This window comes from Vulpes lagopus, chromosome 8, assembly GCF_018345385.1.
Source record: "Vulpes lagopus strain Blue_001 chromosome 8, ASM1834538v1, whole genome shotgun sequence".
Classification (NCBI taxonomy): Eukaryota; Metazoa; Chordata; class Mammalia; order Carnivora; family Canidae; genus Vulpes; species Vulpes lagopus.
Window position 1 is genome coordinate 26,648,566 of NC_054831.1, and position 144,179 is coordinate 26,792,744.

General features: G+C 35.7%; 2 protein-coding genes across 10 annotated transcripts; one reads left to right on the forward strand and one right to left on the reverse strand.

The window, feature by feature from the left end:
* Window positions 1-10,338: 10,338 nt before the first annotated feature.
* On the reverse strand, window positions 10,339-33,267 carry CEP44 (centrosomal protein 44). Of its 9 annotated transcripts, none has more exons than XM_041766001.1 (13): window positions 32,762-33,267; window positions 31,143-31,251; window positions 30,241-30,272; window positions 24,323-24,459; window positions 21,629-21,776; window positions 20,143-20,289; window positions 19,475-19,594; window positions 18,412-18,582; window positions 17,235-17,441; window positions 16,551-16,626; window positions 12,375-12,496; window positions 12,081-12,118; window positions 10,342-11,296 (listed from the first exon to the last, which is right to left on the reverse strand). In XM_041766001.1, the coding sequence occupies exons 4-13, from the start codon at window positions 24,409-24,411 to the stop codon at window positions 11,254-11,256; spliced, it is 1,161 nt and encodes a 386-aa protein (XP_041621935.1). In that variant the 5' UTR covers window positions 24,412-24,459; window positions 30,241-30,272; window positions 31,143-31,251; window positions 32,762-33,267; the 3' UTR covers window positions 10,342-11,253. The 9 variants fall into 9 exon arrangements, with proteins under 9 accessions (XP_041621937.1, XP_041621935.1, XP_041621933.1 ...); XM_041765999.1 differs by having other exon boundaries at window positions 30,935-31,251; XM_041765997.1 differs by having other exon boundaries at window positions 32,659-33,267.
* Window positions 33,268-33,334: 67 nt separating this feature from the next.
* FBXO8 (F-box protein 8) lies at window positions 33,335-80,454 on the forward strand. Its single transcript, XM_041766004.1, has 6 exons — window positions 33,335-33,578; window positions 52,749-53,085; window positions 56,336-56,462; window positions 76,223-76,341; window positions 77,436-77,632; window positions 79,446-80,454. Exons 2-6 carry the CDS (start codon window positions 52,757-52,759, stop codon window positions 79,631-79,633), a joined length of 960 nt encoding a protein of 319 aa, XP_041621938.1. The 5' UTR covers window positions 33,335-33,578; window positions 52,749-52,756; the 3' UTR covers window positions 79,634-80,454.
* The last annotated feature ends 63,725 nt before the right edge of the window (window positions 80,455-144,179 follow it).

Genomic DNA, 144,179 nt, shown 5'->3' on the forward strand with positions numbered 1-144,179 from the left:
TATTGAATATTCCTAGCAAGAAGATGGTAGAGCTCTCCATTAACTTACATTTTGTGAGCAGCCCTGGTGGCTCAGCGGTTTAGTGCCGCCTTTGGCCCAGGGTGTGATCCTGGAGACTAGGGATTGAGTCCCATATCAGGCTTCCTGCATAGAGCCTGCTTCTCCCTCTGCCTGTATCTCTGTGTCTCTCATGAATAAATAAAATCTTTAAAAAAATTTAGTTTTTTTTTAATTTTACATAAGTTTTATAATCTTCTTCATGAAGCCCAGATGCATCTTTTTATTAATCTACACCTATGTACATTAATTATCTATTCCTTTTATATATAGAACGTTTATATAAATATATACATATGAAAATTTCCATTCATAGCTCCTTTATAGAAATAAAAGTGATTTTTGTATATAGATGTAATATCCCCAAATCCATCAAATTCTACTTATAAAAATTTGTCTAATTTGGTTTTTCTACATAGCCCTTCTCATTACTAAAAATCAGTGATAAAGAGAAATATTAAGAAAGCAGAGTTCAAAGATTCTGTAAAGGAACAAAGATAAAAATGACAGACTTCTCATCAGAAATAATGCAAACCAAACAATAGTAGAGAGGCGGGGATCCCTGGGTGGCTCAGCGGTTTGGCGCCTGCCTTTGGCCCAGGGCGTGATCCTGGAGTCCCGGGATCGAGTCCCACATCGGGCTCCCGGCATGGAGCCTGCTTCTCCCTCCTCCTGTGTCTCTGACTCTTTCTCTCTCTGTGTCTATCATAAATAAAAAATAAATAAATAAATCTAAAAAAAAAAATAGTAGAGAGGCATCTTTAAATTGTTGAAAGGAAGAATAACAAACCTGTTTACCTAAAAATTGGGTACCCAGGAAAAAACTTTAAAAAACATCTTTTGAAAATGAAAGACTTTTTCAGAATTCATCAGCAAACTAGTGAGAAAAGTTAAAGAAGCCCCTTCAGGCAGAAGGAAAATGATACCAGGAGAAAATGTGGCTCTACATAAAGGAATAAATAGCACCAGAAATGGCAAATATGTGGGCATACATGATTCTTTAAAAATTATTGAAACCTCTTTAAAAAGGAATAATTAAAGCAAAATTAATGAGAATTTTTTGTGTACTTTCTACCACATATAGAAGTAAAATATATAGCAAAAAGCTTGAGAGGGAATAGAAGAATGTTAAAATGTTCTTGTACTACTTGAAGTTGTGTAATATTATTTGAAGGTACCCCATAAAAAGTCAAAGATTTATACTGCAAACCTTGGGGCAACCACCAAAACAAAAAAAGCATACTTTAAATAAGTCACTGAAAGATATAAAATAGAAACATAACAAAAATTCAATTAGTGCAAAATAATACAGGAAAAGAAACCAGAACAACAAGAAAGGAGGCAAGAAAAATGGGAAACAGAAACCAATAAGGAGGTGGTAGATTTTAAAGCCAACTATTTCCACAATCAAATTAAATGTAAATGACCCAAACACTCCAGAGATTTTTAGATTGGATGAAAGAACAAGACCAAATTATATGACCTTCAGGAAGCCTACTTTAAATACACCCACAGATATTCTAAAAGATGGGAAATAATTACTGTAATAATACTTTCTAAAGAAAGCTGGAGTGGTCATATCAATGTCAAAGTCAATTTCAGAAGACAGGCTATTACTAGACAAACAGGGCCATTTCATAATGATAGTCAATTAGTCATAAGGAAATAGTCAAAATGTTTATACATCTAACAACAGATTACAAATACATGAGAGCACTAAAAAAATTTTTGTAGCCTCCAACTACAATTATGGTTGGAGATTTCAACCACCCTTCTCTCAATAACTAATAAATAGATCAAGTGGATGTTTTTAAAATTTAAAACTTCTGCCCTTTAAAATACACTTAAGGGGGGCCTGGGTGGCTCAGTCAGATAAGCATCTGCATTCAGCTTAGGTCATAATCTCAGGGTCCTGGGATCGAGCCCCTATGTTGGGCTCCCTGCTCAGTGGGGAGGCTGCTTCTCCCTCTGCCCCTGCTCCTGTGTGCCCTCTCTTAGTCTCTCAAATAAAATTAAAAAAAAAAAAAAAAAGAAAAAGAAAAGAAAGAACACAAAAACACTGGGATGCCAGTGGTTGAGCGTCTGCCTTTGGCTCAGGTTGTGATCCCGGGGTTCTGGGATGGAGTCCCATGTCAGGATCCCTGCAGGGAGCCTGCTTCTCCCTCTGCCTATGTCTCTGCCTCTCTCTGTGTGTCTCTCATGAATAAATAAATAAATCTTAAAAAATAAAATACACTGTTAAGGAAATGAATGAGAAGTCAGATTGGGAGAAATCTTTGTAAAAACATGTATCTGATGAAGCACTCTTACAGCTGGCTAGGAAGGTAACAGCTTTGAGCCAAACTTCACCAAAGAGGATATACAAATAGCAAATAAGTATATGATGCTCAACATCTTAGAGAAATGTAAACTAAAATTAACCCAAGACACCCTTATGCACAGCTTTAATCAGGTCCTATTCACTGCCTTGTTGAGGGAAAGATTACTACCCTAAAATTACGGAGATGGCCCAACATATGGACACCTGATACAGGACAGTTGAAATCAACAGTTTTAAGTTACATGTACTCACAACCTGTGGGAGAAGGACACTGCCTGCCAGGCAGGACCAGATTGAAGTAACACTTGGAAATAGTAAACAATTAGGGGTTGTGGGAGGTAAGCTTCATAGCATTATGAGGTGCTCCCTGGTTGCTACATCCCTGTGATTGGCTTCTCTGAATAACTCTGTCTGGCTACTCAGGGACAAGCAGGAACTGTGCCTGGTCCCCCTGGTAAGGAGGATGGTTCTTATGGGAATTTTATCCATGGCAGCAGAGTGGGGGAGGGGAACTTATGGTTAGGCTGTGGGAGGCCTTCCCCATTTTACCACATATCAAGACGGCACATAATTTCAGCCTGACATTCCATCTTTTTTATTGCCCGCATCCACTAAAAGGTTGATAAAAACCAAGTGTTGGTGAGGATGCAGAGAAATGGAACTCATAAATGGCTGGTGGGGAAATTAAAATGGTATAGCCAATTTAGAAAACACTTTAGCAGTATCTCAGTTAAATAATCGTATCATGTGACTCAACTATCATTCTTAGATATCATTATCTTCTTATCCAGAAGAAATGAATATGTACTCAAACAAAACTTTGTATTTAGTTATTCAAACAGCTTTATTCATAATATCCTCAAACTGGAAATAACCATCAACTAAGGCACAATTCAGAAATTGTGGTATTTCCACATAATAAAAGAACTACTCAGCAATATTAAAGGAATGAACTACTATAGACAATATGGGTGAATTTCAAAAGCCAAATACTATAGGGTTACATTTACATAAAATTCTAGAAATGATAAAATTAAAATCACAAAATGCAAATTAGTGTTGCTAGGGACCAAGGATGGAGGAAGAAGATTAACTACAAAGAGTTCTATATCTTGACTAGGGTGATGGTGACAAGAATGTATATATTTTTCAAAGCTTAAATTTGTGAATGTGATTGCATTTAAATTATTCTCTAATAAAACTGAAGAAACATGAGGGGGGAAAAAACCCTGAAGGCTTTGTTTTTGCTATCACCAAATTACCTCAGGGCAACTGCTGTTTCAAATCCAAGACTAAATTTTTCTCTTGTCCCTTAGGAATTTCTTCTTATTTCTTGTGATATTAATTGTATTTGTTGACTACTTGATGACTTGTTGCAGGAGTTTTTCATTTTTTAATATCTTGTCTACCATATTGCTACAAGCTGAAATATTTTCCCAAAATTCACTGGCTTTTGGGGTTTAAGTGAGATCAATGTACTTTTGTGCAAAATTTCCTCACTTTTTTTTCTTTTTTCTTTATTCATGAGAGACACAAAGAGAGAGGCAGAGACACAGGCAGAGGGAGAAACAGGCTCCCTGTGGGGCCCCTGATGTGGGACTCAATTCCAGGACCCTCGGATCACTCCCTGAGCCAAAGGCAGACACTCAACCACTGAGCCATCCAGGCGTCCCTCCTCACCTTTTTTAATGGGAGAAACTTCCACTAGGGCTAAAAAATAGCAATGCTTAAAATGTGGAGAATGATTTCTAAAGTTACCAACTTGGAAATTAATGCCACATACTATATCTCACATTTAAATACATTACCAGATACAGGAATATCATATCTAAATAAACTGCTGATGTTAAATACAGGAATATCATATCTAAATAAACTGCTGATGTTAAATTGAAATTAGGATGTTGAATTTAGAAATCAGTAAAAGTTGTCTGTGAAATTTGAATTGTATAGTAATATGGGGGTTCGAGGGAGTCTAAGTGTTCATTTATCAAATTACAAAATGAACTGAGATTGTCCCATGTACCAGGCATGTGATAAGTGTGGAGGGTACATCAGTAAACAAAGCTCAGGATGTTTCTCACACAGTTTACAGTGTAGCGGGGAGGACAGATCTTATGCAACAATTGTGAATTGTGGCTTACATAATGTACAAATTGAAGTGAAGGAAAATCAGAATGCTTTAATAGTATGTAATGGGATGCCTAAATAAACCATGCTAGGGACTTAGGGAGTGTTACCTGGAATAAGTTATGTTTAATCTGAAACCATGGGATAAGTAAAGTTCTCTAGACATGGTAGAGAGGATAGGAAACAAAGACTGGGTTAGGGCACCTGAGTGGCTCAGTCAGTTAGGCATCTGACTTCAGCTCAGGTTATGATCTCAGGGTCCTGGGATAGAGCCCCAAGTGAGGCTCTGTGCTCAACCAGAAGTCTGCTTGTTCCTCTGCCTCTCCCTGCTCGTTACACTTTGGGCAATATAAGGTAAAAAGCTGCGAAATTTCTCAGCATACACACAGATATTTCAAAGATAGATATTGGTATGACCTATGCATCTTTAGTGAAGAATCATTTCTGATGAGACACCAAACATTAATTTGTATAAAGTTTACACCTAATTTTGGAAGAAGACTGTTTTAACCCTTACACGTAATTCAAGAGAATAAAGAAAAATTGAATGCATTCAAAACCGTAAACTATCCATTCAAATGGGGAAATGATCCAAGGCATTGAGCATGGGTTATAAAAAGTTGTATTTAGATGTATTTAAAAGAATTTGAATTTGGAAGCTTAGATTCAAATGTTGATTATGATGAGAAAGCAAAGGTATGTCAATGGAAACTAGTGCTCCTCAAATTTCGGGTCCCTACAAGTTACTTTGGGTTCTTGGTGCAGTGCAAATCTGATTCAATAGATGGGACTAGTGGCTCAAGATTTTGTATATTTAACAAGATTCTAGTTCAGGATGAATTAGGCATATAGTAGACTAATTATTAATGTAATATCACCCCCCTCCATGCAGATACTAAAGTGAAGGTAGTTCCTTTTTTTTTTTTTTTTTAAGATTTTTTTGTTTGTTTATTCATCAGAGGCATAGAGAGAGGCAGAGACACAGGCAGAGGGAGAAGCAGGCTCCATGCAGGGAGCCTGATGTGGGACTCAATCCCAGGACTCCAGGATCATGCCCTGAGTCAAAGGCAGACGCTCAACCGCTGACCCATCCAGGTGTCCCAAACACCATCAATTTAAATCAAATTTAAGAAGTCTTAAATGAGAAGAATTGCATTTTCTTAATCCCATTACTTCCCTCCATCTCCAGTCATCATAAACGAGTCACCCCAGCTCTTCGGTAGATTAAGGTGATGCCCTCCTAAATGGTTTCTCTGCGTCTAGCCTTGCCACCTCTTTTTCATTCTCCAGAATATAGCACTAAAATACATGCTTCAAAAACCCAAAATCTGGTTATTCTCCTGCTCACCTTTTCTACTAAATATAAACTGCCCCTGAGGCCTGAATGAAGGAACCTCTAACACCTTGCCCTACAGGATAGCCACTCTCTATGCTACTCCTAGTGAACGTCCTTTAAATGACCTTCCTCTTAAAACCTGGTTTATGCTAGCCCTTTTGCTTAAACCTTCCTTGACTAACCGTCATTCATCCGTTAGGACTTACATTAACAGCACAGATTAACAGCACTTCTTAGAAGACTTCTCTCCACCCCAGGTTAGTCATTATACTTTCTTTTAATTACTTACTAGAAGTTATTACTTATTTAACTGTCTTTTCCTGCTCAGCATCTAGCTCAGTGAGAACAGGAACCATGTTTATCTTGTTCTCTACCTATGGTCAGCGCCTAGACACACTGACATCCAGTAAACAGGTGTATCAACTTTTATTCTTAATTATTCATTAATATGCCAACAAAGTGTGATGATCCTTTTCTAGAACACATGGTGATTAGATCTTTCTTCAATACATTCCTTCCATTGAAAGGATAGAGCATGACTGACCAGACTGCAACTTTCAACTTGATAAAACTTATCTGGAAACCTTGATTATAATTTCATTATAATTTGATATTCACTTGGTCACCATTTAAGTTGACTGAAATTACTAGGTACCACTTAGTTTGTAATGAATAAACAATTAAACCCTAGGCACTAGGGGGAAATAAACATTGAAGAAAGATTGAAAACCAAAAGACAGAACCAATGGAGATTAACGTCGTATAAACAAACAATAAAACTGGTGTAAAAATCAAAAGTATAAACATGGCCCTAAAGCAGCAAAGAGATAAAAGCACACAATTTGGCTTCTGTAGTTGAGAAAAACCTTTTTAAGGAAGGTACAGTGCCTGGAAGATAAGCTGAGTGGGAGGAAAATCATCCTCAGCAAACGAAATAGCTAGTGTGCAAAGCACAACTGAAGAGCTACTAGGTCTATAGGTGATAGAATTGTAGGAGAGGACTGTGAAAATGTAGAAGAGACTGAAGAAAAAGATTTTCACTACCCAGGGTTTGGGCTTTGCTCAGTAGAATAAGAAATTTAGAGAACATTCTAAGCAATGGGATAGCATAATCTAAGGAACATTTCAAAATACATACTTGCCTATATAAAAGGAGGCTTGGCTGTAAGCAGGAAGGCCAGTGAAGAGTGCAAGCAGAGCACAGGAGAGGGAACACAGTGGTGATGGGAAAGGAGACAAAGGGGTAAAATGGTATAAAGTGTAGGACTTGGAGTTAGAGGTTAGGAGTAATCATCTCTGGCTAAGGGAGATTGTGTTGTGTTCTTGATAGAAACTGTCACTTTGTAAAAGAAACTAAAAACCAAAACCATTCTAATTGGGATTTAGAGAAGCTAATACATTCTTTCTTTACCAAGTGGAGGATAAGAGAAATGGAAAGTGAGTCAGTAGTAACACCCCTAAAAATGATCAGTCCTGGCACCATTCGAACTTGAATGAACTTTTACATTTGTAACAGTGATTGGTCCATAGTTTATTTTAAAACATTTTCATAAATATCACAACAGGGATACATTCTTAGAGTCTCAGAAATTAGTTTCAGAGATGGCAAAATAACAAAAGTAGAAACACTGTCTAGAGAGGACCCAGAAAGAAGGAACCTAGTCAGGGTAAATTTTACTGATAATAGCACGAAAGTGAAAAGCAGTAGGAGTAGATGAGAGACTTATGATCCGATCCATAAGGGATGATCAAAAGCTGTTTAAAAAAACAGGTATAGAGGGGATCCCCGGTGGCTCAGTGGTTTAGCGCCTGCCTTCGGCCCAGGGCGAGATCCTGGAGTACCGGGATCGAGTCCCGGGGTCGAGTCCCACATCAGGCTCCTTATATGGAGCCTGTTTCTCCCTCTGCCTGTGTCTCTGCCATTCTCTCTCTCCTCTCTCTCTCTCATGTGTCTCTCATGAATAAAGAAATAAAATAAAAAAGAATAATTCTAGTGCCTATTCACTAGGCTCTTTTAGGATTTCAACATCAAAGAGACTGAAGAGCTATATCCAATGATTTCATAAGTTGAATGTTGTCCAAGTAGTACATACCAACTTATCAACTTCAGGAAAGTGAATGATTGGATCTACAAATTAGGATTTATTACACAATACTCATATCTCCCATCTCTCTACATCCCACTGTTCAACTTTTTTGGGTAATTAGTATTGTGATTCTCTGCTTTTCCTTTTCTTACCACCCATCCATAATATAAAATTCAAATAATTTATACATTTGGGATGCTTAAGCCTTCTGTTTTTAGTTTTAAAATGTTGAGTTGAACATTTTGCATTTGAAACCCTTTTTTAAAAAAAATCAAATTACAATTTTCTGAGTAATTTTTAGTTGGCTTCAGAGAAAAATAACGGTCCCCATTCCTACAACTATTAGCTATAATAAAAATCATTATAAAATAGAAACTTTCACCACCACCACTCCCAAATAATATGCATGTTGCTACTGCTGTCAGTGCTGGTTTTCTAGCTGCTTTCATTCTGAGTAGTGTAAGGAACCTACCACGTTCACTAAAACATTAAAACTCAAGTGACACAATTAAAGTTTTAATTTTGTAGCTGAACTTTAAAGTTTCACACTCCTCTACCTCTTTACCTTCTCTACAACTTTCAGCTTGAAAGAAAGAGGACAGATGGACCTGGGGATTGTTAAAAAGTAAAAATTAAATCTCTAATGTTACTTGAGCTCCAAAAGTGTTGTAGTTTGTAAAACTGACAAGGTCCTTTAATTTTTAATGTTTCCCCAAGAGCCTGTCAATTATATAAAGCTGTGAGTAATGAATGGTATAAAATGCAGTTCCAAAGTCTTTAAGTTTTATTTTTTAGTGAATATATTTATTCCATGTACATTATATTAAAAATTCTAGGACAAAACATAGAACTATTTTTCTCCAACTCCTTATATCTTTGCCTGGGATTTTCACATTGTTGATGTTACTTGAGTCTAAGTAGTATTTTACTTTACGCATATTTTTAGCATTCCAATACAAGCTTTATCCAGGCCTACTCACAGAGTATAGTACAGGTAGGGCAGCACAAGCTGCAGATGACTTTGTTGGCAGTATAATAAATACCTTTTATCCGGGTTATGGGAGAATTAATGGAATGGAGTTAGTGAAAATTCCCATTAAAGGTTTAATAATGTAGCTCCAAGGAATCTCTCTAAGATTCTCCTCTCTTACTTTCTCAAGACTCTCATGTTAAAAAAGTGGTTTAAGGTTACAAGCTACTTACCAAATTATCTGAGAGAAAACTTTAAAAATTTTTCTACTATTTCTAAAAGAGTTAATAAATAATTTGGCTATTATTCAGTAACTTCAAAGTCAAGTTAGTTTTGTTTTCTGCAAAGATTATGCTGTCAGGGTAGTGTAGAGATTCTTTGTAAGTAAACATAGTGTATGAGTTGATTTTATTAGTTCTTGTTTAAAGTTGTTAAATAAAAATACTATAAAAAGTGGATTCCAAATTTCCAGTTGATAAGACATCTTTTACCATATTTTCAATAGCTACTTATATTTTGCATACTATATGTAAATTAGGACTAAAGAAATGTCAAATCATCTAATTGTATGTACAGTTGACCGCTGAACACAGGTGTCAGGAAGTCTACCCTCCATGCAGTCAAATCCTGCAAATAACTTTGAATTCCCCAAAAACGTAACTAGTAGCCTACTGTTGACCAGAATCCTTCTAAAAACATAAAAGATGATATAACAGCATCTTTTTAATGTTATATATACTACATACTGTATTCTTACAATAAAGTAAACTAGAGAAAAGGAAATGCTATAAGAAAATCATAAGGGAGAAAAAAATACATTTATAGTACTGTACTGTAAACAATCCATGTTAAAAGTAGACCTGGGCAGTTCTGCACCATTCATACCTGTGCTGTACAGGGTCAACTGTGTATGTATGCTATATATGGAAAAGAGGGACAGAAGAAAGAGACAGAGAAAAGGAGACTTATTTTTTCTGTGTTGCACAGGAAACGTGTTTTTTTTTTTAATTGAGTTTTTCAAAAGAGAAAATATCATTTTTGTTGGGAATCACTTGTTTTAATAAAAGGTAAAACATTGGCATATGAACCACAAGGTGGTGCTATAATTCCATGCTGGTACTGATATTTTTAAAAGTTACTAATTTTTCCATTAATAGCTGTATTATCTTGATTTTTATAATTTTTCATAATTAAAAAAATCTGATTTGGTTCATTAATTCTATAAATATTTACTGAAATTGTACTAAATTTAAACTTGTAGTTTTGACTTTAAAAACTCATAAGCTTTAAAGTCTAATAACCAAACAGAATACTAAAAAATGTTTTCTTTAGTTATTTCTACACAGAATTTTAACTGTTTCATGTGACAAATATCAAAATACACTTATAGAATATAAACAAAGAATAAATAAAATACAATCAGATGATCTAAATAATAATAAAGAAAAAATATTCCATTTTCCTTCCAAATAATGGAATCAATTTTCTTAAAGATTAACCAGGGCTATTATTACATTTTTTATGTATAAAGTTAAAAAAAGATCATCTGTCTAGTAATGCATTTGGTAATTTAAAGTGAATTTCATTTTTCTCTTGATTTAAGTTCATCTAAGACCTTTCCTCTCTAGAAAAAATAGAACTTCCCATCACTTAAAAGAAAACAAAAAACCATACTGTGTATCTTGTAATACTGGATGGCCACCATCTGTGTCTGTGCTGCTGGTCTTAAAATGTGTTATGGAATAGAGCACTAAAATACTCAACACATTTTTCATGATGAACTTTCTGACCAGTTTCCAAATACAAAAAGAGAATCATACCTTCACTCTTTCACTATTAACTGAAAATGTATTACTGCTTTTTGGTTAAACATAAAATCACATTTTTATTTAATTTTCAATGAGCATTTTTAACTTTTCATTACAACATATTAGTCAGTACAGACGGCAAGATGGTATGCATGAGAGCCTCATGGGTACAATACACAAGTCCCAATTGGAATGTTTCCAACAGGATGTAAACCATAGTCCACAAGCCTGTACTTTAAAAAACATATTACTTAGCACACTGCCAACAAATGTCAACACAAAAATACAGTGCTGTAATGACTTCACTCTGTAAAAGAAATATATTGGCACATAGGTTTTCCTTAGAAAAGTAAAATAGAGTAAAGAAGTGTAATCATAGCATAAAAATAAGTATTTATTCAATACTGGAAAAAACTCATATGCCAATTGGAATTCAAATTCTTCATAAAAATATTGCAGCATATTAAAATTTATAGAGAATTCTTAAAATATACAACATGTACAGTAGCCAAAGTCCTAGAGAAGTTCCTGAGAAAATTCTAGAATTAATGATTTGGACATTTCAGTAACTCTGCAGTTTCTTCAAACCTGAAATATAAGAAGTAAATAACATTAAGCAAAAAAAAAAAAAAAAAAAAAAAAAAATCCTAATAAGGCATAGGATTTAAGTGGCTGAAATTATGCTTTTGAACCTAAAATAAATCTCAGTATTTTTCTTATGTATGGATACATAATAAATTAAGGATATACTATGGTCAGAAAGAAGAAACAGCAACCAAAGTCAATTATGAGTCTTTAATTTTTAAAGCATAAGTTATTTTAGTGCTTATTAATTTTCAAAGCAATACAGTTAAAGTAGTGGGGTGCATAATCTAATACAAGTTCATTTCATATTTCCTTTTAAGTGTTCTTTAATAACCATTTATAGCTTCACATCTGTACAAGATACAAGTATCATTTTTAGTATTACTTTACCAATACTGTCTGAAAGGCTGGCAATACTTTAACAATACTTAAAATGTTTCCAAACTCTCCACCTACAAATATTATTTATTATTTCCCTAAATCAGTTATCAAAAGTAGATAAGACTCTTGATTAACTTTCAACCAAAAATATCTCTGCACTGTTTAATCCCACAATTAATTCCATTAACAATGTTTTACATCACTTGTTGGAAACCAAAACAGTGACTCATCTCACAAACACATAACTGTAGGTGGATTTATTATCCACTGGAGTCCTGAAGGAAATTCCACACCTGATTGAGAGACCTTTAAGGTTTGAAACACATATGCACTTTCTATATATACTGTAATCCAATACAATTCCCTATAGAGAAATGAATTTCTGTTGCCCCTTTCTGTTACTTACATTTTTTTCATCCTTTCCATTTTCTGGATTGTTGTTTCCTTTAATTTAAAAAGCAACAAATTTAGGCGATTTCTCAAAGTAAACCATCATCAAAGATGGACCACGAACATATAAAACCCACTCTAAAACATTGCATAAAGTACTATTTACTTATCATAAAGAATTTTAACGAGAGATTAAGATTTACAGTTGCACTATTTTTCTTGCCAATGGCATATACAACTAAATCTAATGCTTGCTTGTTCTCCTGACCTTAGAAAGGAAATCATCTAAGCAGTTGCCAGTTTTTCTTACCTCTGAATTCTCTTTCAAACCACAGTAACTAGTAGTTGAGGTTCTGGGAGTTGAATCTGATGACACAGTACTATAGCCAGAGGAAAGAGGAATACTTGTTTGCCTCTCTTTGCTTTCTCTGTCTGTGGGGAAATTAATTTTTAGGTTATCTTTTCCTTTCACTGTGGAGTCATCTAAATATTTTATGTATAAATGGAAGAAAAACAGACATTTTAATATGAAGTGGCTAATAGTACAGACCCAGATATATTTTTACTATTCTTTTAAGATAACAACCTAGACATAGAGATCTAGATGTTAAAAATAGGCCAGCAAAAGTTACAAAAGGTACTATTATGTTTATCATAGCAAATCAATTGAATAAATAGGCAAGTTCACAATTTTTAAGTGACTCGAGAATATTTTCTTAAAGTGGTGGTAACTATGCCACCACTTGGTTAGTTAAGTAACACTGACTATACTTTTTAAAAGTTAAGAAATATTCTATCCTAAGTTAAAGTGTATGGAAAAAACAATGCTTAAAATTCAGGGTTTACAGATTTTTTTTTCTAAAGAACTGAACAACTTTCTACTTCCAGTATGATGATACCATTTATTCAACAAAATGATGGTAAATCTTTACAACTAAATCAATTATAAAACATCACAGATAAGACAAGCTGCTATTAAATCAATTCCATAAGCCCTATGTTTTATAGCCAAGATACAGGTAGCTTCAAAATTGAGGCCAAAAAAAAAAAATTAGACACCCATTTAAACTGGTTTACATGAGGACTGTTTTATTGTAAACCTAGATAGACAACCTCAATTAGGGAAATAGTACTACTACCTGAGGACTGAAACAACTAGAAAGACTTACTTTCATCTCACATGGAGCCAGTCTCTTTTGTCTACTTCTCTTACCTATTTACTCCATTCCTCTGCTTACTTATCAGCATGAGTCTGAACAAAATGGCCAGCTCAGCCCAGGCTCAACATCATTTGACTAACTTAGTATCCTAATACCAAATTCCCAAGGGAGAGAAAATGATCTGGCTCAACACCTTTTGGTTTGATATTCCCTGGATTAGGTGTCTACTTTCGATCCAGTTCAATCAAAATCACATTGTACAACCCTGAAGGTTAGGGTTGTACAATTAGGTTAGGTTAGGGTTAGCTCAACCCAGGTCTTTTAGCAGGAGCTGTTGGCAGTAGATGATTTCAAGGAATAACTTGAAACTAAGAAGGAACTATATCTACCATTCCCCACTCTTGAGTTATTTTCTATGAATAGAAGTGTCCTTTGAAAGTATTGAATTATGCTGTTCAAAAATTGCGGAGGGGGGCGGGGAGTCCTAGGACAGGAAATAAAGAGTGGGAAGACAGAATGAAAGGTGAATGGAAGGTAAAGGAATGGCTCTCTAGATTCTGCCTTCTGGGGCCTAGATTGGAGGGATCTATCTAGCCTCAAGGGTGTACTTCATGATGGGAAAATGCTGGTATTAGGCAGGCTAGAGTGGCAATTCGAAGAGCCACACAGGGCATTACAGAGATTACAGAATGAGGCATGCACTAAACACAGGCCATATTTAATAGTCAGATCAGTTAAGTGTGTATTACTTTCTGTGACAATTTTTCCTATTGCTTTCCTGAGCTATTGGTATCATCTTCCTCATTTAAACATAATGGCTTCTTAGCTGTGCTATGAGAGTGTGCTAAGGCCATTGTTTTGGAACTTCAGAGTCACCACTAACAGATCTCTGTGAAGACAGGGGATCTCTAAGATCAAGATTTCCTAGCCAACTCTCTCCGCATGGCCCTCAATCTTTCACTGCCAACTTTGGAGAATTATGACCTTACTGCATTAAGAGAACTAGTTAGGTCTTTTGCCATTTAACTGTACAGGTATCTCCCAAGTTCACATTATGCCACTTGTCTTTTACAAAAGACCCACATTAGTATCTGTTTTTACTAACCAAAAGAAATCAAGGAGGATGTTGACTTTTATGAATAAAGATGAAAAATGAAAATAGCGTTCAGCGCTTGTTTTGTAGCAAGTCATTAAAGAGGCATCACACACCCTGAGTAGTGAGAGTGCCAAACTCCTTCCCTGGCAGTTATACTCAGCATCTGAGCACCAGGGCGCCACAGCTTTGAACTGTTTCTGTAAGCAACTGTGCTTTATCACAATTATGCATCTGTTAGCAAGATGTGTCCTTAGGTATCAGAAAAGCCTAAGAAGGGTTATTTTTTGGGTCTAGAATGCCCCCAGTTTTCTTATGAATCTAATTGCTTATTTGCTTTATACCACTTAAGCTTATGAAAGGTTTCACAGTAATGCTCTTCTTTCTGATAGCATGGAAACCTGAAATTTGTAAGCCAGTACTTCCCAATCAAGAAAAATTTATGTCCAACTGATTTCCAGATATTTTGCCCAAGTATTTCATACATAATTTGAGATTTTCAAAAGTAAACTATTTTTTCCCAAACTTTCTCCTTAATTCTCTATTTTATTAAAGAGTAATGATTATGTATCCAGTCACACAAGTCAAACACAAGTGGTCAGTGTTGACTTTTTCCCTCTCCTTTACCACTTCTGTCAGTAATCAAGGCCTAACAGCTAAAAAAAACTCTTCCTCCTTATCCTCACTATTATAGCCTTAGTAGACACTCTCACTATTCTGAAATAAAATCACTGACTCTACAAATTACTGTCCCTGTGTTACATTCCTATAATGAATCACTATTCTGCTTTAAGATGACTAATAAAACAAATCCGATCCTATCAGCTTTGCTAAAATCTTTATGACTCCCATAACTCCATGTTTTTGTCTTTCTACTCTTCTGCTTCAATTTCCTTTATATGCCCACATGTACCCTTCCTTCTAGTTTATACTGGAACAACAATTTTGTGATACCATAACTTGATTGACACTTTTCTTGGGAGGAAAAAGCCACAAAAAATATCAAAGCAAAAACAGAGAGAGCCTGAGTATCCTCACTGTATCCTCTACTGAATATAATTTCATAGAAAATCAACATCACATACCGTCACTTCATTACCTTGATGAAACAAAAAAAGGACTACTCTGTCATGTATGATTATAAACAAGGACACCATGTAAGCAGTAACACACAAATGACCAAGTATATTGTCTCCCAAATAACATGAGTGCTTCTTCTTTCCCACTGAAAATTTCAGCTTTTCATTATTATTAATCAAACAGTTCCTGCTTCCTGATAGCACTCAAACTGGAAGAACCCTCACTTCTTTAAACTGTCACCAAAATCACTCAGCATAAACCCAAGCCTTATAATAAAAAAGCCTCTTCTCACTGATTTTTACCAAGACACCAAGTCACCTTACAGCTCCCCATGGAAACACTATTTCTGATAAAAGTCACAAAAACCATTCCTAACTTAACATAATCCTAAAATCAGATTGAATTATTGCTCTTCCAAGTGAGATAAAACTCTGCTTCCATGCAGCATGTACATATAAGGTATAAATGTAAGGATTTATATATAAACTTGATTCTTCAATTGGTCATGGTCAGATTATAAAGTTTCTGAATTTATAATCTAACCCATTTCAGATGGTGGCCTGTGTACTCATCAAAGTCACAGCACAGTGGTTTAAACTTGTATATGTGTTAACTAAATGGCTTAAAGGTATGCTATGTAATCATGTTAGTAAAATTATAAGCATGAACATGCAAAAGCAAAGTTGGAAAAGGCAAAGTTTTGCAAATAGCAGGGATTCAATATTCTTTCACTATATAAAAAAAATTGAGCTCTATATTCAGATATTGGAGATAGAAATACAGACCTAATTTCTGTCTGCTAGACAGCACATAAGGTAAGGATCTTGATCTCAAGGATCTCAGAGTTGAGCTTTGGAATTTGCTAAATAAATGAATGAATGATAAATGCAAAGAGGAAACATTTTATCAAAACAGAAATGTGTAGTCTAATAAATTTACTGCCCAAACCACTATGTCATGTAAGATAGGTAAGCTGGCTTTTTTAGCAATCCTTGACTTCAGCAGTCTGTAAATTCAATACTGTCTTTGTTCCAGGAGTTCTGCAGTTTCTAAAAAATAAGGCTTGGGAATATTATCAAATATCAATATAAATCATCCTCATGAAAACTCCTTACCATACCACCAATACCATTGCCATTACATTAGAACTTACCAGGATTCAGAATATCTATGTCATTACTAGATTCGTAGTCTTCATTCAGTTCACTGAAGTCTATATATTCATTATTCTGAAATAACAGATTTTATTTAGAATAAAAGGAAAAGAAAAATGTTCTCCTTTTATATTCTGCTAAGCATAAAATAAAAAGACGATATGATGAATGTTTAAACATTTTTAACTGAACCCGAAATGGAAATCCTAAGTAAAAAAAAAAAAAAAAAAAGACTTAGATTTGACAAGGCAAATTTAGTTAACTGTTTCTATGAAATTTGATCAAAGTAAATGAGTGATAAAGGAAGTCATAATTTAATTTTTCCTGTCCATTTTTCTCTCTTTTCCCTGTAAAACTAGGAGGCCATTTGTGCTAAAGAAATATAATTTTAAACTTCTCATAAAAGTCAAACAATCCTACCTTATTTTAAATGCTTCGAGGATTAAAAGCTCTAAAAGCTGAACCTACAGTTTTCCAGATTATTGTATTTGATAAAAAAGAAAAACACTAACTGTAACAGCAACAACAAAATGGGTTATATCTAAATAGGACCTCATTTCAACTAAACATTTTCCCACTATCTTAATAGTCTCTTAATTAACTTTTCTAAAATGTACACTTAACAATGAATAAAAACTTGATTATATCTGAGACATCCTATAAATATTAAGTAAAGAAAATACCTTTTTAGACAGCAGCATTTCTGTTTCAAGAAGAGTGACACGACTTAGAAGATTAGTCCAGGTTTTTTCATTTACCATCACTTTTCCTTTCATTTTTTCTTCCAAAGATTCTAATCTACTCTCTACCAAAGCCAGTTTCTGAAGCTTTTCTTGGCATTCAGTAAGCATTGTCTGTAGTGCAGTAATCTCAGGATTAATTCTAATATCCTAAAATGAATAGAAAGGTTAAAAATCATATTACACAAACTGAAATTCCTTTAAAAATCAACATATCCCCATTTTCACTGCACTGTGTTGTTTCAATAGTTACAGCAGGCAGTATAGCATGAGAGTTGAGTGTGATCTGTAGAGGCAAGATGCTTGGGCAGTGAAATTACCTCATCTGAGGTGTATAACCCTGATGTCTCAATTTCCTCATATATACAAAAAAAAAAAAAAACTCACAAAAACCCCCCAAAAACCAGTATCTACTTAATGGGGTTCCTGTGAGAATTAAATTAATTTGCATAAAGCTCTTGGAAGAATACCTGGTGGTATGATAAAACTGTCACTAACTAGCTTTTGTAATAGCCCTTAGCACAAAGCTAAGAGGGAGTGGCCAAAAAATGACAGTGCATTGAGACTATTCAGTTTGCTATACATGGGAAATAAGTTTAATGACCATGTGGTAGATTTTATAAAGGACAACTTGTATACCATGATATACAGAAGTTACCAGATACAGAAGAAAGACAAGTTTAGCAGGAGCAGTATGGATTAGATGCTATATAATAGGGTCTGTGGCAATGAAATAACGGGAAAGGTATTCAGAAAGTGAGAGAAAAGGACCCAAGGGCCCAAAAAGGAAAATGAAGGAGATAGATAGTAGAGAACCCACATGGTACAGAGTAGTACCATCTCTATCTCTTGCCAGACTATAAATTCCCTGAAGCAAAGTACTATCTCTTATTCATCTTTGCCTTACCCATAACACCTGGCCCAGTACCCTAAACATAAGTAGGAAATATCTGTGGAATCATATACAGTAGACTTATTTATTCTTAAATAATGGTAACAAAGGTGTTGTGTCATGGTTAATAATTTGAAAGCTTAGAGACATTCCAAAGCTTAGATGCTTAAGTAATTATGTCCATCAAAGTAAATACTGGCATCAGCTAAAGAAGTCCAAAATTCTTACTTGTTGTTCAGACTTGATTTCAAGGAACTTTACTTCAGGAACCTTTATTTCAGTAGTCTTTAAGTCACATACATCAAATGCTTCTCTAACATCTGTTACGGTACTTATTGTATCTTCGGGAATGTTAAGGCCATCTTCATTATACAGGTGACGGATCACCACAGCTTTTTTCTGCACAGAAAAAATACATCAGAGATGCATTAATAGTTTTCTCATATAATTATTTTAAACATAAACGTAGTAATTTTGCAGAAGAAATATCCATCTTCCTTTTAAGTATTACAAAAGTGTATTTTTAAATGTTTTAAAAAAGATTTTGTTGATTTACTTGAGAAAGAGGGGAGAGAGAACAAGAGAGCGAGACCATGAGCAGGGAAGAGAGGGAGAAGCAGGCTTCCCATGAGTAGAGAACCCGACTCAGGGCTTGATCCCAGGACCCTGAGATCATGACGTGAGCTGAAGGCAGATACTTAACCAACTGAGCCACCCAGGAGCCCCAACATTTACAAAAGTTGAAACAATATATTAAGGTATATGTCAAACACTATTGATTAAACTGTTATTTATATCATTTATATTATTTTGTGTAATGATGAAATTGTGGTCATGATTTTTAGAGAATTATGTACTAAAAAAATTGAAATACCTATTTCAATGATGTCTGAGATTTGACTCATTGTTTCAGATTTGGGGGAAAGATGTTGGAAAAGTGGTTATAGTACTTTTAAAATACAATTAAGGAGGGGTTGATAAACTGCTGATAGTGAGAAAGGGTACTTGAATTTTTTTTTTTTTTTTTTTTTAATTTAACAGAGAGAGAGCGCATGCACACAAGCAGGGGAGCAGCAGGTAGAGGGCAAGGGAGAAGTAGGCTCCTCACTGAGCAGGGAGTCCAATGTGGGGCTTGATGACAGAACCTTGGGATCATGACTCAAGCAGAAGGCAGACACTTAACTGACTGAGCCATCCAGGCACCCCAGCAATGGGTACTTTTATAAACGTTTGACATGTTCCATAATTAGATAATTCTTAACACTGAAACATTTTCTTTCAATTTTCCTACCTTTCCTGAAGTTATAAACCTGCCAGTGCTGTCCATGCCAACAGATTCTGTAGATGTCTTCTCAGTGCTTAAAGGTTCTGACTTAACAGAACTGATTTTCTTTCTTTGTTGTGATGGAATCTTAAAAAAAAAAAAAAAAAAAGTATTAAGACTAATTTCATGTGAAAGCTGACATATTTAAATTATATTTAAATTTTCATATATGGCCAAATAATAAGTATCTGATGAGACAGGTCTTTTGAAAACTAAGAAGTGAGGAAATGTTTGATTTATTTTATTTTTTTTTTAATTTTTATTTATTTATGATAGTCACAGAGAGAGAGGGAGAGAGGCAGAGGCACAGGCGGAGGGAGAAGCAGGCTCCATGCACCGGGAGCCCGATGTGGGATTCGATCCCGGGTCTCCAGGATCGCGCCCTGGGCCAAAGGCAGGCGCCAAACCGCTGCGCCACCCAGGGATCCCATGAGGAAATGTTTGAACTGTTAGCTTAGGACTAGTAGTTCAAAGTCACGGATGCTTAAAAACAAGTGACCAGTACTAAAAGGAAACATCAGGTGTGAACATTTCAATAATTGTACTTCTGTGTTAGTTTGCTATCTAGGGGATTGACTTTATACATTAAAATACTGGGCCACTTGGAATAAGTTAAAATGAATTAATAAAATTACCTTCTCAAGACTACTTAATTCCTTGTGCTTTTTCATCACACAATTCAAAATATCACAAATAATTTGGATTTTCCATTCTGCAAATCCACATTGGAGAAACTGCTTTTTTGTCAAGATTGGTTTATAATTAAATTGATCACGAAGAAGCTGTAAAAAGGGAATAAATCAAAATCCAAAATGATAAATGGCCATCTGATCAGGAATGTAAAACCATCCCTGAGAGGAGAAGGGAGGATCAAGCCATTGGATTAAGGGTACTAAAGAGATTTATTAGGGTGGTGTGAGTCATGACCAGGTAGGAGAGGTATTCGCAGAGAAAACAGGTAGCTAGGAAGTAGCAGAGAATAGATGGCTGTCCAGGGAGATGAAAAAATATAGCCCATGATCAGAAAGTTCAAATATCTTCATTGGTACTAAAAACCTCCTTAACTTACTAGATAATAAATACCATACCAGATGTCAGAAAAATAATTTAATTCTTCTAGCACATGACTTCTTAGACAAGTTAGTAGGCCTGAGTTTCAATGTCTCATTTGTAAAGTGAGAGAAATAGATCAACTAGATCAGCAATTTTCAAAGCGTACATTACAGAACCCTAGGATTTTTTAGAAGTGCCTTTTAGGTTTGCATAGAAGCTTGCTGGGGTTAGAGGCAAAGATAGGGAAGATGAGACATAGACTCTGCACATAATAGGTCCCATTTTTTCAAATGCAACTCACTACTTAAAAAAAATAAATTGATTTGATAAATGGGTTTTATTTTAACAACAGTGAGAAAACCAGTGAGTAAAAATTAATGGTAATCTGAAGGTATTTTTCTAATCATGAGATTAAGTTCAGTATATATACAGTACAAAGGTAGATACTAGAGTACATATAAGACATGGTCCCAGGAAGCCTGGGTGGCTCAAGCGGTTGAGCGTCCGCCTTTGGCTCAGGGTCCTGGGATCAAGTCCCATATCGGGCTCTCTGCTTGCAGCCTGCTTCTCCCTCTGCCTATGTCTCTGCCTCTCTCTCTCTCTTCTCCCTCTGCCTATGTCTCTGCCTCTCTCTTTCTCTTTGTCTGTCATGAATAAATAAAATCTTAAAAAAAAAAAAAAAAACAAAAAAACACATGGTCCCAGACCTCAACAAACATAAAATCTCAAAGCTGTAGTTCCCTCTTACAAATAACTAAATTAATCATAAACCTCACAAACCACAAACCTCACTCAATAGTCACATTTCTAACTTCTGCCAATATGCCAAATTTTACTAACATTTGATATAAAAAGAGCAAATGGTAACCAATGACAAATGTTTACCAACTGCCACTTATTAGATTATAAAACATAAAGGAAACTTAAATTATATCTTGATTCTAATAGGGACTGCATCCAAATGAGAAATGCATTTGAAAATATGGGTTGCACATATATTTAAGGGATTATTATAAAACCCTTAAATCATCCAATGACTCCTGAAATAATTCATAAACTCAAAAATACCTTATAGACAGTATCTACAAAACGCAAGTCATTCTTCGCTATGAGCTCTATGTTGGATTCCATCAAAAGTTCTGCTATATAAGGTGAATATGAGGTAAGGGAATAGCTGATGATGGGCAAAGATGCTGCTGTATCTCCCTTTACCAAACTGTTCAGGAGAAAAAAGAAAAGATATTTAATGAACATAATTTCACAAAGTTAGATTAAGAAATATAAAATATGGTGTCAATAATTTATAAATTAATCCAAATAATTAGGAGATACACAAAACCCTTTAGATTCTATCCCCTACTCTCAGTATAGCCAAATTACTATGACATAAGTTATTAAACATTTAGCTCTTTAGTAATAGTACAGTCTATTCCCTACAGTATTTGAGTTTGCAAAGTTCAGCTTTACTTAATCAGTCCATTTTCTCTAATTAAATGTACCACCTTATAGTGCTCAAGTACACATTATAGTTTTGCAAACACTTGTTTTAGTACTTCATTTGCTCTTTATAATAAACCTGCAAAGGTAAAATATTATGAATTCTATGTTACAGAGAGAAAAACAGGGCTGGAAAAGGCATCTGCTATAACAGGGTTGATCAGTTTGCAATCTACCACTTATATCTGTGCCGTAATAGATTATGCTAATTTCTCCAGTCTAAAAAGGTATCATTCTTTTCTGCCTGTTATTTGCTCTTATGAATTATTTGACAAATCTCAAGCCTTCTAGGAAGCCATCTTCAACGTTCTGATCCATACTGATGTTTCGAAGAACTGAGTCTCAGAGCATTCAGTGTCTAATGCCTTAGCTCGGTCTTGTACTGTTTTCTATTTGTCTACACATATGAACCTTGTTTTCTCAATTGAAGTATCTTCACCGATTCTCTCACAACAAAGCAAGGAGGTATTTGCTTAATTAGCCAGTTATGTGTTCAACCAAAGTAAAAATGTACTTACAGAAAACATTTATTTTCCACAAAATACAAGACATACGTAAATTTCTCCATCCTTACTCAAAATTTTTTAAAAAGGCAGAGAACAAGTGTATAATGATAAAATTTTATTTTTCAGGACAAAACACATTATTTCTTTTACATTTATGGGTACAATAATATTCTACCCAATGAGAAAACTGATCTGACAACCTTGTTTATTAGTTCAAAACAGAACATATAAAAACAATACTTTCGAACAGAAAAATCTGTCCATTTTATGCACATTAGGACTAGAAGACAGCCTGGTCTACGTTTAATACTTCTTGTTTTAATTCAAAAATCTTGGTTATCTAGTTTTTAAAGGGCTTTGATTAGAAATAGTAATAAAACAGCTCTTATAAACTGGAACAGAGACAGAAACAGCAGATGCTGAGAAAAAGTTTAAAAATGGATAAGTAATAGAAGGAATCAAAATATGTGTGAGGGGAGTGTGTATGTGGGTGAGCAGAGTAATCTGAATTAGCAGCAAGTAGCATTATCTATTTCAACAGACCCAGAAGAGTTACTATGTTGTGAAATAGTCTAAATATTAGTGTTCTTAATGATACTCCCACATCAGAAAATCAAAGCTCAAATGCCATGCTCAAAAGATATGAGAATAATCAGTATATTTTCCAAGTATTTCCATCCAGAATGTATCTTAAAATGATGCTCCAAGTAGTAAGAAGAAAACATGGCTATTTGGACTGGTTAAGTCCCAGCAAGACTAGAAAATAGAGATTTCCTTGTTTTAATGAAGCAGGATTGGATTGGTATGTGCTGTGGGAACCTTCTGCTTCTCACAAAGAAGGCCTGGAATCAGCCATTAGACTTCAGCTTCCACCCCCTGTCCTCACTATCCTTTCATCTGCAGTTATCTCTTGGGGTTAGCTCTCCTTACTGTCCATCCACTCTTATAAGTAAAGCACATTACTTCCGGATTCTCTTTTTTTACTGTCTTAACCAAGTTTTACTCTACTACTAGAACATATACCTAATATGGACTTGTCCCTTGACATTTCACTCAATGAATAAATAAGTGTCTAGTTAGCTACTAACACGTGCCAGGCATAACTCTAGATGCGGGGATACTGCAGTGGACAAAACAAAGTACCAGTCTATAGTTTATATTCTAGTGGGGAATACTTTTAATTGATAATCCCAGGTAAGAAGAAAAAGGAAATATTAAGGGGTAGATGACAAGAGTACCATATTAGAAGAGCATGAATATAGAGAAATGCATGTCACTACATTCTACAAAAGCAAGTAAGTCATAGTTGGAAAGTGAAAACTACACTGAAAGGTTCAAGTGGGGTCTATTAAATGAGTTAGCTTAATAACAAGCTTTGTGCATGGTGTAAGTTGTCATAAGAAATCCATTAACTAGAATTTTCGAAATTAAAAATACCGTCTAACTGAATGTGAGAGGACATCCAATTATATAATTAGATCCATCATACTTTTATGAGTTTAAAAACTGTACAGAAACCATACCTTATATGGATATATATTGTGGTTCTACTTCTAAAAGGTGTTTTAAATCTGTTAGAATTTTTCATTGACCCATATTTGAAAAAAAAACAAAACTCCTATAATCCTCTGCTTTCTAAAATATTTTCATCATTTCAAGGAAAAATTTTAAACTGACCCAAGTAAAACCTGTCTTTAGGTCAAATCTTACCTCAAATCATTATCAAAAAGAACACAAGTAAGTTTGATACATAGCTTACCCTACACAATCCACCTCTTGAGGATAATTTAGCATGCGAAGCACTTGTTCTAGGTTCCGTAAGCTTCTTTTTAAGTCACCTGTTGCCATTATTCAACATTACATTCAACTCCAGCTTTCAATAATCTAATTTTTCACCTAAAAATAAATCCATAAAACACTGGTTAAAAAAAAAAAAAAAAAAAAAAAAAAAAACACTGGTTAAGTCTATTTCTGAATCTTCTCTATTTTGTTCACATCTCTTATAGGGACTTACTATATTTATTTTATCCTAGGTATTTTCCGCTAAATTATCTTTCCTACTGGTCCAGTACTATCGTCTATATACAGTATATTCCCAAATAGAAGATAAGCTTTTCCCCCAAATACTTTTTTTTCCTTACAAAAAAATAAGTTTGCCTTATATTCATATTCTTACAAAGTGTCTCATGGTACTCTACCAAATACTTTATTTTGAACAAAGTACCATTTGGGAAGAGACATCAACCTGAAATAATCTCCATCAGTGACTATTTTAGATGCTTATAAAGGTTACATAATAAAATCAGTAAAAAATGGAGACAAAGGAATTTATTACAGATTTAGTCATTATTCCCAGGGCTTTGAACTCATAGTTATCTATAAGATGTTTTGCTTAGAAAGTAAAAATTGAGTTAAAAAAATTAGGAATTGGCTGGTAAAATATGATGGGAGACAGAACATAAAGACTCCTAACTCTGAGAAACGAACTAGGGGTGGTGGAGGGGAGGAGGGCGGGGGATGGGGGTGAATGGGTGACGGGCACTGAGGGGGGCACCTGACGGGATGAGCACTGGGTGTTATTCTGTATGTTGGCAAATTGAACACCAATAAAAAATAAATTTATTATTAAAAAATAAATAAAATAAAATGGCTAAATGCCTCCTGGTCAAGAAAAAAAAAAGTATATGTTATCTTTATCTCTTTTGTTTAAACATCACTAAAATGAAAGTAAATGATTAAAAACCACATATACTCACCAGGGCAAAATGAATTAGAGGGGATTCCACATGATAGAAGAAGTATCAACAAAATCTTGGAAGATGGAAAGCAGATGAATAAGTGAAAACCAACCTAGCAGAGCAGAGACAGGCTAATCCTGTCTGCCCATTTAGGAGGAAACTACCAGCGCCAAGATAGGTTTAGAAACGAAGGCCCCTAATGCTTTTGAAAGACTAAGGGGTAAGGCCAAGGGGGTTGAAATAAGGATGATCATTTGAAAGTCCATGAAAGAAAGGAGCTGCTAAACCCTAGATTTTTACTTTTCCTCCCTCCCTTACCCCCTCCCACATACTTTGTTCAGCTAGGCAACTGCCTCTCTGCTTCCCCAGGTTTAGCAATGAGTTTTTAGATTATATCAGAGCACAATCAATAACTTTTTAAAAAATGGTGAGTTGTACATCATTAAAATTTAAAATTTCTTTTCTACAAAGGCATTGTTAAGAGAATGAAAAGATAGTTTACAGACTGGGAGAGAATATTTCCAAAACACATAGTAAATAAAATACTTGTTTCCAAAATATACAAAGAACTCTTATAAGAATAAGAAGAAAAACCCCAGCCAATTAAAAAATAGGCAAAATATCTGAATATTCATCTCACCAAAGAAGACATACAGATGACAAGCATATAAGATGCTCAGTATTACATATCATTAAGTAACTGCAAATTAAAAGAGAGACACTGCTACACACCTATTATAATGGCTAGAATCCAAAAAATTGATGATACCAAATGCTAATATGAGAATATGGAACAAAAGGAATTCTTATTTATTCCTGGAAGAAATATAAATGGTATAGTTGTTTTGGAGGACAGTTTAGCAGATACAAAGCTAAACAGTCTTAAAATTAGCAATCATGCTAACAAGGTATTAGCCAAATCGAACTGAAAAAGTATGTACATATTACATCCTGCATTTGAATGTTTATAGCAGATCTATTCATAATCACCAAAATGTGAAAGCAACCGAAATGTCCTTCAATAGGTGAATGGATGAAAACAAATGTGGTATCTTCACACAACAGCATATTTAGTCAGAAATAAGGAAATGAGCAGTGACAAAAAGACACTGATGGATCTTACTGCATCTTCCTAAGTGAAAGAAATCAGTCTGAAAAGGCTACATACTGTATGATTTTAATTATATGACATTCTGGAAAAGGCAAAACTATAGTGACAGTAAAAACAAGAGAGATGAAAGGTGGTTACACAAGGGCTCAGAGGGAAGGAGAAGAGAGGGTTGAATAAGTAAATGTAGGGGAAATTTTTAGGCTAGTGAAAGTATTCTGTATGATACTGTGATGGTAGACATATGACAGTATGTGTTTGTCAAAACCTGTAAAACTGTATAGCACAGAGAACCCTGATGTTTGTAACCTTTAAAAAAACATTTATAAGTTGGTAAACCCCAAGACAGAATGCAGACTGTGACAAGAGAATCTGTATTAACAATGTGTGAAACAACCTCATAGAAGTGGATAGGTGGAAAAGGTGCTAAGTAACTACCGGAAATGAGTGGAGCCTGTAAGGCTAAAGACAAAATCACTTGCATATAAAAACACTGTACCCTAGTTTATAAAGTTGTTTCCCATGTATTTATGAATTCATTGATACTTCTATGCATTCACCCTGGAATTGAACAATTAAGTAAGTAGATCGTAGGAGACAGGTTTCTTACTGCTAGGGTGGTAGTTTATAGATTAGTAAGGAGAGCAGACTAGAATGAGCCATGCCTGTCTAATCAGAGTTAGACACATCCAGAATGAACTTCATGTTCAGCTTAATATAGATACAGATAATTATATACTGAAGTACCTCTCGATACGGGTATACTAGCTGTCTATAAATGCATATGTCCTTTCTCTGCCAGCTGAAAGTGATTAAAAGCAACAACACCCCAGCAGTAAAGAGCACACTTCGTATTCAGATCTTAGTGTGTAATGTTGTTCTCCAAAAAAAGGACACGACTCCTTGGAGAAATGGTCAATTCTAAGACTGGCACAGAAAATATACAAGATGAGCCTGAAGTATTACATAGCTCCAGAAAATGAGAAAGCATACAAAAAACAAACCAATCCCAAAGGGATGGGGATTATGTCATTAGGACACAGGAAACAAATGAAACAGTTCCCAATAGTCAAAGGTGAAACTATCTGAATGACAAAATTAATACTATTGGATTATAATCCAAAGTATAAGCAAAACAAAAACTGAATCACTATAATTCAATACATTAACATATAAAGGATAAAATGCAATCATTTTAATACATTTCATAAAATTCAACATTCTTTTGTGATATAATTCTTAGAGGATATTAGAAATAGAAGGGAACTGTCTGCATTTGATAAAGAATATCTACAAAAACAAACAAAAACAAGACAATAAACCCTACTGCAAATGTCATACTTCATGGTGAAATATTGGAAGCTTTCTTTCTGAGACTAGGAATGAATCTTGTTTCCTCTCATTTCTCTTTAACATTGTAAGAGAGTCATAGTACAAAAATGCAAGAAGAAGAAATAAAAGTAATAAAGACTAAAAAAGAAGAAATAAAATTGTACCTATTCACAGATGACATAATTGTGTACAAGAATCCAAAAGAAATAAGTGAATTTTTTTTTTTTTTTAAACTTTTTTTTTAAATTTTTTTTTTTATTTATTTATGATAGTCACACAGAGAGAGAGAGAGAGGCAGAGACACAGGCAGAGGGAGAAGCAGGCTTCATGCACCGGGAGCCAGACGTGGGATTCGATCCCGGGTCTCCAGGATCGCGCCCTGGGCCAAAGGCAGGCGCCAAACCGCTGCGCCACCCAGGGATCCCAAGAAATAAGTGAATTTAGCAAGGTTGCTAGGTAGAAGGCCAATACATAAGAACTAGTTGTATTTCTCTGTTTCAAGTAATTATATGATTTTTAAAACAAATTTTCCTGTATAAATCAAGTAGCCTCAAAAGTATCATGAGTGGGAATCCCTGGGTGGTGTAGCAGTTTGGCGTCTGCCTTTGGCCCAGGGCTCGATCCTGGAGACCTGGGATCGAATCCCACATCGGGCTCCCAGTGCATGGAGCCTGCTTCTCCCTCTGCCTATGTCTCTGCCTCTCTCTCTGTGACTATCATAAATAAAAATTTAAAAAATTAAAAAAAAAGTATCATGAGTGTGTGAATAAATCTATAAAAGATGTATAAGATCTCAAAACAAAAAAATCCTAAAACTTTTAGACTTATTAAAGAAGCCCTAAATAGAAAAGTATACAACTTGTTTAATGATTAGAAGACTCAATAAATTGATCCATAAATCCAATGCATTCTCTTCTCTCTCTCAAAAAAAAAAAACAAAAAACAAAAAACACCAAAAGACCCATACATAAATGTAACATTTAGAATCAGTGAAATTATGCACAAACAGAACAATGGAACAGAAGGGTTCACAAAAAAAACATGCATATATTGACACTAGATTTATGACAAAGTTGATGCTGAGTAGCCCTGGAGAAAGGATGGTCTTTTTCAATAAATGGTACTGTGTCAACTTAATATCCAGATAGAGTAAATAAATCTTGATCCCTTGATGTGAATAGTACCTCACATCTTTTACCAAATTAATTCCAGGTTTGTTGAAGATCTAAACATAAAATGCAAGACAACCAGGCTTGCTGGAGATCATAGAGGAGAGTATCTTTGATCTTCAGGTAGAGAAAGATTTTTTACCTTATGAATGGACCACATTAAAATTAGCAACTCTCTTCATCAAAAGACATCTTCAAGAGAGTGGAAAGATAAACCACTGAGAGAAAAGTATGTTGTGGATGTATTAAACCAGCAAAAGGATTCATATCTAGAATATGTAAAGAATCTCCTTCAAAGCAATAAGAAAAAAGAAAGACGATAGAAAATGGGAAAGAGAACTGAACAGGAACTTTCTAAAAGAGTAAATAGTGAAAAGACATTCAATCTTATTTATCATTAGGAAATTCCAAAGTAAATCCAAAATGTGAATCTATAGAACATCTGAAACTCACACAATGCTCTGGAAGGGTAAATTAGTACAACTACTTTACAGAAAATTTTAGGGTGATATCCATTAAGTCTGACATATACAGGGCCTATGAAACAGCAATATGATTCTAGAGAATACATCTATGAAACAGTATGTGTATGTATATGTGCACCAAAAGACAGGAAAAATATTTGAGATTTTAAATGAGTTCATTTTTGTAAATACCGAAGAAAATACCATGGAACTGTATTTTTAAATGACTCATTGCAATGTGTAGAGTTTTCTTTTTTTTTTTTTTTAATTTCCATTCACCTATGATAGTCACAGAGAGAGAGAGAGAGAGAGGCAGAGACACAGGCAGAGGGAGAAGCAGGCTCCATGCACCGGGAGCCTGATGTGGGATTCGATCCCGGGTCTCCAGGATTGCGCCCGGGGCCAAAGGCAAGCGCCAAACCACTGCGCCACCCAGGGATCCCATGTGTAGAGTTTTCAATCTGATTCTCAAAGATTATTCCCAAAAGAGGTTCATATAATAAATATTGATAGGCAAATAAATGATAAGAAAGAATCTTTGTTAGTGGGACGCCTGGGTGGCTCAGCAGTTGGGCGTCTGCTTTTGGTTCAGGGTATGGTCCCGGAGTGCTGGGATCAAGTCCCACATCGGGCTCTCTGCATGGAGCTTGCTTCTCCAACTGTCTATGTCTCTGACTTTCTCTGTGTGTATCTCATTAATAAATAAATAAAATATTTTTTTAAAAAAAGAATCTTTGTTAGAAAAAGCTAAAAGGCTTCTAAACTGTAAGTCTAATCAAGCAGTAAGGCAAAGCTCAGTAACACACTTAAAAATATCTATTTTTAAATGTATGGACACTCCATAGAAGGAAAATATATAACAATACCTTGAATAACGAATCCTCTGGGAATGAAGCTCCTTTAAAATGAAGTCATAGACATTAAAAACAGAACAATTCAGGAATCAGGTAAAGTAGAGTTAGTATAATCTTCCCCCAGTCAACATTCCAGCAGTTGTCCAGGATACAAAACATCTCCTTACATACTTTCTCTGTATTAATAAGATCAGCAATTTGCAAAATCCTAAATTTAGTAGGCTTTCTATTTTGAGCCCCTAGCCACTCAATGCTGCTTTCCCCCCTTTTTAGGAACACAGTATCTTCCTGTTCCAAGACTGTTCTCCTTTAGGGATATGGTAAAGAACAGGTTATTGAATATAATTTATAAACATGCATGGATTTTAGTATTTTTCAGTTAATCAATTACTTCTAAATATTTACATTTTTTAGGCAGAAGGAATTTCAGGTACTGCCAAATGGAAGATAACTAGAAAAAGAGGGAGTGATTCTGAAATCACATTATACAAAATACTGGCCAAGAAAACAGACCTTATTTAACACCTTTTAGGATGACTAGGTGATAGACGGACATAGGGAAACAGTAAGAGAGGGCTTCCCAAGACCAGCCTTACTTCCCTGGGAGATGAAGTGGGAACTAATCTGGTTGTAACTGCAAAAAAATATATATATTATTAGGTACTGCCACTAGCCAATATAGTATTGTATTACGTTCCAGACCTACCTATCTTAATATGATTCTTCTAGGGGTACCTTTTCCATCTAAGGCATTCTATAACTTTTATATAAATTGTGTATCTCTCCACAGATTTCCTTTAATTCTTTCAAATGTATATTCCATGCTTCTAATACATGTAATTTTGTTTAATACTTTGTGGTATCTTTCCTTCCTCTGAAGTCCTGGAACATATGTCAATGTCTCAGATTTCTACCTCTGATAATGGAATTTCTGACAACAAAGTATGTCCTTGGAACACATCCTCTTCCATATCAGCAGAACAAATATTTTGAAGAAGGGTAAGATACAAGTACAGGTTGAATCTGCAGGTGAAGGAGATAAGTAATAAAACAGGATAAAAAAAAAAAGGGATAAAAGTGAGTATCATACAAAAAATGACAGCTACTGTTCTACATTTTCATGAAAGACTTTGCTAAATATATTACAAAACTGAAAAATACTAAAATTAAGGTATTAAAGGAAGCCCATCTACAAGTTACGTGCATTTTATTAGCACAGTACCTGCAGAAATGAAAAATAACTTGTAATTTTTTTAAGCTTGATTAATGTTTTCACTGTATAACCCTTATCAAAAGAAATGAAGAGAAGAACTATTTGTAGCATAGATTCCAACCATTAAGGTGTACTCAATATTGCTTCCTAGCATCCTCCGGAGAGGTCTCTACACAAGTCAGATCGGCCTAACTACTTTTATTGGGGGAGATGCAGGGATCCCTGGGTGGTTCAGTGGTTTAGTGCCTGCCTTTGGCTCAGGGCGCGATCCTGGAGACCTGGGATGGAGTCCTGCCTCCGGCTCCCTGCATGGAGCCTGCTTCTCCCTCCTCCTGTGTCTCTGCCTGCCTCTCTATCATAAATAAATAAATCTTTTAAAATATATATATATATATATATACTACTGGGGGAGACGCCGTGAAAACGGAATACAATAGCAGTTTATGATTTTTAATCTAGCTCAGTCTCCTTGCAGTCAGAGTTCCCAAATGATGCCTCCCCATGGAATGCCATTGAACTCAGAGTGATTTTTGTTCAGAATGAAGCAGGTACACGGACTTTAATGCTTACGGTCCATGGCTAAGAGTTTGTGACATATCTTACAATACTAGATTTTATCCAAAAACAAAACAAAACAAAACAAAAACAAAAAAAACAAAATAACACAAAAAACTCGTTATCAAAAATTGGAGGTAAAATTAAGCTTACGAAATTTCCGCAAAAGATACTCGGGGAAACACTGGTCTAAGAGATACGCAGAAAGGTCTGGAAAAGGAAAAACACCGAGAATATTGGGAGAAAAACAAAGAGGGTGCGGGTCGAGCACAGAGCTCAGTAGGCTTGCCATGTTCACATACAAAGTGCTCCCGAATGTAAAATATTTGTGGGTCGCTTTGGGACAATAGTCTTGGGTACCCATAATTTCGGAATCAAAATGCCCAAGACTGATTTTTTTTCCCCCTTAGAGAGGTAAAATAAATAAATAAATAATAAAAATAAAAATGAATAAAAAAACTAAATTGTCTAGAAGATGGAGAAATACAGAAAACCCAGGGAAACGCAAGCAAGGGAAACTCTCAACTTTTCACCTCTTCCTTCCAGTCCGCATCTCAGAGGAGGCTCATCTTTCCTGAGCTCAGAGCTTCCCACGGAAGGAATCAGCCCCTAACCCGCCCACCCTAACCCTAAACCGAGCTGGCTGCCACGATTCCCCCTACCTGGCTCTTTATCCTAAGGCAGGCCACACCGGTTGAGTCTACAGGCGGGGCACTTCTACGACTCCCCTCCCTCCGCTCGATTTAAAAGGACGAGAAGGCACACCTGGTCATTCGCTCCCGCCCGCCGTTTCGGGAAGGGCAGCAGAGGGAGGCTTCCCCTGCATAACCCGGGGCGCGCTGTCGCCGGCCTCCCCAGCAGCCGCCGAGCACGGAAGACGGCCCCGAAGGCCTCCCGCCCCGCTCAGCAGGGACAGGGGGAGGCCGCATAGGCGACCGGAGCGAGCCACCCGCGCCCAGCCTACAGCAGCGAGGAGCGGCGGCGGCCCGGGGCTCGCGTCGACCGTTTGTATTTCAACAGTGGGTGGAAGCCCGCCGCGCGCCGCGGCAAAACCTTCAAAGCTGCCGGCTCCTCGGTGCTTCACGATTCCTCGCTGCAGATTCCACACCACGTTTGTCCAGACCCCTGAGGGCGCTGGCTCTGCCGAGGCGCTTTTCAATGGCCAGCCCGATCCCAAGTTGCAGATTAAACGTTTGCCTGATGTTAGTGCTTAGAGGAGCTCGGGGGACGAAGTGAGAAACGGGGGATCTATAGCGAATCGTAAATACCGGGAACAAAAACGCGGCTTCTCTAAGGCTCAGAACCCTAACGTCACTTCCGGCAACAATAGGAAACGTCAAAAAGTCGGACGGTCGGCAGCTCTGCCTGCTGCAGCTTGAGGTGCGCGGAGTTCAGGGGGATCCTGTGCTGCTTTTGGCATTCTCGCTGCTGTTAGCTCCACCGGCGGGAACGAGTAAAGTCTGAACCGGCTTCTCCATGGCCTGGGCATCAGTTCCTGGCTGAGCCATTTTCTTTTTTGACTCAAAGCCCCCGCCCAGAGGCCGATTCGTCGCGGCGGCGGTGGGGATCGCAGGTCGCTCAGGTACAAAATATTTCAGAGCTCTTGCCTCTCTTCTTCTGCATACTTTTACTTTTCTTCTCGGGAAGAAAGACAACCGGTGCTTGCCAGTTGGCAGAAACTTGCCAACCAGCAAGACTTTGGGGCCAATGGCAGCGCAGAGCATTTTGAGTGACAGCTGCGGCGGCTTGTTAAAATGTGGAGTCTGTGCCAGGAGGCGGGAGTGGGTGTGTTCTTAGGTTTCTAGGCCACTGGAGTATAGGTTAACTTGGGACCCCAGGGAGTGTCCCAGCCTCGCTATGAAATAAAGCCGAGACATGGCAAAGATTACTCTTTTCAAGCCCAAGTGCTGCTTTTCAAATAGAGTGTTTTCTTGATGCATATGCAGTTTTCGGTTCTTTGCTTACTTTTCAGTGATAACGAATGCAAACACTTTGACTTAAGATCATGATGGCTTTGCCCGGTGCTTCAAATGTCACAAATTTGGCAGGTTCTTAATTTGTCTGTTTTCTTTGTGACTGGTCTCTACTCTCTTCCATGGCGGGTGTTCCGATTAAATATTATTACATGAAACTACATAAGTTAGTCCCAATCCTCATTGAAGTTTTTTTGTTTTTATTTTTAGGTTATGTAAGCAGTTAGTCATTAAACAACTGAGTCTATTTAACAAGTTGAATTTTTATTTTTCAAGGATCCTAGATGCTTCCCTCCAAATCAATGTATCATGATTTTTATTACTACAAAGTGAAACTGATTTATGTTTTTCATTTCAGCTTTACTCCTCCCTTTTTAATATTTGCGGTATGGTAACCATATTTTTGAGACCATATTTTTAAGAAAATGGCGTACAAAATTGAGCAGATCTGAGAATGAAGAAATTATGTTATTGTTTTTCAAGTTGAATAGGAAACTTCCATTTTTTTTTGCCAATTATTTTGATAATTTGTATGATGAGATACTGTATTAGATGTCTATTGCTGGGTAACAAATTACTCCAGAATTTAGCAGCTTAAAAAAATAAACATGGCTTATTATCTCACAGTTTCTGTGGGTTAGAAATTTAGTTAAAGCTTAGTAGAGAGCCTCTGACTCAAGGTCTTTCATGAGTTTGTAGTCAACCTACAGTTCGACTGTGATCTCATCTGAAGGCTTCACTGACGCTAGGAGGATCTGCTTCCAAGTGATTGATAGGCCTAGATTCTCCACCACATGGGCTTGTCCCACAATATGGTAGCTGCTTTCCCACTGGATGAGCAATTGAATAGAGAGTACCCAAGACTGTCAATAGTGTTTTATAACCTAATCTCAGAAGTGATATCTCACCATTAGTGACATTTATTAGTAGTAAATCCAACGAAAAGTCAGTGTGGAGAGGATTTATATAAGGGCATGAAGCCCAGGATGCAAGGATCTTTGAGGTCTATCCTCAAGACCACCTAACCCAGCCTGGCTGATAACTTTTAAGAGTGACTAGATAGGAATAACAGCAAAAAAATGCATCCAAAAGAAGTGTAGTCAGACAAGGGAAAATGTCAACTTGTAAAGAAATAAATTTGCAAGCATTATCTCTCTTTGAAAACAGCTATTTTCATTTTTTTTGTCTTTTTTTCCCTACTAATTATCTAAAGATAAATCTAATAAATCTAGAGATTTTTCCTGGGAAATTCTGCCTCATGAGGGATGATGTACATTTTGTGTTTTTAGGGTCTACATGAGCAGAGCATATCACAACTGGAGATGGTGTATTCCTTACCCATTGCCATTTTATATGGTTGACATATCAAAACAAACATGAGCAAAGGTAGCTCTTAAGGAGAAAAGAGATTAGGAAAAGCTAGAGGTAATGTTTTTCTAGTATAGAAAGAACGCAAGTCTGTGGAAGTCTATGTTGTTGTGAGATCAAATAAAGATGGGAGAGGGATATCTTCAAAGTGTGTTTTTAGGTCTGTTTTTCAGCATTATTAATAGGGGTCAGGTACCACCTTCTATCAGCATTACCTGGCTGTCCATCACTAGCACAGCTTTTGTCAGTGAATCACATAACCTTCTTAAAAATTAAAGGTACAGCCTTTCAGTGTTCTTACATTATTTTGGCTGTGATCTACTGTAAAACTGTATATGCTGCTTCCAGGTTTGAAAGACGTTGTAAAGCTTTACCACCTGTTAGTCAAGTATTATTCTGGTTTATCTTTTATAACTTAAATGCTTAACACCAGCCTAAATGTGTCAATTCTCAAATTATGAGTTAGGCTTTTATTTTATTTTTTTTTATTTTTATTTTATTTTTTTCTAAAGGAATGGAGAGGTGACTGGCTGCCTCACCCCATAGAGCCTGCCCCTCTTTTTTTATTTATTTATGATAGTCACAGAGAGAGAGAGAGAGAGAGAGAGAGAGAGGCAGAGACATAGGCAGAGGGAGAAGCAGGCTCCATGCACCGGGAGCCCGACGTGGGATTCGATCCCGGGTCTCCAGGATCAAGCCCTGGGCCAAAGGCAAGCGCTAAACCACTGCGCCACCCAGGGATCCCTGAGTTAGGCTTTTAAATTGAGATTCCCAGAGTACCTGAGTGGTGCAGTTAAGTGTCTGCCTTCAGTTCAGGTCATGATCCCCAGATTCCCAGGATCAAGCCCTTGTCCTACTCCCTGCTCAGCAGGAGGTCTGCTTCTCCCTCTCCCTCTGCTCCCCCGTCTCTCCCCACCCAGCTCCCTCATGTTCTCTCTCACTCACTGTCTCTCTCTCTCTCTCTCTCTCTCAAATAAATAAATAAAATCTTTATTAAAAAAAATAGAGATGCCCTGTCAGGTTAACATATTTCATTTATATAGTAGGTTTCAACCAATTAATGAATGTGATATGATAGATAGCTGCAAAATTTTAAACAAATGCTTGAGAAAACACAGTTGAAACACTTCCATCCACCAATTACCTTGTGGTAATAACTGATTAGTAAGCTAAAAACATATAAGTTATTATATTAGTTTAATAGGGGATTTTTGTGTGTTTACTGTGCTTTTGTGTAGATTAAAAGATGCTGGTTTTGCTTTTTTCACAATATAAAACCATTGAATTACCAAGAGATTATCATTTGATCACAGTGCATTGAAATTAGTTATTCAAATGTATGATTTTACAGTTTATTACTTAACCAAGTGCTATGTATTACTGTTTTTTCTACATTTTGATTCAAATTTGGAAACAGACTAAACCTTTGGCTCGCTTGTGATTAATGCATCAATCGTTGATACTGAAGTGTATGAAATATACATCCAGCTCAAGTTGCTTTTTCATTATTTTACTATTTTAAAACAAGTTTAATGAAATATATCCACCTCCAGAAATTTATATTCTGTTACTTTTTTCCCTTATTTTGTTTTTCTGACAAATTTATTGACATACATTCTATAATAAAACTAATAAGTTGAATAAGTTCACATCATATGTGGGGCAAGTACTTTAGTGACATATATATGATAAAAGATCTGTGGTTTCAAGTTTAGGCATTAGGTTTAGTCATCAACATTGGAGAAAAGAGAAAGAACAGAGATTTATACACACACATAGGCCTCCATCACCTCTTTATTTTTCTCATTTAATTTTTTTAGAATTACAGAATTTTACAGCTAAAAGAGACCTTAGGGATTGATCATATGGCTCAAAATCCTTGTTTTACAGGTGAGGAAATTGAGACATCAAAATTTAAGTGACTTTCCCAATATAGTTATATTTTCTCATCTCATTTCTGACTTCCCTTGTATTCAGGCAGCCCTCAATATTTTAATATCTCGGGGATCCCTGGGTGGCGCAGCGGTTTGGCGCCTTCCTTTGGCCCAGGGCACGATCCTGGAGACCCGGGATCGAATCCCACGTCGGGCTCCCGGTGCATGGAGCCTGCTTCTCCCTCTGCCTTGTGTCTCTGCCTCTCTCTCTCTCTCTCTCTCTGTATGACTATCATAAATAAATAATAAAATAAAAAAAAATAAAAAAAATATTTTAATATCTCGTTTAATTTGTCTGGAAGCAATTCAGTAATTACGGTTTTTATTTTGCTTTGCTTTTTAATTCCTTAACTCTCATAGCAATGGCCATTTTGGTTAGTGAGCATGCAGTGTGGTGTGCCCCAAGGAGGTGAGTTGGGATATACTGATATAGTAGTTGATGATTACAACGGGTTTAAGTAAATAGTGCAGTTAAGAAAGAAACAGTGTAATTAACAATAATGCTGGTGAGAAGTATGATTGTTTTTACTTTAAAAGTTGAATTTGTTTCTTTACAAGTTGAGAAGTATGATAAATTTATTTAAAGATTAAAACAGTGGAACATTTCTTGCAAAACAAGCCAAAAGAGTTAAATAAGGCTAAATTTCTTTTTTGGTTACATTTAAGTGACACATTTTAATTTTTACATTTGTTTACATGCCATTTGGTAACACTCACTATAGAATCAAATTAAATAACTGGAAAAAAGCTTCAGAAAGTAATATTGTAAGTCTTTTTGAATAAAAAAAAAAAAACAAACTACAAATGGTATGCCTTTTAGTAACACAAACTGCTCTTGCAGGACCAGATCTGTAAATTTAATGAGTAGGGTTTTTTTTTTTTTTTAATGTGTTTGAGGTACCTTGTGACCTCTTAGTACTTAGCTATTTCCCTTTTCTCCTTAGAAAAGACCTCCTTGTGGGCTTACCTTCCTTCTTTCTCTACAATTGTTGCCATTCAATTTTAAGGGTGTGATTGGTTATCATGTTTTTTCTTCTCTCTTTTTTTCTCTTTTTTTAAAAAAATTTCTCCACCTACTGTGTTCTAAACTACTTTGGTGGTCTGTTCTTTTGGAAGTAGAGAAATAAATACTGGGCTGCCCATTTGATTCTGAAGGTATTGTAGAAAATATTTTCTCACAGAATTTCTCATGTTCTTATGCCATTGAGTAATATCTCATGATATCATTTAAAGATTCTAGTTGTTACTTCCTAATTGAAAAATATTGAAAATTTCTAAAAGGATAAAAGTAAGTAAATTTCCGCATTTTTAAGTCTTAATAAGGGATCCCTGGGTGGCGCAGCGGTTTGGCGCCTGCCTTTGGCCCAGGGCGCGATCCTGGAGACCGGGGATCCCATGTTAGGCTCCCGGTGCATGGAGCCTGCCTCTCCCTCTGCCTGTGTCTCTGCCTCTCTCTCTCTCTCTCTCTGTGACTATCATAAATAAATAAAAATTTAAAAAAAAAGAATAAAAATTTAAGTCTTAATAAAATTAGCATTTTAGAGATAACACTTCTGGTAGGCATCTTAGGTCTTTATTTGAGATAAGAAAAATCTTATTTTTAAATTTCACTGTTTAAGAATTTAAATTCAGATGTTATAGAATTACTGAACAAAACTAATTTTTTATAATGAGTTATTTTAATTAGATTATTTCTATGCCAATCATCATATACCGGTGATTTAACAGTGTTTGCTCAGGAAGAGACTTAAGGAATTGACTTGCTTCAAATACAAGTATTTAAACAAGAATGCTTTTTTGATCCTCCAGGCTCGTTTCTATTCTTCCCATCTTCCATGTGTATTTTCTACTTAAATGATGTTGTAAAACCATTCTCTATTAGACAGAGTTGTCTCCACAGCATGTGCTATTTGAATGTTTGGTGCCATGGAATTACTAAAAGTACTACTGCAGTTACTTTTGTCTTATAGAATAGTATTTCATTTGATATTCAATTTGTTACCTAGAGACATTTTGATTAAAGTTGCTTAACATTTTTACAGATAAGCTTTATGTTAGATACACCCAACAGCTATTAATAGCTATCTTATGCTTTTGTGGAAATACTCTACTCTTAAAAAAAAAAAAAATACTCTACTCTTGAAAAGAGAACAAGACATTAGAAAGATAGTCAAAAATACTATCTATTTTAGAAACAGCCATGTACTAAATAGAAAAGTGTTATGATTCTTATAAGCTCTAATACATTGACTAATATAGTTGTTGGTGAGTAATTTACACCACCTTCTAGTTAGAAGTGTGCTATGTTATACCAGATTCATTTGTCTAAAACTTTTTTAAAATGAGAAAACTGCATCTAAAATCATGTCAGAAATGTACTGCTGTTTCTTGGATTTTTGCATTAAGAAAAAAGTGAAGCAGGACCTACGTACTGCTTTACCAATTAAAAGATGCTTTTATATTTGTTATCTTAGTTAAGACTTACAGCACTCCTGCCCTGTACAATACAGAGAAGTGATTTCCCTCATTTTATAGGAAATGGAAGCTCACAAACCTTGTTTGAAATATCTAAGGTCACACAGCATATGGCATAATTGGAGATGTAACTTTTAACTCATCTTTCCGAGTAATGTCAAGAAAACTTACGCATTTTTCTCAAGCAGACATCATATGTCTATATTCTCTAATCTCAGCATAATAAAACTAGAAATAAATTTTAAAAACCAAAGAGGCCCGAGCATTTATTTTTTAAAAATAGGCTCATCCAAATAATTATTACATCAATGCATAGTATTATTATTAATGTTACTGTTATTTTAATAAAAACAAGGATACATAAGAATTTAGGAGATTTAAACAAAACTTATTCTGATTTTAAAAATGTTTTTAATACATAAAACCATTATTTGTATAGATTAGAAATATTTGAAGAAATCCAATTTACATTAATTTATGTACTTTGATTTTTAATGAAGCAAATTATACCGATTTTCTCTCTAATCTATTTTTCATTTGCATTTTTATTAAATCAAGGAGGAGGCACACAAATACCAATCCTTTAGCATTTATATCTTTACCCAATTTTTTTAACCTTAGAAAGTTTTATTTTTTTGTTAAGATTTCATTTATTTATTTATGAGAGACACAGAGAGAGGCAGAGACATAGGCAGAGGGAGAAGCAGGCTCCATGCAGGGAGCCTGATGTGGTACTCCATCCCCAGTCTCCAGGATCAGGACCTGAGCCAAAGGCAGACGCTTAACTGCTGAGCCACCCAGGCGTCCCTCTTTACCCAATTATTGATATAGACTATATAAATAGTTAAAACATAGGATTGTGTCTTTAAGGATTTGTATTCCTTGATCATGTCTTCTTTTGACCTATATAGTAAATTCCATGGAGTCAGATAAAATTTCTAGGTTATAGATTTTAATAATTAGTCATATTTCCTGAAATCTAAAATAGTTACTCTTTGCCCGATGACACTAGACTTGCTACATCCTTGGTCATTCTCTTTAGAGCAGGCATTAGTTTCTCTCTCTTATTTTTTAAAATGTTTTATTAAATTTTTAAAAGATTTATTTTATAGAGATAAAGCATGAGCGGGGGAGGTGCAGAGAGAGGAGAGGGAAAGAAAACCTTGAGTAGACTCCCTTGTGAGCCTGAAGCCCTACTTGGTTAGGACCCTGATAATCATGACCTCCGTTGAAATCAAGAGTCAGCACTCAGCTGACTGAGCCACCCAGGAACCCTTGGTTTTTTTTGTTTTTGTTTTTGTTTTTATATATATTAAAAAGCAGTTTATATTGAGGTATGATCCACATACCATAAAATTCACCCATTTTAAGTGTACTATTTTGTCCCCCCTTTTTTGAGATAATGCCGGATGCACATGCAGTTGCAATAAATATGCAGAGGCATCTCTTGTATTCTTTACCCAGTTTCCATGGATGGTGACATTTTACAAAACTGTAATATACAATCACAACCCAGGCATTGACATTGATACAGTCCATCTTTCTTATTCATATTCCCCCAGTTTTATTTTTACTCTCATGTATAAATGGGTGTATGAAATTCTGCACAGGTTCATGTATCTTGTACCATAGTCAAGATACTTAACAGCTCAATAGATTTTATGCCCTTGTATGATTATACCCACTCCCCTCCTGGGTAATGATGGTGAACATGTCACCACGTGCTTGTGTACCCTTTGTTATATTCTCTTTAGTGAAATATCTGTTCATGTCTTTTGCCCCCTTTTTAATTGAATTGTTAGATTTTTTTTTTTTTTTTTTTTACTGTTGAATTTTGCGAGTTTATGTATTCTAGATACTAGCCCTTTGTCAGGTGTGGTTTTCAAATATCTTATCAGTCTGTACATACCTTGTGTTTTCATCTGCTTCACATGATCTTTCAAAGAGCGAGTTTTTGATTATAGAGGTACGCTTTGTCAGTTCTTACTTTTACGGATCATGCTTTTGATGTCAAGTATGAGAACTCTGCCTGGTCCTAGATCCTTAAGATTTCCTTCTATGAATTTTTTTAAAAGTCTTACAATTTTATGCTTTACATTTAAGTCCATGATACAATTTTATGCTTTACATTTAAGTCCATGATACAATTAGCTTTTAAAAGATATGTGAAGTTTAAGTCGAGGTTCATCTAAGTCAGTATTTTATCATTGTTTACCATTCATCCCTTTGTTCACTCAACAAACGTTTACTGAGCACATTATAGATCTAAGGTACTGTTTGGTACTAGATTTATCCATGTAGCCTATTGTGTGGAATCAGTTCCTCATCTTAGGACTTAAAATTAGTTCTTACTTTGCATGGTACCATGTTAACTGAAATGTGCATATTAGAGCTGTGGCCTTGCCTTGCATGGTCCCATGGTCACTATTAGTAGTGCAATACTGTACAAAGCAAGGACTGCCTCTGTACAGGCATACCTCGGAGCTATTGAGGGTTTGGTTCCAGACCACCACAATAAACTGAATATCACAGTAAAGCAAATTGAATGAATTTTGTTTTCCTAATGCATATAAAAGTTAGGTTTATATGGTCATCTATTAAGTGTGCAACAGTATTATATCTAAAACCTGTACATACCTTACTTAGAAAGGTAATTGCTAAAAGATGCTAACCATCATCTGAGCTTCCAGAGAGTCATGCTCATTGATCAGAGACCACCATAACAAATACAATAATGAAAATGTTTGTATTGGACACAGATACAAAGTGAACAGATGCTGTTGGGAAAATGGCATTTATACACTTGCTTAATGCAAAGTTGCCACAAACCTTCAATTTGTTAAAAACTCGTTATCTGTGAAGTGTAGTAAAGAAGAACACAATAAAAAAAAAAAAAGATATGTGTATATATACATTTTTAAAAGTTTTATTTCTTTTAATAAATTAAATCCAATAAACTTGAAAAAAGTACAGTATGATAGGTGAGTTCCAAAAGTATTGTTTTAATGAATATATTTGAGTAAATATTATTCTATAATTAGTATGCTTAAAAATATGAATCTCAACAATTGTAACACTGATTTTAAAGATCTAAGAAATTAACATGCTATTCACAAAGCACTTTAAAATTCAAATTACTGGTGATTACTAGACATAGTAGAAATTTCCTCTTATTGACAGATTTATTTTGTGATATTGCCAGAAGGAACTTTGATATGTTGAATCTTCCCATGAAGTCTTGAAGTTTTCATTTCTAGAAACAATGATCATGATTAAAGATGATGGTAGTACTTAGTGCCAAAAAGGTATCTGTTCAATCACTGACTGATGACTAAGTACTTGACCTTACTTGTCAAAATTTGTTTTTATATATAGTGTATCAGTCTAAGCAAAGTTAGCTGATGCTTCTTACATTATATTTTTACTAGTTATTTTTTTCTCCTAGCAGAGGTAAATAGCATCTCTTCCAAATTTCACAGATCCTAAATTAATGAAATTTAGAAGCAGGACTATATAGGTTCAGGTAATTAAATCCAAAATAATCAGGTACACTCTGAAATGGAAGAAGCAATATAGGATAATAATTTAAAGAGGGTTGAGAGATAACTACAGAACTATCTGTTATTGTAAATTACTTCCTGTGAGCTAGGTTCCCTACAGTTAGCCCCTTTAAGTCCCATGGGATAAGAATTATCTGTATTGAGGCACCTGGGTGCCTCAGTTAAACATCTGAGTCAGTTAAACATCTGACTCTTGGTTTTAGCTCAGGTCATGATCCAGCCTCATGTGGGGCTCTGCACTGGTCATGGAGCCTGCTTGAGATTCTTTCTCTCCCTCCCCTGCCCCCAAATATATAATTTTTTTAAAAAAGAATTATCCATTATTTTACTGATGAGGAAAATGAAGACCACAAATATAGGTGAATCAGATTCTGTGTTGGAGTTTGAACCAGAATTTTTTTCACATTAAAACCTATGAGAAAAGCTGCAGCTGGGAACAACAATGGAGGTAATAAGCAGTTACAGAGAAAAAAGAGATGAGAGCCAGTAATGAAGAAACAGATGGTAGATTGCCTTTGCCATCTGTGAGCTCTAACAGTTCTAGGCATAAGATTTGGTGGTTAAGAACACAAATTCTTTGGATTCAGACCTAAGTCTAAGTCCTAAATTTTACATTTACCAGCTATGAGATCTCAAGCAAAGTTACTTACTTGGGTCACAGTTTCGTCTCTGGGTCACAGTTTCTTCAGCTATAAAATTAGAGTAATAATTTCTACCTATTAGAGTTGTTGTGAGGATTAAAATGAGATCATCTATAAAAGTTTTAAAAGTGCTTAGCACAGAGAGTATTAAATGGTGGTTTATAGTACAAAAACAGTATTATAGTTTAATATTTATATTACTAGATATTATATGCTTAAAATCATGTACAGAAGGAAGAAACACAGCCAGAAATTCCAAGCCTTTAATATGAACACAAAAAGAATTAAAAGGGGTATTTTCAATTTTCTTTAAATAATTTTTCTCTATCCTTTAAACATTTCTGTCAAAAATGGCAAAAATAATTCTTACTATTTTGATGTTTTCTTTGACAGGAGTCTCTTACTTCTCTTAAGCCATAGTGCTGGGCCTCTATTTCCTTAGTGATGGTTTTTAGTGTGTATAAAACTAAACTAAACTAAACTAATTTTTAAATTAGTGATGCATGCACATCAAACGAAGAATTTTTTCAAATTCACCTGGTTGAATTCCACACGAGATTTCTGTTTACAGAAAAGTTGTAAGAATAATAAAAATAACTAGTATATGCTCTACCAGATTCATCAATTTGAAAATTTTCCAACCTAACTTTAGACTCTCTCTATATAGAGATAGATATTACTATTTTTCTGAACCATTTGAGACTAGGTTGTATATATTATGTTTTAACACTTCAGTGTGTTTCCTAAGAACAAGAATATCCTGTGACACAGCCACTGTATGGTTACCAATTTTTCCCATGATGATTCTAAATGATTCCTCTAACCCATTATTCCTTTAATCTTTATTAGTTGACATTTTACTATAAAGAACAGCTTTATTTTCTCCTTTATTTATTGATCATCAATGTAAATTCATGGATCCTTTTTTTATGTGGATTATAATCTATTACTGTCCTTATTTTTATTTTGATGCTCAAATTGTCCTACATTTGACTAATAGGAGCTTTTTCACATTAGCTCCTACATTCCTTTTGACATTTTCCCATTGCTTTTGTTTCCATTTTTTTTAGGTCACTGGACATTCATAATCTACATTTAAGGAACATTGCCTTGGGATTTTCTTGGTAGCCCTTAAGAGGGTCCCAGGTGGAGACTGGAAAGGTTGAAGTTGGGAGAAAGATATACCTTTTTGCCATATTTATATATTGTAGACCTTCAGTGGATTCCTTCTCTAAGCAAACTCTCAAATATGTAATATGTAGATTTATGCTTTATGATTGTGTTTATTAGATTAAGATTAAAATTAACTTTTGTCAAGAGTCACTGTATGAAATTAGGAAAAAATAGCTAAGTAGTCATTGTGTAAATGCTTCAGCCCCACTTTAAAGATTGAACAGTGGATCTTTGGGACCATAAAATACTCGATTTGTGGATGTATGCACCTGTATAGAGCTGGTGGTCTTTCCTTTGAGATTATTGGTTTGATAGCCATTATACTGGGCCACTTACAAACGTTAGAAGAGAAAGGGAGTCTTTCTCTAGGGTTCAATCTTGAGAGGAAACACTTTTTCATTCAACCTACATAAGGGAAAGGGGTTGGAGTGTATGGCTAATCATTCTAGACACTTGATACATGTGTATTGAGGGATAGCTCATGGTCTGTTGTTCCATATTATTTCATTCAATATTCATGAAGATTGCAAAGGGGCTGGGTTTTTTTTTTTCATTATTGTGTAAAGAAGGAAATGGTGACCCAATAATCCCTTGATTTTTGTTTCTCATTTTACTCTCAATTGTTTCCATAGTTACACTGAGTGTTGGACCCCCAAAAGCCTTTTGAGGTTCTGCAAGATAATAAGCCCCTGCTTAATTCTCTGCACTATTCCATATTGTCTTTTTCCTTCCTCTTCATGGCTTCATTAGCAACCACTACTCCTCCCACTTCCATGTTACAGAAATGTGTTGAAATGTTTTGTCCACTCAATAGCCTGTTTTCCTTCTCTTTTAGGTTTAAGTTTTCCCTTTTTTATTTATTTTCTCTCATTTTAATAGGAGAGAAAGGTGGTAAATATATGTGTTGAAACTTAAAATTTTAACAAGAAGCTAGGAGTTGACTATAAAAGATTTTTCCAAAAATGAGTTAGGATATTCTTTTATCTACTACTGTTTAATTGTTATCTCACAAATCATATTAGAGATGGTAGATGGTACCCTATCATTTATATTTATCCTGGTCCTAGCTTAAGACCTATTCCTGAAACCATGGTAGCATGAATCAAAATAATTTTAGAGTTTAGAATATTAAAATCAAGCTATGTGATACTGAAAGCTTATTTGGAAGGAAAAGCACCATATATGCATAATAACACTGGATGTAACATGCCTAAGATATTGTCAGGTAGATGAAACAAAATCATTTAGAGGTGATAGTGACTGCTCCATAAATGGACCTTTAGGTAAGCAAGCAGCTTTATTCACTCTTAGTGATAAAGTTTTTCAAAGACCTTATTTTTTAAAGATTTTATTTATTTACTTGAGAGAAAGAGAGAGAGAGAGAGAGAGAGAGAGAGAGAGAGCATGAGCAGGGGGTGGGGAAGCAGACTCCCCACTAGCAGAGAGCCCAATGTGGGGCTCATCCCAGGACCCAGACCTTATGACCTGAGCCAAAGGCAGACCCTTAACCATCTGAGCCACCCAGGCGCCCAACTTTATTTTTGAAAAATATTGGAATTTTCCTAAAGTCATGTTAATTTCCATTTATGTTATCCCAGCTACTGTGCCATTGTAGCATAGGACTTTAGAAACACAAAGTTAAGTTTGAACTGTATAAGATAATAAAAATATGAAATTCATATATGTTAGGTTAAATTAATAAAATAGCTGTCTCTTTCAGCTAATGTGACATATTTATCCACAGTACTACTGAGTGTTCAAAGCTGCTCAGTTTGGTGTTACCCATACCATAACCAGTAGTACCAGGTTTTTGAGTCTTCTATCCATTTGAGAGGTTTGCATATGCATATACATATGTACATGAGTACATTTGCAAGTAGTACAGAATTGAACATAAATATTTGGCCCTTACATGAAAACAGTATGTAATATCTCTGAGACATAAGGAGCATTACTTGACTACTGTATTAAAATGCTCAAGATTATAGCCATGTCTGCATAATTCCAGGAAAATAGAAATTATTAAATAATGTTCATTTGCATGTTTGGCCATTGTTTTATTTGAGATTCTTCATCCAATTTATTTATATATTTTTAAAGATTTTATTTATTCATGAGAGACACAGAAAAAGGCAGAGACACAGGCAGAGGGAGAAGCAGGCTCCCCACAGGGAGCCCAATACAGGACTGGATCCCGGGATCCCGGGGTCACGCCCTGAGCCAAAGGCAGACACTCAGCCCCTGAGACACCCAGGCGTCCCTCTTCATCCAATTTAAAAAAGAGTTTTGAGATTTATTTTGCATTAATCATTCTCTGTAAAAATGTACATTTGAACTTACTAATAAATAATATCTAAATTTTTGTTTATAGTTATCATATTATCATTCCTGAAAATTGCCTTGATTTTTTTTTGAACCATAATTTTTTCTCTTCTCTGGAAGGAAGAATTTCAACTTTGAAATCTTGTATGGAATTTTTGTTAGCATAATTTCTCCTCTGTAACCTATGTAATTATGAAATTTTAATTTATTTCCATCAGATGAGAAATAATGAAGCACTGTTCCTCACTTTGGAGACCAAAAGAAAATCTCTTTGGTTTCATTTTGAAGGTCCTTAGAATTTTATAAATCCTCTGAATATAATAAACTTTTAAGTAAAATAAATTCAAATTTGGAGAAAAAGGCATGGGATATTTTAAATAGTATTAATTATAGTTGATCTTTATTTGCAGATTTTGTATTTGTGAATTTTCCTACTCAATAAAATTTATGTTTTTAATCCTGTAAACAATACTCTCAGCACTTTCACAGTCATTTTCAGAAATGTACAGACCTGCAGAAAATTTGTGTCTTGACATGCCATTTCCAGCTAAGGTCAAATAAGGTGATTCTCCACTTTTTTGTTTTAGCTCTCATATTGTAAACTAGTGTCCTTTTTGTGATCTTTTTAGTGGCACATTTTTTAATATTTTGTGCTCTTTTGTTGATGATTTCATTGTTTAAAATGGCCCACACATTTATTGCTAAAGCACTATTTAGCCTTCCCAAGTTCAAGAAGGCTGTGATGGTGCTTTACGGAGAAAATGCCTATGTTAGACGAGCTCTGATCAGATTTGAGTTCAGTGTTAATAAATCAACAGTGTATATTAAAGGTGTCTTTTAATAGAAACACGCATAAAACAAGCTTATATGTTCATCTGTTGGCAAAAAAATGTAGCCAGAAGCATGTGGGAACCTAATCCCTCCATGTCTCCTAGGAACAATGGTTCATATTGGCTAATTTACTGTTTGCAGTAACTTTATAGAACATAACTACCATGAATTACAAGAAATGACCATATTTCTTTTATTTCTACATGAAATAGACTAACTGTGCTCTTGTAAGAGTATTGTTTCCTGGAAGTGTCTATATTCCTCAACCTGTTTTTTTTTTCTCCTCAGCGTGTTTTGAGTGAACAAATTATTAGCAGGGTTTGATTACAATCTATATTTGTACCAAAACTGTTTATTTCAAATACAAAAGTTTTTTTGTGTTTAATTTTTTTCTATTTGAAACTCTTTGTATATTCAGTGATTCCACTATGCAGCTTGATATTTTTTGGACTGATTTCCTGGCACAAATGACAGTACTGTATCTTTTATGATGTATGTTTTAATGTTGAAAATCTTTATACTAAGATTTTATTAAAACTTTAATATCATCTGAAAATTTTGTATTTTAAAGTCAGATTTTGATCAATTCAGTCCACACACCTATTTTCAAGAATTTTGAAATCATGTAAGACCCCAGCATGAAACTATCATCATATTTTACATCTCATTTAGAGGCAGATGTTGACACATTACTAATAACACAAAAATCTGTTTCATGCCATTGTTATTGGCTCTATCATAAGACATGCTGAGGTTTGAAATTTTTGTGGAATATAACCAGGCTTTTTCACTTTTCAGGTTTGGGTCTGGTTAGTTGGTTGGTTGGTTGGTTTGGTCATCAATATAAAAATTGTATTTATGAGGAAAAGAATAACTATGGCTGAAATATGAAGTAACTAAAGGAGATGAAGAAGTATGGGTATCAACATGAACAAATGAGTTTATTCAGTAGGCATAACATCTGGACAACTGAAGAATCATTAAGTTTGCCAAAGTTCTCATTTTCACTTTATGAAAATATGGTCTTGTCACAACAAACTAATAGCTAATATTTTCGTAGCTATGGAATGAACTTTATATGCATTATCTCATTCAATACAACAACCTCTTGAACTATAGATATTATTATGTAATATGCAAATTACCACATTATATCTGAAGAAACCAAAGCTTAGAATAGTAAATAAATTCCCCAAGGTCCTATAAGTAAATAACAGTGCAGTCAGGATCTAAACTCAAGTCTGTTCGATGTCAGAGTCCACAATATTGTGCTTCCTCCATGACTTACTTCACAGCTTCTGCGATGGATATCATGTCATTGAGAGTTTTATCACTTTTCTGACAGTTCCACCCACATTTCACATTCCTGTTACCCTAAGGAGAATGGAGATGGAACTCTATAAACACCCTTTCCTTTCTCTAAAGCGTAAATTTGATATTAATCTTCCCCAAGTGGTTTATTATACTTTGGTTTTGCCCAGTATCAAGAACCTGCTTTAAAGGGAAAGGGACATTTCAAAAGGGCAATTTGTGGTATTATTCATCAGCAGAATAGAGAATGAAGTTTCCTTTGTCTGAATTATGTGCACATAAGACTCAAGCTTCCACCCTCCCCATCAAGTTTTTTTTTCCCCCTTCCAAGAGCCAGCTGCTAGCTTTACCTCTTTCTACCTGCCGGATGCTTTCTGAATCACATTATCCAGTGCTCAATTTAAGTGATCCCCATTAAAGTCCAGAGCCTAGGGAAATCACCCTGATTCTGCGTTCCCTAGCAACATCTCTGAGAATAACAACAGCTGCTTAACAGCTGCTTAACCAGAAAGATGCTGCAGGGGAAATACACAGAAATTGATATCAAATGCCTTAAATCTTGAGACTTCAAACATTGTAGTTACCATGTTGTATTATTTACTTTTAGTGGTATAAAAACAAAAGAAAAAAATAATCATCAGAAAAGGACAAGATATGCTAAATGACCTTAGCAAGTAATGTGATTCTAGATATTTTCTTGCTAAGATAAACAGAGAAATAGTCATGATGGACATAATGATCTTTATGATTTCCAATCTTGAAATGTTAATTTGTGTCAATTAAGTTATACTTATGTTGTAATATGACATGGCATATTTAAACATTTAGCAAACAAACTTCCTTACAAATTTCTGTTGATATTCTTTATTTTTTCTGTTAATAATTTTTGCTCTCTTTAGTTTGCCTTTTCCAGAATGTCATATAATTGGAATCATACACTATGTACTCTTTTCAGATCATTTTCTTTCACTTAGTAATGTGCATTTAAGTTTCTTCTGTGTTTTTTCATGGCTTCATAGCTCATTTTTTTTTAGTTCTAAATATTTCATTGTCTGGATGTACCATAGTTTATCCACTGACCTATATTGAAGGATATCTTGGTTGCTTACAAGTTTTGGTAATTATGCCTAAAGTTGTTACAAACATTGTGTGCAGGTTTTTATGTGGATATAAGTTTTCAACTTATTCAGGTAGATACCAAGGGTCACAAATGCCAGATCATATAGTAAAAGTATGTTTAGTTTTGTGAGAAACTGCCAAACTGTTTTCCAAAGTGACTGTACCGTTTTGCATTTCCATGCCTTTGCCTGCATACAGTGGTGTCAGTATTTTGGATTTCAAGCATTCTAATATATGTGTAATATTTACTATTTCATTGTCTTAATTTGCGATTGTAGAATAACACATGGTGTGGGGTGACTTTTCATATGCTTATCTGCTACCAATATATCTTTTTTGGTGGGACATCTGTTGATCTTTTGCAACTTTTTAAGTGAGTTGTTTTCTTATTGTTCAATTTTAAGACTTCTTTGTACATTGTAGATACCAGGCCTTTGTTAGAAGTGTTTTGCAGAGATTTCCTCTGGCTCTGTATTTTCAATCTCTTAATATTCTATATTAAAAATACAATTTAATTATTATGACCTAATCACTAATTTAAGAACTGCTACCATTATTGTGGTATGTATTGTAGAGATAAGAGATTTTTTTTTGTTTCTTTGTAAAAATTAATTTCCCCATATTTAAAAATTATTAACCTATTCCTTCTCTTTGTACCCCCCATTCCTTTATACTTAAGCTGCTGTGATTCCAAGAAGTTCACTTAAAGGAGAAGAGTGAAAAATTATCCTGGACTGTTTTTCTGTTCTAATCAACAAGTAACCCATTACAGTGGTCATTATCCAGATAATAGCCAATAATTCAGTAAATATACATGTGGAGCATGCCTTTTTAAACACTGAAAAAAATATCTTTGACATTCTTTGAAATGCTACTCAATTTTCAAATTGTTCCTAATATTTAAAATTTCTAGTCACCCTTGAGGTTTTTTCTTTTTTCTTTCCTTTTTTGTTAGTTCTCATTGTAAACAGCTAATTAAAACTGTTTAAAAGATAGGTCATGCTATGAAATTTATTTTAATGATTTTATATGAAAATCCGATTTCCCCCCAAATTTTTAAATTACATACATACGCATATTAGTAGTCAACTCGGATTTATAAAACAAGAATATTTTTATTTGGAAAAGAGATCCCAGAAGTCTCTATTAATTAAAACCTCTTCTTGATTTCATTTTTCTCAATGAGTTTATTTGCCTAGGAGAAGTTACTTACTCCAAAACCAAGATCAAACAGGAAGTCTAGGCCAGTAGTTTCCTAACATTTATATACTAGGCAGTCTAATATTTCTTAACAGATAAACATAGAGCTACTGATTGGAGGTCAAATGGAGGTAGATGAGGCTGGTACATACTTTCTTCTTTATCTTTTCCTAGGCATCTCTGAGGAATCCACAGGGTTATATGGAGAAGAACTGGAACATTAGTCTAAATTATGATTTTTATTTAAAGCAACAACAAAACCAAATAATCATTACTAAGTTATTTATCATGGAGTTCTAGGTGTCTAATTTATAAGGTTTCTGAATTAGACTTCAGGGCCTATGTTACATTTTATTACAGTCTACAACTTAAGTGTAGACTGGCAAGAATTAAAGGAAAAACCTGTTTCACAGCTGTTATGCATCTGGGAGTTTGGTTAAAAGGGGCTAGCTTAGCTTAGCCTGGGTTGTGATAAAAAGCAGGGTCTAGAGGCCTTTTAACTAAAGTCCTGTGCTCTGATCAGAGCTGTATTTAATACTGGCCCATAAGTCCACATAATTATAATTTGTAAGAGTCTTTAGGACATCAGTAACTTTTAAATCTTACCATGTGAAAAATGATTATGTCACCTGTGGACTTTAAAAGTAGTCAGCAAACTGGGATAAAGGGGATGATCAAATCAAGTATTTCTGCAACTTTCTCTGTCCAAGTTTTGTACTTTGGATGTTCCAGCTCTTTGTAATATGCCACTCCTTTGAATATGCTTTAGTGAAGAATGCTAATTCTGGTAAATTAATGCTTCGTGTCACAGTTCACCTTCTTACTATATCCTGGCTTTCTCCCAGGCTTGCAGATGGGTCAGGGGCTGTGGAGAGTGGCCAGAAACCAGCAGCTACAGCAAGAAGGTTATAGTGAGCAAGGCTACCTCAGCAGAGACCAGAGCAGGAGGATGGCTGCCAACAACATTTCTAACACCAGTCATCGTAAACAAGTCCAAGGAGGCATTGATATATATCATCTTTTGAAGGCACGGAAATCGAAAGAACAGGAAGGATTCATTAATTTGGAAATGTTGCCCCCTGAGCTAAGCTTTACCATCTTGTCCTACCTGAATGCAACTGACCTCTGCTTAGCTTCATGTGTTTGGCAAGATCTTGCAAATGATGAACTTCTTTGGCAAGGGTAAGTTCAACCTAACATGTTTGATTCAGATATCTCTAAAGGCAGTCATGCTTAAATGTTATTTTTATAATACGCATATATTATGATGTATTTCTTTTTAACCTAGGTTTGTATTTTGACTTGCTCTTTATTAAAACCTGTCAAGATAATGAATTAGCATCACAGTCAAATTTGAAATTGGGGAAAGAAGGACAGTATAAAAGAAAATGACTCTGTAGTTAGAAGATAAGTTACCAATCAAGAGATGTCAGTTTATTATAAATCAGAAGTTATCAGTTTATTCTAAAAATACAAGTTGTTGGGGTACTTGCCAATCTTGGTCCGTAGAACATGCAACTAACTCTTGATCTCAGGGTTATTAAATTTGATCCCAACATTGGATGTAGAGATTACTTGAAAAAATAATTTTAAAAAATTCAAAAATAAAAATACAAGTTAAGTGAGAATTTATAATTCCAAAATTTAGAGTGTTCACACCCCGGTATAGTTTGTACTTCTGATATGAAGGTTATGTTTACTTATTTATATATTTCTTTCTGTCACAGAGGTGCTTGTTAACATAATCTGTGGTGACTGTTTCATCTACTTTTTATTTTTTCTAACCAACATTTCATCAATGAAGGCAAATAGAATGTAAGGAGATAATCTGCTTGCTGAAGTAAAAGTAGACTATAGAAATTATAGTAGCAATTATACCAATTTAACCTATAAATTTAAGAATGTTTGGAAGATAATCTATTTTATGTAACTGAAGTTACTCTTTAAATAAGATCATATACTTGAGTTGTAAAAATGTTACCGAACTTAGAAGAGTCACTGGATCTTGAGCTTTCTAGAATTCTTTACTAAGGCATATTTACTTTTTTTTTTATAAATTTATTTTTTATTGGTGTTCAGTTTGCCAACATATAGAATAACACTCACTGCTCATCCCGTCAAGTGCCCACCTTCGTGCCCGTCACCCAGTCACCCCCATCCCCCGCCCACCTCCCCTTCCACCACCCCTAGTTCGTTTCCCAGAGTTAGGAGTCTTTCATGTTCTGTCTCCCTTTCTGATATTTCCCACTTGTTTTTTTCTCCTTTCCCCTTTATTTCCTTTCGCTATTTTTTATATTCCCAAAATGAATGAGATACTAAGGCTTGCTTATTTATTTATTGATTGATTATTTTAAATGGGACTTTCTAATGATGTGAAAAGACAAAAAGCAAAGATCTTTTAGTTACTTTAAATAATTTCCAAGTGAAAAACTAATTGAGGGAATTAATAAATTATCCAAATAGCCAAACTTTGGTAAAAATGTATTACCAAAAATGACATTTCTAACTTAGGCTTTCAGATGCTACAGAATTACAGTATTAATTATATAGTTAATCTCAGCCTCTAAATAGATAAAAATCATCAGCATCACCCTGTTACTCTCTCATTGTCTTGTTATAGTGAAGGTACTGTGGAAGTGAGAAAAAATTCTATTTGTGGTACTTATGGTTATTTCTTGATAAAAGAACAAATAAAAATGCTTTAAAACTGGCTCATTTAAAATTTCTTTGCTGCATTTTAGTATTCCCAGAAAACTTAATTTGTAATCCTGTATTTGAACTCTGAAAAAAAGTTTATTTCTAAGTTATCTGACCTCAATCAGAATGTATTCTTTATCTGGGATTTAAATCTGGATGTTCATTTCTGAAAGGAATGCTTCCTATATTGTTACCACATAATTATGCCTATTTTTATGACATATTTTTTAATGATAAATTGCTTCTATTTTCAATTGAAGGCTAGCTTAGTCTTTATTTTAACTTTGGATGTGTTGAATATTTATTAATGTTGAGAGGTTCTGTTACTTTGACATAACCAGTAATAAAAGTCAAAAGCAATAAAACTAAAGAGTTTGCTAAAATATTGATGTCTAAACAAGTTCCTAAACTTGCTATATTAGAATCAATGATTTAATTTGGTTGGTAAAAATAATTCAAGGATATAAATTAACTATTAAGGTATTCTCATATGAAATTACATACTTTATCCACTATCCTCACAATTTTTCATGTTACAGGCTGAGACAGTAACTTCTTCGTGTTACCCTATATACATTAAATAATTTCTAAATGAAAAACTAATTGTGTGTGACATGAAATTTAGCCAATATTCAATAATGAAAATCAGAAAATGAAACTACTTTAATAATATCTGTCACTACAAGTAGGTGTTTTTGAACACGCAAAAATCAGATAATTTTGAGATAGAGTCATTAAAAGTGCACTAAAATATTTCAGTATTCTCTGTGTCTCTAGAGTATTGCACTTCTATTTGATGATCTATGGTCTAATGATCAAGAATTTCTAGGCATTGTAATAAGAAAAAATGTCTATGGCCATACCACCCTGAATACGCCTGATCTTGGTAATAAGAAAAAATAAGATTAAACTTTAGCTTTCAAATAATAACCCGTAGCTAATGTCTCTGTACAGAGTTGGACACGACTATCCCAATCTGCAAAAATAATGTGTTTTGATACAAACTATTAGCATTTTAGGTTTCATATAATTTTTAAGCAATCATGTATCACTGTGATGGTAAAAAACTGTTTTGAAGCAGTATCTTAAAAGCATCTATGCTTAATATCACACATAGTTTTTGGTGCATGTACTGAAGTTATAGCATCATAATTTCTATGTTTAGTTTGCCAGTTATCAGTATATATATGTATATATATATATATAGGTAAAAAAAATAAAATGCTGCCCCTACCTAGCAATCTTTACCTCCATTCAATTTTACTTTGCAATAGAGCATATAGTTACTTAATCTTGTTTAGCTTCTTGGTTGAGATTGCTAACTATGGAGTAAGATTCCTTGGGTTTAAGTCATCGTTTTAATCTTTTATTGTGTCTATGTTTATCTTTAGCACCAACATCATTGTGTTGTTGTAAAGATTAAGCGAGTTAATACTATTATAATTTTTAAATAGCGCCTGACATCTAGTAAGCACTGAATATTATAAATAAGTAGACTATCATTGCTATTATTAGTAATAGTTTATATTTAACTTCAGACAGTACTCATGAATATTATTAATCTTTATAACTCATGTTTATTAATACTATCAGAGTTGCTAAATTGAAGTCATTTGTCAATCATACTCTAGTAAAAAACAAGTACAGAATTAAACATTTTCAGCTTTAGACGTAAATTTCATGTTACTGTTTTATCATGTATATATATAATGTTTTCTGATTTTATCTTTTATAGGTTGTGTAAATCCACTTGGGGTCACTGTTCCATATATAATAAGAACCCACCTCTAGGATTTTCTTTCAGAAAATTGTATATGCAGCTGGATGAAGGCAGCCTCACCTTTAATGCCAACCCAGAGGAGGTAAGTGAAGAACTTGAATATTTGTAATCGTTGAACTTTATTACTCTCTTGCTGCAGCTTTCTAGTACAATAAACTTGCAAGTAAAGTAACAGTCATTGAATGTTCCTTCTCAATGAGGAAATTACTGAGAAGCCCACTAAGTTGAAGTTAATACTATATAACATAGTCATTTCTCTTTCCTTTATCAACTCACATTTTAAACCTATCTGCCCATGTTGTATGGCAGCTTCCATGACATACATGCAGTCCTCTACTGGAACTGATTGAAATACTACTCTATTATATGTGGAGAGCACAAGATAAGTTCATCAGATTTATCTGCAGCATTTTCTTCCTGTCTGATTTTTCTATTTAGTAAGGATGCAACTTTTATCAGAGACAATCACAAAGGACATTGTTCATTTGTGACACATCAAAATGCCTTTAACAGTCCATGTTTCCATAGAAACTGCTTTTAGATTGTTATAAAATTGAATAATTTTGTATTAACTAATTATTTCTTACTGTAACATATAAGAATGATCAAAATGTGAAGACAGTTCTTTCATTTTTTTTTTCTGTATTCTCATTTTAATATATCCTGGAAAGGTCAGATGCTCAGAATTGCTTTTTCCCCCTCAGAAATATTTAAATGTCTACTAGACTTATTCCTAGATATTTAATGGAAATTATAAAGCACTCAAAACTACTACTTCTAGGTGAATTCTTTTCTCTGGAAAAATTTAACTGCCAGTTATTTTCTTTTATTTCATTTTCAAAACCAACTCTTTTTTTCATTCATTGTAGAGGTAGTAAGGACTATTTAAATTATGCAGCCAAATATTTTTTAAAATATCTTAACTCGGGATGTGTGGGTAGTAGCTCAGTTGGTTAGGCATCTGCCTTCCACCCCATTCATGATCCCAGGATCTTGAGATCTAGCCCTGCATCTAGCCAGGCTCTTCCTCAGCCGGGAGCTTGCCTTTCCCTCTCCCTCTGCCATTCCTCCTGCTTGTGCTCCCTCACTCTCTGTCAAATAAATAAATAAATAGATAGATAAATAAATAAATAAAATAACTTTTACTGTGTTATAGTTAGAAACATGTTTCCCCATGCAGTGTATTTGAATATTAAACAGAAATACTGATTTTATAAATAGGCATATAATACAAATAACATTTTAAAAATTAAATTGACTTTTTGCTTCTTACATACGATTTCTTAACTTTTCTTATACACGAATAAAAATATAACACCATTGCAAAAGTTTACTGATACACCATACATTATCAGTTAAGTTTTAGCCCCACAAATATAACAAAATATATATATTATTTTTTTTTCAAAATATATATATTATAAAGCCTGATATAAATATTTGAATTAAGAAACCTGTTCTCTCACTACTGTTTAATAAGAGTTTTGATGTTCAGATTGAATAGAAAACTGATACTTAATTTAGAAGACAAACAAATGAATAAACTATCACAAATTAAGGTTTTGGGGATGCCTGGGTGGCTCAGTGGTTAAGCATCTATGTTCAGCTCAGGTCGTGATCCCAGAGTTCCAGGATCGAGTCCCACATCAGGCTCCCTCCATGGAGCCTGCTTCTTTCTCTCTCTGCCTATGTTTCTGCCTCTCTGTGTCTCTCATGAATAAATAAATACATTTTTTTAAATTAAATAAATAAATTTAGGTTTTATAACATCCTTTTATGGCAAATTTTTTTTTTCTGGTGTATTTATTTTATCATAAAATACACTTGTTCTTATTTTTGGTAAAATTTAAGTTCTGTTCCTTCCAAATTACAGCAATAATCTCCATGTCACTTTCTGATCTTACACTATGGCATAGCTCTCAGTTCAAGAGATTCTTCTATACTTATATGTTTGAATAATGGCATGGTTTCAGAGACTTCATTATTCATGTTTATTAGAATTAGATATTACTTGTAGCTAATTAAAAGAGTTCCTATGATGAGCTTTATAATAAGTTACATATTTTGCATTAGTGTTTTAAGTTAGTCAAATGATGATTACTGGAGAACCTTGGCAGAATAGTACAGTGTTTAACTCTAGGTACATAAGAATCAGGAAAGGCAGCTATTACAAGCCCCAGTCTTATTATGCCCAATTTATCAAGGCATCTGGTTCCTGTTATAAATTATACTGATAATGAGTAAAACTATCATCTTTAATTCATATCACTTGCAAATGTCATATTCTAAGGGAAGAATAACTTGGTAAGTACTGAGTTGTAGATTTACAGTCAGAAAAGTTGGATGTAACTGCTGATATTGATTATGGTAAGTAGCATTCCTTGCTAAAGGAATACCTATTTTTAAAACAAATTATGAGGCCATCATTTTTATGTAAAGATGAAACCATAGATAGGCCCTTATGTACTGGAATATGATATGGATTGGTTTAAATATCTAAATTGAAAAAGCTAGATGTCAAAATATGTTTCCATCTTTGCAGCTACATATGTCAGACTATAGAGTTCTTGTTACACCTCCTCTACTGTGTTTGGAGGGGTGGGCAGAGAAAAAAGGTAAAATGAACAGACCTTTTTTCTATGTAAAAAACTTTAAAAATTTTTTAAATCGAATATTTGCTAAGAGAGGGGATTGAAGTTATTAACATAAGATTTCTAGATCTTCAGATTTTACTTATCCATCCTACCTTCCATTGTTGAGAGTTGGCTGTATTTTCTTTTTCTTCACTCCTTTGCCTGATTTAAAGATATCTTGGAGCATTCCAGAAGTGTTGAATTCTCTATTCTGAAAGGGGTACACAGTGTTGTCAAGAGACATAAAGCTGAACCTTTCAGAGTGACTTGTGGTTCCAGAATTCTGATTCTGTTCTTTTAAACATCGGTAACTTAGCAGATATTGTCTGATAACAAAATAGAATCCTATCTTTACCAGAATGCACCTAGGTTATAGATAGGTAAAGAAGAACATTGAGATAAATACAGCTGTAGATGCAGAGAAATGAGGGAAAATATTTTAATGACTATATTCTTACTTCTTCATTGACTAATATAAATAATATCAACTTGGTTGTTTATCCAAGTCAAATCTTCAGAATTAAAATCATGTAATTGAAAGAGTTATCCTAATAGATGTTTTTATATAGAACTTACCTGTATGAGTCATACTTTAGCCAGGTCTTAGAATGACTCTTGCCAAGTTTTTTAAGTGCTACAAATAAGGAAGTACTTTGGAGGTTGATTTTCTTTCCCACTTCATTGGAGCACTATCATCAGATGTGTTATTTTGGGTTCATTTAAGCTTGAAAAGTAAATTAGTTTTGATGATATGTGTAAATATAAATTTTGATTTATTTTAAGTACCTAAGTTAAGATGTGTATAATTGTTCAGTATTATAAAAACCTACTTTTCCATAATTTCTAGTTCTGTACTTATCATTTTGATAGCAAGCATCATTAAAATATTATAAAAATAAGAATACTTACAGCCACAGGGAACAAGATTCTCCAAAGGACATCGTTCATGTCACGGATATGGGTAACCAAACTCCACAGCAACTGCTGGCAGTGGCTCATGGGGTGGGGGAGAACATCCGCACAGTTTGTGGTACGATTATCTAGCACGCTGTTGTTATCTGCATGACGTTGTGATCTCAGCTGTATGTAAAGTCTTGATCTTGTGCATGAGCTTGTGTACTTTGTGGCAGGTGACCACATTCTAGTAAAGGAATGTGCTAAAAACCATCTGTTTACATTAGGCTGTATTTCCCCTGCATGTACAAGTTATGTGTGTTGATTTTATTCTCCTAGTAGTATTATGATAAAATAATTTTACTTATCAACCGATTAACTATATTCCTTGAGCTCCGTTTAGTATTAAACATTTTCTAAGTTATTTTTAAATTTAGAATCTGAAAAATTGGAAGCAAACATGATTTAATTTCAGTATATTATAGGTTTTATTTTTTTGTGTAAATATGTTTAAAAATTTTTTTAAAATAATATTCTTGAGAGGCCTGGGTGGCTCAGTCAGTTGAGCACCAGACTCTTGGTTTCATCTTAGGTCATGATCTTAGGCTCTGTGGGATTGAGCCCCTCAGCTGAGAGTCTGCTGGAGAGTATCTCCCACCCACCCCCCCACTCACATGTGTGCTCTCTCATATTCTTTCCCTTCTTTTAAAATAAATAAATCTTTTAAAAAAATAGTACTCTCTTTGGGGTCAGGTAAAAGCAGTCTTTTTTTTTTTTTTAAACCTATAGGCACATTTTTCTTGTCTTCATAAAGGAAGATGTACATGCATGCATACAATTTTGTGCATAATAATGAGATTGATCTGAGGTAGAATCTATTATGAAAAATATTTTAAATGGGACCTATGCACACATTTTAAATGGAAATGCATAAGCAATTAATTTTCAAGATAACATTTTTGTTGTTGTTGTTGTTGGGCCAGCTGAAATATAAGCAAGAAGTTTGTAGTTCTCCATTATAAAAGGGAACTCAGGAGTTTATACTCAGATATATTAAATCTTACTGACTTTTTGCTCCAGTATTCAGCAGCGAAATGTTCATTACAATTACTTCATAGCATAACAGTGATGAAAGGTAACTTTTATTTTTATTCTTAAAGATAGAAAACCCTGATTTGTATAATCAGAATGTACAGATAAGCATTTCCCAAATGTATTCTTTGCAGTGATTATTACGATGGATAATGGACATCGTCAGAGTTCCTCAATCTAATAAATTTGACCATGATATATTATGATTACTTGTCTTATTTAAAGAGTAACTTTTCAAAGCCTTTAATACATTGATGCACATTGTGAGTATATGTTGTATGCAGTATTATTCAGATTTATTTGACATAGTGTTAGACTTATTTGGCAGTGTCTCTCTCTCTCTCTCTCTCTCTCTCTTGGCAAAGTAACATTCTAGGGGACATGTTCTGTGATATGCTAGTGTAGATTATCTGTAATCTTATTATGTGTAAATAAATGTATTTCTAAATAGGCATATAGCTTGAATACCTTCTTGTTTACTGAGCATTATATGATGTCTATTTTACCAGTAATCTTTTTTCTTTCTGAAAGTCTATGAATCTATATTTGTTCTCTTTCCTTTTGTCTAATGGTATTATTAAAAAAAAATTAAAACTGAAAGTTGTGCCTTGAAAGACTGAGAAGTTTATCCATGTTCTATATTTTAATTATCTAATATGTTAAGAAAATTTTTACTTTATAAGATAAGGGTAGGACAACAAACCTAATAACAATATTGAATTTAAATGATTGCCTTTAAGCATTGATATAAGTATGCTTGTCAGATAATTTATAACAAATCATTTATCATTACATCCTTGATATCTCATTCTCTATACTAACTCGATTATCTCTCGCAACACAGGAGTATTTTCAGTGAAGGCTGACAGGCCACTAAGATGTTTTGAAGTTTGGCAAATGTATTGCCCACTTTTCCTTGCATGTACCAGTTGAGGGGTTTGGGCTGGAAGGAACAGACAGCTTAATAATGGCTTAATCATATACATTTACTTACCTCCAGAGAGACCCAGAGGTGGGTATCCTAGAGTTATTTCAATGATACGCTGATCTCATGGCTTCTGCCTTCTTTTGATGATAAGCTGGCCACCACCACTCAAAATTTCATATCCTCATATGAAAGTATCCTCAGCACAAAGATTGGGGGGCAAAACAAAGAAACTCTCCTCAAATTCCTTATGGTTGTTAGGAAGAAAAGTGTCTTTTCAGGCACCTTCAGTGTACTTCTACTCATTTCTAATGGACAGACTTTATCACATCAACATTCCTAGACCTCTTGAGAACAGAATAGAAGGGATCACCTGAATGACAGAGTCATCATGATTTAGCAACTGTGGTTGAAATGCTAAAAGCAATGAAAAGAGTGAAATGACTTTCAGGCAGGCCCAAGCATCTGCGACACTAGTTTTACCAGTGAGCCACTTACAGAATTTGTTATTCTGCTTCTCTCATTTCTGGGCTCCACTGGGTTAGACGCCTTTAGTACCCAAAGGAGGAATATTCCTAAGTGGCACAATAATTCAGATTGGTTGCTGAGACTACTTCCTTGTGGTTTTAGGTCCTCCTGCCACTGAGCAAAAATGACCAAGAAAAAAAAAGGATGAGGGTCGGTAATTATGCTGTGGTTGAAGTAATGAAGCCTAATTATCTGTGAAAAATAGTTGTTCCCACAAAGTGGGGAAAACAGAAGGATATAAGTGGAACTCAGGAGATGTGTTCAAGGTCCTTCTAATACCACTATATCCTATTGTAAAAGTAATTTTAAAAAATCAGAATAGCCCCTATATGGACAGGGTTTAAATCACATCACTTAGACTACTCACTAGATAAAGAACTTGAACCAGCTGAAAGGATTGCTCCATTCCCAGCCTCGGGTGTTGTATACAATTCCAAAATAATTGTGCTGATTTTATTACTGTTGGCTTCCATGGCATCCATGCAATACAGTTCTGACCTGTAAGACTGGAGAAAACATGCAGAGAAAATTTTAAGTTTCAAAAAGAGACCAAAAATACTGTATCAATGTGTATGTGAACATACCTGTATGTGTGTATACTTCTGGGTACTAATGTATGAGCATATAATGACAGAAACAGATGCAGCCATCTTGCAGCCATGAGAGCTATTAATAACACAGGGCAAGTAGAACATTGGGAAGAAAGAATTGGGTCCATGAGCCTGACAACCCTGGCGCCAAAATACTTTGAACTTACTTGTTATATAAGAAAATAATCCCTTTACTTTTTTTAATTGGGGTTCTTGTTGTTTGCAATCAAGAGTATCCTAATGCATCATCATCACCACCATCATTATTATTATCCAAACTCATTAAGAGTTTGATATGTAATCCTGAACACATTATCTTATAAAAATAAACAGTGCTAATTATCATTAGCTAATTAATTTTATCCCCAATTTGCTGATGAGAATTTAGAGCAAAGAAGCTAGTTAATACTGAGAGGAGTCCCTAACTATATATAGCTTATAAATCTTTCTCCTCTATTGAAAGTATTTACCCAAAAGAGCTAAAATACTCAAGTTAATTGGAAGAGCTCCTTTCCCCTGATTAGCATTAGAGGTAAAGTGAAAATCCATGTGTCCTGGACACTGTTATCCTCTGGCTAGATAATTTAATATTTTCAGTCTGATTACCACTAGGCAGGTCATACTAAAATGGAGGCCATTCACTTTTTTGAGGGCAATGTGGCATGTGTATGGGTATGTAGGGATATATCTCTCTTTTTAATCTGATCAATCATGTGTAACTATCCTGTGTCTTTCAGGTCAACTTTATTTTACGCCCTGCCCTGACCATAATATATATTCAGTACCCTCCCTTTCCTTTGTCACCAAGAGTCATTCCAGTATGTGGTACAGAATGAGACTCCACAGAAGTATGTGGACTCAGGGTAAACCTTTAGAAGCTTCAGAGGGAAACAAATTTCCCAGGCCCTCTTTTGTCTTAATCTAATTGGAAAAAGAGATTCAACCTGAGAGTATTCTATAGCTTCTTCAATCAGTATTATTCTGTATATTCTTCAGCTGCTTCATTGGATGCATTCTGCTTTTGTTTTTCCTATTTTGTCGTGGGAGATACTGTTATCTCATTTAGTGTGAATTATCTAGGGTAAATGCAAACAAATTAGTGGATGATGTATTGATCTACTACATTGATCAGAATTGAAAGTCCTACTTTCAACTAGAAGAAAGAGTAAAGTTAGAATATTTTACCACCACAGCACTCATACTACAAATTTTAAAATGTGCAGGGCTAAAATGAGCAAGATTTTTTTTTCTTTGTTTGAATTTTACTTTTGTTACCAATTTAGATAAATATACCTGGCAAATTTACAAAACTATGTTAATATTTTAAGTACATTTCAAAGAAAAATCTGTATACCTTTTGTTTCCTTACCATATCCTGACCATCTTTAAAAACTCCATTGTTATCTGATGTGACCACGGTTTCTAGAAAGTGACAGCACTTTCTAGATCTAAGTTCTCAATTTTAACGTCCAAAGTAGTTGTCTTTCCTACACATCTTGTCTGAATTTAGCAATTGCTAATACCGATGTCACAGTAAATGTCACTCTAAAAGATGAATTCTTTATTAGAAATCTAAAAAACAGTATTTCCTCAGTTCATGGATGTCAGTAGTTGTATAGCATCAAATCACATGCCATGTTTTTGAAATCTGGGAGTATGAAGGAAACACTACATTAAATGCAAATTTTTTGACCAACTAACTGTAGTATACATTTATCCCTAATATTCCATAACATTTTCTTTCATGTCATACTTTCTTTGTAATAAAAACGTTATGGTGTGCATGGGTGGCTCAGGTGGTTGAGCCTCTGCCTTCGGTTCAAGTCGTGATCCAGGATCCTGAGGTCAGGCTCCCTGCTCGGTGGGGAGCCTGCTTCTCCCTCTCCTCCCAGTTGATGCTCTCTCTGTCAAACCAATCAATCAGTCAGTCAATCTTTGTGAACTACTTTTGGCCATTAGCAGATAAATATAGCATCAGAGTAACCTGTTGCTTTTTTGTAGTGGTGACTCCAACTTTGAGAGTTTATGTTTGAGGCATTTCAAAGTATACTGGAGTTTTGGTCTAACTCATAGGTTTTTGTTCTGGTTAGGTTCTTTTCTTTTTTTTTACCCCTTAGTTTAATTGTATAATCCTTAAAAGTTGATAGGTTCTCTTGAAAGCCACCTACCTAGAGGCTTTGCACAGCAGATTCAATCATTCATTCAACAAATATTTATTAAGTCCCTCTCCACTTACTAATTCTATGATTTAGACCTTGGCAAATTATTTAACCTCTGTGCTTCAATTTCCCTGTCTGTAAAATGGAGACAATATCTGTAATACAGGACAATGTGTATTGTGATGTTACTGTGTCTACTAAATGAAATAATGTATGTTAAATGCTTAGTGCCTCTAAATGCTCACCAAAATGTAGCTTTATATTTATACTTGAGGTACAACTATAGCAACTTAGACTATCAAGAACCAAGCACTGCTCTAGGCTTTGGGATTCATCCTCTCTTGGAACTTTTGGATTTTGGTAGATAAATAATTGATACCTGGGTAATGTTCCTTCAGAATATATCAGTCACACCAACATCTGCTAGCTTTAAATGGCAATAACCCTTTGCCATTAATTTCATTTTGTAGCATGTGATGAACAATCTTTTGCATATACAGTAACTTTTGGTGTCAGTGGTAATGCTTAGTTTAATCTTTTGGTGGACATTTTAAACAGTTTAATTAGGTGTCTAAAATTATCTTCAAATTAAAACATGTGTCCTGCCTGAATATGATAGTAGGATGAACAGATACTTTAATTCATGAGTAAGTATACACATGTGCTGGCCGTGAAACTACTATTTAAATCCCACTTGTCTACCATTAAGATTTGGAGTTTTTCTTAATGTTTATTTCAAAATTGTTGCTGAGCTGTTAAGGTATCTTTATGAATGCACATATTAGAATCTAAGTAATATGAGAAAACTAGTTTTTATTAAAGTTGAGCTAGTCGTTTAAATAGTTCTATTTGTATGTGATTTTTATAAAGCAAGAATTCTAAATTAGCCAATACTAGTATTCAGATTTGTTACTTTCTCATTAGTTTGAATTATTATTAATTGTACCTTAACCTAATAGTTTTGTTTCCAGATTTTGACTAGAAAGCTTTTATTTTCTAATTTACAGACAGTTTAGAGAAGAAGGGCCTTTTCCAAGAACCTTACTTTAGCTACCAGCAACTTAATAATATTGATTTTTTAGTAGTGATTTATCATTTAAAAATTACCTTCATGTTCCTCATCTTATTGACCTATCTCAGTCATCAGAGCGACACTTTTGGGGACTATTAGAACTCAAAGTGTAACCTTTTCTTTTGAGTCTATTAAAACTAATTAATAAGAACTTTTTTTTTTTTTAGAACTTTTCATTGTTATTTAAAACCTGGGTAATGCTGTTTATGTGATTTTGTCTGATGTCACTGCTTTGTCTCCTGTGAAGAGGAAACAGTACAATCTGTCATACATTTCTTCTCCATTTCTCCAGGACTCCATTAGAAGAATTTTCCATATTTCTTATTAGTTCATCAACATTTTGCACTCTAACATATGGAAACTTCCTCCATAAATTGTTCTTGAAAGCTGAAATCCTTGCCACTTCAAAGTCTGTAAATAAGCTGATTTCATTCCATATTCCATACTCAAAACTGAACAGTACGATTCTTCATTATCCTCCAGAATATTTAGTTCTGACCACTTTCAGTAACTATGAGAAGGAATTGGGTGCCATATAGCAGCACTGCCTCTTCACAACTTTACCTCCCCCACATAAGCATGGACAGTGTGTGCTCTCTGTTCTTCCGACAGAAGAGACAAGACTGGAATCTGCAGTTCAGATTTCAAACTGACATCAAAATCATCTTCACATGTCTTTCCCAATTGTCTTAATTATAACTAAGTCACACAGAGGCTTCCAGTGAATAGCCTACTTATGGGCACCTCAGTAAGAGAGAAACTTGATTTGTCACTCTTACCATCTTTTCACATAGGATGAGTTTAAAAACCTTGACATAGTTTTGATTTTAGTCTCAGAGTCTAGTGACTAAATTAGGAATAACAATCATAATATGTACAAGCAGCTTAAGTTACCATGAATCAAAGTGGTATGGAAACTTACAGAAGAAAACCCTGCAAAACTTCATGGGTAGAATGAAATGAAATAACAGAGTGAAAACTTCTATACATAGTCTTAAGCCCTGCTCATTAAGTAATCTATATTTACTTGGCTGCAACTAAAAAGCATGGTGTTAGTTTATTACTTGACAGATATATCCCCAGATGAATATCACCCTAATTCTATGTGGTTTTATCCTTTAACTATGGAACATATCCGTTAACTATGTGGTTTTATCCCACATAGTTTAACTATGGATCACATATTCTCTGTTTAGGTAGAATTTGCCAACTGAGCAAATATTAAAAGGTTTTAAATTTTGCTTAAGTGATTCTGAAAGCACTATAAAAAAAGGAGAGATAGAATCAGACCTGTCATCTGAGCCATCAGTGCTCTTTTCAAACAAGACAGTGGGAATGCTCCATGTGACATATAGAAGGCTGCTCTCTCTGATGTGCTAATTGTTTTTTACTATCCAGAAAATAAATAACCATAACATTTTTGTATCTCTTAATTTTTATATTTTTAATGTAAAAAGATGACATTCAATTGTTCATTTCACTGTGGCTAAAATACATCTTTGAATATTATTGTATCAGTTCTCATTGTAAGAAAAAGTAGAAATCTAAATCGAACTATGTTTTGTAAATATTTATTGTTAAAATTTAAGGACTGTTATTTTAAAAGTCTTCACATGCCCTTTAAAAAAACTAAATGGAATATCCAGTATGCTTTCTATTATATAATGCTCTAAGGATAGACTTATTACTTAAAAAAATAGTAGCCATGGTTCTGGATTTTACATTGTAAAATTTGAACAAAATTAGTTAAACCATGGTTTTTTTCTAAATGTCTTTATTATGCTGTTCTTAGGAAAACAAGGGTACTCCCAATTTTGTTTCATTAGTGATTTCTGTTATTGATACAAACTGCTACATAATGTTTCTGCCAGGTGTCCATGCCAATAGCCAGCCAGTACTTTTGGTACCAGTGGTCAGTGGGTTTTGTTTTGTTTTTTTAATTAAGACTATGTATTTTTTAAGTCAGCTTTAGGTTTGCAACAACAGTGGTTCTTTTTCATTTGGCTTTGCTTACCTAGTTTTCTAGAATTCACTCTATTCTCTATGATTTCTGGTTCTGAACATATGTATAGTAAATTTTGCTTTTGAAGCACACTGTGGATAATGATTTGAATCAAAAAATAAGTCTTTATTAAAAGGGAAGAGAAAATGTGGGTATTGATGTAATAGAAGACATATGACAAAGTAAATGTGTCTTAAAACATGAATTATGGGAGAAGAGCCATTCTTAAAAAAATAAGAAAAAAATAGATGACTAAGCCCCAACATATCTTTTTCTTTTTCCTTTTTAAGTTTAAATTCAATTATTAGTTTCAGGGGTAATTTAGTGATTCATCAGTTGTATATAACACCCAGTTCTCATAATATCATGAGCTCTCCTTAATGCTCACCATCCAATTACCCCAATCCCTCACACCTCTCCCCTCCAGCAACCCTGTTTGTTTCCTATAGTTAAGAGTCTCTTATGGTTTGCCTCCCTTTCTGATTTTGTCTTATTTTTCCCCCTCCCTTCCCCTATGATCCTCTGTTTTGTTTCTTCAATTCTACATATAGGTGAAATCATATGATAATTATCTTTCTCCGATTGACTTATGTCACTTAGCATAATACCCTCAAGTTCTATCCACATCGTTGCAGATGGTAAGATTTCATTTTTGATGGCTGAGTAGTATTCCATTGTTTATATACCACATCTTTATCCAACACATTTTTTTTTATTCTAAATTCCTTCTTAATATTGGTGTAGGCTACCTGTTCATGATTTCTTGAATTATTTGCCTCCTAAACAAATTACATCAAAACAACTCACCACGCTAATCTGATCTTGTAAGTCTTGGGGCTATATCACTTGGATAACATTTTTTAGTAACATACCCAATGGAGTCTACTTTACAAAATTTCTTAATTTTTTTCTTGAATTACTACAGCATTTGTTCTATTAAAGAAAACTTAACATGAGGTGGGATGAATTTATGTTAATGTAATAGGATGAATTTACATTAACATAGCCTGGGTTCTTCCTGCTGTTTATCATTTGTTTGCTCCTAATGGATTCCCTGTTTTGCCCACACCAAGGCTGATAGAAATCTTTACCACTTCACTGTGGGATCCAATTGAGCTCTCTTTTCCAACTCTTTCTAGATGGTATATATACCCTAAGAAGAAAATCAATATGGACTCTACTTTCTGCCTTTGTCAGTTTCTTAATATACCTGTCTCTGAACCAGCATATTGTCCTGTCCTCCAGCCTCAGAAAGCATTATCACCTCCCTAAGTCTACCTTCATGATCCAAGATTTTTCCTTCCCTCTTTTGATCAGCTTCATAATTTCCATAATTCCGTCTTCTGTATCACTTAATTTGTTCCTCTGCTTCTTCCATCCCTGTGGTCATTGCATCCAGTCAGTTTCACATATCTTGGTTATTGCATTTTTCATTTTGGCCTGATTGGTTTTAAGCTCTTTTATCCCTGCAGTGAGGGATTCCCTAGGTGTCTTCTATGCTTTTCTTAAGCCTAGCTAATGTCCTTATAATTGTTGCTTTAAAGGGTGGAGCAGGCATATTTCCTGTTTCGATTAGATCCCTGGCTGTGACCTTTTTTTGTTCTTCCTTTTGGGATGAATTTCTCCATCTTGGTCTTTTGTCTAGGTCTCTGTCTTTTCTGTGTTAAGAAAGCAAGTTATATTTCCTGCTCCTGAGAGTAATGACTTTATGAAGAAGGAGTCAGATACTGTCCAGGGCCTGGCACTTCAGAAAGTGTCTCTGGTGTATGCCTCATGTATTCTGCCACTCTGTTATGTGTGGCTGCTCTATCCCTCAGGGCAGTCCTCTGCAGGGTTTCTCCTTGCCTGCACTGGGGAGTGTTTGGATCTTGGCCAGAGTGTGATGAGTTTCAATTCCACTTGTATTTTCAGTCTTTCCCCTGGCTCCCCAAATCTCCACTTGCTGCTCCCATGATCTCTTCCTTTTTATGTCAGTTTTTTCCTCTCCCTGTTGATGCTCTTTCTTTTGTCTTCTCACATTCATGGGTCACAATTGTCTTGATAAAACATTTGTTATGGGCAGCCCAGGTGGTTCAGTGGTTTAGCGCCGCCACCTTCAGCCCAGGGCCTGATCCTGAAGACCTGTAATCAAGTCCCATGTCAGGCTCCCTGCATGGAGCCTGCTTCTCTCTCTGCCTGTGTCTCTGCCTCTCTGCCTCTCTGTCTCTGTCTCTCTGTCTCTCTGTGTGTGTGTGTGTGTGTGTGTGTGTGTGTCTCATGAATAAATAAATAAAATACTTTAAAAAATAAAATAAGGGATCCCTGGGTGGCGCAGCGGTTTGGCGCCTGCCTTTGGCCCAGGGCGCGATCCTGGAGACCCTGGATCAAATCCCACATCGGGCTCCCGGTACATGGAGCCTGCTTCTTCCTCCGCCTGTGTCTCTGCCTCTCTCTCTCTCTCTGTGACTATCATAAATAAATAAAAATTTAAAAATAAAATAAAATAAAACATTTGTTTCTCTTCTTGACCTTTAATGTTCTTTAATATTTTTTTCTCCTTTGTACTAATTTTTCAAGTGAGTGAGCTGTCAGTTTCCTTAACTTTAGCTCATTCCTTAGCTTTCTTCTTAGACTTCAGTGCCCATTATGCTGTGAAAAGAGACCCCTTAAAAGGCACTACTTTCTTTTTTCCCCAATCACCAAATCCATTACCCTCTTTCCCATTCTAATCTCCTTGAGCTGCCTAAAGGAAAAGGGAAACAAGCCATGTTCAATGCTAGACACTTTTGTATCTTCACAATAACCACTTAAATAAGATTTTCACTGATTAAGAAACTGAGGTTCAAATTTTGAGTAAATTATGTTCACAAAATCATTAAGTGGCAGAGCCATGATTTTGATCGCTGTTTTGAAAATTATGATCTTTCAACTATAGTAGGTAATTGCATTGTATATCCTTTTCTTTACATTTCAATGATTTTTAGCCTCTGGGATGTTATTCTGTATCTGCCTTCTTCCATCTCTGGCTACTCCTTTACTGATTGATTCTTTTTATTCAAGATCCTGAGTCTGTACCTTGAACCTGCATTTTTTAATGTCTTGTTACATTGCCAACTGCCTACTTTCCCTTTTAGTTTTATCTGTCATCACCTGAAAGTCCAAAATTTTGAAGTCCAAACCCATTACTGTTTCCTTTAAATCAACACTCTCTACAACCTGTGAGTTTTTCCCCCTTGTCAGTCATTTCCCTTTTCGTCTAAGCCAGAAACATCAGTTAACTTTATTTTTCACTTTTCATTATTCCTTGGCTTGATAGCCAGCATGGTAACATGTGCTCTTACTTCTTATTTTCATATACATATGTAACATGTGTGGGGGATTTTTTCATATGTTTTTAGAATAGATTATTTCCTTTGCATTTATTTTGCTTCAAGCCTGGACAATTGTAGTAGCCTACTGTGTAATTTCCCTTTTATTATTTCTCTTTATATTACTATCAAATTTATATTACAGGCCATTGCTTCATCATGTTAAAAAGCCTTCAGAGGCTTCCAGTTACATATAAGGTAGAAAATAAACTTCTTACCTTAAAATTCAGTGCTATTCCTACTACAGTTTGGTTCCAGACTTGTTCTCAAACCCAAAATAGTTCCCCTATTTCCTGAAAATTGCCTTTTTTTAAATCTTATAATGCTTTTGCTCATACACTATATCAAGTAAAATATTCATCTCCAGTGTTCCCCTCATTCTGAGCTATATAAACTTGTACCATTCCTTCAAAGTAGATATCCCAGGAAAACTTGTCTAAGTGTCCTGTCCCACAGTGATTTTTCCTTTCCTGAACTACTGAAGTGCTTATTTTTCATACTTGTTCATTTAGGCCCTATTTGACTGCCTTGTATCATTAATTTGTCATACTCGTTTACTAGTTATTTGTGTACCTATCTCATCTCCCCAGATAAACTTTAGATTTTCTTAGAGCAAAAATGTATACTTCTCAGTGTCTATCACTGAATACCTTACATATATAGCTTGCACTTCATACATTTTAAATGAAGATGTAGATCATTTTTATATATTTTGAGTCAGTGTTTCAGAAATGCTTTTAAAGCAGATACATACCTATCTACACATATATACAGCATACATACATCTGTTTTACAAACTAGTCTTTGAGTGTCTGTCTTTATATTTAAATCTAAAGTTAAATGGATACTTTTAAAAATCACATTACTGGGGTGTCTGGGTGGCTCCGTTGGTTCAGCATCTGACTCTTAATTTCAGCTCAGGTCATGATCTCAGGGTTGTGAGATCAAGTTCCTAGTCTGCACTGAGCATGGAGTGCAGACACACACACACACACACACACACACACTCACACACACACACGCTCACACACATGCTCTCTCTTAAATAAAAATAAAACACCTTACTAAAGAATTTAAGATTTTTAATATGAATATATACGTTTATGATTTTCCAGAGAAATATGAATATTAATGTATATATCCAATCTATTTTCATAACAGGAATTTTATTTATCCCACTGTAACAGTCCTTTAAAACTATTTTTTAAATAAAATCCATTTTGATCAATAGTTTTCTTCCAGATGACAAAAACTTCCCTTTATGCTATGGAGCCAATTCATTATAGGACTGACACTATCATAATTTATCTTCGAGTTGAAAGACAAAAATGTCTTAGAATTATTCCCATGTGAAAGAAAAGGAACTATACTATGACTCTAACAATTCAGATAATTCTGCAAGTTGAACAGTGAAGAGATAATGGAGTAAAATGTGTGTAGATTAAGCAATCAAAATAAACTAAGGAATAATTTTGAAACTTAAGCTTATTTTGGAAATGTAAAAAAAAATGAATCAAACAAATGACGAACTGTTGGCCTTGAACAACTCAGCTGTAAAATTGTAAGCATGACCTTCCTTACATGGCACTAACCTTCTTCCTATTACTGGCACTCAGTAACCATGCTCCTACATCATCAAGAATAGGGATTCCTAACCTGCAGTCCTTACTTAGGCTTCAGGCATTTAATTTATAATTTAAAAATGTGTATGTGAATTTTTTTGGGGAGAAGTTCTGTAGTTTTAATCAGTTTAAGATCTTCACTAAAACTACACATAATGCCTGTTCCTTTTTCCTTCTGATAAAGCCTTTCAGCTGTCTTAGTCTTAATCTTCTTTCCTAAGTATGTTCTTTAGGGCTAATATCACTACATCCTTCACCTCTTTCTTATCTAACAGGAATTCTAGACCCTTCAACAATCTTATCAGGTCCTGATTTCCTTTATCCAGATAAATTCTAGTTTGTCAGTATGCCCCACAAAATGTGACATCCAGAATCAGACACTTTTATAGTGAATTATGCGGAAAGTAGTGCCTTTTCTGACACTTTCTACAGCCTTCCCCTTTTCTGGAAACTGTTAGTATAGACCAAGATTAATATTCATGATTTCCTTTGTCTGTGAGACACCACATGCATACTCTCATTCTGCTGAGAGCCCTACTCCAGATTAGTAATGTGCTGTGTGTTCTAGGGATTTCTCTGTACCATTCTTCTAAAACTGTATTAAAAATTTAAAAAAATACTTATACCACTTATTAAACAAATGTATGGTTATTCAACAAATCTCTTACTGTGTTTTCTTTTGTAGTTCATTGCTTACGTAACAAGATAGGAATTCAGGTGGTTGCCAGCTTGCTTATTGAAGAAAATTATAATCTGATCTTACGCCTTTTCCTATTTCACATCCCTTGACCCTTCACTTTGATAGCCCTTCTGAAGTAATCTTCCTATCCAGAGAAATCCCAGGCTTGAAAACTGATGCCTTCTTTCCTCATAAAACCAACAGAGTTGGCTTATTTCAACCTGTGTCCTTCATTTTCAGGATTGAGTTTAAAGCTGTATGACTGTGTTCATGCTTACTCCTCTGTATATGAGTGATCTTGGAGACTTCAAATTAGGTGAAAGACTAAATTCCTAAAACATGTATTTCTTAAAAAAGGAAATTATCAACAACATATTTTTAGGATGCTTACATGAGGCAAATACCAATGTTCATTTGTAACCAAGAAGCACCAAATGATATTAAAACACATTTATCATATAGAGAATTATGTATTATTTAATGGATCATTTAGTGTTTTTTAATATTTTGTATAGTTTATAAATTGATTAGAATTAGTTTTACATTCTGAAATATTGATTTACAAGTAGTTATAAATAAAAGCTATTAAATAATATTTAGTTGGTGTCCCTTGGGGTTTGAATTACTTAGATTAAAATTAAGCACTGCAAATACTTCTGAAATATTCTTTTAAATGGAGGAATTTTGGAAAAAATCAAACCTGATAATTTTTACTAAGTAGATGAAATTAAAACATACAGTCAACTCTCGATTATTCAAACTAATGGAGGAAAGGATGGAACAAGCATTACTATTTCTTTAGTTCCTGCCCCCCTCAGATAATTGCTGAGAGTCTCATTCCAAACAAATTGTTTGGCTTTCCATCTTGACCATGTTGTATTTCCTAGCTTTGTATCCAGGATGCAGTCTGAAATATGGCTTATGATTGAGTTGACAAGAAAGTTTCATGTTATCACATTCTGCCCTTCTTATATACATTTTTGAAATTAGTGCTCTAGCACTGCTTTTATACTATTAAAATTCACATGAGAAACTGATAACATTGCCATTAGGAAATTATCCTCATGGCTCATAAAATTAGTTTTATATTAAAAAAATCTTATCTTTGAATTACAATTTACAGATAATTATAAAGTTTCAAAGGCATTACCTCATGGTACCAAATTGCTTTGTAATTTTTTAATATAAAAATTTTATGAGACTTTTTTATCTCGAAGAGTCATAAAAATTCTTCTAACGTTTTGGATTCTTAATGGGTGCAATATTTCTGAGTACTATATGTGTTTGTAAAAGGGAAGAAATGCTGAAGGAATTTATGTGTGAAAACAGTATGTTGCGTGTATATAATACATCATTTTCTCTACTGATTAACTGCACACAGTGTGCTATTATCCAGACATAAGTATTCATGGGAACGCATGTATCTGGATAACTACGAGTTGAAATAAACACACCTGCCTTTTATTTCAATAACTGCACATTCAAATCCACATAAGGTATTTATTTGAATGTGACCTCCATATACATGAGAAAACATTGGTTTCAGTGTTCAATTTTTTTGTTGATGTTTTGTTGTTGTTGATTTAAATCTAAGATAGGTACAAACTGTGGATAATGCTTCTCCGGAAAACTTTGCATGCAGGGAAAAGGAAATTCAAAGATAAATCCTATGAAAAAAAAAACATTAAAATTGATTTGTCTTCTTACATTTTTGCCTCACTATATGTTGAAGCTAAATTTTTATAGAATGTAATGATGCCTAAAGTGTGTATAGACCATAAACCTGCCTGGAACTGGGCCTACTTTAAGTTAAATTTTAATTCTTTTTCTTTACAGAATAAATTTGTTGATCTTTGATTTGGAGAATCTTATTCTCAAGCTTTTTCCTTGAATAGTGTATTAGACTATGTCTTTAAGAAATCATGTTTTTTATTAGGCAGTGGAAAAGCATTTGCTACAAAGCTTATTTTAAAATCTGTATAATAGTTCCTCCCCCAGCCACCACTACCATGTAAGCCGTATTTCCGTATAGTTAGTTTTACCTGACATGAGCCAGAAAATTGAATTAGGATTTCTTTAGGAGTCTTAACTTTGAATTTCCTACTTTTCATTGCATGTAAACTATCAACCACAAGTAATAGTTTCAGCTCAAGTTCTAGCTTGTATTTTGCATGTTGAAGCTATAAAAAGTCTATTAATGCTGGAAAGAATTTATGGCTATTGTTCTGCTATTGCCTAATTGTTAAAATTTATAAATAAAGACTGACTTTATTTATGTAGACTTGTCTTTCTGCCTTAGGGAGTGAACTACTTTATGTCCAAGGGTATCCTAGATGACTCACCAAAGGAAATAGCAAAGTTTATCTTCTGTACAAGAACACTAAATTGGAAAAAACTGAGAATCTATCTTGATGAAAGGTAAAAACAATTTTTTTAAGTTTTCATCAGAAATTAGTAAAGCTTAATTCATTAAAAGCATTACTTTACTTTTAAAACCATACTACATTTCAGTCATCTAGTGGAGAAATTTTTCTTGCAGCTATTTATAGCTGCCATTGTAGCCTGAAAACACAGTCTGTAAACAAATGAGTATAACTGTGTTCTAACAAAATTTTATTTGCAAAAATAGATAGTAGGCCATATTTGGCCTAGTAGCTATAATTTTCCTATCCCTACCTTAAACAATTGATAGAAATTAAATATTATGGTCATATAATCATAGTTAAGTTCGGCAAGAATTGGAACCATATTATAACAAGGGATGGCTATTTATTAGAATGCCATTGATAAAAATATATATGTATATATAAAAATTATATATATACACACACATACATACATATATTTAGTCAAATATATACAATATATGTACACACATATACACAAATATTTGCATAATTATAGGTAGCCTAAATGTATATAAGTAGAATTGTTACATCCATAAGATGGGATACTGTTGAGTCATTAAAAAGAATGACTTAGATCTGTGTGCAAAGACATAGAAAACTGTTCACAGTATATCATATGAAATAAAAACAAATACTAGAAAAAATATATACTATATGTTGACATTTTATTTTTAAGCCTACATAAATAGTTGTTACCTTTGGTGGTGTGGATTGGTGTGGAAAGTGAGAACTCTTATTATTTTTATAGGTAAAAACATAAAGAATTCTGTTACTGTTTGAATTTAGCCAAAAAGACACTTGAAAAGAAGCTGGCCCTTTTAATATTGCAAAATTTATTTTTAATTTATTTTATATTTAGAATTACTAAAGTCTAAATGGAATTACTAAATTTACCTTACTTTATTATAACCTATCCACAAGAGATTTAAAAATTAATCAGAGTTGTATTTTTTTAATTTTAAGGATTATGTATACTTCGTAGGAGTAGGTGATCTAGAATCAGTAATAAAATATTTTCACCCAAAAACATAATTTATGAGTCTTTATCATTTTTTAAGTGGAGAAATGTTAACTAAAGCTGTATCTTTTTCTTTTTTCCACTAGGAGAGATGTCTTGGATGACCTTGTAACATTGCATAATTTTAGAAATCAATTTTTGCCCAATGCACTGAGAGAATTTTTTCGTCATATCCATGCCCCTGAAGAGCGTGGAGAATATCTTGAAACTCTCATAACAAAATTCTCACATAGATTCTGTGCTTGTAACCCTGATTTAATGCGAGAACTTGGCCTTAGTCCTGGTAAGGATATATATAGTGACTTTCTTCTATCCCCCTTCCCATCTCCAGGTAAAAATAGTCGTACATGAGGCATTTTTTTCTCACCATGGGGAAGCATTCTTTCAGTAATTACAAATACTTCTTTTACTACTTGTAGCAATGACTAATTCTGTAGAATACAACATTTATGTGAGCTTAGAATAGTTTATCATAGTTGTCATTTTTATGTAGTAAACACACTTGTAGGAAGAAAGACTTAGCTATAAATTCATTAAAATTCTTGTTTGAGAATTACGTATCATTACTAATTTAACTAAAAACTTGAGAAATTATTTTTGAAGCTTTTCATAGTCCACATATTACATAGGTTAACACCTAGAATTTTTCTACTAAAATTTTTTAATACAACTAATTTTTATAACTTGTGTGTATAAGTATATATCTACGTGTGTACAAGATAGCCTGAGTATCCTGTGTATTTCTTCATTTGACAGAGCTCTACTTTTCTTGTTATCTCAAAAATTTTATTGTGTTTATTAAGTGGAGATTATAAAACATTTACCCATCATATGAAATTTGTTGAAAATGCTTTTATAAGACTAAATGTTCAATTTTGCTTTATTAAGACTGCAGGAATCTGAAATAAAAACCCCATAGTAGTAGCAAGTAGTTGTAGCAAATAATAGTAGCAAGTATCTTGAGGTTTGTTACTATTTTGATAGTAAACATCCGATATTGACTTGGGCATATATAAAGACATTTTGTTGTTGTTGCATGCTACTCAGGTTTAGCAATCTTTTCTCTAAAAATTTACTTTTGAAATTGATACATAAATTCCATGGACCTTTAAAATACATACCTAAAATGAGAATATTAAGTTAATGATCTTATAAGTTGGTTACTTTTTATTTTTGAGTACTAAGTTAATACATGTCTTTGTCATTAAATACTTCCCAGTTATATATATATTTATTTTTTTTTAATTTAAAGATTTTATTCATTTATTCATGAGAGACACAGAGAGAGAGGCAGAGACACAGGCAGAGGGAGAAGCAGGCTCCATGCAGGGAGCCCGACACAGGACTCGATCCTGGATCTCCAGGTTCAGGCCCTGGGCTGAAGGCGGCGCTAAACCTCTGAGTCACCTGGGCTGCCCCCCAATTATATTTTTATAAAAAAACATTCTATGTAAATATGTGGCTTTTTTTTAATGGGAAGATAGATATACTAACATTTCAAGTGTATTTTATGGGTAGTTGAATGGAAATATTACATTTGAAAGCAATGATAAAAATAAAGCCAATTCTAAAATCATTAAATTTAGAATGAGCTTTCACTATAAAATCTTGAACTATTCTAAAATTCTTTATTAAAGAAAATACTCAGTGAATTGTTAGTTGGGATGATCAACCATCCTTGTTTGTCCAGGACTGAAGAGTTTCCCAGGACACAGGATTTTCTTTTTTTTCTTTTTTTTCCAATAAATTTATTTTTTATTGGTGTTCAATTTGTCAACATGCAGAATAACACCCAGTGCTCATCCCGTCAAGTGCCCTCCTCAGTGCCTGCCACCCAGTCACCACCACCCCCCTCCTACCTCCCCTTCCACCACCCCTAGTTCATTTCCCAGAGTTAGGAGTCTATCATGTTCAGGACACAGGATTTTCAATGCTAAAACTGGAAAAGGCTCAGGCAAACTGGGATGATTGGCCATTCTGTATAGTGATGATCTAATCTCAATTTCTTTAAATTATGAAGATTATCATATTAGATAATGCCTTTGGGATATTTTTCAAGCCACCTAATAATTTGAGGTGTTTATTTTTAATTCCAGATGCTGTCTATGTACTGTGCTACTCTTTGATTCTACTTTCCATTGACCTCACTAGCCCTCATGTGAAGAATAAAATGTCAAAAAGAGAATTTATTCGAAATACCCGTCGTGCTGCTCAAAACATTAGTGAAGATTTTGTAGGGCACCTGTATGACAACATCTACCTTATTGGCCATGTGGCTGCATAAAAGCACAATTGCTAGGACTTCAACTATTAACTTCAAACTAAAGTTACCCAAGGACTTATTTAGCAGATATGGGGGTTACATTAGTGCTGGTCATTCTAGCCTCTATATACAATCAAGCTCGAGTGTACACCTTTTTTTTTCTTTTACTATTTTCTTTTTTAGTAATTTCCTTGGGGAACTAAAGAATTTTGCAGAATTTTTCTTAATTTTGCTTATCATGTTTTGCACAAAGCAGAGCCATTGTCTGACACAGCTGTTTAAGAATGTTAAACTGACATACTCTAAAAGATGGTATATTTGTGCATTAGATTTGCTTGAACAACTACTCATTTTCATTCTTTTTTAAAATACCATGTAATGTGTACATATTTAACTAAAGAGATTTATAATCATAATTATTTTATTGTAAAGATTTTAACTAAAGCCTTTTCTTTTTCTCTCAAACTGAGTTCTGAAATTTATTTGATTGTGATCTGAGCTTATTACTATCTTCATAAAAGTTGGATCTCACTTGGATAAAAACCAATACCAGTTTCTCTTTCCTTTGAACTTTGAAAAGAGTATTGATTTATTACTAGTAATAAGCAAAACAAGCACTTATTTTTATAGTATAAATTCATCACTTAACTTTCCATTTTTAAAAGTTCTGGGTTACTCATTTCTCATTAAGTCCTTTAAAGCATTTGAGATAGCAAATTATGTTAAAATCTGGGATTCATATACATAGGAACAGAATGGTTTTAGAACTTATATCTTTTGTAATTAGTCAAGCTTTACCATTCTCTTAACTTGATGATTTCTGTTTAGAATCAGTTGACAAAGGGATATTATAAATGAATAAATTATCTTCATTCATTCATTCATTCATTCATTCAATAAATATTTACTAAGGGCCTTCTGTGTACTAAACACTGGGCTGGTTAGTGGCGATACCTAGACATAGGCCCTGCCTTCATAGATATTACATGAGTGGTAACGAAAAGAAAAATAGTGCTTCATGGAGAGCAAGTGTATAAACATGGCTTAATAATTATAATTATGAAATATGTAGCATTGAAATGATAAAGAACAGTATATTTATTTATATGGAAAGTCAGAAGTTTCCTGGGAATACTGCTAAGTAAAAAGCAACAGCTTTGAAATGAGACACTATGTGATGAGTAGAGCTGCTAGTCAAGGGGTAGGAACTCAGAAGAGTAGAAACGTTTTACCAGAAGTGTACAGTCCCAACTTCTTTCCAGATCTGGTCCTAAGTGAATAGTGGTTGGTAATATAACAACTACAGTGATGTCCTAAGAATTTTCAGTGACAAGACATAGGTAGGGACAGTTTTGGAAGTCAAAGGGACTTTTAGGCTGGAAGCAAACAAGTTCTCAGATCTTGAGGAAAATACCTAAATTTTCACATGTGCATAATTTTGAATTCCATGACAAAATAATTCTTTGTAATTTTTAACTTCAAAACTAATTTATTGAAAACTTTGAGAAGACCAACAGTAATGATAACATTGTATCATTTGTATTTTCCCATGAATGGCAGGCATCTTGCCCTCTCTATCTCCTTTTTTTTTCCTATCCCTGTCTCTCCCTTACCATTAGGTTTTTCTCTACCTCTGTTTTAGTTGTATTCTCTTTTCTTTCCTTATATTTCTTTTTTGTATCCTCCATTTCCAACTTTCCCCTTTTTCCTGTTTTTATTTTTTTCTGCCCTGGCCAGATTATATATGTAGATTGGCAGTATTATTTTTGTAACATTTTTTAATGAAAATTTTCAAGCATGAAAATTAAAATATTTTATAGAGAGTGCCTATATAACCACTATGTGGATTCTACAATTAGAGTATTACTGCATTCACTTTAGCAGATATTTATCCATCCCTCAGTCCATCAATCAACCCATCTTATTGTTTTGATACAGGTAATATAAGTTTCAGACATCAGCACACTTTGTTCCTATAGAATTCAAATTGTATATGATTAGCTAGAGATCCACTTTTTAAAAATTCTTTTTTCTTTATAGGTAAAATTTACATTCAATGAAATGCAAAAATGTTAAGTGTACTAATCCATGAATCGTAATAAATGCATGTACTTGAGTAAACAAAGCCCATATCAAGATATTCAACCTTACATAACCTATTTACAGTTAATATTTGTACCCCTTCACTTAACATATAGAAACCTTGTAACCATATAGGGATGTTTACCCAATTCCTCCATTTGTTATCTTATAGTTGTCATATGTATTACAGATAGCATATTTTACAAACTCCACAATGTAATAATTTGCTTTGAGTAGTCATATACATTTTTTTTGTCATATACATTTTAAACAACGGAAAAAACCCTCATTTATATGTACCCACATTATCATTCTAATGGTTTTATTCCTTCCTGAAAATCCAAGTTTCCTTGTAGTATCATTCATGTCAACCTGAAAAATATTAACATCTATAACAGTTCAGGTCTGCTGGCAATCAATTATCATAGTTTCCTTGTACATGAAAATGTCTTTATTTTGGTTTCCTTTTTGAAGAATACTTATGCTGCATATATAATTCTGTGTTGACAGTTCTAACCCCCATCAGCATTTAAGTATATTCCTCCACTGTCTTCTGTTATCCATTGTTTCCAGTGAGAAGTCCGTATATTCAAATTGTTTTCTCCTTATATGTATAAAAATCCCATTTTCCTCTGAGTTTTTTTTTTTTGTCAATTATTCTTCAGTCTCATTCCTCTCTCCTCCCCTTTTATACATACGCTAGAACTTTTGATACCATCTTGCAGATTTTTTTTTTTTATCTTCCTCTTTTCTTCAGTTGGATTATTTCTCTTGATCTCTGTTCTAGGTCACTGACTCTTCTGTAATCATTCTTTTAAGCTCATTCAATGAACTATTTTAATTACTGTGCTTTTTGGTTCTAGAAATTCCTTCAAGTTTTTATAATCTATATTTCTTTGCTGAGATTTCCTGTCTTCATTTACTGCAAGCACATTTTCCCTTACAACCTTGAACATAGTAAAATAGCTGCTTTAAATCTCTATGTGATCATTTTATCTTCTTTGATTGTCTCTTCTTTTGAGAATAGATTATATTTTCCTGTTTCTTCATATGTTAGTAATTCAGACTTTGTCCTGGACACGGCAAATAAAATATGTAGAAACCCCGTATTATGATACATTTCTCCAAAGACTTTTTCTTTTTCTTTTCTTTTCTTTTCTTTTTTTTTTTTTAAGCTGGAAGTTAACTGGAAGAACTCAGTTGCAAGTTGTGGCTCCCCTGAAGTTGCTCAAATGTCAGTTCACTTTTTTAACCTGAAATCTTTTTTCCGTATGTACATATTTCAGAGAGAAACCAGAGTTTGGGGCACAGTTCATACACAAAAATTAGAGTGCTTTCTCTTCTTCTCTTGCCATTTTTTCTTTCTTCATTTTCTTGCAGCTGCTTTTGCTCCAAACTGTGCTCCATGATTCTTCAAGTCAGTAACACAAAAGGTTTCTAGGATGCAGACTGGGGGCTGCCCACAGACAAAAGCTATAAAAATGGGAAACTCATCTAATGCTATTCCCTTCTTCCAAGTATTCTCTCCAATGTAGGATCAGCCTATTTTGGGTTGCTTTCCATTACTTTCAGGTGGTTGATTTCTAAACTTTGTCCAGAGTTTGTGGTTTTATCTGTTCAAGGATTGGTCTGAAAGAGCTACTTGGCCATCATTTGAAGTAGATCTCTCTTTAATTGGACAGTATTTGTACTACTTTCTATGCTTACTAAATAGTGATTTATTCCTGGCATTTTAAAAACTAGGTGAGGGCAGCCCACGTGGCTCAGCGGTTTAGCGCCGCCTTCGGCCCAGGGCGTGATCCTGGGAGACCCCGGATCAAGTCCCACGTAAGGCTCCTTGCATGGAGCCTGCTTCTCCCTCTGCCTGTGTCTCTGCCTCTCTCTCTCTGTCTCTCATGAATAAATAAATAAAATCTTAAAAAAAAAAACAACTAGGTGAGTATAAATCTAAATGCTCTATTAAATTAAGAAAAAAAAACCCTCAGCATAATAAGTGTTTACTGGATGCTTACTCAATTAGAAATTCAGTGTTTTCCAACGGAGGTCCTACTGGCTTAGGGGGAAGGGTATTCATTACAGGATACTGCCCTCTACAGTATGGGACATTAACATGCCTGGATTTTGCATACTAGATGCCAGTAGCATTCCTCAGTTATTGTAATATACAAATAATGTCCCCATGGATTTCCAAGTGACTAAAGTTGGGAACTAGTGGATCTTCTTTCTGATAAAACAAATTTATCTTTCTATAACCAAAACTCCTTATGACACATCTGTTTAAAGTCTTTCAGTACATTCCTTTCTACAAAATTAAGCCTTACCATGGCATATAAAGCTGTACAATCTGACGGTGCCTGGGTGGCTCAGTTGGTTGAGCATCTGACTCTTGATTTAGGCTCAGGTCATGATCTCAGGGTCCTGGGACTGAGCCCCGACTGGGCTTCATGCTTCCTCTTTCCCTCTGCTTCTCTTCCTCTACCCCTACCCGCCCCCCATGCACTCTCTCTCTCTTTTTTTCTGAAATAAATCAATCTTAAAAAAAAAAAAAAAAAAAAAAAAAAAAAGGCCGTGCAATCTGGCCTCAGCTTATCTTTCTTTAAAGCCTTATCTCCAGCATTCCTCAAATGTGGTCTGATCTGTCTTTACCTTTTATAAACTGGCATTTCTGTGACATCCTGCTCTCCCTTCTATATCTAAAGTTCCCCTACTCATCATCTAAAGTCCACCACAAATATAACTTATTCAGCAAAGCTTTCAGAGGCTGCCTTTCTATTATAAGGCTTGAACTAGGTAAGTGGCAGAGGATTTAGAGAGGAGAAATGAATAAAAAATGAAAATGAAAATTGATAGGATTTAGTGATTTTGAAGGAAGGTTTTTGATATAAGAATCTGGTTGTCCTACTATTCTAGGTAGCTACTAAGAGAAGCAACCAGTGGAGTGATATGGAACAGATAACGATCCCAACTTTTGGATATTTTGAATATTGAAAGTATCAATAGAACATTGGTTGCAGCTGGAGAATAAGGCTGAAAAAAAGCAGAGGCTGGATATTTAAGTTGGGATCATATTAGTAAATAAAAGGTGTTTTGTTAAGTGAAACACTGGAAAGAACTCTCAGCAGTTTTGGGTGAAAAAAAATGGGGGGAAACAACATTTTAGGTTTTGGTAGACAGAGGGTTTGTGAAGACTATAGAAGGACCAGAGAAGCATGGTATCCCAAGAGCTAGGGAAGTAGGGTTTCAAGAAGAATGCTGAGCTTGCAATACATGCAGCTCAACCAAGTGGTTTGTGTCCAATCTATATTCAGGCTTCTTCGGGTCTACCTTTTCCCCTTGAGGCTGAGTTCTTTAGTTACAGTAGTGCTAATGGCTTTTATATTGTCTCTGATCAAATATTCTCTTACCCTCAATGCGTAATCTGAGCTCTGCTGAAACCCACAAGAGTACTTATGGTCCACCACAGCTCAGGCCTGTCTACACCTTCCATCCCCACTAAGGGCTGTGCTGTTTCAAGCCCAGAACATACCATACCAGTCGCATACTGCTAGTGCATTTTTCCTATACACAATTACCAGTTGTGTTTTCTAGTATACATTAAAAAAAAAAAAAAAGAAGAAGAAGGTAAGGATAAAAAGTACTTAAAAACTGAGTCCTCCAGATTTAAAACTCATTCTAATCTCAACCTGTATCTTCATCCTTCCATTAGTTTTGTTTTTTGTTTTGTTTTCTTAAAAGCTTATAACCTCTCCTCTACATTTACCTATTGAAATGTTATTTACCCTTCAAAATCCTCTTAGACTCTTTCCTCTCTGGGGCAGCTGTTCCAATTCTTTCAGGTGGTGGAAATTTTATTCTTGTATCTCCCTCGGTACCTAACATAGACCTTGGCCAACTGAATTATTTTAGATCTGGTTTAGTTTGTACATAAGCACATAGAAAGATGGTTTAACTATGTCCAGTTTAAAAATATATATATTTGGAGCTTTCAGTTGTACACAATTTACAAATTGCAGCATATTAGAGTTAACTTCTTAAAAATATTTAAAAACAAATTCAACCTGCTATTCTAGACATAAATTCATCTCTAGAGGACTTCTGATTTTAAATATTTGGATGAATCACTACTTTAATATTGTCTTTTTTTTTATTTCAAGAGCTTAAACCATTGATCTTTTTACTTCTCTAAATTGATCTTTGACATTTTTTTACAATATAATTAATATGGTGTTTGATGAGAGTAAGCTTATTCAGAAGTCTTAACCTTTAAAATAGCAATTTGTTTATTGTAATTGAAGTCTGTTTTTCTGTGTTTAAAGTGAACTTCTTAAATATCACTATTAACTGCCTAGTTTCTTTTTAAGCATTCATAACTGAGTATGTCCACTGTGGGAAGCCATCCTAAGGAAATAGTCCAAAATACGGAAAAAGATATTACTTACGTCATTAGTTCTGCCATTATTTTTAATTCAAGGAAAAAAAAATAACTGGAATGCCCAAAACTTGGGGGCTGTTCAAACAAATAACTAGCAGATATTTGAGTATATACTATGTACAAGATCCTATGCTAGGTAGTGGTAAAGTAGACCAAAATACATCCTCGTCATGTGTTACTGTGAAGCTATGATGTTTATGAATAACATGAGAAAGTAGTTACAAATAATTATGAATACCAAAAGGATGTGAAATTATGCACATATGTCTATATATGTATGTGTGCACACACACATTACAATTACCATATAAAACACTGCAAAAATCTGATTGGAAAACAGAAACTGGAGTAAAATATACCAAGATATGGATAATGATCTTCCCATTTCCTCTTTCAAATATTATTAAGGATCATATATTTTAGATAGAACTAAATAAATTCCTTGACCTACTCAGAAAATAAAGATAAATGGTGTCCCTAAATTAACTAGTATAGTTTCCCCTCAGAATGTTTCCATGTATTTTTATTCAGAATTTGCTTTATTTTTAAAAGACACTTAGTTGATCTGTTAAATCATTTCTGGACAAATGTTTTGTTTTCAAGCTTCGAAAAGTGGATTGTCTTATATTATTTTTGTCTGATCAAATTAAAGACCAACAAGAGAAAGATACCAAATCTTTACTGAGGAAATTTTCATTTGCTTAAAAAAAAAAAAAATGGCTTTCTTCTTGGCGCGGTTGGACAGGAAGGTTGGATTTAATTTAAAATGATTAATGAGATTTTGTCAGGCTCCTTGACTTTACCACCACTGCAGTTTGTCAGTGCAACAACCCGGGAAGCCCGGACGCCACTCTGTCGCCCAAAACCACTCTCCAGGGAAAAAATTAACTGGCAGAACTAGTGCCAGGTACATGTCAATGGCATTGTCTCTTGGGTATCGACAGTTTAAAAGTCTGAATCAGAAATATGTAAGTTTTGGGGACACACATACCTAAGATAATGTTTTCACTCTTTTTTTTGCAAGTGACTAATTTTAAATATTCCAATTAGTTAAAAAAAGGAAAAATTTAAGTTGTTGATGCTTTCCAAAAGAAACTATTTAAAGCCAAAATCTTTACAAATGTCTCTCTCCTTAATGTATCTTAAAAATTAAAATAAACAAGAATTCTAGGATCTCAGGTTACTTTCTGCTTTCCTTTTTTTTTTTTTAAAGAATTAAAGCAAAGCATTCTTAAAAAGTAAAATCATTTTTCACTTTTGAAAACACATCTTAGCCATCAGCATAACCCAATTTTATTATCAAGTTTTTAAATTAAGCTGAAAGATTGTGATTTTATACTTATTTATGTATTCAAGTTTAAAAATATTCAATGTAATTAGCTAATACCAAATTACTGAATATGGTTAGTTATGGATAGTTAATGCAATATGTATTTTTGCTTTGGTGTTTAACTGTAAAAGAAAACAAGACCAGTGTTTATCATCTTATTTAAAACCCTATGTGAAAAGTTCGAGGAAAGGGAATTTCTTCCAACAAAAGCATAGTGAAAGTGTGAGGATATGACAGGCATTTGAAGACTACCTTTGTAGAAATTTAACATAATGATTACTTGCCGATTTTCATCCAAACAAAACATGAATAAAGAATGCTTTCATGTTAAACAATGTCGGAGGAGTCATCTCTTCTGAACTGTAAGTGTATGCAACCGAGGAGACAGACCCTCTGCCAGCACCAGACTCCCAATGAATCTGCTTGCACTTCTGTGGGAGGCAGCTGAGAAAAGAGCCCAGAAAAGTGGAGACATCTAGAAAAGTTTATCAAGGGCACTGCTCTTACTGAGAGGACAACAAGAAGCAGCAAAACAGAGTAGCTATGTGTATATAGCAGCACATTTTCACCCATCACATTGGCAGTGAGTTTCTTCCAAGGCCAAGGTCATTTTCAATCCTGAGGCCGTCAAATCATTTATTGAATCCTTAAAATTCTCAAAAATTATATACATTTTTAATATGTATCAATTTTAGTGTTGCAGTTTAACTGCTTCGTTAATGTTTTTCCCCCTAAAAATGGACTGTGGGATCCAATGTAGGTAATCATATTTATGAAGGAATTCAGTTATTCATTTTATTTCACTTTGGAGATATTTGTTTTCACTATGTAACTCAAAATATATATACATATTTTCTCCTTTCCTTGGTTAATCTTGGAACAAAGAAAATAATGCATAGTATTTTCCAAAATGCCACTCAAAAAAGATTATAGCCATTGTCAATAATAAGATAAAAAATTGAAAAACTCTTGAATGAGACTAAGCTCAGATTAGATTAGGTGAAATCCAATGCCCTTGTAACAGTGTTCCTGGGGTAGCATTTATTACCATGATGAATTTGTTCGTTTTGGGTCTGGTTCTCAGTCTCAGAAATCTGGTTTTGTCAACAGACTTCAAGCAATGTATTTCTCACATCATTGATTTTTAAATCTAGAACTGAAGGGAATGTTACAATGATAACTTACTGAATGCGATCAGTACATTCTTTTTACCAGCCTCCAGAAAGTTGATTGATGATCATGAAGTCAGAGCAAGGAATCAAGCAAGCAACTAGAATCAAATGCTTTATGTTTTTTATCAAACAGCATAGCTAAATGCACTCTCTGAAATGAGAGGATTTTTGCACAGCTAAGAGTTTGATAGCTGAAATCACTTTGCACTATGTATGGCTAGTATTTGGCTCCATATTTCTTTTTATTTTATACCATTAAATGGAACAATGCTTTGCCCTTCCCCTCCTCACCAGCTTCCCTTTTCATGGAATCAAAACGTTTCTAATGCTTTTTTTTTTTTTTCAAGTTTTTACTTAAATTTCAGTTACCATACAGTATAACATTAGTTTCAGGTGTAGAATTTAGTTTCTAGCATTTTCAATTATTATTACATTAATTTCTTTAAAACCTGAATAGAGCTGATCATATGACAGGCATGGCCTGCTCCCTTAAAGCCATTCTGATGCATTTTGTGCTTTTCTCAGTTTTTAAGAGAAATCCCATTTCTCACATTTTCAAGTTCACTGTAACCCCCAAGTACCTATAACATGGTATCAGTTTCGGATGTTGCTTTGCATTACAGTGAAGTTTTAATTTAAATATTCAAATAAGCATTTAAATACGGCTCATTTCGGGTGAGGAAGAATGAACCAAGTTCTATGAAAGAGACAAGAATAAAGAAAACTGTCCCTTACCATCAAAGACTTCAGTGGGAGGAAGGCAATCTTAATCCATACAGTTCTTTAATACTTTATATATAACACCACAATTTTGCAGAGGTCTGGAGAAGTTATGTGACTTTTGGAGGTTAACAGGAACATTTATAGGGATCAAGATGCTGACTCCCAAGGACATTTTGTATACAACTAACCTTAATGAACAACAAAAGAAAATGTACTAAAAGATCTTTAAAAAGAAAAAAAGCAACTATTTTAGGAGGAGTGAACCATTAACACTAGCTGAGTGTGAAAGATGAATGTCATTTCAATAGGTGTTTGGGGGAGAACTGCATGATCAAAGTCATGGAAACATAGCATAGGAGGAGCATGGGATGGTGACTAATCTGCTGGGATTGGAAGATAAGGTGTGAGCGATGAGTTCATGGAAGCGACAAACAACATATAGGTTGGAGAAAGTAAGCTAATATAGTGAGTTGATATTTTATTTTTGTAGGCAATTAGAAAGTTTATTAAGAATGGTGTCATTTCTGATCTGTGATTTAGGAAGATCTCTCTAAAGCCTATCCAAAATATAAAGTGGAAATAAAACAGAATGTAATACATTCAAGGAAATCAGTGAAGAGGCCCCCCTACTTACACAAGTGAAATATGATGGAAGTTGACCTTCAGCATCATTACTGGGCATGGAAATGAAGGAAAGATTTGCGAGACATTTTGGAAGTGAACCATTTTGGTGAACCACGGGCTGTTGGATATAAAGAGGAAGGGGTTAAGAATCACTCCAAATAGTCTGAAGAAGGTGTTGCCATTAGAGATGAAGGGACACAATTGAAGGGCAAGTTTGCTTGGTTGGGGGTAAGGCGGTGATTAGGAGAGATTGAGTTCTCCTCAGATTTAAAGAACAAATAGGACAATCATGTGAATTATTATTCAGCAGTTAGTTTGGAAATGTATAATAATGCAGAGATGAGAGACGAAAGCTGAGAACATTTTTTTTAAATTTTTATTTATTTACAATAGTCACACACACACAGAGAGAGAGAGAGAGAGAGAGAGAGAGGCAGAGACACAGGCAGAGGGAGAAGCAGGCTCCATGCACCGGGAGTCCGACGTGGGATTCGATCCCGGGTCTCCAGGATCGTGCCCTGAGCCAAAGGCAGGCGCCAAACCGCTGCGCCACCCAGGGATCCCCTGAGATAACATTTTGGGAGGGTCCTCGGCATAAAAATGTAGAAGAAATAGCAGAGTAGACATGTATATTGTCACAATCACTTAGCATAGTGCATGAAAAATTCTAGGCTCTAAGGAAATAGTTGTTGAATGAATACATTGATATTGATAAGTATTCTCAAACCGCATATCCGAACATCTATATAAGTACTTCAATAACCTGCCTTGGATATAAAAAAAATTCATCCTGTTTCAATTTAAAAATCTTTCACAGGACAATTTCAGAACTGGATAACCAAGGTACTGTCTGTTCAGAAAATACTCTTCTTGGGCATGAGGTGTTAGAACTATCAACTGTTCTTTGTAAATTGAGAGACTGTAATTGATCCTATAATTGGAATATTCAAAACCAAAAGTATCCTAAAGCAAATTTACTCTTGCACTGGTGACTTAAGACCCATGCAGATCCTCCCCAATTCCCTGCCTGAATATTTCTCAGAATGCCTAGAAATTCTGGTTGTTTTCACACCTCACTGAGGGTAAGGGTTACAAAGCGTCTTCTAGGGTATCTCATTGCCCTCATTTCTTGACCAGGATGCTGCCGCTAATACACTTAAAACTTCAAGCTCTAAAAGAGCCAAATGGTTCTGTTCTCTGCAGTCCTCCCTGTCTTGGAATAAGATGTCTTCTTAGCAGAAACAGGGAAGCAGGGAGGTGGTGGTGGAGGAATCACCTCCTCCCAAGGCTCAGCCACAGTCTTTGAGGCCCTCCTGACTACTGCTTCTGCCTGGAGCCAGCAGTGGCTAGCTTTCGCCCCAGAGCCCTTCTCAGCATGCAAATCGGCCAGACATCTCTGCATCACCAGCTTCACCAATTTCTCCAGCAGGCCCACACTCAGCTCAGGACCACCCCAGTGGTCCTCCGCCTCTCCAGCCAGGCACCTGCCTCATAACTCGGGGGACTACAGAGTTTATTGTCTAAACCAGGACACTTTTGAGAGTGCTAAAATGCTAAACCAGATGGTACTTCAAGACAACAGGCATAAACTAGGAAGTATGGTCACCCTACCCGTGACTATAATACAATGTGATAAATGCAATAATAAAAGTTTAAACACTTTCCAGTGGAAACATTGTGAATGTAACACACCAAAGGGTCAAAATTTGTTTCCAATCAAGAACATCTCTAAATTCTTTTGCCAATTGGCATCCATGATAAAAACCATACTGTTAAGCTGGGGCTATTTGTACCATGCTGCTCAGCAGAGTTCTGGCTCTGGAAGGAAATAATCTCCCAGCATCTTGGAAATGTATTTTGTGACTTAGGATTCTTGTAGAGAAGCTCATTTTGTAGTTTGATCAACACCATAGGGAAACGAGTCCCAGAAATCTCTGGGAAGGTTGAGGAAATATTTAATTGACAACACTGATGATAAAATAAAAATTACAGATTTTTTTTTAATCTTTCTGCTCTATCACAATTACTCTGCTAAGGGCGTTATTTTCTTTAAGTCATTTGCCATCTCACAAGTACACTCTGAAGAGGTAAACGTGACCTTAGAAGTCACAGGCTGGGGAATCCTGGATATACTGGCTATATATGGACATGCCTCTCTGTATTTATCTAAACACAATCATCCCTGAGAAGATCCGGACAAGAATATTCCAAAGCAGAGGGAGCAGCAAATGCAAAAGCCGTGAGGTAAAAACACTCATGTACAATAAAATGTAAGCTTCAGGGGTGCCTGAGTGGCTCATTTGGTTAAGTGCCTGCTGGCTTAGGTCATGATCCCAGGGTTCTGGGATCAAGTCCCACGTTGTGTTCCCTGCTCAGCAGAAAGCCTGCTTCTTCCTCTCCTGCCTGCCACTCCACCTGCTTGTGCGCGCGATCTCTCTCTCATGAGGTAGAGCCTGAGATCATGCCCTGGACTGAAGGCAGACACTCCACCGCTGAGCTACCCAGGCATCTCAATAAAATATTTTTTTAAGATAAAGAATATAAGCTTCAGGAAGCACGGCACTATTTTATTCACTTCTCTATTCCAAGCACCTTAAAAAAATCACGGAAACATAAGAAAACATCAATAAATATATGGAGGATGCATGCATGAATGAATGAACTAGGGAATTCAAAAAGGAAGGCGGGTTTTGAAAAGCAGGCAGAGGTCCTATCTTGCATGGCCTGATAGGTGGTGGTAAGGAATTTGGATCTTATTCAAGTGCCATGGACAGCTGCAAAAGGATTTAAAAAGAGAAGTGATGTGGTATGATTTATATTTTTCAAACAATACTGTGACTACTGTGTGAGGAATGAGTAAGTGGCTGGAGTAAGAAGGAAAGTAAGGAGACTAGTTTTATCAGGCTTCTGAAGTTGTAAGGTGGAAGCCAGGGAGGCTTGGAAAAGGGTGGTGGCCAGAGAGATTTTAAGAACTAGACACTCCTATATATTTGGCTTTAAAAACTGTGTAGATGATGGTGCCATTCACTTAAGATGAGGAACACTGGGAAAGAGTATGTTGAGAGAAGAAATCTAAAGAAATTTATCTATTAGGAAAATGTAAAAATTAGTTGAGAATTAGGAGAACTGTTTATGATAAAATGTTAAAAAGAAAGCCCTACTAATTATATACAGTAATTACAAATCTGAAAGAAATATGTATACTGAAACACATGAGTAGAAAATATGGTTGAGTGAAAACTTTGATTCATTGAGGATATGTGGTTTTTAAAAAATTTAATTTAAGGTTTTACTCTGCTTGTTATACTACTATAAAATAAAAGTAAAATTCTGGTTAAAACACACACACACACACACACACACACACACACACACAGTAAGTCCATAAGAAAAGCCTAAACTGAATGTAACCCAGAATACAATTTCATTATAATAAATCTATTAAAGAATTTTATAATGGAATTACTTTAAAACCACTGAAAGCTGTATTCTCAGGTCTTAAAATCCAAAGCAAAAGTCATGAGTGGTTGAGGGAGAAGGAAGGGAGGTAGAGAGATTGAATGAATGAATGAATGAATGAATGAATGAATGAATGAATAACCAAACTCAGATTACTGATACGGAATTCTCCTGGTAGAGACCTGAAGAGAAGGAGATTCCATGAGCTTCTATTCCAACCCAGTCAATTACTTTAACCAATTTCCTTAAAATTCTTCCACCTTTTTCTAACATAAGATCCCCAAGTCTCTCTGTGCTTACTTTTGAGGTTTTTGCTTGTTTTGCTGTCAGTAGGGACAACAATTAGCTGCCAACTATAGTTTAGGAGCATTTTATATTCCCAAACCCCTTTCAATTGTCCTTTCTTTTGTTCATACAGAGAAATCCTTTTATAGTCATAGTTATATTAAGAATAGATCATTCTTTAGTAACACCATGCCACCCCTTGTCTTGACTACATTAAGAGCTACAAATCAATTTTATGTAAATGATTTCTGCATGAAGTAATAAAATTACTTACAGTTCAACTATATTGTAGGGCCACTGAACCAAGCAGAACAGATATAAGCTGGTGCCCGTTGTGTATTGAAAGCACAAAGCTCTGCATAAATGTTTCTTTCTTTCTTTCTTTCTTTCTTTCTTTCTTTCTTTCTTTCTTTCTTTCTTCCTTTCTTTCTTTCTTCTTTTCTTTCTTTCTTTCTTTCTTTTTCTTTTTTTCTTTTTTTTTCTTGATTTTATTTGTTTATTCTCAAAGACACAGAGAGAGGCAGAGACATAGGCAAAGGGAGAAGCAGGCCCTATTGTGGAGAGCCTGATGTGGGACTTGATCCAAGGACCCCGGATCACGCCCTGAGCCAAAGGCAGACGAGCAACCACTGAGGCATCCAGGTGCCCCATGTTTTCACTTTCCATCAAACAATAGTTACCCTAGAATTCAGATAAATCTAAACAATTACATCTATTGGGAAACTCATCTGTATTTCCAATTTATGTACAAAGTATTCTCTCTCTGTTTTCTTTTGATTATTTGTAACTCTTGTCAAATCTCAGGCCCAAAGTGTGATCCATGCATTGCAAATATATTGAGAACCACCATGGCCAAAGAAAAGAGAGGATTTTCAATAGAACATTAACATGTTCTTAGAAAAGGAACACAGAGGGCAGCCTAGGTGGCTCAGCGGTTTAACGCCACCTTAGGCCCAGGACCTGATCCTGGAGTCCCAGGATGGAGTCCCACATTGTGCTCTCTGCATGGAGCCTGCTTCTCCCTCTGCCTGTGTCTCTGCCTTCTCTCTGTGTGTGTCTCTCATGAATAAATTAAAAAAAATCTTAAAAAAAAAAAGAAACACAGACTTGGGGAGAGCATCTTCACATAGACAAATACTTTAACATCTTACGTTCATATTTAAAGAATATTCATCTGGAAACAAAGAGCCTGACTTCATATGGTACATAAGCGCGGGAAAACCTCCAACTCTGTTTAAACAACCCTACAAGTATTTATACGTGGTGTATTAACCATTTTTTCTAATAAGAAAATTATTTTTGTCTCTTTAGGAGATATACAGATGAATAAAAGTACAATTTCGTTTGGGAATAATATCTTAATTCTATCCCAAAGAAGAGATCTGATTAAACAAAATAATTTCATTTCTTCATGATAAGTGTGAATCTCATTTAAGGGGTCTCTGAAAACAAAACATATGTATGATTGCATGTATGTATATATTGGCATATGTATTTGACTACTCATAAATATATTGGATGTTATTCCAATATATTAACATTTTGGACAATAACTCCCTAAATTTGAAATTGCATTGTGATACCTAAATTTATCTCTGTAAATTTGAATAAAATTGACCCAAGGCTTTGTGGGACCTTATGCAAAACCTGATGTTCAGACTCTGGCAAATTTCTATAATCCATACATTTGGGAGTACATACAAATATGGGAAGGAAAATAGCAAAATTTATTAAGATAAGCTGAATGGGGATCTTACAGACAGACTTCTATGAAATGAAACTGGCTATATTCTTTTCTTGAAATGATGAGCCCCTCATAAAGAATGCTTTGTAGGGACACTTGGGTGGCTTAGCAGTTGAGCACCTGCCCCTGGCTCAGGGCATGATCCGCTATCTTAGGATAGAGTCCCACATCAGGCCTGGAGCCTGCTACTCCCTCTGCCTATGTCTCTGCCTTTCTCTGTGTCTTTCATGAATAAATAGATAAAGTCTTAAAAAAAAAAAAAAAAAGGAATGCTTTGTAAACAACATAGAACTGAACATAGAATGTATTCTGTATTCTGACCATTAGCTATTAGCTGTAATGCTCAAAAAGAGACATTTTAGACAAAATATGGTGCAAATTTTAATAGAAATATGCTATTTGCACCAAATTTTGCTCCACATTAAGTGGACAGTTTTTCACACTTTGCCACCTAGTGGACATGCTGAAAACTACAGAATTCCCCTCCCCCCTCAACTATTCATTTCCAGATTCTTCAGAAAGAATCGCCCAACTAAGGAGGGCAAGAATTTTGTTTGTTTTGTTCATTGATGCTCCTAGAACAGTGCCTGGTACATAATAGATGGTCAATTAATAATGGGAGGTAATTGCATTTAAAGACTATTGTCATGGAGAATGTATTCAAAAATATAGTTACAATACGTTTTCTAACTAAATGGAAAGTTCCAAATTATTTCAAAAGTAAATGGTGGATCCTCTGTCGTTGGGTTAGAGATACATCTACATAGCTCATTAGGAACAGGAGATGTCATTGCCCTATATAGACAGATAATCCACATAATTTAATTTAGATAGTAACAACCTACCTCTCTTTCATTCCAACTGCTCCAAATAAGACTAAATCTAGCCTGGAAAATGCCCTTTCTTCTTTGTCCCAAAAACACGACTGGATTTCCTCTTGCTTTGGGTTGTTTCTTGCCATTCCCTTTTCTGCTGCCCTAAATTATGAAGCCCTTTTAGCTCTCTTCTCAAAAAGAGTAGATATGCATACATATGAATATATATATTTCTTTTTCAAAATAACATTCTTTTTTAAAATTTTTTTTCAAAGTAACATTCTATGTTTCTACTTCAATAAACCTAAAGTGTCAGTGACTCTTAAATATATTTCTCCTGGCATGAAGACTGGTACTTTTTTGTTGTTGTTGTTTTGTTTTTGTTTTTTAAGATTTTATTTATTTCTTCATGAGAGACACAGAGAGAGAGACAGAGACACAGGCAGAGGGAGAAGCAGGCTCCATGCAGGGATCCCGATGTGGGACCCAATCCTGGGACTCCAGTATCATGCTCTGGGCGGAAGGGAGGCGCTAAACTGCTGAGCCACCCAGGGATCCCAAGACTGTTACTTTTGAAAAACAGAATAGTGATCATAATTTTTATCTAAAAAAATGTTTTTTAATGATCACGATGTCTAAGACCTAAATGTCTTTTAGAGACCTAAAAGACGTCTAATGTCTTTTTGATTTCAGATTTTCTTTTGGAAACATTTTAAACAACAAAACATATGCCTATGTTTTAGCATCTTAAAACTTGGGCTGGAAAAAAAAAATCATTAGGTAATCTACCTTAAATTTCTTTCTCAGGAGGATTATATTCCAATCTAAAACCAGTGAAATATCTATACATATAACATACGGTAGTATGCTGGTGTTCATTAAGAAACCTTAATCATTTTGTTTTCATATCAAGCTGTTCTTAGACTGACAATATTCTAACACAATAATATATTGTTGAGATACAATTTTTTTAGCTGAAATTCTATATTTCTTATATAAAACTCACTTCTATAGCATAGAATTAACACTGTCTCCAGGATTCGTAGTTTTAAACAAATAAGCACACAAATCCAAATAAACATTATCTCCAAAGCAATGACTTTATTCTGCCCCAGTCAAAAGGAAATGCAACCTTACACACGCAGCCTACCAAACACCAAGACATTTCAGAGCGACAGCTTTGAAGAAGCCTAATTTTTTTTAGAATGATAAAATTATGAATTATGAATTAAAATACTCAAGTTGCAAAGACTTTGAAAATAGAAGTTGCAATGCAATTGCTTCCTATGGTATTTTTGCCCTCCTGAGGGGAAAAGAAAGGCTATGTAACATTTTTATAAGTACAATCATTTCTTATATATCTGTGTAACTGAGTATAACATTCATATGCCCATACAAAATAATGTGCACAAGAAAAAAAAAGCAAGTTTAGAATAACATTTTAATTACCTTTAGTGTATGTGGCATTATTTGCTTTTCACAGCTATATCCCAGGTCAAGGTCTATAGCATTTGCTTGAACCAGCTATCTATCTTATTTTCATAAGGGTCCCAGGAGGCAATAGTCAGACATTGTTACTTCAGCCTTCATGAAGGCAAAACAGTACAGAGCCCTGGACTGTAATAGACAACATGGGCCAGTCATAATTTCAGTTCCTGTTATGTTGACAAGACTCTTTCAGGTAAAAGACTAAGACATTCTTTTATCATTATAAGGTTAGTGACCATTTTAATGGAATAAAAGGATTATTCCTGCTACATTGGGGAAAGGAAGTTTAGGGTGTGAATATGTAGGAAAGCTGTCTTTTCCTTTTATACTGTTGTTCATAAGCTCTCACTAATTGGAATAAAGCTACCTCTCGAATGTCAATATGAATATTTACGATAAAAGCTAGATTGTATAGAGAGCCTGTCCAAAGAACTCAGTGGATATTTTTTTAAACATCAAGAGAAGGTAGGTAGGTGATTTTCACAGGCTGAGAGGTTTTGCCTTCTAACATCAACATAGTACTCTACCATTGTGACTAGAAAGAAACGCTACATTTAGTTTACTTGCTTCCAAGCAATGATATGTAACATTGTTTAAATAAGTGGGAGCTTCAAAAATAATTTTCTTGACTAATATACAAATGTCTGATTAAATGCCACCTTTCTTAGTTGTGTGTTTTTGTTTGGAGATAGTTATATAATGAATTTTTGGCCTCCTAAGTTGAGAAACTTAGATGGAAAAGGAACCTGGAAAGGTCAAGGGGAAAAGATAGTGAAGGTCACCCAAATTTTCACACTTGAAAATTATGAAAGAGAGACATAAAGAAGAGAAAATCCAACACATTTAATCTCTAAAGTTTTCAAAATACTTTCAAATAATTTCTTTAGATTTTATATTTTGAAAAAACGTGCTGTTTACACAAAAACATCCCTCTTTTTGGGGGGGAGACTTTTAAAAGTAAAACTAAATCAACAGAAGTGATATTGTAATATTCACTTAAATTAAGCAATAAGGCTTCCATTGTGCTACAAAATAAATATAACGCAAGTAAGTTATATTTCATAAAAGTGTAAAATTTATAAGTGACAGTTTCGTATGGTCAGATATGAAATGTATATGTTATGTTTTATAAGGAAGATTATACAGCATTTTAATCTTGATTTTTAATGACTTCTTGCAAATATTCATTTATTACTGGCCAATCCTTGTCTAGGAATTAAGAAGAAAAGATTATTTATCCCAAAGAGTTAGTTGTCCTTTCTTGGTTTCTTGAATTCTGATTTCATCGAGGAAACTGTATTATGATAATTTCTAAAATACAACCAAGTTTTTAGTTTTTTAGTGTTTTATGTATGTGCCAGGCAGTTAAAACATTTCGTTTCAAAATAACTACGTATGTTTAAAAGTCCAATATACTATTTCCTGCCCTGTGTTATAATTTGATAGGGAAGCAATATTTTTTCTGCAAAATAAAGTTTTATAACCAAGCATCATCAGTGTAGAATATCTGTGCAAACGACTAAAATAAATTTTATTAAATAGGAAATGTAATTTCTTCATTGTAACTATTCATATAACTCATAAAAATTTTGTGAGCATTCTATATAAGGTTATCTTAAATGTTATGTGTGTCCTTCTAAAAACTTTAAGTTCTTTTTTCATTTTAACGGTGTGCTAGCATGTGGCTAGCCAAACCATACCCAATTTTTCTCTGTATCTTAAATGTACCACCGGAAATTCCAAACGGAACAAAAAAATCACTTAAAGTCTTTGACACAATTGGAGCAATATTTATGAATAAGGAGTTGTTGCCTTTGGATTTTTTTTTTTTTTTTTTTTTTTTGCGTTGAACCATTGATAGATCTTGTTAGCATCTTAACTGACTTCCACCAGAATTAAGCAGATTGCGCGGCCTTTGCAGAGTCTGATGATGGGGGTGAGGGTGGGGAGGGGACGCACGTCTCGCGCCACCACCTCTCCCCGCCACTCGCACAGCCTACAGGTGTGGGGGGAGGGGCGGGCTGGAAGTGGGGAGTGGACGGGACGGAGTGATAAAAACAAGAGCCAAGTAGGGAAGCAGGGCTAAATTCCTCCAAGATTCTGGGGCCTTATCTTGGAGGAGCACTTAAGGCATCCCTTATCTCACGGTCTTCCTACTGCAGGGCCTGGTGCCCAGAGTCTGGCAGCTTTTCCCGGGTCTCTGCTCCAGTGGCGGGGGTGGGGGTGGAGATGGGGTTCGGGGACTTAACCCTAAAGGGAATGACGGAAACACTGCGCCCCAATCCGCTTCAAGACCTCGTCCGCGTGGCTTCCCGGAACCCAGCGGAGCAGAAAGTCGAAAGCAATAGAGCGAAGTGCAAAGGGGGAGCGTCCCCCTCTCAGGTCTCCCTCTCAAGGGAAAATCCAAAACCTTGGTGCCAGCTTCATGATTTCCCATCTTTCTTAGTTGTGTGTTTTTGGTATCGAATGACTTTCTGAGCAGCTGGGTTCAGAAGCAAACGCGCAGGAACCCGGAAAGGTCAAATCAGCGTTCACTGTCCACGGTAGGGCTCTGGTGGCGCTCGCCGGAGGCCTGCCAGGCGGAGGCGTCCGCTTGGGCGGCGCGAGCTGCGGGGAGGCAGCCTGCGGACAATTGTGTATGGAGAGATAAGGGCCTCGGGATCTGATTACTTAAAAAAAAAAAAAAAAAGTATATTTGTAACCGGATGGAACCAGTCTCGTCCCTTCTTGGGGAGCGCAGTTGGCCGCCTGCCGGGCGCTGGGGATGTGGACGCAGTCGCTGGTGGGTTTTGGAGAAGTTCAGGTCTTTCTTTCCTTTTTTTTTTTTTTAAGTTCAAGTCTTAAAATAAATGACCAGGAATAACTGTTTCCCAAGGCGAACTGCCCCGCTATCACGTTGAACTGTAGGGCGTTCTGCTCCCTCCGACCGCGGGCGGACCCGGGCGTGGGCGCGCGCTGGCATCCCCCCTGCACCCCGAGCCCCGCCAGCCTCAGCCTGGAGTCCCCGGGGGCCCGCGGGCCACACAGCTCAAGGAATGGATAGACTGTCCGTTAACCCAGAGGTTTGAAATTGAATCCAACCCAGCAGGAAAAGCTGCGGGCTCCTCGCGCCGAGCTGCGGAGCACCCGGTGGAGAGGCTGGAAAGGTGCGCAGGTTGCAGCATGCTCCCCCCGGCAGAGCAGTCCTGCGTTAACTCGGCCGCAGCTCCCAAATACGGGCTAACGATCCAGGTTGACGGCCCATTTGTGTCACTAGCGCATAAATCACCGTCGGCCCGGGGGCAGCGTGCAGAATGATCCCGCACGCCCGAGGCGGTTAACCGCCGGGGCCTCCGCGCGAAACTTCCCGACCCGGAGTGTTTGCCCCGGGTCTTTCCAGCCCTGTCGCCTCGGCTCCAAATAACCGCTTTGCACAGACACGCAAAAAAGGCGCTGGGGAAGAAGGTCTAGCAATAGATCACGTCTGCCCGCGATGGCCTGATTAGTGTCCAACAATCAGAGGACGCAAGAGCACATCATCAGGTCTCATTTTGTGCAAAGGAAACCCGGAGCCCATCAAGGGTAAAGTAACAGCGTCAAGGACACACAAAGTCTTTTGATCCCCGCTGACTGCCTGACCCCCTCCACCGTCCCGCCTCTCATATTCATTGCGTTTTAGAGATGACAGATCTACGGATGCCTGTAAAGACGGATTCACTGTTTGCTGTCATTGCAAATTATCAGGCTGATGTTCAATGTAATATCTCCAGTTACTGTCCCAGGAACGTACTTCAGGTCTTTTCTTGTTCTACTTCACCGATTCAGAAAAGAGGAATGTCAGGCAATCTCAGATGGACATCTAGGTGCTAGACACCCAGTTCACCTCCAGGACTCTTGGGCCCCCTGGGAGAGGGGTTACCTGCAGCACCCATCATTGTCAGGGAAGGAATTCCGCGGGTACAGCTGCAGGACCAGGAGAGATGAGGCTCGAGGAGGGTGGGCGCAGGCTGAGAGAAATGCTGTAGTGAAGCAAGTGGGCAGGCAATCAACTTTCACCTTCTCAGAGCTATTAGAAAAGGGACTGGTTTTCGTCCAGCAAACTGTACCCTCAGGCGTTCAGGGCTTGACGTGATCGTAAGTATTTCTCACTATTCGCATTAATTATTTTAGGAAAACACACACACATCCCTCCAAGCTTTGAGTAAAGGAGAACACGAGCCATTTCGGATTCTCTCTTTGTCCAGTTTCCCTTGTTTGTTTTTTAAAAATCTCGGTTAGAATGTTGGTAACCCCTTGAAGCATTTATTTCTGAGGAGGCCACAAAGTTGTGGTCTCTTCCTTGTTCTTCTCATTCAAATTCTCTCTCTCTGTCTCTCTGTCTCTGTCTCCCAGTCCAAGAGGAGAAAAGAGAGAAACCCCAGCCTTCAACTGTCAACTGTTTTCCAAACACCAGATTAATGTTCCCCAGGACTCGGTAGTAACGTGACCTTTCTGTTTTCAGATGTGTTTTTCAACATGTAATCGTTTGTTTGTTATGTCTCTCAGCATGGAATAAGAAAAGCTGGGGGGAAGGGGTGCCTGTTGCCAGACAGGGAAAGATGGATTTGGTGCCTGTTTTTGTTCCCTCCTCAACACAAGAAAGCTCAGAGCATTTTATTTTTATTTTCCAGAAGATAATCCCCAGGAAAAAAAGAAATCCACAATACTAGAACTGAAAAAGACATCTGAGCATTTGATAAGCAACAATTTAAAAACCACATATCCCCAAATAAAAATCTGATAAATGGATGCTTTAAATGAGGGGGACTTCTGAAGTGCTGGTAATCTCCTCCATTTTCTTTTTAATCTAGGTAGTTACATGAGAAATATTTTTAAAAGATATTTTTCAAGCTTGTTACTTATGATTCGTTACTTTGGGGAATGCTATACTTCAATAAAAATGTTTTTTAGAGTCTGAGAAATAGGAAACCTTTGATGCATGTGTATATGTCACTGTCTTCTAAAACTGATTCCTAAGAAGTTTTCAAACCAATATATTTATCAAAAACTTGATTTCTAAGCAACAGATTCTGAGTAAAAATGACAAGAGTATTGAATTAGTTATTTGGCAGACAGTATAAATATTGGATCATTGTTCCTAATATACTAAAATATCAAACAGTGAGAATTTAAGGCTTGTTCTAAGAAATACCTAAAGAAATAACAAAGCTATTTGCTTAACAACTGTCAGACTTCATATTTTTAAAACATTGTTTGAGACTAACTCCTGTTAGAAAATATTTTATCCCGAATGAGAATTGGAAAAGCAATTCACCTATATTCAAAAGCGAATTCCTGCTAGAAAGATGCCAGTTTTAAATTAAATTTGGTTTCCCTCCATAAAATATTAGGCTGCTTTCATGGTTGGTGATTAAGTATTTCACCAAGAACCAAAGACTAAATTGCTGTCCCCACATAATCAATAGTTTTTATTGCTGGTGTCAGCCTCGTTAACAACAACCCACTGTCGCCCCTCCGCTCCTCGTTTCTTCCTTTCTCTCCTCATCGGCTTCCAAGGCACCCCAGTTTTCTCTCTGCTCCATTACATTTTGAGAAATCGTAATTCTCAACCCAGGAAAAACTTCTCCGACCAATCTCACCCTCTTCTTCCTTCTCTCCATCTCTGACCGCCCCCCTTCCCCACCCACAGAACAATTGCTAAACCCTCACTGCCCACATGGAGGCTGCGCCGCCCTGGACTTTATAGGCCTTTCCGCGGTTTTATGATTGGTTGCTGCGGATGGAATGTTTATAGATAATAAACAACTAATCCATTTCTTGCCTAATGAATTGCCCCACCCGCGTACCAGTTTGACACCCGTAACTAGCTGCAGGATCCATCTGAGCCAGGGAGTTGCGGGACCGAAACCACCCAACGTCTCTCCCGATTACTAATACCCCAGCCGAAAATCCCAAGGGCAGCAGATGCATTTTCGCATTTTCCAATTCCTCTCGCCCACCCCGACCCCCAGCCTCTCACTCGGGCCCTGCTTCACCCGCTCCCCTCTCCGCCGGGGAAGGGGTGGCCTCCCACGCAGGGATGCTTCGGAGGCCCGGGTGGGCGCTGAGAGGGCGAGAGCGCTGCGCGAGGACCCCAGCCTGGCGGTCGCTGCGCCCGCAGGGACCGGCAGCCCCGGGGACAGGCCAGAGCCGGGTCCCTCGCAGCTCTTGCTCTGGCCTCTCCAGGGTCAGGCCGCACGCAGCCGAGGGGCAGCCTGAGCCGTCCGAGCTCTGACCGGGCGCGCGCTCCTGCTCCCCGACGGCGGGAGCCCAAGCGCTCTGCGCTCGGAGGCGGGGAGGCAGGAGGGAGCGCACCATCTGGTTCACACTTTGGAATCTAGTCCGACGTAAAGAAAGCGTATGTTCGGGCTCCCAGGAGACCTGGAAGAGCGGGGAGGATCTGCCAAACGCCGTCCAAGAACAGAGGCAACCAACGACTGGCAGATTCTTCTATACCCCTTGTGGCGGCGGCACCTGGCCTGCGTCAGTAGCCGGGGCAGGGGTGTGGTGCCGGCGACCGGGTGGGGGCTTGGCTCCCGCCCCGGGCCGGGCATTGGCACCTCCCGCGGGGCTGCCCGAGAGGGCACCGTGGGTCAGGTGCGTGAGCGCCCCCGCCCCCAGAAGGGTGATGTTCGCCCCCCGGGAGTTCTCTTTCCCTGGGCACCCAGAGCCGGGAAGCCGACCCGCAGTGCCACCCAGCCGGAGGGTCCAAGATCAACAATCCCTTCCCTAAGGCCGTTTCCAAAACCCATTTATCAGCTGTATTTTGAAGGAACGGATTTCCTTTCCTTAGACAGTGGTTTGAAAGTTCTGCAGTTTGGCGTTTATAAATTTGATTTTACAAAGCTGATGTTCATGCCGCCCTCCATCGGAGCCCCCTGGTTCCCGGGAGCTCTTCTAAGAACTCAAGGAAGGATCCTGAGAAGCCCTCAACTCCCTTGCGCCTCCCACATGTGATTTGGCTTCTCAATCATAAAGACAAGGTGAAGATGTTGCTGAGTCAGAATTTATTCTCTTGGGTGGCCAGTGCATCTTTCCATCACCAGTCATGATTTGCAAATCTCTTTGTTCCCCATTGGTGGTGGTGGTGGTGGTGGTGGTGGTGGTGTGTGTGTGTATAGTTGTGTGGGTAGGCGGGGAGGACTTCTAATGTTCTATCATTCAATTAACAAGTAATGTTTGAATGCCTACTGGTCTAAGCAAGGGGGACACAGCAATTAAAAAAGAACAAAAACTTTTCCCAGAGTCTCTAGTGGGGGGGGGGATTAGGTTTACATTAGAACTCACTTTGGGCTGGACCCTGAGAGAATGTGATTTTAAATAAAAACTTAATAAAGCACAGTCCCAGCCACCTGGTTGGAACCTCTCTTCTTGTCACCTAAGAGGTTTCTTCATTATGTGTGTTTAAATCACACTACCTTCCCAGTCTTTCTTTCTACAATGTACCTAGTGCACTAAAGAGACAGCACTCTACCTCTTTCCCTTCACAGAGCCCATTTTCCTGCACGAGGTGTTGGGGAGAGGGTATTTTCCACCAGTCTCAACTGAATGTGGGTCATTCAGCCACAGAGTCAACAATTCAATAATGGTAGTGTCCCCTAAGGAACCTTGGCCCGGTGAATCTTCAGTGACCCCAGGCCAACTTCAAAACAAAAAGCAGGCCACGGTCCTTAGTGAGAAAGGGGATTTTCTCTCTTCATCAGCATCCGTGTTGGAATCCTCCATCTACCTGGGATCTCACTCTCTCCTCCACTCAAGGGACACAGGTGTTGCCTAGGGAAGAATTAGCAGCTTCTGGATGGCAGCTAGCACTGGCCAGGTTTCTGCAATGACTGATTTTGCTGGAAGGTCTTTCAGTCCCTCGCTCTTTCTGGGCCCAAAGCCTCCCCTGCCTTGGGGCGGAAAGTTGCCCTTTTAATAGAGCACAAGGAAGCTTTCAGGGCCTGAGCCCTGTGGCCCGGCCTCCCGGGCTCGTGCTGCGCGCACGGATATTGATTTAATTGTCCCTTGATGAAGCGGGGGAATTAAAAACGATCCGCCAAGAGAAACGCGAATACAGAAAAAAGGCAATAAGCGCACAGCGCGACCTGTTTGATTATTTTCTCAGACTTTGCTGTTTGATTTGAACCTGCCTCATCAGAAATAAAAATAAATAACACAAAACGTTGACTGCTTCTCCAGCACTGAGTGTGTGCATGTTGATACAGAGAAAAGAAAATAAAGCCTGGTTACTTAATGAAAGGAAGAAGTAATTTGCGTAAATAGAGCTTTAGAACAAGAAACAGAATGCGCCGGAAAAGCCAGCCGCGACCCGCGAGCGTCGTACCTTCGCAGGGGCGCGGGGACCGGGAGGCGGGAGGCGGGAGGCATCGCCGACGCCCCCGGGCTCCGACAGCCTCAGGAGCCTGGATGGAGCCGCACATCAAACAGCGGCGAGCAGGGCTTAATTTTATTTGATCATCAAAGGAATGGATAAATCAGCAAGGCACTGATGTCTGCATCCTAGGTAGCGCTGAGATCTTTAGAAAGGTGTTTGCGTTTCCGTGTGGCTTGTTTTTCTGAACGTGACAGACAGTAGACTGTGCAAAACAAAGGCTCTTACCTGCAGGAAGGCACAGCTGTTGCCGGGGCCTGGACCACGCGACTTCCAGGGGAGAGGGCGGCGCGCCAACGCGGGTTCGGACCTGGCACCTCCCGCCCAGGGGGCGCGCCCGGGGGTCCCCTGCCTGGAGAGGTGGTGCCTGAAGACCCAGGTCCGGAGGCCTATTCTTCAGCCTCAGACTGCATCCCGGACCACTCTCTGATGGATCCTCGAGAGTGTTCAGGCCTCAGGCATCAGAGCCTGCAGAAACGGGAAAATGCCTGTAAAAGCCCCTCTTCAACTGTAAAGGGATTAGGTTGCATGCATTATCACTATGTGATTCTGAGAACTTCACGTGCAAATGTGTGCAATTGTTAAGAAAATCCTTGGCCGCCCAGTCCTGGTTTCATGTCATTTATATTTTTCTGTTAGGTCCCACTGTCACCTGAAGCTGACATTTACTGAAACCTTGCACAGCATTACCATAGACAGTCTTCTTTCTTTGTCAAGTTAAGCTGCCTGCAAACTTGGCTTTAGAGTTCACCAAGCATCACCCTCAATTCGGAAGCACAGAATTACTGTGTGTACAGAGGTATGCTTTCAGGAAACTTCCTCCTCTGCAGCCTAAAGATGTGGAATAATAATTTTGCACCATAGTGAGTCATAGCTACAACTCCATTTTACTTATCACTTAAATGTAATGTAAAAAGGAGACCCGGTAGGCTTCCCCTCCCCCCCTTCATTTGACAAACTGTGGAAGTTAAATAAATATTCTGTCTAAACCTTGCTGCAGGGAAGGAGAATAAAATTAGGGAGCTTATGGCATTGCATTTTGCCTTTGTACCCTAGAAGAGCCTTTATCAGCAACTTTCAATAAAAAAATAGGGCACAAATGTCATGCACAGATGTGACAACTTTCTTACCTGAATTTGAGGGAAGAATGGACACATTTTATGAAAGAAGCAGAATATGTGTTAGGCATTATTATCGATATCAATGACAACAGAAGCCTTTAGAGTAAAATTCAGTTAAAATAAACATATTTAAAAAAATAAAATAAAATAAAAAATATTTATCGGTGACATGATCAGAAGAATAAAGTACTACTATCAGAAAAGAAAATATCTGTTGACCTGAAAGTAGGAGCTCTGTTGACCAAGGGGAGGTTCAGGTGAAGACTGTCCCCCACACTGCACTAGATATCAGCCCCCCCTACTTTCTTGACTCACAAGCCTCAACTTTGAAAGCCTGAGTTCCTGTCCTCTGTTGTTCAGTATTCCATTCCTTTTCTTTTTTGTCCTGTCCACTCCCCAGACACAGGGTCACCTACAGTTCCCTGAAGTGGTGACTTAGGAAACGTTTCTCTATCACCTCCCCCACCAAAACATATTAGGTTTTATCCAAGTCCCATTAGAGTTGATAAATTTATTCATGTAGAAGTGCTAATGGATGGCTTAATGTGTTCTCCTGTCCAGTCTATTATAGTTCTCCTGAAATTGATGTCTTCAATGCCTTAAAAGGAGGTGGGACCAGAAGTGGGAATTCTAGGCGGTTTTGTCACAAGGAGAGATATTTTGGGGGAGGTTGCTAATAAAGGCCCTTTCAACTATAATAATATCTATCTTCGGCTCCCCTGGCCCAGAGCCACCTCAGTAGTGAGTGAATTGTTACTCTCTAAACTAGTACCGAAACCCATTCTCCAAAAGGAATTTTACTTGGAAGTCCAACAAGTGAAATAAATTTAAAAAGAACTGCCTTGGTTGATAAGGACGGTGCTGGACTTATAACCTGAAAATTAGTCTAGTGGCACCCCAAGCACCCCTGTCTCTTTCATTTCTTGGAAGTTCAGTTTGAAAATCATTATTTTTCATGAGGCCAATATGGAAGATATAAACATCACTGTTGATGTTCAAGTAGAGAGAAATTTGCATAAGAAGAAGCATTATTAGTGACCATGAATAATAATGGTCATATCTATCTCTATCTATACACATAGAGATAGATAGATAAGTAGGTAGATGTTATGTGCAGAATTAATAAATCCCACATTCACACATAGGTTCATAAATATATTTATAAACAGTGTTTATCTACCTATACATATAGAGATAGATAGATAGATAGATAGATAGATATGTGCAGAATTAATTAATTCCACATTCAAATAAAGGTTTATAAATACATTTATAAACAATGCTTACTGGAAAGGGTTCACTTTTATGTCTCCCTTGAACCAAGGGTCTCATAATGTCACCATCTGGGTTGAGGAACGTACACAAGAAAATCACAATGCAAGGTCTGGGAAGAGAGCCATGGGAGTGAAATGCTGTGAAAGTTGTGGAGATATTTTTCTCTGTTATCCCCATTCGCAACAGGTCAGACTGTACTGATAACAGCTGCAGAAACAATTGGGGACCTTATTCATAAAATCAAAGGCACAATGCCAGATGGCAACCAACCAAAGGAATTGGGGATGGAGAGGTTTACAAAATACTGATGAAACAGGGAACAAGTCCTTTGGGAAATACACATCCCTGGGTTTTTGCTAAAATGTAGAGATCAAATATTTTTGTGTGCAAAAGTACCAACATACAGTATAAAATGAAAACAATGAGTGTTTTTGTTAATGAGGAAATTTGTTCATGGAGAAAAACAATTTTCGTAGTAGAGAATTTGACAGGCTGTTTGGGCTGCTCTGTCACTTTTCTTGTCTTTCTTCATAATCTCTATGTAATCCAGAAACAGCCAGTAAAAGGAGAGAATCTTTGCTTCTTTAATTACTTCCTGTAAATTTGACAACTGCTACCTCAATCTCATTGGCTAGTCCACGTATAAATAGACCACTCTTTCAAAGACAGCATAATTATTTGGGTACACCTACTTCCCTAGCTATATATCATGCCTATCAAAACTAAGTGCTTCCAACCTACCTTAACAGTGTCTTCCCATCTCACTGGAGCAGTAGGTGTAACTGTTAAATTTTACTGAATTTCTTAGCTGGAAAATTTTCAAGCCACTGGTGATAATATATACCCAGAGTCTGAGATAAAACCCAAAACAAAATTTATCAACATTAAGGATAAGAATAAAATCAATTCTCGTGATGAATCAGAATTACTGAATCCTACTTAATCTCATTCACTTTTGAGTATTTTGTAACTTACTACAAATTTTATACTTGTGAGACTCTTCTAGGTGAAAGGCCCATAGAAATAAATGTAAGCTTATGATAATCTTGTATGTATATATTTAGTTGGGAAGGAAATATGCCATTGAGAAAAATAACATACATCAGAACTATATTGAAATTCTGGTGATTTAATGAGTTACTAAAATTCTTGAGTCTAAAAACCTAGTATTTTGCCATAGAGTTCTGAGGGGAAAAATGCAAATTTTTAAAAGCATCAATGCTGATATGGATAAAATACTTTATTTATTTATTTTTAACATTTTTATTTATTTATTCATGAGAGACAGAGACACAGAGAGAGAGGCAGAGACACAGGCAGAGGGAGAAGCAGGCTCCATGCAGGGAGCCCAACGTGGGACTCGATCCTGAGTCTCCAAGATCACACCCTGGGCCGAAGGCAGGTGCTAAACCACTGAGCCACCGGGCTGCCCTTGATAAAATAATTTAGATTAACTTTTTAAAACTAAAATTTTACTTATTGGTTCAAGATACTATTTCTTAAGAAAACTGGGCCTTTATAATTAATATTTAAACCTTAAGCATTGATTTAAATATAAGATCAGTTTAGAAATATTCAAATTGAAGAAATATGTGTGGAATATTTGCTAAAGTTCTGTTTTGTATAGTTTGAACTAAGGGGCATATCTAGCACCTACCTAATTAGTTTGATCCAGCCAATTGGATAGTTAAGATTCTTTAATGGATTTGAAGTATTTGAGTTTATCTGCGTTGGCTCTCTATTGACCCAATAAACCATTCAATTACAAATATGTACTTTATTATGTACTGGGTAATGCTTTAAATTAATAGGCTAGGTACAATGTTTAGTTATGGATGAAACTTACTTTGATTACAGTGCTTGACCTCTGAGTACTATTTTATACAAAACGTATTTGGGGACTTTATTTTTTCACAATTTGGTATACATATTGGAAATAATAGCTGTAGTGCATTTAGAAAGCAGTAACAAGGTGGGTGGGCTCTCTTGCCATTTCTAATATGAGCAATGTAAAATGGGGTGGATACAACAATGAGACAAAAATTTGAGTGCAAATGTACTTTCAATGAGCTTGGAATGCTGCAGGAATGGGAGATTTCTAAAATGAAACAGAATCATCCATTACAAATCAGTGATTCTGTTAATCTTTGTATCAGCAGATGTATCAGAACCAAAGGAAATATGGTAATATGTGTTTGTATCTGGAACACATTAAACTATTGCAGTAAAACAATACACATCTGCATATGTGATTAGTTATGCTTTAATTTTCCTTTAATGGCTGTGTATGGGGAGGAAGTGTTTGAAAAAAATCTACTTCTTATTTTTTTATCCTTCTTAATTGAGGAGGAAGGTGGTGGAGATTCAGTCTTACCATTGAATAGTCTGTCCCAAACTTGAAAGAAAGAATTGCACAATCAATCTAGGAATGTTTGTGTAACAGACATTTCTATAAAGAAGCCAAGGCACACAGTCTCCATAAGTGGGAAGATAATATGTAAGTACTTAAAATGTTAAATAACTATAAAGGAGATAAATAGATACATATTTGCTTGGTACAAAATGCTAAGCATAGTAAAAGGCAGTAAATTTAATTTGCTTCTAATAAAATATCTCTAGAATGGTACACAAGAAGCTGATAACAGCAGTTGCTTCCAAGAGGGAAGCTAGCTGGTTGAAGGATGGGGTTGGGAGAGAGACATTTTTTTAAAATAGACTCTTGAACCCCTGGCTTTTTGAACACCGAGAATGTATTACAAATCTGTATCAAAACTAACAAAATAAAAGAAAGTAAATAAGCTCATGGTCAGTTTCTGAAATAATGGTTCAAATGGACACCATTATACTTAGAACTTTTTGTTGTCTTAATAAAGAAATAATAATCTGGTCTGAATATTAATAGATGGGTAATATTTGAATAGACCGAAATGAGAGGGAAGCATTTCTGGCAGGGTAACTGACATTAAGCAGAAGCCCTGGGGAGGAAAATATAAGACTCTTATGGTCTTAGTAAGTAGATTGGGCAGCCTATAAATAATTTGGAAAGTATGGTGAGAGATTAAGGTACAGATTATGAAGGTCCTTTAATGCCAAGATAAGGAGTTTAGACTTAATAATACAAGGAGCAAGAAGCTTTGGACATTTTTGAACAGAAGAAATCAGTCTCTGATTAATGTTTAGGGTGAACTGAGATAGGAGATATTGGAGTTTAATATAACATCCCAGGCAAGGAGGCTGGGGTGAAGGTGTTGGGGTTAGTTTGTGAAGGTCAGAGCAAAGAGACTGACCAAAGTCACAGTGCCTGGAATGTGAGGAGACAAGAGAGCCAGAAGGTCCCCAAAGAAAGTGTCCTCATCAGTGTCTGGTTCTTACGAATGAGAGCTAGGAAAATGTTATTTTATTTACTGATTTGTAAGTAGTTATCGAGAAAGTATGAACCATATATTTTTGATGAGTGTACATTTTCATGAGAAAAGAGGAGTAGGAGTAATGGTGACAGTGGTAAGAAAAAAAAAAAAGGAAGCACTTTTTAAAATTAAATAATCCAGTATAATCAGTATTGTCTGAATGTTTACTATGTGCCAGAAAATGTATTAGGCATTAAGAGTATGGTCTGCAACAAGATGACTTAATCTCTGACTTTATGGACTTCATAGATCTCTTGTGAAGATACGCATGAAACAGGTAATTAAGATGAGTGGATTATGTGTCATAGAAGGAGAAGGTGCTTGGGAAGTTTACAGTAATGAGAAGAAGGATAGAAATGGAAAAATAGCTGGAAGAAGGTGGTAGGGACACATGAAGTGACATTTTTTTTTTTTTCTCCAACCGGATCCATGTCTCTTTGAAGGCATATTGGATAGAGTCTGTGGTGAGGACAAGAGCAGGTAATAGATAACACAAAGTCCTTGGGGAGGTAAGAGGAGAGGGAATGAGGCACAGGTGGAGAAGTTTACTGATGGAAAAGAAGGATATCACTTCTTTGCATCAAGAAGTAAGAAAAGAAAACTATAGTGTAGAGAGAATGCTGTTGAGAGGCCAGGAGGGAAGAAAGCGGCAGTGTTCAAGCCTGGCTACCTCATCCTCCCAGTGGATTTGGAGCTTCAGGAATATGGGTTTGGAATAGCCATAGGGCAGATGACGAGAATAACTGGCTTCATTCTGTTTCAAGGTTATAGACTGAGTTATTAACCCTGAGTCAACTCAAGGCAGTGAGATGGTGAATAGAAGGTGTACTTCCGTAGAGCCTGGGGTGGCAAAAGAGTTTGATATACGTTAACACAAATCTTTTACCACTAATTGAAAAGCCCCACAAAGCATATCCTAAGTAAAAACTTTTAAAATCAATAGGGTTGTATTCGTATCATTTTAAATGAAAATAAGTTATATTATTACTCGTGTGTAAACCTCTCACATAGTAGGCAGTCCTGGTAGAGTAAAAAAGGATCATTTTTGAGAAGGATGGATTGAGTCAATAAAGAGATTTTGAGCTGGCTTGGGAAGCTCCCTAAATTTTCGTGGTATGATTGTCAGAGTACAGTGGCAATGGACCTCCCAATGAAAAGGTATGGTTATGAGTGCGCTAGGTGGCTTCTGTCTGAGGTTGTCTTGGAAGGATGAGCACTCAGAAGATGGAGTAAGTTGGGGACCCACCTCAGGGGCCGAGTCCACAGGGCTCTATTCCCAGCCTCAGTTTCCAATGAATGCAAGTGTATAATGGGAAAAAGCCTTAGTGACTGCTGTTGCCCAGTGATAGACAAGACGGATGCATCTGGCAAGGCCGCACTAGCGTCTGCTCTGGGGCAGCCCTGGAAGGGAAAGGACAGAGGGCGGCCGGGTTACGGGCTGGCTGCGGTCCGTGGGCGCCTCCCTCACATCTGCTCTCCTGACCGGGGGACCCCTTCTTCCTCTTTACTTCAGCCAAGGAAGAAAGCCTGCCTCTCAACAGGCCAGGAAGATGAAGGATAGGAACCCAAAGCTGTGCAGATGATAATCAGGATTTATACTAGTACGTTTAACGCGTTTAATAGTTTTGGGAGTGTAATCCAGATTTGAGTATCCAGAAAAAAAGGACGTCTGGCCACAGATTGGACGGTATAAATCAAGCCGTTCACTGGAAATACAGTGTTGATGGGGCCACTGTAGTTCATGCATAGATATTTTAATGAGTAAAAGCTACATATTATGTTGTCATATACTCCCTGGAAAATCTCTCTTCACCATTTAGTTGTGAAGGCATTTCCATTTTTATTAAACCATGTTGCCTTTTTATATCATGTGATAAACTGCAGCTAAGTATAAAAAGTTAATGCAATTTAAAAATAGATATAATTCCATTATTGCCACATTTTACAGGGCATCAGAAGTCAGTCTGTCCTCATTATTTTTTTTTAAATTAAATCTATCAGATAACCTAAGCCTTTAAAGCCATATATCCTATTTTAATTAAAAAAAAATTCTGGTTGTGATCATTGTATAGAATTAAAATCCCATGTAAAATATGGGAAGAAGGGAGGTAAGGGGAGGTCATCTAGTGTTACCTGATAAAAGGAGACAGTAATATTTAAAATGAGGTAAGTGTTGCACCGATTTATGATGTATTTTATCTTCAGGAGAAACCATAGTTTATCGTGGTGTCATTCAGCTCGAATCGTCAGCTGTATATCTTTGACTTTTTGAATGTAACTGTTGAAAGGAAAAGACTTTCAGAGATGTGAGCTATGAGGCAGATCAAAAGCTTAAAGCAATTTTGCTCTGCTAGTTCAAATATATTTTTATTGAAACATATTTTGTTGTCATGCATGCATAAATATTATATAGCATCAGTTAAAGAGGGTGAGAGTCCCAGGGTTGCTGGGTGCTGTTAGCAGAAAGGCAAGTAAGAATTAAAATATTCTTTTAACTTCTATTATCTCAAACACTTGGCTCTATTTTCCTTTTTTCATATCTAATTTTGCAGGAGCCACTCTTGTCCATAGATGATTCCTATTGTAGAAAATAAAATGAATTCCTCATGTTAGATTCATAGACTAAATTTTTCATTAAGTTTAAGGGACAAAAATCCTTAGGAAATAATGGCAAACACTAATTAAAGAGTCTTAAGAAAATGATTATAGTTTCACATTCTACATGAGCCAATACACATAATCTATATTGTTAGTTTGGGGTTTTTAATTTTTTTTTCTGTCATTTTGTTTGTATTTCTTTGTTACTTCCAGCTAGTAACTCTGTAGATACTCATAACAATTAAACCTTGGTAACAATCAGTTCACTGACTGCAATTTGTTAATTTGAGTTAAGTTCATTTATTTTTTTACTTTAGCTTCAGATTTTCTCATGATATTAACATTTTTCTTCTATTTAAGTATCTTTAGAGACCAAGTAAAAATATTTTTTCTTTAACCAAGGGAACAGATTTCCATGATTTTTAACATTTCCCTTTTCAGGAGTTGGTTTCAGTTTAGAACAGAATAATAAAAATAAGCTATTAAAGTCAGGAGTATCATTAAGAATAGGGTCAAACTATCAATGCCACAGTCTGAAGACAAGAAGGAATTTAAGTTATTCAAACAGTCTTTGTGGAAATTAATCGCAAAGTATTTAAATGATTGGATTCAAAAATGTTCAGGAGAAAAGACGGGGAGAACAAGAGGAGACATTCTACTATTTGTTCTATGCTTTTAAAATCTATTGTCTTTTCATTTTAGTTTTTAAAGACAACAGTTGATAAAGTGATCAGAGGTTAATTGGCTTTTCTGTGTCCCCTTCACCGATGTCTTCCCTAAGAATAAAAGGGTAGAATGTACTCATGCTCATGTCATCCTTGGTGCTCTCATGGAGCTAATGATCTGAGGTTTCAGGAGGAAAAACAAAATCAAGGCCCGTAAATTAAATGCATTGGCTCCTTCCTCCAAAAAGCATGGGCATCTTATAGAATATAGATTTTTCACTGCAGTGTTCTAGCCTCTCTGTAAAGTGTAAGAGTAACAAGAGGTTTTCTGAAAAGGACTTAAGAAATGGTAAAGCAGCCTAGTGTTTTGAGTTGGTGTAGCAGTTTATACAAGGAACTTAGAGACTTTCATATAATTCTTAGTATTATTTAGAGAGCAGCAGCTTGAAGGGCTCCGATGTCTTGTATATCTTACCCAGACTTTATTAGAATGTTTACAAAAGGACTCACTTCATAACTCATATCCTTTCTTAAAGCAGCATCTATAAAGCAGCAAACATATGACAGATGTATGTCTGTGTGTCTTTTCTGCCTTGTTTAGGCTTTATAAAGGCTTTCGTTTTCTTTTCTTTTTTTTTCTTTTTCTTTTTCTTTTTTTTTTTTTTAAGAAAATCACTAGTGGAGGATCATTTCACATTAACATGCATTCTTTTGTTTGTGCTCTTGTTTTTAGGCTTGCTTGAAATGTATTCTCATTAGGTCCATCAGAGAAAATATTGTACACGTTTTTGCGTTTAATGTAGGTCACTCCACGCTAAATTCACATTTACTACACCTTATGGCAATCAAATGCCTTTTGATATTTTCACCTTATTTTATACTTTGCTCATTCAAAGACTTTTTTTTTTCAAAGTTTTTGCCCTCTTACCCTTTTTTGGTATTTCAGTAAGACGAATATCTGATCAAATAGAGTTTTCAAAAATCAAAAAGCATCTTATGAAAACATTTGGAAAAAAATGAGTCCTAGAATTTCTTACATTTTCTTACATTTAAACAGGTAATTATAACTGAGATATATATATATATATATATACTGAATGAAAACAATGCATGAGGGTAGATTAAGTAGTGAAAAAAATACTGAATACCGGAATTTGTAAACAAAAATCCATTTACTTAGAAAAAATGATTTTGATATTTTGTAAATATGTTATTGGCAGATGTTCCATTAAATATTTTAATTTTACAACTTATACACCACTATCAACTATTGTAATTTCTTGTTTTTCAGAACGGGCTTGAATATACCACATAGGATGAAATAGCACTAATTCATATTCCACTCATTTATCCATTGGTTTAAATGGCAATTAATTAGTTCCATTAGGGAATGCTATTAGTGGAATCAGTAACAGTTCAGAGGAAAATAAGTCTCTTAAAATGATTAGAGTAAAAAAAATATTTTGTGAAAATATTTGAATCCCAAGTGCAAAGGAAAAAAGAGAAATTTAAAATGAGAGGCTTTTACAGTGTGTCCTCAATGTTGAAATACAGATCTTTCCCTGTCAAAGCTTTCTGTTAATTGTAGCTTTTGTATTAAATTCTAATGGGATAAAATGTTTCATTACAATGTGCTTGTAATATAGTATCATTATAATATTTTCTTATATATTTCAAGATTTTGATCTATTTAGATTGGTTAACAATTCTTAACATAGTGAATTTCAATATATCCTGTATTGTGGAATCATAGTCATTTCTAAAAACAATACAATTTTGACTGAAGATGACTGAACTGATATTACTGCTCTGCCTCCTTTGCCTCCTGATTTTCTTCTGTTTCTGTATTCCCCATTGTCTGGTAAAGACATTTTCCATCATTTTTATCATTGTGGTCTCATTTATTAGGCTTTTGGTTTTCAGATACATTTTAAGGCTTTCCCTTGGTAAATTCTTCTTTGACGTTGCATAAAGTGTCAATTTCTACAGTTTTAGGAGCTGCTTGATGGTTTAGGAGGAAGTTTTTTGACATTTTTCCTAACAAGTTCATTAAGTGCCTTCCAATTAACTGAATCCTTCAGACTTTTGATAACTCTTTATTACAAGGGAATAGCATTTAGAGCTCATTAAAAAAAAAATCTTAAAATTTTTTTAAAATAGAGAGCTTTGTTAATAAAAACAGTAAGATGGTTGTAATGAGTTTAATGATCTTATTAATGTATTTCCTTGCTAATTTATAATCATCTCATAAAGTATTTTTCTTAGAAATTTCATCTTTCTGTCACCTACCTTGCTAGCCATCAACATCAGTGCTTTGCTGTTATGAAAAAACTATTCAAGTTTTCCAAATGTCCTGAAATTTGACTTTATCATTTGCATTTAACTTGAATAGTGCTACATTTGAGGGAAATGTCACTGTACCCTCATAATTCAAAAGCATTAAAAGAGTAAAAATGCTTTTATTTTAAACCATATTAAAATGATTATTTAAGTTTTTTAATAACCAGTATAAAATATTTGCAATAACTAAAGCTGGTTCCAATTAAATTATTATTAAATTTATGATTAGTACCGGATGTCAAAATAAAACTTCAAGTCTAAATGGCACAAGAGGAAAAGTTACCTGAAACTAACCAATTGATTATTATGGGGCTTACTGTCTTCCTAGAAGCCAAAAGCCATTGTATTGACTGTATTATTTTATTATTACGTGTATTTATCCGATTATTAAAAGTACATACTTTACAAAGAATGGCATTTTATGAATTGAAATAAATCCTTGGTAAAAGGTAAAAGGTGTTGTCAACTTTCAGTTTGTTTACTGGTTAAGACCAATTGTAAAAATGTATTATCATTTTGAGTTTTGATTATATGCCTTTTCACTGTGCAAAAAAATCAAGCCTTTCTGCCTGTTACATTGCTACGATTTATCCGTCGAAGGACAGGACTATGAAAATCTGCAATAGCCCTCAATGTGACTTGATGAATAGCAAGAGAGCTTAGTGGAAATGTTGAACTCCTTCATGATTAAAAAGCAAACCTTTAATGTAGTTTTTGTTTACCATGTCATAAGTGCAGCGTTGGAAGTTACTGCCAAAGAGTCATTGGAACAGGCATCACTAAGGCAATGTCAGCCAGCCAATGCTTTGAAAATGATTCAGTTCCTCTAGCCTTATGACTAAAATAATATCCAGTGGCTCCAGCCCCAAGCCTGGTTAATGCATCTGTCCAGAACACATAATTACTCGGTCATAACATTCCCCCGGCCACCAGCCAACAAACCAATCAGCATTTCTTCCTAACTTACCAGAATTTTTGCTGTGTCAAACTGTTTGATCTCTAGGTAGTAAAAATGCAAAAAATGGAAGGACACTGCACTGGAAGGTTTTAATTTAGAATAGTTTCTCATGGAAATTAAATTTGAAGAGAAACATGTTTTTGTTGTCTTGACTGAAGTTGAAATTTTAATTTGGTATCCCTTTGCATATCATGTAGTTTATTTTTTCATATGCTAACATTTTTTAGCCATTTCAGTGAGGAAATATTCTAACAACAAAATACCAGTACATATATCTCCAGTTACTGTTAAAAATGATTTTGTTTCCAAAACATTGCAAATATACTGGCAAAATTTTCTTTTCAGCTAACATAAATATTGCATGTGTCTATATTGATGTGCACGTATGTATATAGAATTTCTCATATCATCTGCAGATGGCAGTTACAAAAGTATGTATCTCCTCACAGACATATATGTTGTGTATAGTCCAAGTTTTTACACAGTTATTGCATGCAATTGTTAATGAGATCATTGAAATTGCTCTAGATTGAGTTACATTATTTTCCTGTGTTTTTCACAGACTTGTCTGAAAATGTTTTAAAATGGATTTCAAAAATCATTTTTTTATGAGGTGAAGGTTTAGTGAGGTGTGAAATATCAGCTTCCTTAAAAAGAATAAATAGATGTAAGCAACCACAGGAAGTGAGGAAGAACACTCCAGATAGAAGTGGAAGCAAGTGGGAAGAAGTGTAAGTGTGAAAGAAAACGGCGTGTTCAAGAAAATGTAAGAAAGTTGGTCTTTCCAGAGGGCAAAGGGCATGCATGAGAGTAATGTGAGATGAAGTGGAATGGCTGGCATGAGTGAGGCTGTGAATGACTATACAAAATAGAAGCACACATATCAGGGCTTATAATTTGAAGGGATGACATTGGAATACTTCAAGGGGTTAATTTGCGGACACCTTAAATGCATTTTCTCAAGTATTAAACCCCTCTCAACTTCTTCCTGTACCAGGTTTAGATGGCAGTGTACCAACTGGATCCTATTCTTGGTTTCATGTTTGGTAGGACAAAGAAGTGTTGAATTACTTTGCTCTCAAAAATAGTTGGTAAATTTTTTGTAGCATCGCCTCTTTATCTCAGGCATACTGACCCACAGGGAAATGGGAATGGGAACGAAGATTAAAGATACTGTCATAGAACAAATTTTGTCTCCTGAATATCTGGTTATGGAACGTTCTGGAAGAAGAGGAGTCAATGTCCCTCTGAGCTCAAGAGGGGAGAATTATGCATATACATATTATATAGACCTACGTACATGCACATAATCCTTTCTGCCTAGTGTCTGTCTGCGTGGTATCACAGTGTATATCTGTGCCTGGACATTCGCATCTACAGTTTACGGGCTCATCTTCCCGCGTCATTTCATTTCCTATGTGCTGTTCATGCAGATGTTCACATGTCAGAACCTTGAAATATTTACCAACATACTGTAAATACTTTGTTATTTAACAAACATGAACCATCTCTAAGACATAACTGAAAATATGAATGTTTTATAATTCTAAAGGTACTTGAGCTTCCACTTACTTCTGTTGATATGACTAGCTTGTAACGGGGAGCTGATTCCATGATGAGAATGTGTGGAGTGCAAAGGTGGTTCTACAAATGAAAACCTGCATTTTTATGTCCAACTATATCCTTAAAAGTAGATCTAGTTTTTAAAGGACTTACATTTGAAGGGTAGATGTTAACTCTCAAAGCGATAAATAAATTGAAGGAACAATTTTAAAGAGAAGATGCCATAATGTTCATGAATTACTATTGTCTCTGATGTTAATAAACTCTACATGATTTCAGTGATTCAGTGATTTCAGAGAGTGGATATGAAACATGGAACTTTGCATTTCGAGGTAATAGAATTCAAGCCCTAAGGCAGTACTCTCCAATAAAAATAGAATGACAGTCTTATATGTAATTTTGAAATTTGTAGTAATAGCTACATTTGAACAAGCAAAAACAAAGATTAATTTTAGTAAGATTTTACTTAACCCAATATATTCATAATGTTATTCTAATATCTAATCAATAGAAAGCATGAATAAGATATTTATATATTTAAAAAAATTAAGTTCCTTAAATCCAATGTATCCTTGATATTTATACCATATCTTAATTTAGACTAGCCATGTTTCAGGTGCTTGGCAACCACACGTGGCTAGTGGCCATCACATTATACAGCAGAGTTCTAAAGTGAGAGCTGAACTCGTAGTTACGGTGTGCTAGCTTGGAGGCACATTTGAAATTGATGTACATCTTTATGTTTTAGTCCTTGGGTAGCGACATCACAAAGACATTCACCAGAGAAGTCTTTTACCAGGAGCACCTGGGTGGCTCAGTGGTTGAGCGTCTATCTGCCTTTGGTTCAGGTTGTGACCCAGAGTCCTGAGATTGAGTCCTGTGTTGGGCTGCCCACAGGGAGCTTGCTTCTCTCTCTGCCTATGTCTCTGCCTCTCTCTGTCTGTGTTTCTCATGAATAAATAAATAAAATCTTTAAAAAAAGTCTTTTATCAGATACTTTCTTTATTTAGATTCACCCTCATATTTATCATATTTTTAAATTATTTCTTAAATATCTGAGTTCCTATAGAGAAATTTTTATTCAGCCTGAAAAATATTTTAAATACAAGTCTGAACTTTCTCAGTTTTTGTTGGTCAGAAAAATAATTTCATCTTTATTTTTGAAGGATATTTTTGCTATGCAGATAATTCTGACTTAATTTAAATACTTCAAGTATAGCTTTAAATACAGTTTTCTGGATCCTTTTTGGGTTTGTTTTTATTCTTGCTTATGTTGTTTGTGTTGAGGAGTCAGATGTCAGTCTAACTATTGTCTGTATGGAGGTAATCTGTTTTTTTTTTTTTCCTGTTGATTACTGTTAAGATTTTCTCTTTGGATTGGTTTACTGTGTGGTTTTCAACATCAGTGTAAACATATAATAATGTGAGCAGGTGTTGATTTATTTTTAGTCTTTTCCACTTGTGCTTTCAATGGCTTCTTGAGTACGTGATTTGATTTTTTCCATTAGTTGGTTACATTCTCAGCCATTTTCTCTCTGTTTTTTAAGGATTTATTTATTTAATTTAGAGAGGAATATCATTGATTTGGGGGGGGGCAGAGGGAGAAGGGAATCTTAAGCAGCCCCCATCTAAGAGGAACCCGAAATGGGGCTCAATCTTACACTCCGCAATTGGGACCTGAGCTGAAGCTGTGAGTCAGATGCACTGCACCACCCAGGTGCTCCTAGCCATTTTTTCTTTAAACAAAACTACTATTCCATTCTCTTTCTGTTCTTTTGGGATCCTCATTATATTTATGTCAGGCTTTTTTTTTTGAGTCAGAGAGAGAGAGTACACATGTGAGTGTACTCTCATGGGGGAGAGAGGAGGGGCAGCAGAAGGAGGGGGAGGGAGAATCTTAAGCAGGTTCCAGGCTCCGTGCAGAGCCCAAGATGGGGCTCAATCTCATGGTGACCCTGAAATCACCACCTAAGCCAAAATCAATAGTCGGGACACTTAATCGACTAAGTCACCCGAGCATCCCTGTGTTAGGGTTTTATACTGTCTTTTTATAATTCTTATTTTCTTTTCTGTATTTTTCATTCTTTAGTCTCTCCATACTTCATTCTGAAAATTTTCTTCTGACCTACATCTCAGTTTGCTAATTCTCTCTTCAATTATTTTTAATTTATTGTAAGACCTGTTCATTGAGATCTGAATTTTGGTAATTAGTTTTTTGATTGTTCTGAAATTTCTATTTTAAGAAAGAGATTTCAGTTCTTTGCTTAAGTTTAAAATCTTATCTTTTATGTCCTTGAGCTGAGTAAGTATTAACTCAAAATTTGGAGTTCCTATTTATTTCTATGGTTTGTTTTTGCTACTTTTCAGTAGCATTATTTTCTGTGTCTGCTTTCCCCCAAACCCTCATTCCCAGATAATGTGTTTACAGATTCTCCTTAAAAACATTCTAGAAAAGAAGATAGTGTTCTAATTTCCAGAGAGGATTTACCAAGCATCTGGGAGCATTAACAAGATTGGGAAATCATCTTAATCCAACATCATATATTGAGATGATTTTAAACTGAGCTGTGATTCCTGTAAGTGCTATCCACTACACTTCATTCTTATCCTTGTCCTTCACCCTTATCATCTAAATGTACAGTCATCCAGGGTTTTAACTGAAGGTAAAGATTAAACTGGGAGCTCCCTTTGGCAGGCTCTGGACTGTTAATGTTCTATCAAGGAAGGACACCACTCACTCTCTCATTCTTCCTTTTTCAAATTAGGGGAGAAAAGGTGGAAAGTGGTTACAAAGATGGGCACACTTTTCTGGTTCTCTTTTGTATCTCAAGATTCTGAACTAGTAACTTTTCTCTAACATTTCCTATGTCTTAAAGATGTTTTATATATTTTGTCCAGCCTTTCTAATACATAGCAGAGAACTATTCCAAATTATCTAGTCTACCACTGGTCCTTTAAGTCTTTCTAATTGCTAAAACTAATGTTATTTTTGTCCATTTTCCAGTCAAACTTACCTTACTACAGTGGCAATTTATCCAGCTTTGATTGAAGCTGATCTAACAGATTAAGGCAGGATCCTTCTGAGCTAAGCATTATCTTCCAAAAGTCTTAATACTTTCATCCCAACTTCTTTTTCCATTCAAAGTTAATAAGAATACATCTTAAAAACTTTCCCATTATTTTCTTTTCTTTGAGGTAAAGTAAATAATTCTTCGTTATATGATATACCCCCAAATAGCTCTGGTTTGTATCTTAGTAAAATATATACCAAATATTAACTTGTACAGAAGCCTTAAAGGTACTTTTGTCTACAAATTATTTAATATGAGAAACTTTTAGCATAGTTTTTGAAAACAGTTGATGAGGTTCTTTTCTTCCTGTATAGCATGTTTTCTAACTGCACTGTTTTTGTTTCAGTTAAATTTTTTCTTTTGGGGGGGTTCAATGTTTGACATTCTTGCTCATTTACTTGACAGAGAATGAAATAGCATTTGAAAAAATTGAAGACCAATTATAGTACCAGATTTCTGGGAGTTTAATGGAGATGCTCATATAGAGTTTGTTTGTGAGTGCTTCAGATATTCAGGGAAACTTGATATACCCCAGACCCAGCTAATTTAGAAGAGAAAGAGATATGATTTGATTTGTCTAGGGATTTTCAGTCCTATATCCCTTAACTCTGAGTTCCTTTAGCTAGCATGTATATCAGAGTCAGTTTATGCACTGCTCCAATTCCACCCATTTGTCTTGCTATCTGAAGGGAGGTGTCCCTGCTTCTACAGACAAATAAGCTTACTGTGGTAGCTATTCTTTATTTCCTATGTTATTCATGGGCATGCCCTTAAAACATCAGCTCACCTCCTCACTGACCTCTTGTTCTAGCCCTGTGGTTTCCCTATCTGAGAAGCAAGACACTAAGGGATCTACTGGGAACCTGTGCGTGTGCAACTTACAAGTGTTAATAATGCCCTTGGGGCAAATTTTGAACAATGAGAGGGCTGGTAGATAAATTCTACTCTCTTCCTCCATCATAAAAAAGACTGTTTAGGGACTAAGTAGCTTCATAAATGCACACTAAAGCTATCTTGTGAAAATGAGCAATCAGTTCATCGTGATACTGTGTGTCCAGGACTACTTGTATTTGATCTCCAACCCTTTTTCCCTCATGCCTATGTTTCTGGATAGCATTCCTCAATAAAGCATTAGCACATCTGCTTTTGCCTGGGCTCTGTTTCTGGGGAACGACCCTAAGATAGGCTATATCAGCAACATAATGAATATTTATGACTGTGATATTGCTAGCTTAATAGATTCTTGGCAAACCCATGTGAGATATTGATTAAAGACTTACACTCACCAGAAGATACTTTGATAAAGATGTTTAGCCAGCTGAAGTTTAAAATGGTAATAATACCAAAGATTTAGTGAAAATGTACTTCCTGCCAGATTCTATGATAAATGCTTTCCAACTGCTATCTCTTTTAGCTTTTAACAGTCCAGGTGGTTGGTACTACTATTAACCTAGTTCGTACATATGGAGAAAGTGAAGTTTCTACCTGTTAAATAACTCATCTAAGCTCATTAGTCAGTGTCAGAACTGGATTCAAATTATACAATTCCAGAACTTACAAATTGACCACAAACTGTATGGTTTGACTCAATTTTTATTTTTGTTTGTATGCTTCTATTTTATTTAGTTTTATTGGTCATGCTAATGGAAGGTTTTAAAAAAATCTATTCCTAAAAAAGAAAAAAAATAAAATAAAAAAATCTATTCCATTTTACTTGTTAAACAGCTGAGGAAATGTCAGAAAATGATTACTGTTGTTATTACAACTAATGAGTAAGACATCTGTTAATTCAGGTTAATGATCAAAATCAATAAACTGGTGTTTCCCTGAGGGAAGAAAAATGTGAATGAAAGTAGATGGTTAAAAGCAATTCCTTATTTACTATTTTATTCATCCTGAGAAATAATATATTATTTCATTAGATTTTCAAGGATATTCAACCTGGTTTTCCACCTCAAGTCAATGAATTTAAAATAGTTATAATTTTTAAAGATTAGCAAATTTTTAAAAAAATCATTTGGGGGCTCCTGGGTGACTCAGTCTTTTAAGCATGGGACTCTTGATTTTGGCTCAGGTCATGATGTCGGGGTGGTAAGATTGAGTCCTGCCTCAGGCTCTGTGCTCAGAGGGGAATCTGCTTGAATTTATCTCTCTCTGTCCCTCCCCCTGCTCTCTCTCTCTCTCTAAAATACATAAATAAGTCTTTTTTTTAAAAGAAAGCCTTAAAAAATAATTTGAAACAATGAGAGCAGTACAATCACATGACTAATTTATTTTATTCTTTTTTCTTTTAGTGACAAACATGATTAAAATGATATTACCTTAGCAAAACATCTCTAAATAAGGATATAGATGACTTTTAAATTATAATTAAGAAATGTTCTTAGAATCTATTTGACTTGAAAATGAATTCTAAGTAGGCAGGCATGCATCTCAATAGGAAAGCTAACATATCAATTATTTTCATAATTAAACAGTAACATTCAACAAAGTTTGAGCCTACTCTGTTAGGCACTATTTTAGGTGCTAGAAATGTGGAAGTGAAAAAGACACAAAATTCCTGCCCTCGTGAAGCCCACATTCTACTGAGGGAAATAATCAAAAAAGCAATAAAATATTTTTTCAGATTGATTTAAGTACGATGAGAAATAATAAATCAGAGTGGGATGACAGCCCTTGATGAGGTGGCAGTGGTGGGAGTTGGCCGGTTTATCCAAGAGAGTGATTTTAGAGTCCAGATTCTCCAGTACAGAACGTTACTGATGCTAAGGATCCAAAAATTTACTCTTCCATACCATGGACTTCTGCTGGTATAGATCAACATGGAATCACAGAGGCAGAAAGGTCTTTGTCTGATCTCTTCATGTTGTACACGAGATTGAGAACAGAAAATTCCAGTGGATCTTACCCTACTTTGCACAATAGTCAGGAGGAAGGCTTGGCTTTCACCTTTCTTACTTCTCGGTCAAGTATTCTTTAGCAATGCTTTCTTCACTATGTTTTTGTATGAATAAAAGAGAATGATTCAACTCCAGATATCAAAAAAACACCTTCCAATCTCACATTTTTTTCAGGTCTTTATTCCAACTTCTCAGTCTTACCCTGTCACTTTATCTACATGTCCTCCATGTTGGAAGGCTGACTCGGAGGCACCATCATCCTGTCCTTTGTCACTCATGTAGGTCCCACTTGGAGCCCTTTAACAATGGCAGGCAACACTTCCTCCCCATGGATACTACATGTACCACTAGGAGCTGTGCTCATTGTGTAGAAACCAGGCATTAACTTGCTTCTTTCCTTCTCAAAAGGCAAATTGCATCAGCAGGATGATCATAAATGACCTTCAAGGGTTTAAAGAAACACCATCAGTAGATTATGTAGCCCTTAGATTACAGGGAAAGATCTCTTCAAATGAGACTACTCTTTCTTGGAAAGTATCCTGGAGGGATAACTGACTTATTATAACTGAAGTTATCCCTTGGGAATCACTCATTTAGAAAAGTTGGCGTGAAAATTGGTGCCTGACTTTGGCAAAAGTGATTAGTGACAGCAACTCGGTCCTGAAAGTCACTCAGGCTAGCCTTAACTCATTGATCAGGGTGCTTATAAAAGGTACGACTACTCTTAGACTTCTTTTTGTACCTGGATTGATGCCTTGAGCAAAGTTAGGTTAAAAAACTTAAGGAGAAAATCACCTGACTTTCTTGGTAGACTCTGATGGTTTATGGGATTTGTTCCTATGGTTGGGTCTTGAACCTTGAGTGGCATGGTTAAGATCAATATTGGCCCCATCCTGCTTCTTGGCATTCTGTTGGTTGTAGCATTAATAAAAATGCTGTATGAAACAGATTGAACATACTTTGTAGAAATGAGGAGCTGATATTGCTGGGAGACAACTCTCCATGGGTCTCTGTACATCCTGTGAGTGAAATAGTGATAACTGTTTATTCTAGCCTGTCTTTTTAAGAATGTTTGTATGGCTAATATCCCTGGAATATAGAAAGCATTTTGCCTTGTAAAACAAAGAAAGACATAATTGCTTCCAATATAAGAAAGGTAATGTTCCCTCTGGAGAAAAGATCAGGAAGGCTCACTATGTGTTTTAAAAGATTTGGCTTCGGGGGATCCCTGGGTGGAGCAGCGGTTTAGCACCTGCCTTTGTTTGGCCCAGGGCGTGATCCTGGAGACCCGGGATCGAGTCCCACATGGGGCTCCCTGCATGGAGCCTGCTTCTCCCTCTGCCTGTGTCTCTGCCTCTCTCTCTCTCTCACTGTGTGCCTATCATAAATAAAATAAAAAAATAAAAAAAAATAAAAGATTTGGCTTCCCTAAACTCAGAGTTCCTTTCCTATAATGCAAACCACTATATGTGCAGGCATTATCTGGCCTATTTCTTATCACCCTGTGAGAATTCAGCTGTGAGGAAATGTGCACGTTGGTTCTCTGGCTATTGCTCACTCTGAGTAATAAAGTCCTTTGACTCTGGCCCAGGAGTCTGTGTCTTCTGCTAGCATCTAGGAAACTATTGTAGATTAGTTGTTAGCTTGGAAATAGGGTAAATTCTTAACTCTACCCTTCCTGTTTCTTTCCCGGTTTGTTTGTCTTCTTCTCCTTCTTCTCCTTCTCCTCCTCCTTCTTCCTTTGTTTTTGTTTTTGTTTTTTTTTTCTAAGCATACATCACTATATAATTTATTTATCTTGTTTGTTGTTCCTCTCCTCTAGCAGAGAGTTTTGTCTATTTTGCACACTATAGCCCAAGGGCCTAGAACAGGGATGAGTCAGTCCATAGTAGATAGCTCACAAATACTTTTGAACAAACGAATTTGCTGTATTGCATCTTTGGTGTCCATGCAGAGAGAGAGAGTACTAAAATGAATTATGCTGTGACCCAGACTCATGATCAACATTATTCATGATACTCATGCACGGTTAGAGTTAGCATGTATGGACATGAGCTGCGCATTTATGTGCAGAAAATTGCACCATACAACATGAACCCATTTATATTCTGTCTACCCCCCTTAAATAATCTGTCAGTAGAGAACTTGCATTATCCTTTTGATTATGTTTTGGAGGAAAATATTTGCTGACTACTTGGGGAGCTTAAAGTTACCTATGCTCGTATTATCATCACTGACTGCTTCCTCTGGGTTTTTCCCCCAGCATTATTTTACATCTTCCATCTCTTAAGTTTTAGCATTTTTCCCTGCATTCAACTAGATGGTCATTTGTCCTTTGTCTTAAAACTATGTACAATTTTCTTATTCCTGTTACTACCTCAAATTTCTTTTTTACTGCTCTTGCTATTTGCCACTAAATTTCTTAAAAGGGTGGTCTATGCTAGATGCCCTTCCCTATCTCAATATTGGCTTCATTTTCAACCTTTTGCCATCTGATTTCTTCACTCATCACCACTGAAACTGTTCTGTCATTATCAATGATCTGAATTTACTCAATCCAAAAAATCTCTTCTCAGACTCCTTCCTAAAACACTTCATGGCTATGCCAATTCCTACCTACTTGTTACTTATTATATTTCTTTTCTTCTTTTGTTTCTACCATACTGAGTGATTGAGAGACTGCTCTTTTAGGCATTTCTCTTCTTCACTATTTACTGCCCTAAATATACATAGGTATTCATAATTCAACAAATATTTATTGAGTGCTTGCTTACTGTGTTCTATGTATGTAGGCTGCATTAGTGAACAGAATGTTCAAAATCCAAACTTCATGAACTTACATTCTAACAAGGGGAGTTGGGAACAAGAAATATAATAAGTAAGTTAAAAATAACATAATATATTTAAAGTCAACAAAAAGAAAGAACATTCAAAGCAGGATAAAAGGCATCCTGAGGACGAGTGGGAGTACAGAAGATTGAAAGTAGGAACTGGGCAGTATTAATAAAAGTAAGCCTCATTGGGAAGATAGTACCAGAAGTTCATCACTTTTTTCTTTGTACCACATCCCATGGGGAACTCATCCACTTTAAACTTTACAACCAGTACTTCTATGATGGTGATTTCCTAATCTGTATCTCTAATATTACCTCTCCTTTGAGCTATAGTCCAGTTTAAATCTTACTTAGCATTATTCATTGATTTAACCAAGTTTTGAGCATACTGTGTGCCAGAATTGTAAAAGTGATGCAAAGATGAATAACTCAATACCCCTGAATTCAAAGAACTTCTGTAGTAGGAGATACTGCATTAATAGAAATATGGGAATACAAAGAATTCAGTCTTGGGGAGTGAGTCATGGGAAGACTCCTGGAAACAGTGATACTTTGTTTGAGAATTAGCAATAGTAGGAATGAAACAAGGAGATAGGAGGAATCCTAAGGTCTCATGTCCAGATGCCATAATTTGTTTATTCCACTCCAGTTGAATAATACCAATCCTGCCTTTGGACCCTCATCTCCAACCCAATAGCATTTCACTTATATTCTCCTTCCTCTCGTTAGGAGAGACATTTTACACTACAATGTGCAGTAGTCATCAGTATTCATCTCTCTACCAGATTTTAATGGCAAGTCTGACTTACTCATATTTGTATCTATTGTGTACACATATAGTGCTTGTTTCTGGAATCAGGTCCTACAAAGAAGTAGGCTAATGAACCAAATGGAAAATGGAAAATTACCATGTATTTTTGACTTGTTTGTGTCAAGGTCTAAATGTGCTGAAAGGGAAGGAATTCTGCCTAATGTAGAAAGGATGTAAATTTAATGTTAGAAATCCCAAGCAAAGCTTTTTCATTTTTTTCTTCTATTATTGCAGGCTTCTCAGACATCACATCCCCAAGCAAACCACTCTTTTTGCTGAGTCCTTGACTATTCCAAGGGCCTGCCTCGTCAACAACTCCTTCTTTGTGATCTGGCAGTTGTAAATTGCTGGTTAGGTTTCTCTAGGCTAGCATGATGTCTAGGATAATTTGCATGGAAATTGCTGTGATTATATAGCTCTATTTCAACTGAGAAATTCCATGTTATGTAATAGTTGTTATTATTCATCGTAGCTGAACCTGAAGTTATTCTGTGCTGGCTTAATGAGGAGTACAGTGACAAAGCAACTCATTGTAGAGAAAAATATTTAGGTGTGAAAATTATTTTAAAAGTATATTCTATTGGAATAAGGAACCGTATGAAATGGCAACATTAAAAATAAACGACCACTAAAACTGTCACGAGCCAGCAGCACCTACGTGTTGTCTGCCCCTCCCCAGATTGTGAACGGTGCTGTGGAGAAATGCTAAGTTGTAGGAAGCTTTACCTCGTGGGACTTGCCCACGTTGTGATCAGCCTTCTCCCTGGCCTGCCTGCTTGGATGTCAGGGCTGGCTGTAGCTCTCTCTGCCTTTAGTGTCTCAGACTACCAACAACCAGAGGCTTTTCTCATCTTATAGCCAGACTCTGGGGAGTCTGTATATCTAGGTTACAAGTTTTGATGAACTTAAGATAATAGAGAAAGAGGCATAAAGTGATTTCTGTGACCACTTTGGGCTTTAGAAAGTCATGTTATCTAGTGCCCTGAGTACAATTCTCAATTCTTGAGATGTTCAAGAGCACTTCTACCTCCTTGTCGTGATCACCCATAAAGTACCAGTCAGTATTGAGATATTTAAAAAAATTCTAGAGCATGAAATTATCTTACATTAGAGAGCCAATGTAAAGTTTGGGAGCTTTGACTTTGGGTTCAGACAGACTTGTATTTGAATCTATAGGAGGCCATGCACTCTTGGGGCACTTTGGACAACGTGCTCTACTTCTCAAAATTCTGATGTTCTCATCTGGGAAATGGGGCTATTAATGGGGCAAACTTCATAAGGTTGTTTTGGGTATTATATAAAAATGATGTTGCTTAAAAGATCCTTATCTTTTAGCCATTCTCTAATGAAGTATTTATGGATGAAATCATGCAAAAATTTAAGATTTACTTCAAAATAGTATAGCTATGAGGACTCAGATGGTGAGGGTATTGAAAAAAGTAGATCAGCCCGGAGTGTATAAGTATAGAGGATGTGTTATGAGGTGCATGAGGTTCATTATATTGTTTTATTTTTATATATATTGAAAACTTCCATAACAAAAAGTTTAAAAAGATTAAAGATAATGCAAGTAAAACTCTTAGCATAATGTTTAGCATATAGTATGCATTACATGAATAAATTATTGTAATGATAATCTTCACTGAGTAATGATTAGCATCATGAAAATGGTGAAATATTGATGTAAGCATATCATCTTCAAAATCAATGTTCTATTATCAAATTCAACACCCAAAAAACAAATAGCCCAGTTAAGAAAGGAGCAGAAGACATGCATAGACGTTTCTCCAAAGAAGACATCCAGATGGCTAACAGACATATGAAAAGATGCTCAACATCACACATAATCAGGAAAATATAAATCAAAACCATAATGAGATACCACCTTGCACAGTCAGAATAGCTAAAATTAACACAGGAAACAGGTGTTGGTGAGGATGTGGCAAAAAGGGACACTCTTACACTGTTGGTGGGAACGCAAGCCAGTGCAGCCACTCTGGAAAACTGTATGGAGGTTCCTCAAGAAGTTAAAAGTAGAGCTGCCCTATGACCCAGCAAAGGCATCACTAGGTATTTACCCAAAGGATACAAAAACACTGATTAGAAGGGGCATATGCACCCTGATGTTTGTAGCAGCATTATCAACAATAGCCAAACTATGGAGAGAGCCCAAATGTCCATCAACTGATGAATGGATAAAGAAGAGGCTATATATTTTATATTTTATTTACTTTATAATTTATTTTATATTTTATTTATTTTATTATATATAAAACATATTTTATTTTATATTTTATTTTATATTTATATAATATAAAATAAAATATATAAAAATATTATAAATATTTTAATATTAAAAATATTTAAAAATAATATAAAATAAAATAATATAAAATATTTTATATTTTATATTATTATATATTTTGTAATATTACTCAGCCATAAAAAATAATGGAATCTTGCCATTTGTGATGTGGATAGAACTAGAGTGTATTATGCTAAGCAAAATAAATTAGAGAAAGCTGAATACCATATGATTTCATTCATATGTGGAATTTAAGAAACAAAACAAATAAACATAGTGGAAGGGGGGGAAAAGAAAGAAACCATAAGAAATTCTTAATGGTAGAGAACAAACTGAAGGTGCTAGAGGGGAGACGGGGGATGGATTAAATGAGTGATGGATATTAAGGAGGGCACTTGTGATGAGCACTGGGTGTTATATGTAGGTGATGAATCACCAATTTCTACTCCTGAAACCAATATGACATTATATGTTAACTAACTAGAATTTATTTGTTTTTATATTTTTAAACTTTTATTTTATTTATTTATTTTTTTTTTAATTTTATTTATTTATGATAGTCATACAGAGAGAAAGAGAGAGAGGCAGAGACACAGGCAGAGGGAGAAGCAGGCTCCATGCGCCGGGAGCCTGATGTGGGATTCGATCCCGGGTCTCCAGGATCGCGCCCTGGGCCAAAGGCAGGCGCCAAACCGCTGCGCCACCCAGGGATCCCTATTTTTAAACTTTTAAAAAAGATTTTATTTTTATTTATTTGAGTGAGTGAGCTAGCAAAAGAGAACACAAACAGGGAAAGGCAGAGGGAGAGGGAGGAGCAGACTCCCTGCTGAGCTGGAACCAGACATGGGGATTGATCCCGGAACTCCAGGATCATGACCCTGAGCCCAAGGCAGCTACTTAACTGAGCCACCCAGGTGCCCCAACCAACTGGAATTTAAATAAAAACTTGAGGGATGCCTGGGTGGCTCAGCGGTTGAGCATCTGCCTTTGGCTCATGATGTGATCCTGGGGCCTGGGCATCAAGTCCCCATCAGGCTCCCTGTGGGGAACCTACTTCTCCCTCTGCCTGTGTCTCTCCCACTCTCTCTGTGTCTCTCAGGAATAAATAAATAAAATCTTTAAGAATAAATAAATAAATAAAAACTTGATTAAAAAACAAGCAAACAAAAATTCAATGTCCTATCTTTTACAAGTTACGGGTTTTAATAGGATAACATTAAGTATGTCCCTGTTACTTGTGTATTTTTTCCCATGTTGTGATTAAGTTGGATGTAACTCTCATTATTTGTCACAAACAAAAAATAAAAAAAGAAAAAAGAAATTCGATTATCACATGATACATTCTAGCAGAATAATGAGATCTTCACATTGCTTACAGAAATGTTTAAATCAATGTTTCTTTGTTAAAGTCACCTTTTCTTGTTCCTACAGGACTTGTGGGAACCTGCACTGCTCCAGTCTTTTCAGTACTGAGGACAGGCCTTGCTCTTCTGGATATCCACGGGCTCTCTAGAGCATCACCGCAATGACCACAGCACAGCATGCGTCCTGCCCTGTGGATTTTCTGTTGTATAGTGGATTTCTCCTCCTCTAACACAGAAAACTGGACTGTAAAACACACATCCTTCCTGTAGAATCTCACAAGTCCCTCTCTGTAGAGATTTTCACTGTTTCTTACTGTTGAAAGTCAAGCAAATCCCTAGCACCCGTGTCCTCCAGTGGTCCTGCTCTTCTCGGTGACTTCTGGAAATAATTATCTTTGCACTCCAGAGATGAAAGCTGAGTTAAATATGTGAGAGACCAAGCAGATGTGACAGAGCAGATCATGCTGCACATTGTCTTGTGTCACAGCGGTACAGCTGATGAAGAGCTTGCCTGCAACGGCGTCATTTGGAGATACTAGCAGAGGTGGCTGTTTGGTGGAAGAAAATTAACATCCCTGTTACCACATGATCTCGTACTGAAATCTCGGATACATGTGTCCACATGTTGTGGGACTATTTTCTTTTCTTCAAAAATTCACCTAATTAAAGCACAGATTCGAATTAAAGCAAAATAGGAAAAGGTGAGTGTTCAGAAAACGTTCTTTGTTAATACTCATAATGACACCCAAAGTAATTATTCAATAAGAAACAATCATGCCATTCATTTATTCAAGAGTAGTATGTGACCATCCTGTGTACATTCACTTCTCATTATCAGATTGTTTTATTTTTATTATTGAGTCAATGATACCCCATTTTTTATACCACATTTTTATACTTGGGTTTCTTATTCCTTCAAGAGAGAGGTTGTTCTTCTTTGAAGAATTCTTTAAGTTAGTAATGACATATAGCTAGATAGTGCTTTAGATTATTCAAATAATTTCATGCCTACTATATTACATGATGATTTAAAAAATACTTTTTGAAATGTGATACAGAGTAAGGAAGTGTTCCAGATGTGCACCTCATGTCACATAGCACACATCAATCCTGCACCCTAATTCATGATTCATTGATGTCTGAAACGAAATGAAATGAATCCTTTGTTTTCTCAAGGCTGCAAAGAAGTAGAAAACACACGTAGTTCTCATCCTGTGGTTTGGGGGTCTGGTGGCCTCTGTTTTTATAGAGGGCAACAAGACTTTAACCAAAATGCCAATCCAGAACCCTTGAAGATGTTCACGATGTACCTTCACATGTTTGATGGAGGGAGGCTAAAGCTTTACTTGGTTGGGAGACCAAGTTATGGGGACAGGTTTCATGGTCTCCCTTGTCCAGGTGAGACCAAGAGAGTCAAGTAACTTTCCTTGAGGCATCCAGCAAATGGATCACAGAATTCAAATTAGAATTGAGTCTACCAACCATAGTCCATTTTATTATGTTCATATTAAGATGAACATTATTTCTCAGAAACTTAGAAAAGGTTTATGTTTTATTGGCTTTTACTTTAAATGATTGATGCTGGGTGCTTACATATTTAATTTCTGTTTTAAGAATGACCTCCCATGCCACAGGATTTGCAGGATTTGTCAGCATTTGATGATTTTATGACTGAGGGCATTTTGTGTTTTCTAGATGAATAATTTCACATTCACTCTCCTTCCTCTTCAGTTCTCTGTGCTGGAAATGGTCTGCTTTGCACCATTTAATCACTTGCTGACTGTCATGAAAGCCTGGTAAACTGGAACCTGCATTTTAAGATCATCTTGATGCCCTTTTGGGAAAATTTATGTGTCCTTCTTTTGAGCTCATGTAAAATTTTGTCTTTACTGACCTTTATTCAGTTTCTCCTTTATAATGATAATGCATATCTTATTGTCATTACATGTTTTCTGATGACTTTATATTTTATGACTTCCTACAGAATTTGTCACTTTAGTAGGTGACCAACATGTATTTGTATTTGTTGCCTACATATGGTAGAGATATCAGTGCTAACATCCTTTCAAGAACTAACAGAAAGACCAACCATGTCTCTGCTATTACTGTTACAAAGTTATAACAGTATCAAGAATCCATAACAAATACTAACTAGATTATTTTGGGAATTTAAAAACATTTTGGGAAGCATTTAATTATAAGATCAATCTTTATCTATATTTAACAAGTTTAAAATGAGAATTAAGCCAGACTTTCTATGGATGTTTCTTTATTGGATAATAAGTTATATCTGCTCTGGAATATTTCTTAGCACTGAGACATTTAACATATCTTACAAGTAAACAATTACATCTTTGGGGAATGTTGTGATTTTATAATTATGGTATTGACTGTTTTCTTTGGCCTGTGCTTTGTCAGCAGTTTGGAATATCTCTTTCTGGGATCTTAGATCCTCTCTGTCACCCCTTCTTTCAAAGATGAAGAAGCAAACCTATTGGTAGATGTAGAGGAGAGAGATGAATTGAAAGGTGTAGAAATGGTTAATTTTTATGATCCAAAGAATCAGGAACCAAATAATTTTTTTTTCTTTCTAGTTTCTTTCCTTTATTTTTCCCTTTTGCTATCTTTGCATACCCATCCCATTTTTATTTTTTATTTATTTTTATTTAAAAAATTTTTAAAAAATATTTTATTTATTTATTCATAGAGATGCAGAGAGAGAGAGAGAGGCAGAGACACAGGCAGAGGGAGAAGCAGGCTCCATGCAGAGAGCCTGACGTGGGCCTTGATCCTGGGACTCCAGGATCATGCCCTGGGCTGCAGGCGGCGCTAAACCGCTGCACCACCGGGGCTGCCCCATCCCATTTTTAGAATGTAAAACAATGTGGCTGATGAAAGACCTGAGAAATAACATGTAAAGATGAGATTGCCAGGTAAGACTTAGGAGTTGACATATTATATAACACACTTTTAAAATCTTATTCTACTCACTGTTATCAAGCCAACATGCCTCACTGAAAAAAGATACGGATTCTGCATAAAAGCAAAAATACTTACTTAGATATTTTTATATATTTAGGGTTTTAGTGAACTAATGTTGATGGAGATAGGAGATGATTTTGAGTTACAATTAGTGTGACTGGATTTTTTCATTAATTAACTTTAAGGCAACTTAAATCAATGTAAGATTTGTAGACTCAACCCTGGTAATTAAGATAAAATGAGGGAAAACAAAAGACATTTTACAAAATTAAAATATATCTGCATTTCTTACTTTGAAATGACCATATATTGTATGATATAAATTTAGTTTCTTTACGGGTTTTTGCCTTTCTGTAGTAATAAAATTTAACCTAATAATTTTTAATTACTTAGAAATACTTTTATTTGTTCTTGAGTAAATACCTAACAAGACATATCCTATCATGTACAAAGATATAAAAGCTTAAGACACAATTAGGAAAGAAACCAAAATCAAAAAGTCATGTGTAGAGGAAAATTTTCACATCTTTTAATACTTTAAATACATTTAAATTGAACTTGAATGAAGATTGAATAATCTTTTTTTATATTTATTAGTCTCAGAAAATAGTTGTAGCAGGATAATAATTCTAAGATATTAGATTTTGTTTCCTTTATATTACTACATTTATATGTCTTGGCTTCCCCCATTCTCCCAAGTAAGCCAAAGATCCCCCCCAGTCACTGCCTTTGTGAGTTTTGAAAGAGATTATTGAAATCAATATACATCTCTTTTTGAACATTTGGAAATTTAAGTTTGGGCATTAAAAATAGAAGCTTTGAGGAAGTTCAATCTGAGTGGGCTTCTCTGCCTCTTAGTGTTCAGGTTGGGAGGTAGGGAGGAGAGTGCAGAGAGGAAATTGGCAGGTTAGATACAAGGCAATCCCTGCACCTTCTTCTTACCCGTGGCCCTGGCAGTGAGCCCAGGACTGAACAGGATAGAACTCCCTTTGAGATTTATGGGTTCGAGAGCAGAGAGGCCTTGTCTCTTACTCTTCAGGTGAAGAGAGGGACAGAGATCCTCACTGAAAATGCCCTGCACCATTTTTCTGATTTCGTGACTTACACATAAGAGGGCAGAGTTGTCTGCTCAGGTTCCCACAGCTCCAGAGCAATCTAGGAAAGCATCTGCCTACCCAAGATTAAGACATAGAAAGAGGGGGAGAAGAATGAGGGAGGGACGGCTGGGGATTTTTCTGTAGATGGCAGGTGAGTGGACTAGGAGTGGTTAACTTACTGGGAACTGGATGAATCAAAGTCCTACCTACCTTGGCAGGTGCTTGTATCAAGAGGGTCATGTGTGGTGTTCAGATATGTGGCTAGATTACTCTGATAGTTACATTTTTGCACTTTGCATTTTGTGGCTGAACTTTATATCAGCCCCGTATCTATACTTTAAATTTATGCATTGGATCTTCTTTTATTTTCTGAAAAGATGGGTGATAGAAATATGATGCTAGCTTACTCACAGAAAATAAAAGAATGATAGAAAACTACTGAAGCTAATTGACCAAAATCGGTTTTTTTAAAAAGTATATTTCATTTTAGCTTGATGTACCAAGCCAGTTTTGTTCCATAGAAGTTGTCAAGTGGGAAATATGCCTTTTTCTTTGAATTTATTTTTATTTAAAAAAACTTTTTAAAGATTTTATTTATTTATTTGAGAGAGAGAGGGGGAGAGAGAAAGCATGAACAGGAGGAGGGCCAGAGGGGGAGGGAGAGAGAGAAATGGAGAGGAAGACTCCCTACTGAGTGCGGTGCCTGACATGGGGCTTGATCCCAGGACCCTAAATTCATGATCTGAGCTGAAACCAGATGCTTAACCAACTGAACCATCCAGGAACCCCAGTTTTGAATTAATTTTTTTTGTCATCAATTTGGAAATTCCTCCAAACACTGAAAGGTTTTTTTTTTTTTTTAATAAAATAAGGATGAAATGATACCTTTTTTTTTTAGGAGAAGTACTAGAATGATCTTATGCAAAATTATTTAAATGAGTAATATCATAAGTAAAAAGTTGAGATAAGATTAGTCATATTTACTTTTTTCCATAAATATGCATGTTTCTAATTACTGTGGCTAATCTATGAATTGCTATAGCCATCATGACTAGGAGCTAGACATCATTCCATCAAGACATGAAATCTCTTTGGATGTAAAATCCATTTACTAAGAATGACAAAAACAGAAGCAAGTTATACAGGAGCTAAAAAATCAAAACAAAGAATGACAAAAACATAAATAAACTATTCAAGAGCTAAAGGAGTCATACAACATGTATAATGTATATTTGACTCATGTTATGTATAAATATTCATATGTATGTATATGTGTATATACTTATATTCAAGTGTATATTAATACTTGCATGTAATATATTTGTATTATTTATTGATAATAGTTATTTATAGCATGTGGGAGATAGATTTTTAATAATGTTAAAAAACTGAATGTTCAGGTCCTAAAATTAATTCATAACTGTAATCAGCACAAAAAATATACATTTCTTTAGGCATCACATTTTTAATCATCAAAATAGAAAAACATTCTAGTGGTACTTTGCAGAGAATGGTACATTAAGGGCCGTGCTGATAAGTGTGCAAAATAATAATCTTTTAAAATTTGAAATAATCAACAAGGTAATATGATTGAAAATTGTTCCTATATCTCACCTATATATAGTTAAGTGATGATGAAAATAAATTTTGTAACTTAATCCTAAAATGTGCAAAAACTTGTAATGAAGCTACTTTTTCCTTGTTTATTTGACCTAGAACAATTATGCTTCAACTGATATTCTAGAAGAGGGAAATTAGAATGGGAGAAGTTAAAATTCTAGTTTTTAAACATATTTCAAACTTCTATGCACGACAGGGTTAGGGATGGCATTTAAAATCTGAATGTATCTCTTTTTTTGCTATCGTGCCAACTAAAAATATTTGTAGCCGCATCTGGAAGATGTAGGAAAGCTTCAGCCATTTGATTTATGAACTCCACAAGTGGAGTGTCTAGGATAGGGGCTTTTAGTCCACAGTCAAGTCTTTGAATTCATAAACATCTTGCAAAATCCTATTCACATACACAGAAAATGTATTTAATCAACAGTGGTTTGCAGCAAGTGGAGCAGAGCAAAAGCAGTTATTGAATAATTAGATTCAAATACTCAGAATTGGGCAATGTTGTGAAGTTGTGATCTACTGTGAGTATTTTCTCATCTGAACTTCCTTTTGTTTGTATTTGCCTGAAAATTTTAGCCATAAAGGCAGACATTTAATTTGGCTGAATTGTTTCTTGGAATCTGAACTCTCATGGCCCTAATAACTATTAAGCAAGTTCTGGAGCTTAACTCACCATGATCGTAGTGTTTTATGAAGGCACCACTTGCCTGGTGAAGAGTGCCACTGCCTTCAGATGCCTCAGACATGCCGAGATGTCAGCAGGTATTATATGAGTCAGCAAGTGGAAAAAAACATGTTCGTGCAAGTTGGAAGTTGTCCTATGAATGAGGACACCCATGTAGTCAGCTGGTGGCTGCTTAGTGGGAATATTCTTGGGATGTTAAATACAAAGTTGGGTGGAGATGGGACATCCAGAGTTGAAAGAAAGGGAGTCATTCAGTGGCTAAGAAATCAAATAAGTATGTTTGCATGTATGTGGAATCAGAGCTAAGTCCTATAATTCTGTGGGGACTAGGAGAAAGATAGGAGAAAAGAGTAGCTTCAGGGAAATCAGCTCTACCCATTTCTTCTTTTGATCTTTGGTGTCATTTTATATGCTTTCATCTGTTCCCATTCTCTATCCTGGATGAGTAGCCACATCAGCACAGGGCTGTGGCTCTCTATCTTTATTGGTCTCAGGAATTTCATGGTCCTTAACTCATCTGCCTTGGAATGTTTGGATAGAGTATGATGATAATAGGGCCAGAATCTGGAGGATGGCAGATCAGGGTTGATGCATAGCTTAACCACTTCCTTGTCTGTACGACCTTGGGCAAGATGCCTACCTCTCTGAACCTGTTTTTCATCAGTAAATCGAAGACAATACTAATAGCCATCCCCGTGGGTCACTAAGGGTGGTGAAATGTCATAAAGCATACAGAGCATTTAATTTAGCACACAAAGGATTGCTCAGTTAACGACACTGTTTCTTCCTCTTTTTTTCACCTCAGAGCTAAAACTGTCTTTCAACTCTCAAGGACCTTCCATTCCGCCCTCAAACCCTGGCTCAGAGGCAATTCTCCAGAGTAAGATTGACTGCCTCGCACTTCCTCCGGCCCTTAGAGCAGCCAACCTTTTCCTGATGAATTCACACTCCTACATCACTTCCTGCCTATGTTGGTAACTCGTGCTCATGTGAGTTCAGATTTCTGGGTAGTCTGTGTGACCCTACTGAGGAGCACCCGGTACAGAGAACCTTGGATATTTGGGGCAGTGCCGGAGAGAAAGAAGAGGGCAAAACTCAAAAGGCTGGAGCAAGGGAGAATGGATTTTCATGGAGTGAGTGTGCATGAGCTTGCTCAGGCTGCCATAACAAATCACCACAGACTGGGTGACTTGAATAACAGAATTTCCTCAGTCTTGGAAGCTGGAAGAACAAGATCAAGGTTTGCCAGGTTTTGAGGCCTTTCTTCTTGGCTTGTAGATAGCTGTCTTTTTCCCCGTGTCTTCATACGATCTTCCCTCTAGTTTGTGTATTAAGTCCCTTTTCTTATAAGGGCATCAGCTATATTGGATTAGGCCCCATCCACATGACCTCATAGAAACTTAATTAACTCTTTAAAGATCTATCTTCCCATATAGTCACATTCTGAGGTACATATGAATTTTGAGAGGATACAATTCAGTCTAGAACAGGGGGGCATAAAATGGCATAAGGGAATGGGTGGGAGCCACTGTGAAAGAGGCCAAAACCCTTAGTGAAAGGTGATTGAACAAACCTAACCTGAGAAGAGTCTCTACAGATTGTTTTAGCAGGAGAAAGAAGTGAAAAGCTAAGCATCTCAAGAACTTGCCAGAATGGGTGACATGTATGAAAACTCCCAACTCTTCTTTCCAGCTCTTGACCTCCTGTATGCGAAGTCTTTTCCCTTCATATTCTCTCTCCTCTTTGAGTGCAAATTTTCCCAGCCTCCACTCCAACATGATCCATACTATTTTTGTCTCTGTCTTTTTAATCTCTGACTAATCCTGTTGTTCTATTTTTTTCCTCTAGTAACTATCAGCCATTTTCAATGTAATCAATATGTTCTCTGGATCTTCCTGGTTTTCTCCTGATTAGCATAATAAGTGAGCCTAGGAGCTAAATATGCAAAGTATGTCAGGAAAGAAAGGAGACTTAAGATCTCCCGCTTCCCCCTCCTCCCATTACAAGGAACAGAACAGATGTCATTTGATATTATTGATAAACAACTGTTTCAACAACTGTTTGTGAATATTTGTACTGGATGCTGACTTGGTTGATAAATCTTCCCTTGGGAGAGTCTGTCTCTGGATATGATCAAACTTATAACTACTGTAAAAGCTGTTCCCATGTTCAAAGAAAAAACAGCTGTACTTGCTCTTCATTTGACTTCTTAGAAGAGGAAAATCTTAACATTTTAAGTGAAAACAATTTAAGAAGGAAAATAATACTTTGAGTTCAAATAATTACTTTCTTTGAAAATTTTTATTAAAGCACAAATTATTTTGCCACCAAATGTAAATTGAGGACTTTGAAGATTATTTTCCTCATCCTACCCTGGCCCCCTCCTCAAAAAAATTAAGCCACCCAAATTCTAGATTTCCATCAGGATTTAAAGAGGCTTCCATCCAGTGTTTTTGCTGAGTTACTAAGTAACTGTCTAACTCTTTATATTGATACATCGTGTACTTACTAAAAATTGTTTCTGCTAAATCTTGTGCCTTGAAAATGCTATTTAATGCTTATTTTACTATCCGGTAAAGTCTTGGACAAAAAAAACTAAAAGAATTAAAAAAAAAAAATCAAAGCCACCATTGGGCAGTCAGTAAATTACTTATTATTCATCCTTTAATACTCATACTCACTGAAAACTGTTATATTGATGTGATTAATAGAAATTTTAGTGTTTCTAAGAAGTTATACATAGATTGTGTTTTAAAATGAGCACATCACTTTTTGGTTTTCAAGATTGAAGGAAATAACAAATTTTTTTTTTAACAGGACATATACAAGCACATTTTACTTGACCTGGCATTATTTTATACACATTCAGAAAACACAACTTGTAGCATTTTATAAGAGGATTTCCCCCTACCTTAATAGACATCAATATCCTTTAGTTTAACAATATATTTATTTGAGTTTATAATGAATAAATTTAAGATGATAACTGTCCAGTGAATACTAATTTTTATTAACACAGTGGTTGTTGAAAATATAGTGAGAAGGCCATATCTCAGGTTTTGAGAATAGACCAATCATCATACCTCTAGAATTTTAATAATGTCGAGACTGATTATGTTGTTTATATGGGCAATTTGTACGATTTACCTTCTTCTTGACAAAATGATGCATTAATTGTAGTGACATATCAAGGATCTGTGTCCCCCACAAAATTATCTTTTTCTCATTGATCAAGGAAGAGGCATTTTTTTGTTGATTCAGACTTTTTTTTGATGAATAAATGCATTTTCTTCTAAAAGTTTAAGGCGATAAATGCTCTTGACGTGCAAATTGTTTACATTATTTTATATCTTTAAGGCAATTGTAGTTTTAAATTTTTCCATCAGGCACCTTTAGAACTAGAGTATACACTTGAGAAATTCCTAAACCTTTCTCATCCTCTTCCTCCTGAGGTTGGGGGCAGCGAGAAAGAACACATGAGGTACACACAGCTGGGGACTGATCCATCTGGTACACCTATGAGGCACGGCTGAGCACGTTGTGTGCACTAAGTTAGGACAGCTTGTCCTTTCATGCCTTCCCCCCAGCTTAGCTCTCTTCTTCATTGGTTCAGTTCTCTTGGTTTGGTATTCTATGGCTGAAACTATGATTAGATTCTTGCTGCGCCCTCCTTGCCTCAGTCTGCTTGCCAAACTTCTCCCACTACTTTCTTTCCTTTCTCCAAACCACTTCTTCACAAACCATTTTTTCCATCTCCATGATTCTTTAAGACTCAAGTTTTTAGAACAAACATTATTTCTCTCATTTCTATACAATGAATTGGAGTTGATGATAAAAAAGAATGTTCAATTTCATTAGCTCCTTTCTTTTCATGTTTTCCCATTCTTTTATGACTGCCTCCCCCACAAAAGAGATCCAAGGCATGCATTTATTATTTGTATCATTTGGTCAAAAAACCATGGCGAATGAAACTGTACACTTGCCAAGTGTCAACAAAGTGTTCTGCTGCTTGACATCCTTGTTGGATGCTGAGACTCCTATTTTTGCCCCGAATGTGGAAAATATAACTGTTAAGACTGATGGAAGATAATGAGATAAAAATCTACAGTTGAAATACCTCCTCTAGATATGTCAGATGAAAGTAATTCACTGAAAGACATTCACTGGACAGGCAGTAGTCATGCAGTTTCTAGTAACATAGCTTAGGAAAATATTACAAACACATTTTATTTTTTAATTATGATTATTTTTTTACAAACACATTTTAAAACATAAAGGTACAAAACAGAGTTAGAAGCATGTTTCTACGGGTATATATGTATGTGTCAACCTCAATGTTTAACCTATGTGTGTGCCTTATAAAACCTTGCAGGGGTGCCTGGGTGGCTTAGTGGTTGAGCGTCTGCCTTTGGCTCAGGTTGTGAT

Excerpts from the sequence above, each read along its gene's own strand:
- CEP44 (XM_041766002.1), bottom strand. The coding sequence starts at position 24,411 with ATGGCAACAGGTGACTTAAAAAGAAGCTTACGGAACCTAGAACAAGTG. Across the intron at positions 20,290-21,628 it reads TTGTAGATACTGTCTATAAG|CTTCTTCGTGATCAATTTAA; the intron begins GTATTTTTGAGT and ends CCCTTTTTACAG. Across the intron at positions 11,297-12,080 it reads ATGGAAAGGATGAAAAAAAT|GTTTGAAGAAACTGCAGAGT; the intron begins GTAAGTAACAGA and ends CTTATATTTCAG.
- FBXO8 (XM_041766004.1), top strand. The coding sequence starts at position 52,757 with ATGGGTCAGGGGCTGTGGAGAGTGGCCAGAAACCAGCAGCTACAGCAA. Across the intron at positions 53,086-56,335 it reads GATGAACTTCTTTGGCAAGG|GTTGTGTAAATCCACTTGGG; the intron begins GTAAGTTCAACC and ends TATCTTTTATAG. Across the intron at positions 77,633-79,445 it reads AGAACTTGGCCTTAGTCCTG|ATGCTGTCTATGTACTGTGC; the intron begins GTAAGGATATAT and ends TTTTAATTCCAG.